Source organism: Pararge aegeria, chromosome 20 (genome assembly GCF_905163445.1).
Source record: "Pararge aegeria chromosome 20, ilParAegt1.1, whole genome shotgun sequence".
NCBI lineage: Eukaryota > Metazoa > Arthropoda > Insecta > Lepidoptera > Nymphalidae > Pararge > Pararge aegeria.
This window is the reverse complement of record NC_053199.1, coordinates 14,053,299-14,197,477: the sequence shown is the minus strand read 5'-3', so window position 1 is coordinate 14,197,477 and position 144,179 is coordinate 14,053,299. Positions and strand designations below refer to the sequence as shown.

The 144,179-nt window shown below is 35.4% G+C and overlaps 1 protein-coding gene across 1 annotated transcript; it reads left to right on the top strand.

The window, feature by feature from the left end:
* The first annotated feature begins 32,157 nt into the window (after positions 1 to 32,157).
* On the top strand, positions 32,158 to 132,078 carry LOC120632584 (acetylcholine receptor subunit alpha-like 1). The gene is made up of 8 exons (XM_039902504.1): positions 32,158 to 32,175; positions 37,261 to 37,446; positions 104,288 to 104,332; positions 118,890 to 118,999; positions 127,892 to 128,072; positions 130,175 to 130,762; positions 131,515 to 131,790; positions 131,863 to 132,078. Exons 1-8 carry the CDS (start codon positions 32,158 to 32,160, stop codon positions 132,073 to 132,075), a joined length of 1,617 nt encoding a protein of 538 aa, XP_039758438.1. The 3' UTR covers positions 132,076 to 132,078.
* The last annotated feature ends 12,101 nt before the right edge of the window (positions 132,079 to 144,179 follow it).

Sequence of the window (144,179 nt, the reverse complement as noted above, 5' to 3'; positions counted from 1 at the left end):
TATCAAACAAATAAAATTAAAATTTTCTTTTGAAAAATGCAACCATCAGTATTTTCTTACGACGTTGTTACGTTCAACTATCGTAGGTAAGCCGACTTTATAGGAAACCAATTTTTTTGTGACAGATCGGGGATTTATTGTCGCCAGGCTGTCTTGTGCCACCAAGCAGCAGAAGCAGCAGCAGCACCAAGTCTGAAGAAGGGCAGTTATCGGTGTAATTATATGCATATGAGGCTTATCAGCTACACCTCACGTTATTGGAAACAGTGTGGCGACGTGTTTCTTGCATACACTTCGAAATTGTGCTTTGTTTGTAGGCGATGGTTAAACTTACTATACGAATATGGTTATCGCCACAATTCCACTACCATTTTTCATGTAACGTACGCATCATATGTACCATCAATTGAATAAAGATATTTTTGACTTTTGTTCGCTTCGTTAGACTATGACTTTACCATCAAGTGGCCCTTCTACTTTGTCTGACAATTAAAACGCGCAGGCCCTGGCGTATAGCGTGACCGTCAATTTTTCGAGACAGTTGCCAGTATGTGGCTTGTCTGTTAAATTGGCGCCAACCGACTGGCTTCGTATACACCATGCTTTATGTTTAAATACCTACATCTGTACATAAATACATGGAGTCTAATCTAACTCTGTAATTGATTTATGAAATGTTTGACACCAGTGACACGTGACGTCTAAAAAGTTTGAATTGAATTTGTGAATTATTAATAAAAGTACACATCAAAATGCGTGACAGCTCCGCCGAGCGGCTTCACAACTCGCACAAGTTTTAATTCAAGTCATTACTAAAGCCCTCCGTTTATATAACAACGGAAGCATTGAGTAACTCATTGATTAAATATGCTGAGTAGTTTGAGGTGAAGGCCGAAAACATAAAGACATTATATTTTAATTTATGAAGTTGTTTACGGCGGTAAAAAGTTATTGTGAACCATATCTCTGACTCAGTGGTTATCCGGTGTACAATTTATAATTCTTGATATTTCTTTGAACTTGACAAACAAAAATGTCAAGGTTTTCTTTAAGTATTCGAATATGTATATATGATTTTAAATTCCAGTCCGTCAATAATTTTACAAATAAAATAAAAGCTTTTGAAACTAAAATATATCCTTTTTATTTAGTCAAAATAATATTAATTTTAGATTTAGATTTTTCTATTTAAGTAAATCATGTAATTTTCGGTATAAAAAGTAGGTAAGGCCATAAACTCTGTGCAAACAATAATTGCTTCATTGCTGCTTAAAACTGTCAATGAAAAAAACATACTTTTTAAATAAAAAAAAAAATAAGTTTTCTCGTTTTAGTGCACTTAGTTAGCAATAGACTTAAAATTTTACAAATATTTTTGTATATAAATGTAATTGGCAAGGATTTTTATGGAATAAATTCAATTTTCAGTACCAGTGAAGTTTACTTACTGCTGGGTAAAAACTACTTGCATTACTTTATCATTATCAGGGTAAACGCTACCCTACTCTGCATCATCTTACCAACAGGTGGGATTGCAGCTGTATTTAAAAAAAAAAAAACACGCAGTTCCTGCACATTACTACTACCCTGTGAACCAATAGCCATCCAGTGTTAACGCCTCATTAGCCAATCAAACAGGAGAATTTGCTGCGGAAGCGTCATTCAGCGATGAAATCGACGCAAGTGCGGGTCCCTTTGTGACGTCACTTCCACGCTAGTGGCCCAGAAAGCAGCTAGTTCAAAGCACGGGTTAACGGTAGTTAGGTATATAAAATTGCATTGTTATGCTATTGAATTATTGATTGAAATAAGAACAGTTAACCTTCACGTAATAAAATTGGCATAGTTCTTTTCTGTTTATTTATTTGACCGGACAGGAGGATATTCAGAAGTTATATATTCCCAGAGTGTTTCTGCAGGATTTCGAAATTGGGACTTTCCACTAATAAAACAACAGCGCTTAACACTATGTTAGGAGTCTGGTTGGAGGCTTCGGCCGTGACTCTACCGCTGCACCACCACCGTGCCGCTAAGCGATTTAGTGTTCCGGTGCGATGTCGCGTAGAAACCGATTAGGGTATGACTACGATACTCCCTAACAGGTTAGCCCGCTACCATCTTAGACTGCATCATCGCTTACCACCAGGTGAGATTTCAGTCAAGGGCTAACTTTTTGGGGAAAATCCGTGTGGTACGGCAGGTCAGAATATGTGAGTAAGTGAATGTAAGTGATGTTGCAGCAAGATGTTAGCGGGATAACCTGTTAGGAAGCAGTACCCTGCTACCTAACCCCTAATGACCGCCATACCCCTAATCGGTTTCCACGCGACATCGCACCGGAAAACTAAATCGCTTAGCGGCACGTTTTTGTCGGTTGGGTGGTAAGAAGTCACGGCCAAGTAAGACCAGACCAGTGAAAATTCAGAAAATTATAAATACCCAAATTGCCCCTGCGGGGAAGCGAACCCGAGACCTCGAACATAAATTCACAGCGCCCACCGTTGCGCAAGAGAGGTCGTCAAATAATGTAACCCATCAGACCAATTCAGGGGTATTCCAGGGGTATTCCAGGGGTGTTCCAGGGGTATTCCATCCCCTGTGTTGAGATTTTTCATATATTGCTTTAAGAATGTGCTAGATCAAGCTAAATCAAAGAGAAAGGACATCGTTCCGTTGCAGTAAATTTCATTGAAGCCATTTCAGTGTCAGCCATTTTTAAAAGCATTTATAATGTTGCCAAATGACATATCAGAGAACAATGCTTAGAAACAATGTCACGTCGAGCGTTCTAAACTTGAAACCTTGCCAACCTCTGAATGCCAGTTACATACAAAAAAGGGCAAATGCGAGTGGCATGCCATGCCCTTATTTGTTCTTTATAGGCCTTACAAATAATAACGTGGAATACATCGGAATTTTGAGGTGAAAACTTCTTTAGGCGCTGTTCAACAGGGGACGTTGCGTGAGCACCTCTTTAAGGCCGCGTGGATATAGGGATACCGGAGCCGGTTATTTCTCGACTTTTCTCCTATTTCAACCTCGATCGCACAGGAAACTAATATATAAATAATCAGTCCAAATATGTCACTATCACTTATCACCATAAGTCTATGAGGGCACGAGGTATATCACCAATAAGATTTATTTTCACGGGTCGAGTTAATATCGACCATATCCAGTGATTGATTCGATTACTGAGTCCTTTCTACCGCTTGAGGCGCGACGGTGCAGTAAGTAACTAATGAACTGCATCGGTTCTTTCTATTGCAGCCAATAGAAAGCACTCAGAACGAAACAAACCCAATGAACAAAAAAATTGAAAAAAGCAATCCTCTTAATTGTGTTAGCCGATAGTAAGAGAGAGAGAAAAAATATATATTTAAAAATTAAGAATTCTGTTCCTATACGGAAAAGGCGCGTTGAGCACTTTTTGTGTGAACAAATGTCATTGTTCTCGCTTCATCATCACCGATCGCTTTCGGTGAGCTATATGTAAACTGTGAAGTATATATATATGTATACTTATTGGGTGAACAAAAAGCGTGAAACTCGCATGAACTTCGCGTGTAACTCGCTTACAACGGCGTTTCTGCCACCTGCTTATTAAATCTTTATAGTTCTGTGTCCTGCCGCTACAGATTGTTTGTGTTCCTGCTAAGAAATTCCCAGGAATTTTAAATAAAACATGCAGGTCTGTGGAGAATCCCAATAGAAGTGAAAACCTTATTTATGCACATATATATGCACAATATTCTTATGATATTCATGGAAAGCATTCGGTGACGATGAAGAGAGTTCAATAATTTTTTTTCGGGCCTAAAGAAGTGTTCGGTCTTTTATTACGCTCTGACATATAAAAGGTGCTGTCTGTATAAATGCGACAGAACACTAGGAAACTGTTCAGACTTTATACTACTTTTATTTGTACGATCCTTATGCACAGCAGTGAAACATTGGTTACTCCAATAATGAAGAACCGTTACCGTTTGCCATTCCGTTACCATTCTAATAGGTATATTAATACCTATTCGAATGGTAACGTAATTCGGAATAATACTAGCCCCTCGTTACGCGTTAATTATACATGCGGAATGTTTGATAACATTAATTCAACACGTCAACTCAAAACATCACATCAACTCAAGGAAAAGTTTTTCAATTAGAACGCCCGCCCAGATAATAATAAATTCCGGAATAATTTTCGGTGTCTTATTAAGAGCAGGTCACAGCGACAGCGTCAGAAAGAAGTGCTAATTTTATGTAAAGCTATCGATGGACTGTTTTTATAAAAAAAACAATTCATATTTCTAAGAACTACATAATGAGGTTCTATATTTTTACTTAGTTATTATGCTTTTGCACTTTGTTTAAAAAAATATATAATATATTCCCTACAAATGTAATGAATTAAGACCTCCCGGGCGAATCGGTGGGCACTTTGAATTTAAGTAAGAGGATATGGCAGTTTCATTTCACCCTTACTCCTAATCGTTTTCTTCGCGACGTCATACTCATAACTGCGCCAGCGAGTTCGTCAAAAACTCGAAATTATTCTTACGAAATAAATAAGAAAACTTGGAAAGTATGGCCTACTTTTTATCAATCGACTTAAGAAAAAGAGGAGGTTCTCTATTCGGCTGTATGTTTAATTTATTACTCCTGCAATTGTACACTAATATTGATGAGTCTTTTTTTGTTTGGTATGTCATATCTATGAGAAGGTTATGAGTACTTGACATTTGACTATTATAACTTAGATATAACTGCGAGCGAGGTTACTATACAATTGATGAGTTTCTTAATGACAAGGTTGCTTGGAAGCATCCGGCTCCGCTTTCATATCTCACAAGATAGAAATATGAATTTGAAAATGTTAAATGTTAATTTTTGATATTGGAATAGAGCAACTTCTGATATTCTTTCTCGGTAGAATCTGCCTTCCGAACCGGTGGTAGAGTCACTACACACAGACAGACTTGACGTTACAAAAGTGCTTATATTAAGCCTACTTAAAATAAATGAATTTTGAATTTTAAACTTACTCACTGAAAAGCGAGAAATAAATATTTTTTGCAACATTTTGAAGTCGGTGCCAAGTAAAATGTAATGTATTTTATGTATAGTAGAAATTTTCTACATTTTACTTGGCAACGACTTAAAAATGTTGTAGAAAATTATTTTTTGTTAATTTTTTTTTTTCCATTTGAAACTAATTCATGCATACCAAGGCAGCCAATAGCAATAGTTACATAACATAATTTTAAGGATAATGTAATCGCACATTGTAATAAGCTACACAAGGAAACTGGATAGTCTTACGTAACTGTTTTATAACTTGCCAAATAGTATGAGAATCAGCTGGCCGTAAAGCAAGATCCTTTGGGAGCAGTGCTACCCAATTTAGTAAGGAATATTCCGCGCTCCCATGCGAGTCGTCACTGCATAGATTAGAGCTGCTGGCCTCTGCAGAGTCGTTTTTACTATGAAAGCTTTGACCTTTATAAACTCTTTAAATAGGTTATGTAACTATGTGAAAGTTTTTATTCACACTATTCATACTATAACTAAAGGAATGAGCGAGCTAATGTGTGGAGCGAGTTTATGTGGATAATATTACACTTGCAATTTGTCCATTTGTCTTACACAATGTTGATTAATTTAACACGAGTCACATTAATCAAGTGATTTTGCGACAATGCCTCATTTAAAATTAAAAATAATTTATTTCAAATTGTTATACGTTGTTTTGTGTTGCTATTCAAATAAAACAGACGCTCCGAGCTACCCAAAAAAAACTTATAGTAATTAAAAAAAAAGACAGATATGGGCACTGCCAACAGTGAAAATAATAAAATATTGCGCAAATATGTGGTGGATCACGTCATATTAGCAAACCGCAGGTCGGTGACGCCAACTCATAAATTTTGCCCCTTTTTCTACCCCTTGCATACGATCCCTTCTGCGCTTGACTCGTATACGTAGAAAATGCATAAGAGCTAAATGAACAACCAAGCCATGTTTCAGAGAAAACGATCGTTCAATTTTACAGAAGAAGGTTGTCAAAATAATCCTCATATTTCCAGCCATGTTTGAGAAACTGAGTTTCAAATTGCGCAGCAAAGTCATAGTAGTAGTATGATTATTCATTTAAATGTTTGTAGCTCTCACGATCCCGTTTGACTGCGGCAGCGTACGTGAACGCATCAATCAAGTGCTATTGCGACTGTCACGTCATTTATTGACATAACGGACGCTTCGCGCTAGTGTTGGGATTGTTTGTAATTTTTTTTTTCGTTAGTTACATATTATCTTTGTATTTTTCTAGTCACTTTTCAATTAGTTTTGAGGATTTTTTCTAGGCTAGAGAAAAACATCAGAAAATAAAACAAATCTCAACGTCCTAAGACCAAAGTCAAATATATCTTTATTCGAATAGGCACATAGATGGCACTTTTGATGCGTTCATTACATGTAAAATATGACATAGAAGTGAGTTTATAGCGATAACTAAATTCGCCAACGTAAAACTAAAACTACGCTAGCCACTTGTAATCCATTCTTATTTCAGGTTTCTCACAAATCAGTAGGTATACTGGATGTTCCACGCTAGTAGGAGGTTAACTCAAGCACAGAACCTTTGAAAAATACATTTGTATCCTCTTTGCCAAAACTATGGCTGTAGAACCACTAGTGCAGCATTGGTGACCAACTTTTCATATTATATAAACAACATGAAGTGCACAATAAGAAAAGAACGAGTACACGCAACTACTTCTCATTAGTGAATAACTTAGTGGGTGTGCTACATCTGCTCGACTATTGTTAACTTCAATCTTACCTGATATCCGTTTACCGATATAGCTGCAAAAATCTATCAGCACTAGTAAGCCACTGTAGTACGCTCTGGTTTTATTTTCATAAGCATAATACTAAAATTTTCTATAGTGCTAAATTATGTTACCCGCTTCCTTCTTTTCCACTCTTTTGCGGCGTATAAGAAAATAGAGTGACTTCGAGTCCTAAAATACAAATAACAGTAAAGTACTATAACCATTCATTTTTATTTTTGCAGCGGTCACAAGTCACAGCCCCGTTTCACCGCGGCAGCGTCCATAAACGCATCAATCACGTAGTTTTCTGCCCTACGTATCTTTTATAGACTTAGCAAACTTAACATGCTAGTGACCTTTGTCTCATAATTTTAGCACTTATTTTTGTTTGTTGTCAACATTTTATACAAAGTAAACACATATAATACTGAAGAAACAGAATAGAAAATGGGGCGTGCAAAGGCGGTCTTATCGCTAAAGCGATCTCTTCCAGACAACCTTGGACGCTAGGAAAGACGAAGAAACGGATTTGCTGGAGAAAAAAAAATAAAGTGCGTACCTTTGTGTCCGAAAATGCGATCAAAGACATAGTATCGAGAACAATAAATTTTTAGTTTTGCAGCGCTTACTGTCGTTTGACCGCGGCAGCGCTCGTGAACACATCAATCAAAGCAGTTTCTTGCCCTACGTATCGCTTATACGAGTAGATGCAGCGGACTCTACTTGCTAGTGCAGAGACCCTTTGTGACATAACTTTTGCACGAACTTGCTGGAGAGTAAAAAATAGAGTGCCTACCTTTGTGTCCCAAAATAGGAACAAAGTCATAGTAAAGGACGGTAACCATTTATTTTCATTTTTGAAACGGTCACAACTCGTTTGACCGCGGCAGCGCTCGTGAACACATCAATCAAGCAGTTCTGTGTCAAACGTATCGCTTATAGACATAGTGGACTCTCCGTGCTAATGCAGAGACTCTTTGTCACGTCATTTTCACACGAGAGTCACGCACGCCGGACAGCGAATTTAAAAGACGGAAAAATACCGTAGACTATTTATATGTTTATTTTGAATTTTTTGGTCATTGTTTTTTCTTTAACGAAACTGTTACAAATTGCTAAACTTAAAACGTGCCGGTAATGTTTCACTACAATCTGTAACATTTTACATTAGAAATTTTCTAATTTTTAGTCGTTTTTAAACCTAGCATATTGCTTTTTTTTTAATTGACACTAGCATCGACATCTATATAATTTATTCAATATTTTTGCCCTTACAGACGGACTGACTGAACATTCAAGCAAAAAAAAAAAAAAATATTTGTGCCCAATTCACAAAGACAAAGCAAAATTGACTCGTGACCAAGCAAAACAAAGTGTCATGCTCCGCCAGCTCCGATACCCGTTTTTTTATCGATTGGCCTTCCGATTTGATACATTTTCTATTCACGATGCAAAACCGCTTTGTCTGTATGTATGATTGTGTTTAGAATGGACGAATTTGAATGCAATTTTTAGCATTACGTAAATTTTAATCTACTACTGATAGCCAGCCTAGTTCTTAAATAAGTTTATCTTATTATCAAACCTTACTGGCAAACTTGGACTAAATGAGAAGGACAAACATATTATTGAGCGATGAGTTTTCATTATTTTATTGCGGGACGAGTTGTTTAAAAGTTAACTAAAATTCTATTGTAGATAGTACGTAACTAAATAAGTTAAAACGTGTAATTGAAAATATTGCACATGAAAGATAGAGCTTTTAGAATCCACTCGATGTCAATTTTACGATTGAGCAATCCATCGTAAAATTACCTTTTTAAAGCGTCTAGTCACGTTTTATGTAGAGAAAATATTGCCGCTTCATTTAGAGAAAATATCCCAATAGCTTCTAACCACGCCATTAAACTGTATACGGTTATTTCGTGTAGCTATTCATAATTTTAACAACATAGTTTATCTTACGTAAGCTATTTGATATATTTTACAGTACTATAGTTGAAATTTATCTTGCACATGTTTATATATTTTTAATTTAATTTAAACCAAGGTTTACTTTATTTAATAGAATGCCTAAAACCAGGCTTAAGTAACATAATTCTTCTAAAACATTTATATGATTGGCGCAGTGGGCAGCGACTTTGCTTTCTGAGTCCAAGGCTTTGGGTTCGATTCCCACGACTGGAAAATGTTTGTGTGATGAACATGAATGTTTTTCAGTTTCTGGGTGTTTATATGTATATTATAAGTATATACGTATATTATTTATCAAAATATTCATCAGTCATCTTAGTACCCATAACACAAGCTACGCTTACTTTGTGGCTAGATGGCGATGTGTGTATTGTCGTAGTATATTTATTTATTTATTAAACTTCTCAAGCGAATGGACGTTTAAAATTAAAAAGAATAACAAAACTATTAGTATTGTTTAATTGAAGGTAACTGAAAAACCAAATTGAAGCGGTGATAGCGCATTGGGCAGGAGCTCGACTTCCCTTTCGGGGGGCCAAGTTCGAATCCCAGCACGCACCTCTAACTTTTCTAAGTTATTTGCGTTTAAGTAATTAAAATATCACCTGCTTCAACGGTGAAGGAAAGCATCGTCGGAAACCTGCATGCCTGAGAGTTCTTCATAACATACACATTTCCTTAGTCGCCTCGTACGAGACCCGAGGAAAGACGACGGATGGTGCGTACTGTGAGATTTTCTAACTACGTCTACTTAATCGATCGCGTGAAGGTGAAATACGATTTGTATGGAATCAAAAGAGCTCCACCTAGTCACACTGTTTCGTAGTTAACTTTCATAAGAATAAGCAAACGTGGGTAGAAATACTACAATAATATAAATAAAAAAATGCACGGCATCACACACGTCAACACCTAGCCCCGAAGCAAGCGTTACATGTGTTATAGGTACTGAGATGACTGTTATGATACGTGATGAATATTTTTTAGTAATAATATACGTGATTTTTGACGACTTCCTGGCGCAGAGGTGAGCGCTGTGAACTTAAGTAAGTAAGTAGACAAAGACGTGCCACTAAGATATTTACTGTTCCGGCGGGAGGTCGCTTAGAAACCTGTTATGGGTATGACTACCATACTCCCTAACATGTTAGCCCGCTACCATCTAAGACTGCATCATCACTTACCACCGGATGAGATTGCAGTCAAGGGCTAACTTGTAGTGGAATACCCACAAAGTCACTAAAATCATTCATGTCTATCACACAAACATTTTCCATTTGTGGGAATCGAACCCACAGCCTTGGAGTCAGAAAGCATGGTCGCTGCTTACTGCCGTCATATTATAAAACATATCAATGGCCAAATCAATTGTACATTTTAATAACACCGATTGTCCCGAATTAATTAATTATCTGTATGTCGCTACTTACGCCCATTAATTTGATAATCATCGAGAAGCTGTTCCGATAAATTTCCATCGTCCGAATTCTATTTAAGCCCCGTGTTAAACATAACACTGGCATATTAATAATTAATAATAAATAAACTATTATGAATATAAATTAATTGGTCATTACAATAAATAGTTATCTCCCGTACACTAGAAATAATAAATGACGTGCCAAAATGAAGTTTAATTAAAATCAGAAAGCGAGCTCTGCTGATAAATAACCCTTGATGTCACGTTCACGCTTAAACGGGTTATGTGAAAAGGGTTTAAACTGAAATTTCATATGCGAATATTTTGAAAGTTTAGAATATTTGTTTTGTAGTCGACAGAGGCTTGATGAAATGTTGCTATGGAGGGACTCTTGAATTCATTTATTCAGATTGAGATAGTGTTTTAAAGATCGCCTCTCTCGGTGAATTGTCATCTTATATTACCAACCCTGGCAATTCTCTAACTCCGGGCTGACACTAAGAATTTCTTGATAGCAAAACCTCATTGGCCCGGCTCTTTTTTTCCGCTACAAGTTAGTAAGTGATAGTCTAAGATGGTAGAGGGCTAACCTGTTAGCGAGTATGGTAGTCATACCCCTAATCAGTGCGACATCGCCCCGGAAGACTAAATCGCTTAACGGCAAGTCTTTGTTGGTACGGTTGTAACTAGCCATGGCTAAAGCCTCCACCCAGACCGGACCAGATAAAATTCAGAAATTGTAAAATCCCAAATGGCTCCTGCAGCGAACTCGGGGCTTCCTACTGTAATTCACAGGGGTCACCGTTGCGCAAAGGAGGTTGTCTTGTTGGTTGACTTGTGATTGGTAAGGCAGTTATAAACACCACGTTTTATACTAACAGTCTAGATCACAGACCTGTGTCTGTATCTATAATAGACAATGCGATTGTGTAAAAAACTCTGGACAGTAATACACTCCTGTAACGTAATAGGAATATGTAAATAAATGAGTACTGAGCTGTTTCAAAGCATGAATTCATACAGATTACTTGCTCACTCATCCATTCATACATGCTACACTCGACATTCGAGTTACATTCCATGCAAAATTTAAATAAAGAAGCAAAGAATAAAGAGCAATTTATCTTCTGATGATAGCTTCTCCCTTGATCGTAAACTAAACTCAATTTTTATTTCTGATTCACGCTGTCTTAATTTTGTTCATATAAATGCACAAAGCATTCCAGCTCATTACTCTGATTTTCTGGCATCTTTTAGCGGCGTCCTGGTTGATGGCATTCTCGTCTCGGAGTCCTGGTTGAAACCATCTCTTTCCTCTGAACTTTTTACTCTACCCGATTTTACACTGATACGCAACGATCGAACTGGCAAAGGAGGTGGCGGTGTTTGCATCTATCTCCGAAACAATCTACCTTTTAAAGTTATTAGTCGATCTCCATCTGCTTACTCTGGTAGTCTAGAGCATCTTTTTCTCGAAATCTGTGTTCATAACTCCAATCTTCTTCTAGGTGTGGTATATATCCCTTCTTCTACTATCAACTATTTCGTTTCGTTTGAACAGCTCCTAGAAAATCTTACTCCTTCGTACACTGACATTATCATAATGGGTGACTTTAATACGTGTCTCCTAAAGAATGATAGTAGGTCTCAAAAATTAAGATCGTTAGTGTCTTCTATCAACTTAGATATCCTTCCTCTCTCAGAAACTCACTTCCCACCTAACTTTGATCCCTCTCTTCTTGATCTGATAATTAGCTCCAACCCTCAGAAGGTTCTTGCACACGGACAGCTCACCGCACCTTTCTCCTATCATGATCTTCTGTTTCTTCGCTATAATTTGCATTCTCCAAAACGAAAGCATAAGGTTATTTTGCAGCGTAATTTCAAGAAAATCAATATTGAACAGCTAAATAAAGATGCGTCGAATATTGATTGGACTAGTGTATACGAGGCTACAGATATCAATGTCAAAGTCAAACTTTTTGCTTCAATTCTTATCGGTTTATTTGACAGTCATGCTCCAGTTAGACCTGTTACTATTAAGCACTTACCAGCACCCTGGCTCACTGACACAATCAAGAAGTTGATGGCTAAGCGTAATAAAGCTAAGGCAAAATGCAAGAAAGATCCGACGGTTGAAAACGTTGCTTCCTATAAAAGGTTGCGTAATCTATGCAACAGGATGTGTAGAGATGCAAAGCGCCGCTATATTCACTCTTCAATTGAAAACTCTTCTACTACTGAGAAATGGAGATTTCTTAAGTCCTTAGGTGTGGGTAAATTCCGAAACACGTCTAATATTCCATTTGACCTAAATGCACTAAATACTCATTTTTCTACTCCTCCTGTTACGCTTTCTGATTCAAAAAAAAATTTAACTCTACAGAAATTATCCATGATGATGGCCTGAGCCGTGACATGTTAGTTCTTGTGGTGGATCATATAGTGCCTATAATCTCCCACATTCTAAATTTCTCCCTGGCCTATGAGATCTTCCCTACTGACTGGAAAATGGCTCATGTCATTCCTTTACCAAAATCTCCTAATCCAAATTCTTTTTCACAGTTTCGGCCTATTTCAATTCTACCTATACTTTCAAAAGTCATTGAGAATGCTGTATTTATACAACTGTCTTCTTTCCTTTTCACTAATAATCTTTTAAGTCCCTTTCAATCAGGTTTCCGTCCTTCCCATAGTACAGTTACTGCACTACTTAAAGTCACTGACGACATTCGGTTTGCTATGGACAACAAACAGCTTACTGTTATTACGTTGTTGGATTTTAGTAATGCGTTTAACTCAGTGGACTTTGATATACTCCTTGGTATTCTTCGCTCTCTTAACATATCGCCTTCTGTGATTAACTGGTTTCACTCTTATCTTCATGGACGCCAGCAGAGAATTCGCACGGAAGAGGCATTTTCTGACTGGGCTGACCTCTCCGCCGGTGTTCCTCAAGGTGGCGTGCTTTCTCCTCTTCTTTTCACAGTCTTCATTAACGAAATTACAAAAATTCTTACTTCTCACTACCATCTTTACGCTGATGATTTGCAGCTTTATAGGCATGCAACTTTAACGGATCTGGACGCTGCAATTTTTGCTATTAACGAGGATCTGAATGCAATTAAAGACTGGGCCGAATCGTTCGGCCTACTAGTTAACCCTAATAAGTCACAGGCTATGATCATTGGTAGTAGACAGCTAAGGAGTCGTGTGACTTTTAATGATTTGCCTCCGATTTCTTATAACGGTATACCAATTGTGTATTCGTGCACTTCAAAAAATCTAGGACTTATAATTGACAGTAATTTAACTTGGTCAGCTCATATAAACCAGGTAAGTAAACGTATGCACTATGTCGTTCACTCATTGAGGAGGCTGCAGAATTTTCTTCCGCTTCATACCAAAATTATGTTGGCCCAATCTTTATTGCTACCAATACTTGATTACGCCGACGTCTGCTATTTGGATGCCACTGAAGAGCTACTTGACAAACTTGAAAGACTTCAGAATTTGTGCATTCGCTTTATCTTCGGATTGCGCAAATTCGATCACGTTTCTGATTTTCGTCGTCAATTAAAGTGGCTGCCAATTCGTTTTCGCCGGAATGTGCATATTTTAACTGTCCTTTACAACATCCTATATAATTCTTCTTCTCCTGGATATTTGTGTGAGCGTATAAAGCTATGTCTTCCGCCTACGAGACCCTTGCGGTCTTGCGTGTCAAAAAATCCTCTTGATGTCCCCTCATATAATACTATTTTCTTCCAGAAATCTTTCTCCGTCCACGCTACACACCTTTGGAACTTACTACCAGAACATATTAGACACTGCCGATCGGTGCACTCTTTTAAACACAATGTAAAGGAGCATTATCTATCGTTGTCATAGTATATTTATAGTATATTTATCACTGTTTACTTATTATAGATATATATTTATATTTATATTATATAAATATTTATTATATTATTTTTATGTATTTTGTATATATAGTATATTCGAATGTTATTGTATTAGTATGTAGAATTTTGTTATTATTTAGATATATTAAATATACTTAGTAGTTATGAAATATATTGTACCTTTATTTGACCTATACCACAATTAAATCATCTTACTCACATCCTGGGGTAGCTGGAAGAGATCTCTTATAGAGATAAGCTTTCCTTTGTACACTTCATGTATCTTATGTTCACAATCACAATTTATGGTACATAAATAATAAATAAATAAATAAATAATAATAAATAAAATTCGACATTCAACATGCATGCTGTTTTGCACTAAAACCCTACAACGTTACACATAGAAACATATAATATGTTTTAATGTTTGCAAAGGTGACGACTATATCGTGAACCAACTTTGCTTTATAATACTTGATATAGTTGAACTTGTGTTAAAATACATTACTGTGTACTCGTGCTGTTCCATATAACATCATTATCTTGATTATCATCAACCTGGGCACGGATCTGCTCTCAGACTGAGGAAAGTTTAGGTCGTAGTCCACCACGCTGGCCAAGAACGTATAGGTAGACTTCACATGCGCTTTGGAGAATATTATGGACAACTCTCGGACGTGCAAGTTTCTTTTCTACATTTATCATACAAACGTTAGTATTCAAAATGTTCCCACCCGCCTTCCTAGTCTATGTGTTTAGTGCTTTATAGCGTAACAGGTACGTTTGGCAAGTTCGTGCCACTGAAAACTGTCAACGGATTAAAAATGCAAACGTGCACCCCAGCCGACGGGTGCGGAGTCACAATTTGAAAACCTATCCACAAATACGTGAGGTCGCCTTCACCTTTTACTTTACGTTGTCGAAACGATAAAGGTTTTTGTTAGCTCGAGTGCAGCTTAAATTTTCGTCTGATAAATGACAGCTTTACGTTTCCAAGTCAGACAATGAAATGTTAGGTATTGGATTTTTGAGTTAACATAATAACGGAGTTACTTAACTGGCGTTGTCTATTCCTGTGCTGATTAAAGTTACAATATTAAAATGATAAAATCCCGTGTTCCACTAAAGGCTATTATAGTCCCTAATTCAGTATTCACAATCAAGATTAGGTCCAGCATAACTCTCGGACCCACAAGTTTAAGCTTACTTCTTAACTATCCAGTTTAAGATAGATTCCAACTGTCAAAACGGCGAAAGTTACGATTTACGTGGATAAGTTGGGCCATCTATCGTTACTCCGTGCTTACTAGGTACTTGCTATTTGATGGGCTACAAGGAATTAAAAATGGTTTAACTGGGATGGAAGCAAAACGTGCGTAGGGAGTGAAGAGAAAGAGAGAGTGCAGAGAAGATCTGTTTGGTGTAGAGTATATAGATTGATGAAATTATATATTAAACCATACGGATTTTATATTAAACTTGATGTTTAATGTCCATCATGCATTGTTGCCTGTTTATAGCTTGTTTTAATATCATAATATAATTCGTTGAGTTTACACAGGTACTTCACAATCTTGTACCTCCGTCCCCATTCTACCACAAAACAACGAGACACTGTGAGTGACGGCATTCTTATGTGGTTCATTTTTACTCAACATGCTCGTAAAGTTTTTGTGTACATGTCTGATACGTTCCGCTAGGTTGTCGATCTATAACTTGAGGCATAAGTCAAAAGGCATTTTCTAGTCAAGCTCGCTCCGACCTAGACCTCATCATTGCTTTCCACGGGCATGATTGTCGTCAAGCTAGCTATCAAAAACATTATCATCATCAAACCATTACCGGTACATTATGTGAAGGGGCTAAAGCCGTAGTCCACCACACTGGCTCAATGCGGATTGGTGGACTCCACAAACCTTTGAGAACATTATGGAGATCTCTCAGGCATGCATAGAAAAATTAGAGGTGCGTGCTAAGATTTGAACTCGGTCCCCCGAAAGTGAAGTCAAAGTCCTACCCCGTAGGCTATCACCGCCTCAATTAATATTAACATGACATTACTGTTATCGAATTATTGTGAGAAAACGAAAAAGTAACATTAAGAGTCGATAACCTATTAGGGTTTTATATAGAGGCAATAGTGTGTACGAGAGCGTTATAAATATTCAAATTTAGTACTAAGAGTGTAAAAATGCTAATGGAGCTATAAATGAACGCTGCATGAGTGGGCTATTCAGCTGTTGCACAGTTCTAAAACCGCATTCCCCCTCATTAATAGCTCGTCGGGCTAGATATGAAGGATAAAGATCTTAGATACTTGACGCTTCTCCTTAGCGGGTAAGCGGGCTCAGGTATCGCCACGCGACACTCAAGCCCGTGTTAATAAACCGAATTCGAGCTAAGAACAGGTCCTCCAGTATCGGTAAACCTATACTTAAGAATCTGTTCTTAGACAAACATTTCGTTATATATGGCTTACGCGGGTGATGAAATACGAAATACGGTTGAGAGTTGATTGTAACAATTTTAAATCATAAGAAGAATATTTATTTTGCCACACAAACTAATTCAATACATTCTAAATGTTTACTCATGATACAATATCGACACGTGATAAATACCTACGGTATGCGACGCGTACCTAATAAAGTGACAGAAGTCACTTGATTTTAAAAACTATGGCCATAGTTTACTCAATATTATTATCGTTACGGTTTCACAGATAAGTCTCAGACACAGTAAATAAAGCACCTCTATAGCCTCTGTAATATTATTGCGGTTTTCATTTCCACGTTGTATATGCCATTGTCTGATTTGATACTGTGTTGTACTTTATGAACCGTAATGAATAAATAAATAAGATTATGATGAGTAATTAGGTGTTGGTATTACTTCACTTTCGAGGGGCTGTGTTCGAATGCAACACAAACGCCTATCTTTCTTAGGTTACTAGCGGACCCCAGCGCCATCTATCGGGCTGATTTGTGAATCTAAACCATCCAGGAAGCCACCCAAACGCATACCGAAAAATTCATTCAAATCGATCCGGCCGTTTAGGAGGAGTTCAGTGACATACACACGCACACAAAAAAAAATATATATAAAGATATTCATTTTAAGCAATTAAAATATTACTTACTTCAGCGGTGAAGGAAAACATCGTGAAGCATGCCTGAAAGTTCTTCATAGGACGATTCCTGGTACGATGTCGCGTAGAAATCTATTCACATAATCAGCGACCATGGCTTATAACTGTCTACTAACTCGTCATAGACCGCCAGTGGCGTGCACTGGGTTTCTTACCAGGGTATGCATACAGCAGGAATATTGCATAAAACGGCAAAAATCCTCCTTTTATACGAGTTATATATCAATTTTAGGGTATGCAGTGCATTTGTGCATGTATGAAGTGCACGCCACTGTAGACCGCATCCAGTAGCGTGCACTGGGTTCCTTACCAAGGTATGCCCACAGCAGGAAAATTGCATAAAACGGCAAAAATCCTCCTCTAATACGCGTTTTATAAGTTTAGGGTATGCAGTGCTTTTGTGCATGTATGAAGTGCACACCACTGACCGCATCATACTTAAGAATAGGTAACATAGTACCACAAAGCGAGATAGCATTCACGTGTAGTGATAAGAAAAAGTTGCTTATACAAAGAAATCAGAGTTAGCCACTACAATTTTATAACTAAAAAAATACAGTTTTTTTTTATAATTCCACACATCGCTGCCCGTGAACATCATCAGCGCTAAATCAGTAAACAATGATTTGCTGTCTTTCTAAAAAATCTATTCCACCCCTTGAACAATCGCAAATCGTAGTTTTGATTGCAAACAAAACTTCCATTGATTATAGCGTCGCTATCTATATTAGAAACGATAAAATCGGATTACCGCTGAGATATACAAAAGCATTATCCCAACCTATATTCAAGGCCGTCGAACCCGGAAGTTGGAAACGACGTCATCTACAGACTTCCTGCAAGGACGAAGATCCTCGTCACTTGATTTCCGGCGCCGTATCGCTGGCACTTCGATTTTATACTTTGCATTTGTAGCAGGACATTATTTTATAAGAAACTAGATCGGCCAGACCAGTATTTACTACTCGCGTGCACTTTTGTTTACTTTCGGTATCTGATGGCCGATTGGCGCAGTGGGCAGCGACCCTGCTTTCTGATACTATGCCGTGGGTTCGATTCCCACTGCTGGAAAACGTTTGTGTGATGGAATATGAATGTTTTTCAGTGTCTGGTTGTTTATCTGTATATTATAAGTATTTATGTTTATTATTCATAAAAATATTCATAAATATATAAGTACCCATAACACAAGCTACGCTTACTTTGGGGCTAGATGGCAATGTGTGTATTGTCGTAGTATTTTATCGTATCACGAAATCATCCGTGATTGGAAATTTACATTTTGAGTCCAAGGCCGTGGGTTCGATTCCCGAACCGGACATTTTTTGTGTGATTAAACATGAATGTTTATCAGGGTGTTTATCTATATATTATAAATTACTCATAAAAATATTCATCAGTCATCTTAGTACCCATAACACAAGCTACGGCTAGGGCTAGGGCTAGATGGCGATGTTTGTATTTTCGTAGTACCTATATTTATTTAGGTACTTATTATTCATTCATCCAATACACCTAGCGGTATCGCGACGAAATGATGTGGAAATCGAATGTCAATTTCACATTTTCGGTAAAGTTTTTAACTCCAAGAGAGGTTTTACTACGAAAGTGGTTCCATCGAAGCCTTTGAGGCTCGTAGAGCGTAAAAATCTAATATAACTCGACGGAGAGAGCGTCTGAACGGCGTTTGTGGGAATGCCTTTACATAAGTATAAATTGTATTCGAAATATATAAGAATTTTAAGCATTGTTGCCTCGTGGTTAGGACTTCGGCTTCACTTTACTGGGTTTCAAATTCAAGCACGCAACCTTAACTTTTCTGAGATATGTGCGTTTCAGGCAATTCAAATATCAACAAGTCTTGTATATAGGTACCTATGTACCTATATACAAGACTTGTTGATTTTTAATTTTTCTTTTTAATTTTTTTTCTTTTTAATTTATGCATTAATAATTTTACAAAAACACGTATTACTATAAAGGTCATGCCTAGCTGGCTGTATTTCCGTGCTGAACAGCCAGGCTTATTCTTTGCGTAAAAAATCCATACCAATATATTTTTTATAGTAATAATTGACGGACCAAGCACATGGCCCACCTGATGGGTAGTGAAAAACGATTGCCTATGAACAGAAAAAAAATTATCAGGCATACAAGGAGCACGTCCTGCAACATGCCGCCCTGTGTCCATCAATTTGGGCATAGCTGCTATACCTCATGTGCCTATAATTACATCGGCAATCACGCCCTTCAGACCGGAACACGGCATTGCAACAATGCTGCTTAGCGGCAGAAATAAATAAATAAATATACTACGACAATACACACATCGCAATCTAGCCCCAAAGTAGGCGTAGCTTGTTATGGGTACTGTTGAATATTTTAACGGATATAATACACATAAATACTTACAATATAAACACCCAGTCACTGAAAAACAATCATGTTCATCACACAAACATTTTCCAGTTGTGGGAATCGAACCCACGGTTAAAGACCCAGAAAGCAGGGTCGCTGCCCAATGCTAGCTACCTGTCCCTTTATGAGTCTCCCTACTGTCTGAGGGGGGTCAAGCTTTCCTGATGCCCTCCTCCTTAGCGTAGTAGCCCTGGCAATCAGTTGGGGTTGTTGGTAGACGTCTGGGAAGTATACAACGGGTTCCCTGGACGTCCAATAAAGCCAACGAGAGGGACATGCCGAGGTTTTTAGTTCGGGTAAACGAGTCCCACATAACCTCTGTCCTGCCCAAAAGGACAGAGGTAGCCATAAAGCTTTTCCACCACGATCAAATAAGCATGGCGATAGAACTTCCCCGGAAGGCCCTGTCATAAAACGCTCTGCTACTAATATAATATACTTGTACATCTTATATGTAGATAATAGAATATCTCGCATAGAGTAACAAGTTTTGCGGTGATAACAACTGAGTAGGTACTTATATATTCAAGTGAACTTCAGCACACCCCATACAATGTAATGGAAAAGTTACTTTATTCTTGTTCGGGGTAAATACGTGGGCATGTTATCATCGTACTCTGAGCAAGGGCCTCGAAATTTCGGGAACAGGTAAAACTTTTGTAGTACCTAATATATTATTGCTAGCTTCTGCGTCACAAGCAGAATAGTGACTGTGATAGTTCGAATATCAATTCTATAATATTGGATTAGAATTGATATTCATTATCATCATATCAACCGATAGACGTCCACTGCTGGACATAGGTCTTTTGTAGGGAGTTCCAAATTCCACGGTTTTGTGCTGCTTGAATCCAGCGTCTACCTGCGACGCGCTTATGTCGTCCGTCCACCTCGTTGGGAGTCGAAGATTGCGGGGCTGCCATTCCAGCGCCTTGGGACCCCAACGTCCATCCCTCCTCCGAACTATGTACACCAATAATAAGGGGCAAGGGGGTGTTATGAATTGATATTATACTACCTATATTTAGGGTCGCAGTGGGGTGCAGAAAAAAAAGATATTAAAACTGATATAAATTCATTAGTCTAAGAATTGCATTAATAATTATTATAATATTAAAACTAAATTTATTAACCTTGCTCGGACGATTACGAGCTCCCTAGCCCAGGTCTTACAATTAACTCCCATAGGAAGCGTGGTAAAAAAGGTATCGCATCACGATTCAAAGCCAGCCTCCGGAATTTGCTGCGCCGACGTAACTATGATGCGATACAGCCGCTTCTTGGTTAGCAGGCATACTATAAAGAACAAACAAATAAACATAAACAAATATACTACGACAATACTCTTTTTGCCATCTAGTCCCAAAGTAAGCGTCGCTTGTGTTATGTGTACTAAGATGACAGATGAATAATTTTATGAAAAATATAAATAAATACTTATAAAATACAGGTGAACACCCAGACACTGAAAAACATTCCTGTTCATTACACAAACATTTTCCGGTTGTGGGAATCGATCCCACGGCCTTCGACTCAGAAAGCAGGGTCGCTGCCCAGTGCGCCAATCGACCGTCAAATATATTATAATACTATGGCTATCCCGTGGGTATGCCTACGTAACATACTACACTATAGTAAATTGTTTATATGTTTGTTTGTTACCTATGTTTGGCTACTACTGAACCGGTGTTGAGTAGCTATGCCATACATGGAGACACATAACGGTGATACACTAGTGGATAACATTGTCTAAGTCAAAATATTTTTGCCAATTGCGGACCACACCTACAGGATTCTGAGAAGAACAGCGCTGACACCACTTCCATTCCAAGTATTTACAAGGCATGGCGTGTTTGCGGAATACGTACACAGATTCAAATGCAAAGACAGTCAAACTGTGTGTCGTTAACAAGTCGATACCTCACCTCTTGCTCGATTGCCCACAGCACAAAAGAGCGTGGGAGGACTTGCAACAAAATATGCAAATATAATATAAGGCAGCAACTCAAAGAGAGATATAATTTTATATTTATTATTTTTATATATTCTTTAGTATTATTGTGTAGTTATTCGAAAGTATGTGCATTATAATAATACACCCCACCAATCAGTTTCTCTTGGTTCTCCTAATCCTAAGGTTGCCTGGAAGAGATCGCTACTAAGCGATAAGGCCGAACTTTGTATTCTACTTTTTAAGTTTATTTTTGTTGTGTCCATTTTTTTTCTCACCTTGGAACCCCGAGGTTCAACGATTCTACGAACTAATACTTCTGTATATACCCTATTCCTGATTTATTATTATTTCCTGATTGAATGTTTTCCTTAAGATACATCGAGCCTAGCTGTCTCCATCGCCCCTAGTGACGCTGGGGCTTCTTTTTCATGACTCTTCACCTTTCCGTTAGCCCAAAACATTGAATGTATTCTGAACTTTTATTCCAAGCTTTGCGTCCTAAATTAAAATTGCCTTAAATAACGTCATTAATTTTCCTATCTCCTCGTCCCGGTTACTCCAAAAGGCAAAGGAATCCGGGCCTTGACAACATTTGGCACGGTTACTTGAATTTGAATATAGCATCTTATTAGATAAAAGAGGTTGTAAAAAGCGAACAATTTATTTCGAGGGGTGATCAAAGGGAATTTCACAGCTTTTATGCCTATTTACCGACGGACCATAAAGTTTTGTATCGGAAAAAATAAACAAATTCAGTGTGGTATTATTTTTTTTATCACAAGCTCGCACTGCTAGAAGGATGATTTTACTCAATAGGATTGTATACTCAATGTCCAATCACATTGTCTGTCTAGGAAATAAAATATTTTTTCTTGAAACATTTTTTTGAATTCCACTACAGGTTAGCCCTTGACTGCAATCTTACCTGGTTGTTAGTGATGATGCAGTCTAAGATGGTAGCAGAATAACCTGTTAGGGAATATGGTAGTCATACCGACACGGCATCGCAACGCAATACTATATCGCTTAGTGGCACGTCTTCGTCGTTAGGGCGGTGTTTAGCCACGGCCAAAGTCTCCCACCAGACACTAGATATCTTTGGCATAAAAGAAAAAAAATTAAAACATTGTGAAAAAAATTATATTATACCTTCCTTATATACCTTCTCAAAACAAGTATAATATAGAAGGAATAGTTACGACAATCGTGCGCTTTCAATATTTTTATTGTTATTTATTATTATTATTTTATAAATATTTAAATTAACCTCTTTGTATTTTAATAACTGGGTTTATATTATTTATAAAGGTGTATTTAGAAACAAAAAGAACAATTTTTGCACCGTATAGCGAAGTTAATTCACACGAAACTTAACCTTCGTTATGCCGGTAATATAATTTGTCACCTTTAAGATAAAACAAATTAGTTTTATGACAGCTCAAAGTTATTTTTATATATTTATAAAATATAAAAAAATATATAATTTTACGTATTCCTGGTAAGACTACGAAATGCATCGAGTTATTTCTAACATTAACTCATTCTTTTAGCTTTGAAAGACAGATAAACATTGTGTAACACACTTAAAAAAAAATTGTGGAAACCTGCATGCCTGAGAGTTCTCCATAACGTTCTCAAACGCGTGTGAAGTCCACCAATCCTCACTGGGCCAGCATGGTGTACTTCAGCCTAAGCTCTTCTCATTGAATGAGGACACCCATGCCCTGTACCAGCCGCTTATGTGTTGATATAATGATGACGACAAAATTCGAAGACCTTGCTTGGCTCGCACAATAATAAAGACAGAAACTTTATCTTGTGTTAGTGACCCCACTGTGACATAAAACAGGATAGAATCTTGAAGGCTGTTCAAATATTATCCAAATTTATAATTTATGCATAGCCAATAAAGCCATTATTTTAGCGAGCCACAAGATTCGATAAATATCTAATCTAAACACCAGCTTCACATGTAGCCAATGTCAATTTGTCAACCATTATGTACGGGAATTATTATGTAGCAGATGTTGGTGTGCTTGCCAAAATGTCTCCACTATAAGCCATAATAATTACTTTGGCTATGGATTACCTTGTTTGAAAGACTTTAGTTTCTAATTTTATGGCTGAATAGTGACCGAAGACCAAACTCTTCAAACGGGCGCAGTGATAACAGCAGTGGTCGCTAACTATACAGATAGATAGATATATAGATAAACACGTTATTGCACACAATTTAAACAAATATTGGTATGCAAAGGCGGTCTTATTGCTAAAACACTCTCTTCAAGACAAACCTTCGGGGAAGTAATTTAAGGTAGTTGATGGTAGCGGCGCAATATGTAAATATGAATACATTCTAAAATAATATATATAATGTATAATGTGTGTATATACGTATAAAATAGAAATATAAGAATAATAAATACAACTTAGTAACTGAGATAGCTAAAAAAGTACGAAGCTGAAGTGCAAATGGACGGGCGAATAGCTCGGAAATGAATCGATGGACTTTTTATTTTATTTATTTAGTCACTTTATTTGTACACCACAAAGAGAAAAGAAACAACGGACACAACAAGAGGGCTATTAAAAAGTAGGATTCAAAAGGCGGCCTTATCGCTTAGTAGTGATCTCTTCCAGGCAACCTTAGGATTATGAAAACCAAGAGAAACCGATTAGTGGGGTTACAAATAATTACACACTAAAACTTATCCAGATTACACACATAGAATAATAATAATAATAAATATAAAAAATTATAAAATAATTTATACTACAACATACGATACATACTCAAATATGAGTAAGAATAAATCACCTATGTCGTCTTTATTCGCTCAAGATAATGGGCTTTAACAGCATTGGTTTAATACCACTGGTACAAACGCAGCGTTGGTAGACCACCGACGAGGTGGACAGATGACATCCAACGTGTCACAGGGAACCTCATTCATTTTCCACATAGGAGAGAGTTTTTTAGAGCATAGACCCACAACGCTCCTCCAATGCGGTCTTTAACGATTATTATCATATTCATCATCATATAAACCCATTACCAGCCCACTACAGGGCACGGGTCTCCTCCCACTATGGGAAAGGGTTAAGGCCTCAGTCCGTCACGCTGGCCAAGTGCGGATTGGTGGACTCCACATACCTTTGAGAGCATTATGCAGAACTCTCAAGCATGCTGGTTTCCTCACGATGTTTTTCTTCGTTGAAGCATATGATAACTTAGAAAAGTTAGAGGTGCGTGCTGGAATTCGAACTCAGTGCCCCGAAAGTGAAGTCGAGCCGAAAGTGAAGTCGAGCCGAAAGTGAAGTCGAACAATAATTATCATATTATGCTTGTGATAATAAACGGGACCGAATGCTAAATTGCTCGCTGTGTATGTAGGAGGTTGGCAATATTTTGTGTAACATCTCGAACTCTTATATCTTATCGTTTAAACCAAACAACAAACGACTTCTAAATTCATATTTAAGCTTTCACTAATTCGATTTTAATCTTAGTAATGCCCGGCAACCGATAGTCCGTTCGCCGGCGAGCTTAATTAACTAAAATGAAATCATATTATTACGAAATTAATAGACCTGACGAGTTTTAAATTTTGCATTGAATACAATATAACTAAATAGCTATAACTTCATAAAATACCCGGCTAAGTTTGTTGCGGGCTCTTCTTAGACCAGGGCGCGTTCGAGAACCTCGTAGCTTTATGTTTTAGTTGGCAAACGAAGTTATCACCATTCCCTTACAATTATGTTAACTTAAATGTATGAATGCTTTATAAGTGCCTGTGATAGGCCTACATGAATCAAGAATTTTCTTGGTCCGTCCGTGCGGTGGGCGTGATCACTGTTACGCAATTTCATACTTTTACAGAGATCATCATTTTAGCTGTTAAATTATGTTATAGTTTAAAAAAAAATATATATATATAAATAAAAATATATTAAGCTATATAATTATAATTAAAAAAAATATAATGATCGAAATTGCAATTAAAAAGTGGATATCAAACCTTAAAGATTTAAAATAATTGGAAGTGCAATTAAGTTATAAAGTCGTCACATATATTATTTACGCACTAGCACGGCCACAGGACTAAGTTTATCCATGGGGATGAATAAAATAAATAAATACTATACCTATCCGTCCCAAAACTCAACTCGTAAAGTAGGTATTATTGGATTTGGAATATTTGGAATTTGGATATTTGGTATTTGGTAAAGACTGTTGAATTAACCTAATCATTGGTAAAAAAATGATAAAGTTGAAAAATACTTCTACTTTCTTAAATAAAACCATAAAGAAAGAAGTGTAGTTAGTAGTGAACAATAATTCACTTACTACTTTGGAATTATTCCACTGTGAGTTCTAAAAATAAATTGAATGGATTTGATAGTAAAAACAGAGTGCCTTTGGTAATTTCTCAAAGCCATCTTAGCAGGTATTGGAGTTAGTTTATAGTCCCATTCCAGATATTGTAAAAAGTTTTTTTCATTATAAAAAATTAAATTGCAAGATACATTTAGATATATCTATAGGTATTACGAAGAGCAATTATTTTGTATTTGTTTGTTTATTGTTGTGTTATACTACTGTACTGATCATGTGCTTGCTTATGTACAAAAAATCCCTGGGGAAATAAATCTGACTATCATAGCAGTTTGCGTGGTGGTCAATATCACATTATGAAACCTTTAGTTCACGCGTGTAAAGCCGCGGGGTACCTACAGCTAGTAACGAACTAAAACTCAACACTTAAAATTAAAAAAAAAAAAAATTACTGATCTTCAAAAACATTTGTATGCATCATAAGTTTGAGCTTGACCATTATTATTTCCGATGGAAAGCAATGAGGTACAGGTGCACTTGCGTTTTCAGTTTTGTCTTGAAGGCATTCGGGTCGTATTCAGCAAAGGCTGATGCCGGAAGAGCGTTCCAAAACGTGGTGCGGTACAGAAACGAGGAAGGAAAGTACTTCGTACGTATTGACTGAATGTCAACCACTTGGAGATCCAAGGATGCCACCATTCACTGGGTGTCTCGCTGTTCTGTGAAGCAATGTACAAAATGGAATAAATGGGTCTACAAAGTATTTTTTTTTTGCTTGTACACCTTTTTCCGCAAAGTCTGGCAATCGTTAATGTAGTCGTGTCTTATGCCCATCTGATATCTTAATGTACAAAGAAATGGTTCAAATATTTATTTTCTTTTATTCCACTACAAGTTAGTCCTTCACTGCAATGTCACCTGATGGGAAGTGATGATGCAGTCTAAGATGGTAGCGGGCTAACCTGTTAGAGAGTATGGTAGTCATACCCCTAATTCGTTTCCACGCGACATTGCACTGGAACACTAGATCGCACTAAAACGTCTATGTTCGTAGGGTGGTAACTAGCCAAATTTTCTATAGGTCATAGAAAATTCAAAAATAAAAAAATCCCAAACTGCCCCTGCTGGGAATCGAATCCGGGACCTCCTACTTCAATTCATAGCGCTCACCGTTGTGCCACGGAGGTCGTCAAAAACGTATTCTGGCATGAAATCTGGCTTAACTGCGTTTATCCGTTTATATTTAATTCCAATTAATCAGCTATCTAGGCATAAAACCACTGACGTAATTACGTCAGTGCATAAAACCTTTATTAATCAATAGCTCACAAATATATAAATGAGTACTATCTCCTCCTTAGTCGTTCACTCTTGACAGAGTGATCGTAGTGGACGATGATCTATTTTCTCTGGCTAATGCAGACCCCGCGTTTCGCCTCCATTTGTTACGGTATTTAGCATTTCATGAAAATTTTATAGCTATTACATGAGACGCCATAAAAAGCTTATAAAAATTCAAATTATTTATTTGGAAAAAATATGTAAAATATTTAAATAGTACCTACGGACTAAACACATATATAGATGTTATCATTTTGTGTTTCACGCATATTTTGTCGTTCACTTCGACGTCCAAATATTGAGGTAAATTTAAGAGCATAATATTAAGTAGGTATAATGTCAGTATAGGTAATTAGGTATATATATCTAGTCAAATATTTTTGTGCATACTGATTTACTAGATGCTAAAATTTAAATATAATTGCCATTAAAAAACTGGTTAGTTTTTTGGCCTGCATCATCTCTTAGAACAATTGAGATTTCAATGAAGGAATATCAAATCATATCAAAATACATTTTATTGTACTACAAATACAAAGTATTAGAAAAAAAAACACAAAATAAAAAAAGTAAAAAAAGGTACAATAGGCGGCCTACCAGGCAACCTACCAAAGTTGTATTATAAAAACTTCCACCCCCCATTAGCTTGTAACAATCACTCTGGTTAAAAGCTTTACACAGCCTGAAAAAAATATCCCGACCAACTCATGGCTCTGATGGAATGGCGCTTAAACTCATAGAATAAGTATCCAGTGATTTATGTTAAGAGCTTCAGCATACATCTCCCAAATATCGCAATCTATACGTTTGGGTTTGAGAAAGCCCGCGATACATTATTCATTTCTTTAAAAGGTCGGCAGCAAATCGTAGCCGGTTCGGTTATGCAGGTTTGTTTTTTTGGAGACCACTATCGCACAACACGTGTGTAGCTGTCACGGCTGTGTTCACGAACTTTTTTGATTGTCTGAAGCCTAGCTTCTCTCTTACAGTGAACCAATGGAATGCATGTGTCACAGTACAATTCATAACCTAGGTTTTAATGGGTTTCTCTTTTAAATGCCATTCGTGCCATTCATGCCAAGTTACGTTGGCATTAATGGCAATGAGTTTTAGAGAGGCACGCATAACTGTACTAATATTATAAAGGTTGGAGGATTAATAGTGATTTAATAAGATTTTAGCCTGTACTGACTAAATGCTTTTTCACACATAAATACGACTACCCAACAAAAAATCGAAACAAACAAGGAACCGCTAAGTCATATTCCTATTATAAATGAGTTTTATAGACACCACGATTAATAACGCATGTGTATTCCACTTAAATACGATACAAGGTTCAAGTATATGTATGTGTGTGTGTCTTTAGCATCGTTTTTGTCCACAACTCCCTCAATGTGGACGAATCAAATGAAAACGCTTTACTAGTAGAAAAATGTACACGATATTGAAATCGGGGGTTTTTAAATGTTAAATTTATGTTTATTAGTTTAGATTTCACTAAAATATGTACGTTCCTAGTTAAATAACCAAAAAACGTACTCGAATGTTCTTAATTCAAAGAGCAATAGGTAGTTCTATCTAAACACGAGTTGCTTAATAAGTTTTCTCGAAGCACTGAACTACGAGACTAACTATAACTTGCGCAAACAAAAAAGAAATCTAGAAGTATGTGGAAACCGCAGGTCACGATCCAAATAGAATTTGGTTTTAGTTCTTCTCGTAAAAATAAATCAAAAGACTTTAAAATCAGGATCACAAGTAATCCATCCATTACCCTCAAAGCAGTTTATACCGTAGAAGCTAAAGTAAACCCTAATGTAATAGTATTAGATACAAATTTCATTAGCGAATTAAAACGACGTCTATTTAATTCTATGGGAAGTTTATTAATCGCAAACAAGGCCTTATTTACTGGCACATAAAGTTCTGATTTGCATTTTTAGTTATTCACTCCGGTGTTATTCCGAAATGATGAATGCGGTCTTATATTTTGTACGGTTTTTGTTAAAACATTATTATATTTGTGTGCACGGAAATGAGTTTTTTTTTCAATTAGTGCTTATTTAGCGGAAATTATTTCTCATTCATGCCTAGTTTTTAAACGCAACAATACAGTAACACAAACAAACATTTCCAGCTTCCGAACCAAATATCGTTTGCGGTTGTTTTTGGAATACCTCTCGGTATTTAAAATAAGTAATTTTTATTTACTTTACTCCGTTGAAAGTAGAGGTGGGGAGAGATGGAGTCAATAAGTAAAATTACTTATCGACTCCATCTTAAATAAGTTGTAAGCCTAATCATTTTATATACCGAATCGTATAGGAGCCATATATTATATAGTCATGATGACCTTATCTAAAAGTAGCTTTTGCACACGGCTTCGCTCACGTTAAGGCCAATTTGTGATTTGGTAAATTTCACCTACAAAGGTTAAGAAAAATGTCTAGCTGCTAATAGAAAATACGATAATCTTAACGACAGTCTTAACCGATCTATCAGTAGGCGCCAAACCTACCAAGCTACTGGGTGTACTTACGCGTAAGCGAGCTACGTAGAACTTAAAGATTTTAAACTAAGATTTTCGTGGTTATTCAACATTTCTTAAGTATAGTTCAACGGGTACATACCACGATAATATTTTGAATTTGTCGATATTTCTACCCAGTTGCATGGATCGTGGTCACGACGGGACTGCGTAGGCACGATATGTCAAGTTGGATGTCACGGGCAGAATCTGACTACCCGCTTACTTGTTCTTTTACTTAGAACTTTCTACGTAGAACGTAGCTTTCTACGTAGAACTGCTCATGTCAGAAGCAGTTTTCTCTCAAGTCTATTCCTGCAATTTTTAAAGTGTGTCCTTTAGGCTTGTTTATAGCCATTGCAATCATACTTTGAGGGGAAACTGTAATCGGAAGCTCGTTGCGACCATTATTCCATTAAGTACTGAGAACGTGTCAGGCAAACGATCATGTTCTTCTATAGGTACCTCTATACGACGCCTCGTAATTTCGCCTTACTGGCCATAAATTAGACACGGACTCCTAGATTGATAGACCTTTTGCCTTTTATATACATAGATATACAGATAACCTTCCCTTGACGAGAGGTGAACACGAGACCGCTTTGATGTCCACTCTCCTTCTTTTCTGCCTTTTCTCTTTATTCTCTCGCAACCAATACGGCCCTAAGCAGTTGTGCATACTAGATAACATGCGTATTAGATTTCGAGCCACGACCTCAAATTTCGTCTCTTGGGCAAAAACTACGTAATTTCGCCACTGGCCATAAATTAGACACGGACTCCTAGATTAGTAGACCTTTTGCCTTTTATATACATAGATATATAGATAACCTTCCCTTGACGAGAGGTGAACACGAGACCGCTTTGATGTCCAATCTCCTTCTTTTCTGCCTTTTCTCTTTATTCTCTCGCAACCAATACGGCCCTAAGCAGTTGTGCATACTAGATAACATGCGTATTAGATTTCGAGCCACGACCTCAAATTTCGTCTCTTGGGCAAAAACTACGTAATTTCGCCACTGGCCATAAATTAGACACGGACTCCTAGATTAGTAGACCTTTTGCCTTTTATATACATAGATATATAGATAACCTTCCCTTGACGAGAGGTGAACACGAGACCGCTTTGATGTCCAATCTCCTTCTTTTCTGCCTTTTCTCTTTATTCTCTCGCAACCAATACGGCCCTAAGCAGTTGTGCATACTAGATAACATGCGTATTAGATTTCGAGCCACGACCTCAAATTTCGTCTCTTGGGCAAAAACTGTTACCTACCTACTATAATTGTTCGGAGAAATTTTTCGTTACTTTTATTCCTGTCAGGTTCTTTCAGTTTATATGTTGTGTAAGCCAACGAAACTATGCTGTTAGAAAAGGCCAACTAACGTCCTCAAATTTCAAGTATATTCGCTCAAATTAGGGTATAAATATATATGAGATAAGATAATGTCTATATTAAGTTGGAGATTAAACAGTAGGTAAACAACGAAATTCGACACTAATAAATCCATCGAGCTCCAAAGATAAGTAGGTAGTTACAATTTATAGAATAGCTTAAAGGTTTCTCCAAATTAGTTTGTTGATTTATCTGAGATCATAGATGTTTTGGAATGCAAAATAATAGTTGCTTTATCTAGAAACAATTTTGACAATATAAGTTTAGATAATACAATAGTGACAGATAGTACATTTTTTTTTGTTTGAGAGTGAACACTTGTTTGTGCAGGTCAGAATACAGCTGTTCCACCCTTCTTCTTCCCGCGGGTGACGAAGGAGGCCACTAAGGGATGTAACAGAACTGGCAGCAGCGTCCTTTGTGCTACTACTAGATATCATCTACTGATACGATCAAAAACCTGTCTGTCCATCGCGCAGCGTGGTGAGGCCCTTGATCCAGCATTGGACTGATCAAGGCTATTGATAATTGAATAAACTGTGTTATTTTATGGTACTTGTCTAGATATATCGAATGAATCTGAACAAGAAGGGTATATATTTTAGTTAAATATCCCCAATGGACGCTTTTTAGTTCGATAAATACACTCCAATTGTACAGTTTGTGGACCACAACTCTTTAGATATCACAGCTATATTATAATGAACTATTTTGTGTTTTTGGAGAACTTGAACCTCCACTATGCTCTGGCAGAACGAAGCTTTGTCTGAACTAATAACACCTTTTTTTATTTGCTGATCGAAATACTATATAGGAAAGATATAGAGAAAATATGTTTATTACTAAAATAAGCCATAATGTAGTGTGTACTACAATATTTTAACGCTATGCTACTAAGATGCCACCCAGCGCCTCAGCTGAATGAACACAATTCAATGCTTAACTAGCAGAAACGCCAGGATAACACTTGTTATGTTTGGCAAAACCTATTAAAAGGTTCCAGCCCAGCGTATATATAGATGGCACTTTTGATGCGTACATAAAGTGAGTTGATGGCAATAACCAAATTCGTAAACTTAAGACTAAAGCTACGAGGGTTCCAAACGCGTCCTGGTCTAAGAAGAAGCCCGCAACAAACTTAGCCGGGTGTGTTTTTTTTGTTATCACCAGCTCACATTGTCATTTAAAATTATTAGAAGAGCAACCTGGTGAGAGCAATCATTGACACCCAAGCTTTTATCGATTACGTAGTCTATATACTATAATAGGAATTTTCTATAAGCTTACGTTTAATACAAACTTTAAACTTTTTAAGAGACGTCTTATATATCATTAATCAAAAAGCACTCCGACTGCGATAACCAGAAATGTTCTTCAAGTGATGGTCCACTTATTGACTTTTGAAGTCTATTGTAAAGGGGAAAAAAGTATCAATAAATAATCTGGTTCCTGATGATCTGATGTTCTTACTAAATTAAAATAGTTACAAATGTAGTATTTTGTTGTTGGATCTCTCCTAAACATTGCTAATATACTTTTTAATAAAAGAAAATTCTCTCGCAAAACTCAGAATGCAAATTACAAAATTTTATGAATGTTAAGACTTTGGGGCTCGTATTTTATCCTAAGGCGAGACGTAATTTTAAATAAAAGTTGATAAGAGAGTTCAGTGCACAAGGCCGTCCATAGAAACTTTTTCTTAGAATTGTTTTTTCTACGATGTTCTTATTTAGTTTAAGTTATATAAGTATAAAAGTTAAACTAAATTATAGTAGCTACTACTTCTAAACTTGTCATATTAGTTGAGCATTTGTCTCCAACCGAGGTCTTAGGGTGTAAGTGGGTGGCTAGCATGAGTCAGCCACCCAAATTGCCAATTTTACCTGCTCTTGGTGCACCATGTCGAGGCTCTGGCGACCTGGAATTTCAGTATAACCACTTCAAATTGGCCAGACTAAACAAATGGCACGGACCGTGGTCGTGCAGCAACGACGCTGGTGCGTGAGTCTAGCCCAGCGATGACCAACCCGCCTGCCAAGCGTGGTCACTATCGGGCAAATCTTTGTATGGATGGAGAAAATAAAGCCACAGAAACAAACGACTCAGGATCTTGGATTTTGGAACTCCCTACAAAAGATCTATGTCCAATGCATTGGACGTCAGTCGGTTGAATTAATAATGAAGATAAAAGTCGTAGCAAATTTTTAGAAAGTGTTCCCGTTTTAAGATTCAAAATTGTTAACGAGCGAATCTTTAGACCTTTCAGAATTGAAATCCACGCAGACGAAGTCGCGGGCAGAAGCTAGTTTGATAGAAATCTCTAATAGATAAACTTTTAGAACCAATATACTTTGAATGAATATTTCTTGGGATTTGAAGCAAGGAGAGCAGTGCAATTATTTTAAACCCAAAATGTCTATTAGATAAATCAAATATCTAATCTGAAGAAAGCTCGTTCAAGGCAACCCATAAATTATAAGCAACTTTGGCGTTCGATAGATTTATTCGCGTTGTATTTCGATAATGTCAGGAAAATGAGAGAGCAGTGATTGCGGGTATAAACCTACTAGCATTGGAAGTCTCTCAAGGAAATGGTTCCGGATCTTTCCTTAATTCGTTAATTGTAGTCGAACTTTCGGTATCGAATGCGAATCTTGACCCGTTAGGTCTTGCGTAGTAATACGTTAGACTTCTTAGAAAGTAAGGCAACGAATACTCGTACACTTGGGCAGCTAGCCCATAATTTTAGAGCTTGTAAACCTGTAACCTCTACAGCCCGAACTGGGAGCTCACGACTACGCCTAGGAATCTCTAGGAATCGAACGGCCACGGCCACGGCCTAAACAACTATTTTTTTTGTACATATTATGTACAAAAATAAAAAAGTCATTAAGTTGTTTATGACTTTTATGTCGGCAATGATGATTACTTAAAACATGTAGTACATTATAGTCATAAAAATTTTAGCGGCGCACGCCTGTATAACTCCAAGTCGGTATGTTTATCCGACATCTATAACAATAATGGTTATTTTTCAGCTAATTTACAGAAAAACATATGGAATTATACACTAAAACCTTTCCCATGAATTAGTCTGTCTATTAGTAAGAACTGTGTGAAAATCCTTTCGGTTGTTTTGTAGTTTTTTGGGCCCAATCAGACAGACAGACGTGGAGGAGAACTTTGTTTTATAATATGTAAGGATAACTAGCGGCTACTTGGTGCTAACACATATATACGTGTTATCTTCTTTGTATTAATTCTTAATATTAAGTAAACTGTTTTGCCTTAATAATAAAATATTATAAATAAGGATAAATAAGTGGTAAATAAAAAGAAGATAATCCAAAATCCATAAACTCCGCAGCATGTTGTTATTTCGCGGAAGGCTCACTCTTACGTAACACCAGATGTTATAAGCCCAATACTCCCAGAAAGCGGTCGATACGCACGAACGAAGGTGAATGAGAAAATTTAATAACGAAATGATTTACAGCTTTATCAAAATCACCGCATTACAAACAACAACTGCTGCTGAAATGAGGCCCAAATTAATTTCGTTATAAATTATTGGTACTAAATAGCTGAGTGGGTAAGATACCTCACGGTTTAGCTAGCTAACTCGTATTTAATATTGCAATTATGGCAACACGGCCGTAACGTGCCAGATATTACATTGTGCACATATTCAGAGCAATTTCTGGGCCCTGTTTCTCTACGCCATTATAATCTTAACTGCTGCACTGTATTATGCATTTTGTGAAGCAAATGTCATCCTAACTTATCCCAACTATCCAGACTAATCCAAAAAAAAAATACTATTATATATGCGAAAGTGGGTCTATTTTTTATCCTTCGTTCACGTCCTAACTAATGGTAGCGACTGAGACGCCGGGAGGTATCTTTGCATCGTTCGAGTCCATGTAGGACTGAAGTGTATCGATAATGCAGTCGTATTTATATCAAAATACCCACCAACTCAATGTCATAAACATTGGTTGTTAATCAAATATTATTTCAATTGTATCTTGTAAACAAATGTTTCATAAATATAACCTAAAATAAACTAAATAAAATCTAAAACGTCCTCGATTCCACCGCAGCGAGGCACAGTTCCTAAGATGCTGGCAGCATTGCTCCTTTGGGTGGCCAAACTAATTCGTTGGCCAAGGTAACTGCCCGCTCTAGGATCACCAGTAGACTCGATAACCCTTTTCGATAATTCTTTGTAAAGGGCTTTTGCCTCCGGACCCCACGGTCCCAAAGTCTCTACTCCAAAAGGCACAAAAATGAAGCTGCTATCCAGGTTTTCATATTTACGCCTCTTAGCCTGCTCATCACTGGTAGGCCTAGATGTGTGATGCAGCTAGGGTATCAACACAAGTTGCATCCCACAGAAGTGACCTTCCAAGCCTCCAAGGTATGAGCGTCATACCATCAGGTCTCTTGTCATCGCTCCGCGCCAAACCAATAGGTTCTTAACTATTTATTACGTAATAACTATTAGCGTATTTGTAAAAAACCTAATCAATTTGATAAAATATCTTGCCAATATGAATTTATAGTTATCAAAAGTTTAATTATATAACCACTTTGTAAAATTACTAATCAAATTCATTTTTGGCATAGAGTTAGTTGAGAGGACGAAAAGTAACGTAGACTACTTTTTAACCCAGGAAAACAAATAAATCCCATGGGGAAAAAATAAATGCGAACAAAAAACGAGGGGAACAGCTAGTATTATATACCTATAAACAAGTTTAATTGTTTGTTTGTCCTTCCTTCGCACCCTAGCTCAGCAACTAGGCAAAATTTGTTTTTAGCATCGAGCTAGTTGATAGGACGGAGAGTAATATAGGCTACAACAGGAAGCTGGAAAGGTTAATAACATTGTGTACACAAGTGCCATGTTACAAACCGGCATGTCTGAGAGTTCCCTATAATGTTCTCAAAGTGTGTGTAGTCCACCAATTCGCAGAGTGCCAGCGTGGTGAACTGATAAACCCCTTCTCATTGGGGGAGACCCGTGCCCCGTAGTGATAATGAGTTGATTTGACAATAAAGATTGAAGACACTGTACAGATTCTCATGCTTTTCGTGGAGTATAGCAAGTTAAGTTTAACCTTTACTGTTGTTTATTGATAGATAATTGAATTTTTTTAAATACGACTTTATCAGCTTACCTAAAAGGTGTTCACGTTTCGCATCAAAACATTAAAATTATAGCTAATAGCGTAATTTAGTTACCAAATAGAATTACAGCGGCGGGTGCGATTGCAACATTCAACGCGTAATGTAACCTAAATTAGGTAATTATTAATGCAATTATTTCATTCAGTCGATTGGCCCGGTATGCGGTGATATTGACTGAATTTTATTCATTATCTGGAGATATTGGACGACACTTTGATAGTATCGATAGATTGTTTTTATTATCAATCATTAAAAAATATAGGTTACGGTGCCTCGCGTTTCGATGGTAAAACAGTGTGGGTAATACTAGATCGAATTCTCGAGCACACTCTCCGAAATATATCTTGTAGAATACCGAAAGGCAAGCAACGTATGCAGTGCTTCAAACTCTGAAGTTTAGACTGGACTGGAGGTTGTAGAACTACGTACTTGTTTATAAACAATACTTAAATACTTAAAATACGTAAATAAATATACTACGACAATACACACATCGCCACCTAGCCCCAAAGTAAGCGTAGCTTGTGTTATGGGTACTAAGATGACTGATGAATATTTTTATGAATTATATATACATAAATACTTAGAAAATACATATAAACACCCAGACACTGAAAAACACATAATGCTCATAACACAAACATTTTCCAGTTGTGGGAATCGAACCCACGGCCTTGGACTCAGAAAGCAGGGTCGCTGCCCACTGCGCCAGTCGGCCGTCAATCAATCATACAATAGTCATACTGAAATCAATTCATAGTCATTCAACGTGAATTCTCTTTGTCCCCAGGGGTGGTGTTAGCCTAAGATGGTGTTGGCGTTTGTGGTCGGAGTCCTGTGCGTGTGGGGCCGCTTGAGCGTCGCAAACCCTGAAGCGAAGCGGCTATACGACGACCTCCTCTCAAACTACAACAGATTGATCCGGCCCGTAGGCAACAACTCAGATCGGCTCACCGTCAAGATGGGACTAAGGCTCAGTCAACTCATCGACGTTGTAAGTACCTATATAGTAATAAAAAAATACTTTAATTTCAGGCCAAATAACCGACAAAAAAAAACGGTAAAGATAAACAAATAAAGACTACTGGAATATAAATTGAATCAAATTAAATTTGCAATTACAAATTACATTTATATATCAAGCTAAAATTACAACTAATAAGCAATTACTAAAATAAATAATAATAATAAACGATATCAAGTACATATATAGTATACTAGCTGTTGCCTTCGTCTGCGTTTGTTTTTGTTTTTTTAAAGACATAGCATTTAAATTAAGGTTTAATTCTACTCAATTTTTTAAGTTGTGTATTGTTATATAAAAAAAGTAAGTAAGTAATTATTTTAATCGTTCATTTGACGGCGTTATGGTGTAAAATTGTCAAACACTTTCATCCCCTCTCCCAAGAGAACTGAGCTTAATTTCGGGATAAAAAGTCATCCTATATTACTTCTCATACCTTCAGTAATATGTGTACAAAGTTTTATGATGATCGGTTTAGTAGTTCTAGCGTGAAAGCGTAACAAACAAACTTACATTCACATTTATAATATTAGTAGGAATAGGGATATGTACTAGTTTTTAAGTAAGAAATTCTTAAGACGCGTTGAGCGATTTTGGTAGGAGAAAATCTTATTGGATCGCGTCACCGATGACCTCGACATGCTCGTGACCACTGTTCACTAGACTAATACAAGGTATATAAACTGTATCTTAAGAGTGTTTGACTTTTTGGGTGGTTAAAATCTTGTGCTTTCACGTCACCTACATTTTGTCATAGCCGATAGTAACATATAATATGAATAGTAAGTGAAGTTATGTGTACCAATTGAAAAGTTAATAGTTTATATTGTATCTCTACTTCCCTACTAATATTATAAATGTAAATGTAAGTTTGTTTGTTACGCTTTCACGCGAAAACTACCTAACAGATCTTCATGAAACTTTGTACACATATTCTTGGAAGTGTTAGTAGCAATATAGGATAATTTTTATCCCTGTGTTTGAATATTTTACACCATAACTCCAACAAATTATAACCGATTTAATAAAATAGTTTTGTACTATAGGGGTTATAATATGTTTTTAATTTTGCCCAAACTGTGTAGATCTGATGAATGTGGTTGGAGATAGAGGATAGAACTCCTCAGCGGACAGCAGCAAACCCCTCATTTATGGCTTAGCGTTAGCTTAGAACTACAACTAAATTGAATGCTACATCAAAAAACAAAATCTAACGCAGACAAAGTCGCGGGCAACAGCTAGTTGTATTATATAATTGTAATAATATTGTACTATATAATAAATTTAATAATTGTAAAATCACTGAGCAGCGCCATTTAAGATACGTACATTAAATAATTACAACAAGGAAAAATATCAAACAAAGCCTTTTAAATAAAAATAAGCTTATTACTTTTTATATTTCAATAACAGCGATATCGATCGCAAAAATAAATTTTCGAATCGTAATATTAGTGCCTGAATTTTTTGGTTTTAAGTTTACCAACAAATTGTGCAGCTTTATAATATTACTAGCTATTCACCGCGGTTACAGCTGCGTTTAAGGGCTATGAATGCTTATGTTATTAATCATTATAAATGCACTAAATATTCTTCAACGAGAATATAGTTAAAAAAAAATTATATTCATGCTTATTCCTGGCACCAAGCCGCATTGGTATGTTTAAAGTCAAAGTCAAAGTCAAAAATATCTTTATCCAAGTAGGCCCATAGGTGGCACTTTTGATGCGTACATAAGAATTACACGGTAGTGAGATGATGGCGATAACCACATTCGTAAACTTAAAACTACAGCTACGAGGGTTCCAAAGGCGTCCTGATAAACTATTACCGTGTTCCGGTCTGAAGGGTGTTGTTGCTGGTGTACTTAATCCCTTCAACTTAGGATGACGGACACAGGGCGGCTATTTTTAGGACGTTTTATAGACGGTGGTTTTCAGCTTACCACTAGCAGGCAGGAGACAAAAGTTATATCACCTGATTATATCCCCTGTCAGCGTAATTAACGTCCACCTGCTAAAGCACGGGAACATGGAATAGGAGAAATTTACCTCCGTTTATTTTAATAATAACAATAATAACCCCCCGTTTATTACTACACATTGATTATTTGTATATTATTTCCACTTATCGCGAATGCTATGAGTGTTGATAAAACTGTGGAAGAAGATAAATGTTTATCCTCTCTTTGGAGAGATAATTGTCTCCTGCCCATGCTATCCGTGCTGATGGGCTATCAAAATTTCTTTATTCATGTAGGCCTATCACAGGCACTTATGAAGCGTTCATACATATATGTTTACATAATTGTAAGGGGATGGTGATAACTTCGTACGCCACCTTAAACCTAAAGCTACGAGCGTTCCAAACGCGCCCTGGTCTAAGAAGAGCCCACAACAAACTTAGCCGGGTATTTTTTTTTTTTTGTTATCACCATCTCACAGTTTATTTATATTAAGAAATCTGCTTGGTTAATCAATTCTTACTATAAAAAAAACTGTTACTAAAAGGCTAACTAATAACCATTTTATCGTTAATCACCAAAACTTTAATAACACTTTCCCCTTTCAAATTAGGCTTAACGATCTCGTTAATCTAATAGTGTAAATAAAATTAATTCGAAATCATTTCACGTTGGGCACTTCTCGTAAATAGTTTCGGATCGGGAACCCCGGATTAACCCAAACTACAACTCAAATCCCTTAGTTAAAACGGGACTCGCTTCCTGCTTACTTCCATTACGTTAAAACTTCCAGGGAATAAATTATCTCAATATTATCAGTGGTTATTTAGGATTTGCTTACATTTATTTGGGACAAAGGGTTCTATGATCTAACGTTCGATTGTAGGGCATTCAAATACTTATTTATTTAACTCTTTATATGTTATTAATTCTGCTCCTTCATATCTACGCTACCCTATTAATTTAAAAATGGGAAAATTATTGTGTTTAAGAAGGAAAAACCAACGATATCAGTTATATATTTTTATTGAAGTTTTTTTACTTCACTTGGTGAAAATAACAAACATGTAATATTTGTAAGCATTCTAAAGTTGCAATAGTCACTATTCGCTGTGTAAGGCTTTAAGTGTGACAATTAGGCACAGGGTACTTCGCCAATGTCGTTTACATGGAGAAGGCTCGAAATCGATTTATCGGTGAGAACCGTCCAAATAATATTCATTAATAACAATATAAATTGACCTCTTTCTCTTTGGTTTTGACTTACTAACCAATGAGAACATAAACGCTACGTTCGAAACCAGAAAATTGTCCTCCAGTGCAAAAATAGTTGCTCACGCACATCCCTAGCCCATATAAATTTTGTGTTTTTTGAATTTAGATTTTTTGGTTACAAATATTTTAGTAAACTTATCATAGTTTTGCAACCAACACTCTACTACTCACTCTATAATGTTAGAGAAGTTTTGCATCCTCTGAAGTAGTATTATTGTGACAAATCAAAAACTGTAAACTGGCATCTCAGCCATTGTAACGTGTGACTTTTATAGTAACGTTGGGGTATGTCAGCTTAAACCGATAAAGTGTAATTTAAAACTTTAGATCCGTTCTAAGTTTGGATTTCTCGGAGTAGTTTATAAACGAGCGAAGCCAATAGGAAACTTATTAATATAAATTGCTTCAATAATATTGAGTTTGTTGCAAAATTGTTGTTTAATAATATCAACTTGTATTAGATAGAAAACAGTGGGTGTAAAGTTTTAGATTCGATTAGGAAATTAATATTTATCTTGAATATATTATGTCAACTGGAATTTACGAGTAAATCTTGTGTGATTTATGAAAGTAATTTCGTATTATTTTATCCTCAGCATATTAATTTTTCTTTATTTATTCACTTTATTGCACAACCAATAAGACGGTTTACAAAAGGCGGACTTAATGAGATTTTTTACCAGCCAATCTTCTGACGTGCGGGAAAAACGAGTCAATTTGACAAACATTTTAAAAAGTAAAAATATATGCATGTAAAATACATTTAACGTATTAATCTCCCACTACTGGGCACTGTCCACCAATTAACACTGGGCTAGCTTTGTGGACTATGACTGTGCCAGGAGACCCGTGCCCTGTAGTGGCCGGTAAAGAGTTGATAATGATTTAACTATTACTAATATATACTAATGAACAAATTCTTAAAATAATATATATAATCGTGATGTAAACTCATTACCGGCCCACTTAAATAGATATAATATCTATCTATCTATCTATCTATCTATATATATATAAAAGAGAAAGTGTGTGGGTATGTTCCGTATAGGCTCCGTAACGGATGGACCGATTTTAATGAAACTTTCAGGGAATCTCCAGATTGACCTGGCGAGTAATCTTGTAAAGTTTGGTGACGATCGGAGCACTCCTATTTTTGAACTTTTATTTTCTATGATGATATTCTATTGTTGGGTGTACATGGGTGTAGATAATTATCTTCACCCGCTCGAGAAGAGAATAGAAGAGAATAAATACGGAGAGAAATAAATGATTTAATATATTAGGACACTTAAATTAAAAATTTAATGCTGGAAGTTTATTGTTTAAATAAAATAAAGCAAAGTCTAGCCCGGCGAAGCGGGCTGGGTGTGCTAGTATGTAATAAATTCAATTAAAAGCAAGTTTTAAAAGGAAGCTTGGTCGAGCTTTAAAATAATGATAATAACAACAGTATAAATAATAACATGATACCAAACAATTGTTAAAAGAACTTTGTAGATACAGAAAGTCATCTAGCTCTAAACCACCATCACGAGCAAAACTCATTTAACTAAACCGCTGGGGACGCGAATCAAATTGAAATCGAACCTGCGTTGAAAGGTTATGGATTTATAAATAAAGTTTCACCGCACTCGACCGACTCAACTCGGTTAGACCAAGCAATCTAAATGAAAACAGAAATGTTGTTTCCATTGATACTTATAACTTACTTTACTTACGGTTATACTAAACTTAGGGTATAGGTATTTTAATTTATATATTATACGTTATATTACTTTTAACTTGGATAGAATATTGGATAGAAGCAGGCGTTACTTAGCGGAAATCAATGATATATTATCAAAATTAAGCTTAATTTGCTATACTCCGCGAAAAGCAGGAGAATCTGTGTGGTGTAAATTATAATTTTTTCAATCCTTATACTCCACACCAAACAGATCTTCGGCAATATACCCTCTACGCACGTTTCGCTCCGAAACCGGAGCATCCTCAGGAGATGTTGACTTTACAATGAATAATTGTTAAGATTTTAAAGATTGTTAAGATTGTTTACTTTTAACTTTATTTTACTGTCTGTTCGTTTGTTACCTTTTCACTCTTAAATCACTCAACGGATCTATTGAAACTGGAAAGGACAATACGCTTCGAATTTGGTACCAACGTTACAGGATCATAAAAAAATATTTTTGGACTTTCGGTAAAATAAATCATAACTACGTATTTAACCGTATCTGAAATTATACTTTAGGGTATAAATATTTCTATCCTGCGAAATGCTTTATATGATAACCTCCTTGACGCAGCGTAGTTTTGTCAGGGGTGGCGTTCATTCCCCGCAGGGCAGTTTAGGAATAAATAATGACTTAATTTTATCTATGCCAAGCCAAGCCATGCCAAGTTCCGTTCCGGTGCGATGCCACCTAGAAACCGACTAGGTGTGGGTTTAAAATATCTGCTATAACTCTAACAGGTTAGTCGCTATCAACCAGTTAGATTATAGTCAAAGTTTATTTATTTATTTATACACTCTACACCACAAAAAAAAGGAAAAATGGACAGTACAAGTGAAAAATTAAAAATTAGGAAACAAAAGGTGACCTTATCGCTTAGTAGCGATCTGTTCCAGGCAACATCAGGATTATGAGAACAATGAGAAACCGATTGGTCGAGTGTATTATTATTACACACATACTTACAAATAATTACATAAGTAGGTATTAGTTACTTATCCAGATTACACACATAAAATAATAAAAGTAATAAACTAATATATACTTTAGGTATTTAGCATACTTAAATATGAGTAAGAATATAAACTAGTATCGTATAAAGGTTTAACTTGTATAGTGGATAAAGAAAATTAAGTGCATAAATAACTTAACTAAGCCTTTACTTAGCTTATACTTTTATTCACGCTTCGTAGCAAGCCTTTAAATATTGGTAAGATGCATGCAATTCCGCAAAGTAACGCCAATTTGCGGAATTCCATAATATATTATGAAAATTAAGGTTAATTTGCTATATTCCGCGAAAGCAGGAGAATCTGTATGGTGTTTTTTATAATTTTTTCAACCCTTATACTCCACACCAAACAGCTCTTCAGCAATGTACCCTCTACGCATGTTTCGCTCCGAAACTGATGTGTGATGGAGAGGTTGACTTTACAATAGATAATTGTTAAGCAAAAGGAAAAGAAGATATTGACTTAAGAATTATTCATTGTAAAGTCAACATCTCCTGAGGATGCTCCGGTCTCGAAGCGAAACGTGCGTAGAGGGTACGTTGCCGAAGATCTGTTTGGTGTAGCGTATAATGGTTGAAGAAATTATAAATCACACAATACAGATTCTCCTGCTTTTCGCGGAGTATTGCAAATTAAGCTCATTTTTCATAATATGTTATAGAATGGCGTTTAAAAGTAATAGCCACTATAAAATCTTCAGTTTTGTTTTACGCATTTATTTATAAAGAGGTAGGAAAAAAAGCACTACTTATCCTTCAGTAAAATAAAACGGTTTCTTTATAGATACATTCCACCACCAATGGCGAAGAGATATTGACTTGATCAACCAAACGTTTGAAGTGCAGCCAATCAGAGATAGCTTACTTGACTTGGAAAAAAGAACATCGAATCCCTTTGAACCTGAGTGCTCTCTGGGTGTTTAAATTTTATGCCTTTCTAACCTTAAAAGCAATTTGAGGTTGTACATTGCAGTTTGTTTTAACAACTTAAAATATCTTAATACTGGACACCGTTCTTCTCTATATCAGGCTTGCGGTTACTCACGCATTTTTATCTGTGCATAATTTGTATGAAGCGGTGATCGCCTAGTGGGTAAGTCCCGGCTTTCCTTTCGTGGATACCGGTGGTTATATATATTGAAATAAATGACCTCTAACATTTGTATTTATTCGGATACTAAGTCCACTGTAACGGCTCGGTATCTACGAAAGGTTATTGTCCTAAACAGCTAAATAAACCCCCAGTTATTTACGAGAACAAACTATGAATTGTTAAGAGCGTCTTGTTTCACAGTTTTGTTCAAGTTCTAAAAGTTTTGAGAGCTAACATTTGTAAGTTTATTGAGAGTGGAAGACAAAAGTTTGTTAAGGCGTAAATTAAATAGAATAATGTTATTTATTTAGGCCTACGGGTGTTTTCAGATTTTCTACATCATATAAATTAATTATATAGCCCTATTATCGGCCCACTACAGGGCACGGATCTCCTCTCGGAATGAGAAGGGTTGTAGCCCACCAAGCTGGCCAAGTGCGGATTGGTGGATTTCACACGCCCTTGAGAGCAATGTGGAAAACTCTCAGGCATGCAGGTTTCCTCACAATGTTGTCCTTTAGCGCTTAAATGTTATCCTTTAATTGTTGAAATTACGAAACGCATGTAATTCCTAAAAGTTAGATGTCCGTGCCGGGCTTCGAACTCGGTCCCTCCGGAGGGCGGCGCCTTACCCACTAGGCTATCACCTTTTGCCTTATTTAATATACTTAGAATTCCCTATAGCAAATGACTATATTAAAAATGTGTGGCTTAACAGCAGCACTACATACTGGTCTATAGCGTTGGGTAGGCAACGTTGGCCCAAGTCAGTAAATGGATGAATGCCCTTGTTTGGAAGTTTCAAAGTTAATTTGGTATCCATCAGTCTCAGCTCCTGCCACTAAAAAAAATAGTAATCGTTATAGGAAGAATCGAAATCGCATTGTTAGTTGATTCGTATCCTAAAGGTTAACCAAGACAACTTATATTTTTTTTTATATAGTCCTAGCACTGAAGTCTTCTTAAACGTTTAGAATCGTTAAGTGAGGGGTTTACTTTTATCCACTGACCAGTTCTGTCCTCTATCTTCAATCAGTTTTATACATTAGTATTACACGAAGTTTGAGCAAAACTAAACTGATAGTATAACCTATCCAAAAACAAAAAGAATTATTTTAATTGGTAAACATTTGACGAAGTTATGGTGTTTCAATTGACAAACACTTTCGGGACGAAAGTGACGGACGGACTCTTTCAAAGGAACTAAGCTGGAATTCGGGATAAAAAGTATCCTATGTCTTCTATTTCCTCGTAGTACGACCCTAAATTTTACAGAATTTCATTAAAATTATTGTAAATACTAATAAAACATTCTTTAAAAACTGAAATATGTCGAAAGTACTGAACAGCTTCAGCTGCGCTCAGATAACTAATAGTATGAGCTGAGGGGTTAATGTTAAATTTCAAGCAACGCTAACTATTTACGAGTATAAACTATGCATTGTCAAGAACGCCTTGGCCCCTAGTTTTGTGCAAGTTAAGCAACTTCTAACAACCAACATTTTGTAAGTTTATGGAGCTGGAGACAAAAGTTCGCTTTGGAAAGTTATGATCAAGTTTACACTGGGAATTCTAACGGGGTTGTATACAGTATACTTCAAATTATACAAACAAATTCCCTGAAGTGGGTAACAGATTATTACATGGTACAAAGTTTAGTATGATTAAATCAAAGCCTCTGGCTGAAAACGTGTTCAACCGCATTGATATATTAAATTACAGTATTTTAATTTTAGTAATCTACCAATACATTTCTGTACAAAGTATATTTTAATATTTATGTCATAAAAATTTTAGTATTGTATTGATAGGGTTTAAGAGCCTAAAAAGGAAATAAAAAAATGCGAATATGCCTAGATTGTAATCTAGGTATCTTCGAAATTGTTAATAAAATACTTATGGATACATTTATTAAAACGAAGCGTATTGTTTAAGACTTTCGAGATAAAAATATTGCTTGTTATGCATGCCATTATATACTATAAAACCTAATTAAAGAGTTCAAAAATTAAAAATAACACGAATTCTATAGAAAACTAAAGTTAATCATTCTTAATTATTAAAAATTTCCTATTACAGAGATTTCTAGGCTTCAGTTTTGATTGGAGTCTCACAACATCTCGAATCCATAAGAGACATATTTTTTTTATTTAAACCTGATTAAAATTAAAAGCCTGCCATGCCAGCCTTCGTTATAAAAGCTGTGAACCCAGTGTCTTCGGGAGCATGTTTGGTTGTCGCAGCTATTATTTCTTAAGTTTTATATTAATAGTTAAAGACGATCTGGATAAGAGCAACGTTATGGGTCTCTTAAAGCCTCTCTCCTAAAATATAGAAAGGTCGGAACTAGACATTAAGAACTGTATATAAATAATCGTCATTGAGCTTAGAACAGATTCTCAAGTTCTTAAACAAATATTGATTGAAACTTAAGAAACTGGTTGTAGGACGATGACAGTTTACCAATCCCGTATTGGTAAATGTAAAAGGATGGTGATCTATACTCTACTAATCCAATAATTATCTACCGATCCCAAAAGTTTCATTTCGCTGACGCCCGGTTTTGGCAGGCTGCCCCGGATATAAAACGACCTCTCGGAGTTATTTCTTTGGCAATATCTACGACAGAATTCCAGATTGGCCCTCATTGGATTATAAATTTTAAGTGAAACTTTATATCTATCCGTTCGTTTGGAAATAAATGCGAAAGAAATAAAGTTTGCTTTTCAAATATTGCTAGCTTGGTTTGTTTTTATATTAACTGATTCGTTGCTGTATTACTAAGCATGTTCAGCTACCGATCATCCGAGGGCCGACCGAGGGCTTAATAAAAGTGGCGTGCATAGAGGGTATGCACAGGGTATGCAGATGATATAAAATAAAGAAAGTCTCCAGTACGAGTCATAAATACTATTCTTGCTATCCTTAAGTTTTTTATAAGTTATACGTGAGATTTTTTTATTTTATATCATTTGCATACCCTGTGCATACCCTTTATGCACGCCACTGCTTAACACCCAGGTTGGTCCAAAATGTTATAAGTAATTACATTTGGTCCGCGTCACCGCGTAAATTTAATTGGGATTAACTAGACAATTTAAAATAATCAACGGTCGGGATTATATATTTATACTATTACGACAATACACACATCGATATCTAGCCCTAAAAGTTCCATGCGTGCTAGGATTCAAACTCGGCCCCCCGGAGGTGAAACCGATGTCCACCAGTCTATCGCCACTTCCATTCAGTTTTAAATACTTCGCAGTATTCAAAACGAGATCGCGTTCCGTAAAGTATCAGCTTAATCCCGATGGAATATTTTAAAGTGTAATACATGTAACCCCGCATCCAATGGTGAAATGGAAGACTGCACTTCCTTTTACGATATCTTATTCAGCATCATGCACCGAAGGTTATTTATTGCTTTACTTTACTATCTACACGAAAATTGCGCTGCCAGTAGAGTAATGTAGCACTTTGGTATATTGCAGTATATGGGTAGCCCACCCACTGAACTTAGATACTGAAGATTATCAATTCCTATATCGTAAATAGGAAGGGCTGTATGTATATTTATTCTATTTTTATCTAGAAACGTCAGAGGAAATCTTTTTATTTTTTGTAGAAATAATCGACGGACTAAGATACCCCCTGATAATAAGTGGAAAAAAGTCAGGGCATGCAAGAAGCACGTCCCACAAAGTGCCTTCAATTTGAGGCGTAGCTGTAACGTAGCTATGAGCCTGTAATTAGAGCGGCAAGCACGCCCTTCAGACCTGAGCAAAGCCTTAACCCCTTCTCATTTTTGGAGGAGACCTTGCCCTGAAGTGAGTCGGTAATGAGTCGATAGGATGATAGAAAAAGTTGCAATATACACAAATAATTAATGAACAACAATTATCATATTTGTCAAAGTATTCCACATTAATATTAATTAATAAATAAATCACCTAATTGTGGAAATATCCATTGTAATCCAACACAAGTATACCTATCTAAAATAGCGTAACGAAATGTCACATCTTAAAATAAAATATGTAATTTCTAAACACATTTGTACTTAATTTAATTGAGTACATTGGATACCTAAGGAATCATGACCATTATCCTCAGACTATTATAATCCCACAGTTGGGCACAGCCCTCTCATAAGAGATTTTGGTGCATAGGCCCACCACGCTCCACTCTCAAACAAGTGGCGATTAGAAATTTTAATAGTAAATAATTAATTTGTATAACTAAAAAGCAAGAAATAAGTATTTTCTAAAAAAAAAATTGGTTCATAAATGTCCGAGTTCTGAGCTAACAAACATTAAAGAAAACAGTTACAACCGCATTGAGAACCTCCTAGTTCTTTGTAGTAGTAATAACAAATAACTAAAAAAAAAGATATTAATATCAAATATATCAAATAAGATAAATAATTTAAAGATAAATAAAATAGTTACAGATAAATAATTTTCTAATGTCACTTTCACATTGCATATTACTTCAAAATGACGACGGTGTCTACTATTAACTCTTTATAGTATTTCGGGTTCTGAGTTAATGCTCTCAAATCTGTACCCATACGGGAAACGTTTTCAATTGTTTGAATCACACTGAAAACTTTGCTGTTGTACCTTACATTGCAGTTAACTCAAAAATGCAGCGCTACACACGTAGCTAGAGCACACTTCCCCTAAAGCCTCCCAAAGGAACCTAAATTGCTTTTCTGTGTGCGACGTTGACTTTGTAATAGAGTTTTTAATGGATGTAATAAAGTAACTCTATTGTATGGCTGCTCTTACTGTGTGTTTACGGAAAATATTTTTCAATGGAGTTTAAACATTTTCGACGGTAATACTCATCGCGTAGTACGAAAGTAATATTTTATGATATCTATGTTATTTAGACGGCCGAGTGGCGCTGTGGAAAGCGACCCTGCTTTCTGGGTCCGAGGTCGTGGGCTCGATTCCCACAACTGGAAAATGTTTGTGTGATGAACATGAATGTTTTTCAGTATCTGGGTGCTTATCTGTATATTATAAGTATTTATGTGTATTATATTTATAAAAAAATATTAATCAGCTATCTTAGTACCCATAACACCAGCTACGCTTACTTTGGGGCTAGATGGCGAAATGTGTATTGTCGTACTCTTCTTTTATTTGACTTTTATTATACCCAATCTAGACAATTATCTGACTAACATCTTAAGGTGGCTGGAAAAGATGTCTTTGGGATAAGCTTTCTTTTGTATATCTCATTTATAAGTGCTGGCTATCACTGCTGGTACATAACAATTGAAAATAAAATAAGAATAAAATTCATGAATTTTATCAAATCAATCAAACATTATTTGTTCAGTTTCGCCTATCGCAAGCATTTACATATTTTTCCGTTATAGTGAGTGTTCACATTAATAATATTTCTTAAGTTAAAACTAATGCTACAAGGTTTTCAAACACGACTTGGTCTAAGAATATATTAAGATCCTGAAAAATATGATGAGAGTCTTACTTTATAGTCTTGTGAACGACAAATGATTACAGAAAATGCACGATAAAATGGTGCTGTGAAAAAATGACGTAGTCCGCTAATATTTTGAGAAACCACTATGAGTTTGTTAGAACCACGAAACTCAAACTCAAGCCCCTGGTTTATAATTCTAGTCACTGAAACCAGCGTGTACTATAATTTCAAATAACTACAAATATAAATTTCTTAATTGATAATATATTACCTATACTTTTAGTTATCGTGCTAATCTTACTCCAGTAAACTGGTAAACGATATTTCCTCAGGGTCTTTTTTACATAGCTGAGTGAGAACAACTTACCTTCCTGAATAAAACAGAATAATAAAATTGGCATGCTTAACAACATTGGTTTTCTTTATAAACATATATAATCTTTATATGATTAGGTATTGTTAAAGTTATGTTCAATAACAAAATGTAATAGCACCATGTTATTGGCTTAACTATCTTCTGATTTTTTGAGATAGTATAATTACTAGTAGGTAAAACTATTGTCCTATTGTGAGGAGATCCGTAGAAGAACTAGAGTTACCGACATAGCTCAGCGAGTTGCGAAGCTGAAGTGGCAATGGGCGGGGCACATAGCTCGGAGAACCGATGGACGTTGGGGTCTTAAGGTGCTGGAATGGCGACCCCGCACCGGTAAACGCAGCGTAGGTCGGCCCCAAACGAGGTGGACAGATGACATCAGGCGAGTAGCTGGGAGCCGTTGGAGGCAAGCGGCCCAGGACCGTGCATTGTGGAACTCCCTACAAAAGACCTATGTCCAGCAGTGGACGTCAATTGGTTGAGATGATGATGATGATGAAAACTATTGTAAAGTTTATTGAATTGTTATAATTATGTTTTTGTTTCTGTTTTTATTTTTGTATTTTTTTTTTTTTTTGTTCTCGTTTTAATCTGCATTATTTAATCTGCTATGTATTAAATTAGTGTAATTGGTGTTAACCGTACTAATTGAATTAAAAAATAAATAAAAATGTTATATTACATGTTATTTATATAATGTAGTAACTAATGTCATACATTAGTTACATGTTATATTTATGCAATAAGTATTTTTTGCGGAGTACTTTTGCTAAAAAATATATTAAAAAAAGGACTTAAGAATATTAAACAAGCTAACATGTACGAGTATAGGAACATAGACATTGCTTACTTTTATAAAATTGGAAGGTATAGATAAAGTGTAGATACATTTGATATTTGTCCAGTAGGTAACTTTTGAGGAGAGTTTTTTGCTCCCGGTTTTTTCGTGCCAAGATGCCAAGTTGGCTTCTGTAGAGGGTTCGCTGAAAAATTAGATTTAAAAAGTGCTTAAGGTTAAAAAGCGTCGTGAAATATCGCCAGTCGGTACCGCGGTGTCTTCGTGTCGCAACTAAGCAATACAAACTACTGCAGTTTGCTCAATAATGCAGCAATAGAGTGCCTTTACACAAAAACGTCCAGAGAGATTTAAGGATAGCTGCATTGCTATTGTTTGGAGATCAAATATCTCATGGAGTGTATATTAAAAAAGTAAGTACTTATTTAAGCAGTCTTTACAAGCAGACTTTACTTTTTCAAAATGTGATTCTGGAGGCGAATGCTACGCATACTGTGGACTGCCAAATGTATAAATTCTTTCACAACTGAAAATTAAAACACGTCTTTCCACCATCTGCCTTGAGCGCATCCTTAGTTATTTTGGACATATCACACGACGTGGAAACGAGAGCATTGAAAAGTTTATAGTGGTTGGAAATGTAGAAAGTCAACGTCCCCGTGGCATATCTCCATCCCGGTGGTCAGATCAACTAAGAGAAACTGGTGCCCGTACCTTCTATAAGGCAATACAAATGGCCAAAGACAGGACCCGATGGAGAGAGATCATATATGACAAGTCTACTCGCCATAGCAGTGATCACGATCCTCAGTCATGAGGGACCGACTAAAGAGAGAGAGAGACAAGCAGACTACTTTTTGATAAGTTATTTCCATTCGTCTCAAATTCTTTAATAGGAGTAGAGCTTTTTGTGACAGTTCGTCTGGGAAGTACCGACGCCATGCTTATTTCTGCTCCAAGCAGCATTGCTAGTGTTCTGGTCTGCATGTCTGCATCTGTTTAGGGCCTGGTTTCTAGTGTGGTTCAACACTACTGGAATTGATGGACACAGAGCTGCACTTTGTACGTCGCATTCCTCGCGTGCCTTGCAAATTGTTATTCTATTTATAGGATGGTTTTCGCTCACCACATACTTAGTATATACAGAAACTTGAAGTATCTGCTAACTTAAATAACAAAAAACATAACCTAAGAAAGTTCGCGCTATATACCCGGACGATATAACCATTTACGAGCAATCAAGCATCCAATTTACATGCTGACATTTAAAAAAAGATGAGGCCGGTATGTGCATCATTTGCCGTAGAGAAAGACATGGTGAGACATTTAGCGAAGGTGACTACCAATCTACCAAACGCTCTCTGTATACGAGAACTTAAAGTATCTGCTAGCTTAAATAATTAAAATCGTAACCTAAGAAAGCGTTATAACCATTTACGAGCAACCAAGCATCCAATTTTATTTGCTGACATTTAAAAAGAGATGAGGCCGGTACGTGCATCATTTGCCGTAGAGAAAGACATGGTGAGACATTTAGCGAAAGTGACTAGAAATTTACCAAACGCTCTCTGTATACGAGAACTTGAAGTATCTGCTAGCTTAAATAATAAAAATCGTAACCTAAGAAAGTACGCGCTATCTACCCGGACGTTATAACCATTTACGAGCAACCAGGCATCCAATTTCCATGCTAATACATTTAAAAAGAGATGAGGCCGATACGTGCATCGTGTGCCAGAGGAAATGACGTCTCGAGACATTTAGCGAAGGTGACTGTTGGCTGGTGCAATTTGCAGTCATTCCAAGCGATGCATTAAACATGGATGATAATGCGATTCAGAATCTTAACAAGGACCCTACCACTGGTTCTGCAAACACAAATACACTGTGTATTTGTGTTTTTTTTAGTATGTCTGACGAATTGTTTGTTGTTCCATAGCGAGTTGGTCTTTGGTTTTCTACTTTTTTAAATCTTTCACACCATCATCATCATCATCATCACTTCAACCAATTGAAGTCCACAGCTGGGCATAGGTCTTTTGTAGGGAGGTCCAAAATCCACGGTCCTGGGCCGCTTGTTTCCAGCGTCTCCCAGCGACTCGTTTGATGTCATCTGTGCACCTCGGTGGGGGCCCACCAACGCTGCGTTAACCTGTGCTAGGCTATTCTAGCACCTTTGAACCCTAAGGTCCATCGATTACTGGGTTATGGGCCCCACCGACTTCCACTTCAGTTATTCGATTCGTTGAGCTATGTCGGTAACTCAGGTTCTTCTACGGACCCCTCATCCCGGATTTGATCACGTAGAGATACTCCCAACATTGCTCTCTCCATCGCCTACTGAGTGAATCTGAGCCTTCTTAAGAGGACCATAGCATGCGAACACGTTAACGATCCGTAAGTCATCAATGGCACCACGCACTGTTCGAAGACTTTAGTGTTCAGGCACTGAGGAATTTTGAACGAAAAGATGTCTCGAAGTTTCCCGAACGCTGCCCATCCGAGTTGGATGGAATCTTTCAAACACGGAATAAAAATTCTTCGACTAATGTGATTTTTATTCCTCAACATTACATACCTATTCCATGGCAGCCTTTTAATCGTCACCATGCGTACCCGCCTTATGATACCCGCGGGTATCATAAGAGGCGACTAAAGGACTTTATCAGAAAACGGCCAACAGCATCCTCTTTTCTACTAAGACCATCTACTGTGATCACCAACCCATCTGCCCAGCGTGGTAGTGGTAGGGATAAAGTTAGTTTTATATAAATATTGTAATTAATATACTAAATATTTTGATAATTGGGACTGATAAGTCATGAGACTGCTCGTTTTGATAGTGACTGTTCCAATTGTTAATTAAGTTTTCATTGAGAGAGTTTTAAAGTACTTTAATACTTATTTTATTTAACAGTTTAACGTTATTGTTACTTCACCTCTATGTAACTATATTCTTATGAATGAATTATAATTAGAATATATGTAAAAAAATGTAAACAAAAATAACCCATGTTCTTAAATAAAACTAAATAAGATCTTAAACGTCTTCGATAGCATCGCAGCTAGGCATATTGCCTAAGATGTTGGTCAGTACCGAGAAGGCCAAGAGGCGCAAATATGAAAACCTTGACAACTGTTTCCTTTTCGTATCTTTAGGAGTAGAGACTTTGCGACAATGGGGACGGGAATCTCGAGCTTTTTAACAGTTCTCTATACTGTCAAAAAGAGTTATCTAGTCTACCGGTGATCCTAGAGCTAGTCAGATCTTAGAGCCTTATCTAAAACCTGAGCCAAAGAATTAGTTTGGCCATTCAAAGGCGCAATGCTGCCAGGATCTAAGGCACTTTACCTAGCTGCGGTAGTTTGGAAGCCGTTTTTTATTTTATTTAGTTTAATTTTAGTACAAAGTTTATTTTTGTGTAATTATAATAATTCTATCGTTTCTAGTCCGGCTACACAAACTGTTACGTAGATCTTGCGCCTTGGGACAACTCACACTGGAGGCATTTAACCGTGAAAATGAATATAAGATGACACAATTCGCTGCTATTGCACGGAAGATGCATTAAAGATGAAATGCTAAAGGTAACGAAGTCTGCAGTGCGAAACTTCGCTATGGTATGTCATTTTGTGAGAATGATCATGAATATGAAAATTGTGCACGTACTTTAATTAGAGGTGGGTTACAACTTTGTACCAGTAGAGCTTTAGAGAGAGAGCTCGTCCGGCGAAGTGGTACCACCAAGCTTATTTCTGCCGCCTTACATAATTGCTGTGTTCCGGTATGAAGGCCCTGGTTGCCGGTGTAATTATAGGCACATGTGTCTTATTATACCTCAGGTTGATGGACACCATGCTAAGTAGTTCCCGGTTTATGGGCGATGGTTTTTCACTAACCATAAGTAAGCCATCAATTAAATAAATAATCAATATACTACTACACATCTCCATCCAGCCACAAAGTAAGCGTAGCTTGTGGTAAGGATGCTAAGATAACTGATGAATATTTTAATGTATGCCATACATAAATATTTATAATACAGATATAAACGTCCAGACACTGAAAAACATTAATGTTCATCACACAAACATTTTCCAGTTGTGGGAATCGAACTCACGACTTTAGACCCAGAAATCAGTGTCGCTGCCCACTGCGCCAATTGGCCGTCTAAACAACTACCAATTAAAACTATTATAAAAACGCTCATTGGTACACCCTTTTATTTTCAAGTATTAGATATCCATGACGATAATCATGCCTGGAAAAAGACGTTGAGGTCTATGTACAAGAAAGCATTCACTCTTGCTCAAGGCAAGGTCTAGTTATAAGGAAAAAAGTGGCAAACAAATAGGATTAGGGAGGGGTCGTTTGAAACCATGGTTCGTAGTAGAATCATGGATAAAATACTTTACAGTATGCATTAATTTGAAATTATGTAGTTTTGTGTTTAGTCGATTCGATTTTTGTCGGGTGCTCGGGCTAACGGTTTAAACATTAAAGTATTCTAATTTTATATTTTAGATATACGAGTAGCTACCATTGGTCTGTTAGACAGTACTTAAATTTTGCTTTGTAAAATAACTAAAACATCCTTTTTGATTAGTAGGTTTAATTATATTCAGTATCAAATGATATTAAAATATTCACGGGATAGGATAAAAACGTTGCTATCTGGAGACAGGCATTAAATGTAACAGGAAATCAGAAATATCTAGCGAGTAAAAGTTGGTATAGTGAAGCATCTGTTTTTATTTTTTAATGTAATCCCCTTTGAAATACAGAACGTTTATTAAAGCGAGTTTAGTGCTTGTTTAGAACTGCTTCTGCAATTTAAGTTACATATCCTTTTAAGTGGCAGTCGCAAATTGTCTGCGTCCACTTTACTTTCAAGTCTGGTTAATGCAGCTGCTACCAACGTTGGCAGCATGTTTTAAACATATAGCCTATTACACAGAACATCCAAAACTATGCAGGCCACTTTCGTCTATCCTCAAAACTATTTACAGACTATATTCCCTTGAAGATAAATGTAAGATGTTCGCGACTACATGCTGAAGTTGCAAATATGTTAACAGGTAAATCGATCTTGGAGTTAGTACAGGGAAATTGTTCGGATGGAATTTGTTAAAGGCAAGTTTGCCTTGGTTGAACAGTCTCGAAGTTTCTTAGTCTTAATTGATGTACCCTGTGCAGTGCGGATCAGCGTGTTATGAGGTTCAAATAGTTGATTAAAAAACTTTCTCGTTTCTACTTATATGTTCTGACTTCTTGGGTTTATAAATCCCTGGGCCAATTTGAATTTAAAGTTTAGTAATTGCGTTGGGCTTAGTGCTTTCATATTAAATTTATTATACTAGCGGTTGCCCGTGTTCTTCGTCTGCGTCGGTTTTTTTTTACAAATAACCGTTTTCTCCCTAGGATAAAAAATAATAATAATCATATTTGTCTAATTAAGGTAAAACCCATCTCAATATAATAAGTATTATACAAGATCTAAGTAATAAAGAATGAGTTAATTACCCCAAAAGACACACACTGGTTCATACTCGTATTACCTACTATTTCTTAAAAAAATACTCTCCGTCCTTGCAACTAAATGTGTGCCAAAATCAAGTTTATTGATTGCTTAGTTAAGGCGTAAAGTGAGGACAAACAAACACAGTTATAGCAAGGATTACTAGAGGTTTTTTGCACCTATATACGCATAGAACTTCTCTTAAGATTTATCCCATACAAACTTTTATTCTAAGACTATCTCCCACTCGTTGTTACATGAGCTGAAACCTTACGCAAGATTTTGTGTATGCAGATATTTAAAGTGAAACTTCTTTAGAATCGTTGTGATTTCAAACTCGATAAAACGAAAAAATAAGTCCATTGAGACACAAACACTTAAATGTATAGAACAAAGTGAGATAGAAAACATTATACATTTTTTTTACCTATTCTAGTAACCATTGAAACTGAGCACAAAAGATCCTGGAGGGTCGAAGTGCACCTGCTGAAGCGGGCCTCATTACAAGAACCATTGAAACTAAATAAAAAAAACTTACATTTATCCTAATAGTTATGATACTCTACATACCTTAATCTCAAGTAGACTACACATTAATAGACTGCTGTTTATAATGATTAAATTAATAACGTAATGTCTGTAAAATACCTTGTCCAAAAATTCGGTTAATTATAAAATAACTGCTAATTTCTTGCACAGTTAAATAATGCCGCTAATCAATTTGACGGGTCCATTAATTAGGGCCGTGTTTCCTCCCCAAAGGAGAGTCGTGTCGGCTAAAATTATCTTAAGTTACGCGGGTATCACTGCATTTGTCCTTCTCAATGTCCCCTCCCTTTCGGGCAAAGGGGTCAGGAAATAGATGTGGTAATTGATAAAGGGACGTGATTCCGCTTTAATTAATAACGCCAGTATCGCTCTAACCTCGTGGTTAGATTTATAATTAAACGAACTGACCCACCCTATTCTTGCATGTATGGCTTCAGTATTGATAAAAATATTTTTCAATACACAAACGTTTTCAACACAGTGAATTAATAACTGAATTTCGTTTTCACAATGCAATGTTTTTGACACACTGCAAAACGTTTGAAATATACTAAATTTAAAACATAATCTTCTATGAATTTTAAACGCTTTGCCCAGACTGACCGCCAGACAACCTACATACAAAACGGCTGAACGAAAAATTACTGTACTATGAAAGGATTTTTTTATTGTAAAAAAACAGGGGAGAAATTTTGTATGAAAGTGTGTCATTTTGCTATTTATTTTTGGTATTTGAGCTTCAGAAGAATGAGATATTTATTCAAGTTTTCAAGCAAGTAAAAGCCTTTTTCAAGTTAATCTGATATTAGTTTATTATCTGGAGACATCACGGAAAATATGAGTTTATCTCAAGGGATAGCAAAAAATCTACGCAGGTGAAGTTGTCGGCATTTTGGCGACCGGCGCTATAATTTTAACTTGAATGCCCCTGTTTCGATTCCTTTCCGACAGGAGGGAATTTATAATTTCAGAATTTTCCCTGGTTTGGTTTCTACGCGACATCGCACTGGAACACTAAATCGCTTAGCACGTCTTTTTCAGTAGGGTGATAACTAGCCACGCCCAAAGCCTCCCAGCAGACCAGACCAGAGAAAATTGAAAAATTATAAAATCCAAAATTACCCCTGCCAGGAATCGATCCCGGGACCTCCTAAATCGCGAATAGATTTCCTTTTCGGTCAACTAATTCCTTCATTGGAGACTGTCACATACGCTTTATTTACGCACATGCAAGCTTGCAACCTGCCACTTCGTTCCATTAATCTAAATGATGGAGGTTAATCGTGGATTTGTCGAGCCCACGGTTTTTCCTCTATGCTACTGTTACGGTTTTCCTCCTGTACATTAAACGCCGAGCTTTTTCAAATTAATTATGCTTTGACCGTATTTCTAAAGCAGTGGTGTATGCTACAGCTTCTATGTGAGTATTCGCAGGTTCAGTTAGTCCGATTAGGGATATGGGTTTTATATATATGCCATACTCCTGACAGTTTAGCCCATTACCATCTTAGACAGCATCATTCCTAACTATAAAGTGTGATTGTAGTTTAGGACTAACTTGTAGTTGAACAAAATAATGAGTAAAAAATTCAAGTAAATAAATATATTTTTTGAGATTATTTCTTTGCGCCAAAAATCTTAATTTTTTTTATTTTGATGTACTTAGCGTCACTCTTTCGTCTAAGACAAACATATTGACAACACTCACATTAAAATACGAATGGACGTTTAAACTCGCCACGCCAAATAAATAAACATACATACATTCGCAGTCGGGTTAATAACAAAATCCGAGTTTGGTAATATGATATCTCCAGCTGCGAATCAATTATTAACAAACCGTAGTTCTGTTTCATTAATACAAAGAATTCCTGTTCCATACACTTTTTAGTTAATCTAAGTACTTTTTACTTAGATTTACTAAAAATGTGAAACTAATTTATTATCAACTACGCGTGATTTAGTATCAATTTGAAGTTTCATTGCGATTTCCAGGACGCCTTTTGCCTCACACTTTTTATCACACTGATAATATTTCCTGACAATAAAATTACATTGTATTTAGGGTAACTCAATTAATTGTCCTGAAAAAAACATAACGAAATATTTATGGGAGCCGAGTGTAGAAACCTCATAGAATTCTGATATTTTGTAACAATATTGTTACGTCAGTAACAGATCGTCCCTTTGATGTGAAATAAAAATTCCTTTGTATCCTGTTTGTTTTGTACTCTGCATCTTTGGCATTTACTGTTCTTTCCTTTGTTAAACATTTCTCATGTTAAAACAAACATCTAGGTCACTTCTTGAGGAAACAAAGTAGAAGTAGAAATGCTGAAACAGTTAGTAATTTAAAACACAAATGCACGCAACAAAAGTTAAAATTGCAATAAACTACCAAAAGTTCCAAAAATGATTATCATCGCTTTCTCGTAATAGTTAAATAAGTTCTATTTTCTTTGGTAAATAAAAAATGTATACAGTACCCTATGTTTACTTTGCAGTCTTCCGTGCTGTTAACTTTTCTTTCCTTTGGTATTTATTTCTCATGTTTAAACAAACATCCAGGTAACTTCCTGAGAAAACACTGCAAAGTAGGAAAAGTATCTTGACTTTTATTTATACGGACAAAACTTTGTACTAAGGAAACAGTGGTAATTTAAAACAGAATTACACATTACAAAAGTCAAAATTGCGGCGGAGCACCGAAAGTTACAAACTAGTCGTGGTTTTCACTGTATCTAATAATTTTATAAGTCCAACTTTGCTTTTAGCAACTCAAAATGTTGGGGAGTTAATTTCGCTTGTAGTGACGCACTTTAGAATATTTTCCACCATAATATTACTTTCGGGCTGATCATTAATCTTTGTTTTGCTCTTTATACTCCGTTAAAAGTTATTATTAGACTTAAGACGGATCAAGGTCGGTTTCTAACAGCTTATTAACGTTTTTGTAATTTGTTATTCCCCAATATCAAAACGAACTAACAAAGTAATTAGTTATATTTAATATTTATGATTTATTATTTTATTTATGTTATAATTAACTAGCTGACCCGTGCAACTTGGTCTGCCCCAAACCGGTTATTACCGGAAAACACGAAAAAAAACATTTTCTAAAAATGAATTCTAGCTAGATCGATTTATCACCCCCGAAACCCCCTGTATACTAAATTTCATGAAAATCCTTGGAGCCGATTCCGAGATTCTCCACTCTAAAATTATATGTATATATATATATATATATGTACAAGAATTACTCGTTTAAATTAAATATATAAGATTAATTTTCTTTAATATAGTCTAGACTTATTTTTACACAAACTTATTGATGCTACCAGACTATGCTCTAAATATTTTATAATTTCCTTTTGTAGTTTTACTTATCTTATTATATTTAAGAGGAGTCTCCGTTCACATGGTAATTTTTTTTAGAGATCCTGCTGGGAATTCTTTGATTTTCCAGGATACTCATACAAAGCGTTCAGGATTTTAGCTATCTCTGTGCAAATAGCATAAGTATCCTTTTATTATTTAACACCTCGCGGAAATTTTATCCGGGATTTATCCGTTGTAAATAATAGGTAAGTTTACTATTTAGTTTATGTGATTATGTCTATTTTATTTCACTTATTAATTTCATAAGAAGCTAAAGTTGTATACAATTCTTTATACCATGTACGCGACATCCCACTTAATCGCTTAGCTCCCATCAGACCAGACACAAACCAGATAAAATTTAGAAATAATAAATTTCCGTAGTGCTGGGAATCAAACCCGTGACCTCCTACTTAAATTCACAAGGCTCACCGTCGCGGCAGGTAAGTCATCGGCAGCTCAACATAGCTAGCAAAAAAACAAACGGATACACTTCGCATTCATAATACTAGCTGACCCGTGCAACTTCGTTGCACCAAATCGTTTATTACCGGAAAACACAAATAAAATTACATTTTCTAAAAATGAATCCTAGCTAGATCGATTTATCGCCCCCGAAACCCCCTAATATATATTTTTTATAAAAAGTATCACAATTAAAAAAAAAAAACAGTATTATTATTCGCCAATAGATGTCAGGAAGTCATATTTTTCAGTTTAAATTGGGACTACCCAAACGCCACCTTTTTGTTATTTTTCTTCCAATGAAAATAACACAAATAAAATGTCATTTTCTAAAAATGAATTCTAGCTAGATAGATTTATAGCTTCCGAAACCCCCTGTATATTAAATTTCATGAAAATCGTTGGAGCCGATTCCGAGATTCCAATTATATATGTATATATATATATATATATATATATATATATATATATATATATATATATATATATATACACATATATAATTGGAATCTCGGAATCTCTCTATATATATATATATATATATATATATATATACGAAAATTGCTCGTTTAAAGATATAAGATATAAGATAAGTAAAAATAGGCTACTTATAATTTAATATTAAGCCTTATTGCTAGACACGTGCCTCCTAAGAGAATATTGAATTTAGATTCTCCTCACTCCAACGTTAAGCATTAATGACTGTAATGATGTAATTATTATTAATAACTTGTCAGTTATTTTTTAATTACTTTCACTTGTGTACTGCGTGTTATTTCGTTTAAAACTCCCTCGTATTTGGAAGAGAGTTCACTTTTATTGGTATCTTAACTTAGATCGTGTCGTATGTTCACGCTGAGTGTGCCTTTTCAAAAGACGAAATTTGGAATTTCTAAATATATAAATTAGTTTATTTTTATATTTATTATATTACCAGCCGTTGCCAGCGGCGTCGTACGCGGCTTTTTGGTTTTCCGTGAATCCTGCGGGAGCCCTACGTTTTCCCGGGATAAAAAGCAGCCTAAGTGTTAATCCAGGATATAATCTATCTTCATTCCAAAATTCAGTCTTTTCAAATTCAAATTGTTTCCGTAGTTATTACATGAAAGAATTATAAACATCCATCCATCCATCCATCAATCCATCAATCCATCCATCCGTCAATCCATCCATCCAACCAAACTTTGGCATTTATAATATTAGTAGGATGTGCCAGTTAGTTTATGTTATAGTATGTAGTTTACGCATGTATTTATTTTAAAATTGAAGTACCACCTGCAGTCGGTGCAATAAGGCCGCCTTATGTTTTCTACCTATTTCTTCATGTTTCTCTTTTTCTTGTATACATTCTTGATGTAGTGTATAAATAGGGAGTAATAATGAAAATACTTACTACTACTAACCGGTTCTTCGAGGATTGGGTCGGACAACTTGAATATCCCAACTCTGGCACTGAGAATTTCTTAACAGAAAACCCAGTAGTTACCTCAAAATGTTTAACCAAACCGTTGAATCGAATTTCGTTATCTGTTATCGGAAACAGTAACCACAGAACAACGAGGCTGTGTGATAATAGTATTTGGAAACCTAATGGAATTAGTGGACATGTTTGGTAGTAGTTAGAATTCCGGCAACATTGTGATCCTCAATAGCTGTTAATGTTCCATTATTATTCAAAATTGGAAGCCATCAATGGGCTCACAGGTCTATACGTAGACGTTACGTCCGCACTGTCTCAGGGGACGTGTGTGTTTAGCATGACTCAGTAATTGTATTGAACATTAACATCGTTTGTAGTAGCTGATGCCTGTAAAATGTGTGATTGTTTATTCAATGAACACTTACCTTAGTTTGTTATACTCCACGAAATGTAGGAGAAATTACGGTGTAATTTATAATTTCTTTAATCTTTATCCTAGACACCTAAACAGGTCTTCCGCGAGAACATACTCGTACAAGCTACGCACGTTTCGCTCAGACACCGGAGCATCCTCAGGAGATGTTGACTTTACAAGAACAATTGCTAGGTATTCTTAGCAATTGTTCATTGTTATTGTAGAGAGTACATTGCAGTTCAGCTATTTGGCGTGGAAAATAAAGGACGTTGACGTCACATCTGTTTCGAGTTTGAGGGAGACACGTAAGGCTGACTCTACATTATATGGGATAAGTGCACGTAGAAGAAGATTGAACAAGACCATTTTTTTGACGTGACAACGTCTTAAACACGCACTAGGCTTAGGCTTAGACTTAGGCTGCAAAAATCATGACGTATGCGGCGTTACCTCGCTCTGAGTCGTTCCATTCAAGGCTTGAAGTGCAAGCGAGAGCGCGGAACGAGCGACAAAGAGGCACAGTCGGCCTCCGCGTTCGATATCTGTCTCTCTCCTACTTGAGTGAGCGATGCGTCCGCGTGGACAGCTTCTATACAATAATACATTTACATGTTTTCGCCAAGGATGAAGTGCAGTGAAAAGTGAATGTGGTGTCAATTGTTTATAGCAACGATAATATCTATCAAAGAAATAAAATTAAAATTTTCTTTTGAAAAATGCAACCATTCCATCAGTATTTTCTTACGACGTTGTCACGTTCAACTATCGTCAGTAAGCCGACTTTACAGACAACCAATTATTTTTATAGTAATATTTTCATGGACCAAGCTGATGGTACAGCTGATGGTAAGTGCAAAACCATCGCCTATAAACAGAGCAACACTTCACAGGGCATGCAAAGAGCACGTCTTGCAACATGCTGCTCTGTGCCCATCAATTTGAGGCGTAGGTGTTAAGCCTCATGTGCCTATAATTACACCGGCAACCACGCCCTTCAGATCGGAACACAGCATTGCCATAATGCTGCTTAGCGGCAGAAATAATCATGGAGATCGTTGGCTAATGAGTGATAGTTCAAAATAACTTTCTTTATATTTCCACAACTTTTAGTTTATTATTCGTCTTTTTACAATATTATTTTAATTATCTTTCTTCGCTTAGAACTTATCACTTCTAAAATTATATCCATTCCTAGAACGTTGAGCGTTCGCGCCTGAATCCATAATTGGCGCCATCTTTTTCTTCCTTTATTGTTTCTTATCGCGTCATGTAGACCAAAGAGGAAACAAACAATATTTTTATGCAATCTAATATAACTTGCTTAATTATTGTTGTAACTATTTGAATAAGCTATATTAAATAATTAGATTGTAAATCTTATTTAAATAGGTTTTTTTACAATTAGGTACATTTAAATTCAAAACGCCATCCTTTATATAATGATCTCAATTAATATTATTTTATATATTTAAATAATATCATAAACGTAAATAACGCTTACACTACTACTTTGTGCTAGATGTTTTAATCGTAACTTATCGTAGTATCGTATATTATCGTAACTTATATCAATCTGTAATGTTGGCTAAGTTACGTGTCTAAAGATAAGAAAAAACATATTCATGTTCTAAATATTTTGGTTAACATTGTTAGGTTAACCTGGTTATTATTGTAACTTTAATAATCTAATCCCGATATGGAATGGAATGCTTACTAATGTTTTAAAAAATGTGAAAGTTTTTTTTTAGTTTTGTCCTTCGTTCACAATTTATAATTAATTGATGAGATTTTTTGCACACAAAGAGTCGGAACCAACGATAAATAACATGGCTTTTATCCCGAAAAATTCACTGTTCTATGGGATAGAGCTGCTGCGCAATTCTAATGTTATTGGGTGTTAAATTTCAATAGGTAATCGAAAAATTTATAGGATATTTTTCCTCCCGAAAAACCATTTAATGTTAACAGCGAAAATTGGGATTTGATTGTAAGTGAAATAAGGTAATAGACCCTCAGAGAAAGCTGTGGTGTGTCGCGTATAATGTAAACGAAAAATAGTATAGAAAAATTTAAATTTTGTGGGATTTGAAGTGCCACTTTAAAAAACACAGACACTTTTTTGAATTTAATATTAAGTTTTATAAGCTATATTATTCTTAAATAAATATATTAGCTAGAGATCAATTTATTTCAATAGAGGTTTTCTTTTAAGCGCACCCTTGGCAAAGATTATACAAATGGTAGATTTATTGCTTCAGCATCTTTTAGACCACGTATTGGATTGCTTGATGACTACGATTTATATTTATATTGTAAGAAAACAATCGGCTCCCATCTCTTAAGCTTAATCCAGGCTAAGGATTCATTTTCTAACTCCACCGTTTTTGCTGAAGACTTAGTGTTAAATTCCATTAATTCGGCCAAGGAAATCCCCGCTAGGGTGAGTTTCCACTACCAACTTGTTTTATTTTTTTAAATCGTTGCCGTATAATGATAGTAGCTGTACAATTCTAGCGGTATTTTATTTTTTAGAAACAAAGATTTAAAAAATGAACGTTACTATTTTTTGCAAACCCGAATCGCACTTGAAAGCTTAGTGTGAGAGGACCTCCCGAATACGTATCCTGACGAAATCAAGCGTGATTCAAAGATCAAGTAAATCTTGTATTGATTGAATCTTTGCAACTCGCTCACTGTCGTGGTGTTGTTGGCACAAGGAAGGTGTTAGGAAATCTGTACAAAGAACCCATGTCTATCAGTGGACGTCTATGGGTTTAAATTATACAATGCCTTAGTGAGAAGCAGCCTTGAATATGTGAGTACTATCTAGAATCAGGTTCACAGCGTGCACTTGCATTCGAAAGTAAACAGCGCGCTTTTAATCGGCACCTGGCTTTTCATGCCATTTTACACAGACTGCAATATAATCAGCGATTGGCAATGTTTAAAACGACATCTCTTCGAAATAAGCTGGATATTCATTTTTTATATTTTTACATAAAATATTACAAAACAAAATTATTGTAACAATTTTCTCAATCATAATATGTCTTTGCACCGGTATATATATATATATATATATATACCAGAAGTTGCAAATTCACTAAATTTTTTCATATACCGTTCACGAAATCCCATCTTGAGAAACAAGCGCCTATTTTAAGTATATTTGCGAAATACCACGAGTTATCCAAAAAAAAAACTAGCATCACTTTTAGGAAAACACTCACCGTACACTTATCGGTGAGTTAAATTTATTGTCTAATTAAGTTTACATGACCCTTTGTCAAAGCTATGTGCAATCCATGTTTATAAATAAATAAATGAATGAAGATGATGAAATACATTTAACTGGCGACTTGTCATTTTCAGGACACTCGTAATCTAAAGCTCAGAAAGTGATATATGTAAGGAATCCTTTAGTTTTCGTTATGCTGTAGTGTATTTTATTTATTTTAGTAGTAGTAGATATTTTTGTGACAGAGATCCATGCTCATATCTGCCGCTCAGCAGCAAGGGCATGGTTGCCGGTGTTGATGGACATAGGACGGGAAGACGTTTTCCTTGCATGTCCTGCCAAATGTTGATTTATTAATAGGCTATGGTTTCCATCAGGTGGGCCATATGCTTGATCCGTCAATTATAACCATAAATAAAAATAAAATATAAATCCCTACTTAATATTATAAATGTCAATGTAAGTTTGTTTGTTACGCTTTCACGCAAAAACTACTTAACCGATCCTCATGAAACTTTGTGCACATATTCTTGGAAGTGTTAGAAGTAATATAAGATACTTTTTTTACCCGACATTAAGCTCGGTTCCTTTTGGAGAGGGGATGAAAGTGTTCAACGATTTTACACCGTAACTCCGACAAATCATAACCGATTTAAATAATTATTTTTGTACTATAGAGGTTATAATATGTGTTGAATTTTGCCCAAAATTTGCGTAGATCTGATGAATGTGGTTGGAGATAGAGGACAGAACTCCTCAGCGGACAACAGCAAAACCCGCATAAGGCTTAGCGATACTGAATACTTTTTTTATACAACTACAACCAAATTGAAAGCCACATCAAAAAACAAAATCAAACGCAGACGAAGTCGCAGGCAACATCTAGTATATATATATAATTTTTTACACATGTATATCCGAGAAAAAAGTCGGTCCGGTATAATGGGTACTAGCTATTAATGCTGCAGGGTATCGCGAGGCCGATTTATATTGATCCCGGGCTTCGGGTTAAGTCGGCCGGGTTGATGAGTAAATAGCCTTTACTTTTTTGGTCTTTAACGAGAAACGTTTCAGCGCAGTTTGCCTTTCTGTTTATCTTTATTTAAACAGGACCGGAAAGTTAATTTAAGATAATTAAATTTAAACCCTTACCGTTAAGTTTTGTAAAATTCTCACGTAGTTTTGTGTTACTAGTTAATTCGCCCCGACTTTGCATTCATGGCTTTGAGTAAAGAAAATTCAGACAGTGTTCTTGGTCATAATTAACCTTATTAGCATTCTAAAGTTGGATAGAGCTCTGTTTTATAGAAGAGTTATAGAGCCGAGACCCATCACCCAGATCGAATGCAGGATTGTGGGCTTTAGGCCGACTAGCGTAGTGCACATCGACCCTGCTTTCTGAGTCCAAGGCCGTGGGTTCGATTACCAAAGCTGGAAAATTTCTGTGTGATGAACATGAATGTTTTTCAGTGGCTGAGTGTTTATGTGTATATTATAAGTATTTATGTAGATAATTCATAAAAATATTCATAGTACTTACTTTACGGCTAGATGGTGATGTGTGTGTGTTGTCGTAGTATATCTATTATGTATTTATTTAAATAACTCGCCATATAATCGATGGTAATTCATGCCAATTTATACCAACCCTGCAGGGTAAAATTTCCGACAATTTTGGAAGCTCTGCATTTTGTCCAAGTTATATGCTCATTGCCACTTAGCGATTTGCTGAGCTATGTCTGTTTACTATTACTATGACTTAACGATAATTATTAGGTTTAGTAATGATAAGATATACATCTTAATATATATAAATCTCCTGTCACGATGTTTGTCCGCGATGGACACCTAAACTACTTAACCGATTTTAAATTAAATTGGCACACCGTGAGCAGTCTGGTCCAACTTAAGAGATAGGATAGCTTAGATCTTTAATTATAGTCGCAATTTTATTTTGTTGCAAATTATTTGTCTATAATTGACAGTCACATGTTTTATATATATATACTACTATACTCATTTAAGGCTTAACGATACTGAATAATTTAAAAACAAAATCAAACGCAGACGAAGTCGCGGGCAACAGCTAGTAATAATATAAACCTATTACCAGCCCACTATAGGACACGGGTCTCCTCCTACAATTAGAAGGGGTTAAGGACGGGTTAAGGAGGGGTTAAGGACGGGTTAAGGAGGGGTTAAGGCCGTAGTCCACCACGCTGGCCCAGTACGGAATGGGTGGACTCCACACATCTTTAAGAACTTTATAGAGAATTCTCAGGCATGCAGGTTTCCTCACAATGTTTTCCTTCACCGTTGAAGCAAGTGATATTTTAATGACCTCAAGCGCACATGACTGAAAAGTTAGAGTTGCTGGTATTCGAACTCGGCCCCCCAAAAGTGAAGTCGAGCTCCTACCCACTGGGCTATCAACGCTTCCTATACGAAAAAATGATAAGGAAACTTTTAATGCTTTTCGAGGCATTCAACAAAGGTAAAGGCTCAAAAGAATCTATTCGGTAGATTTAGTACACAGAGACATTCAGTAATATGCTTTGTGTTATGGTTATATAATGTAACAATAACCAAAATTATTTGAGGTTACAATTGAATCATAACGCTTAATGAATATAGAAAGACAACGCCTGTATTTCATAACAAGTTTCAAACACAGAAATTTAATTAGAATTTTAGGTTTAAATTAATTTTCTTCGCTTTCATTATTGTTCGCTGTAAGTTTATTTAGTAAAATATTAACTTTTGTTTTAGCTTAGAAATTACTGTCTTATTACTAAAGCTTAAAAATATATTATGTTTCAGTGTATTTGTATATTTGTATATATGAATCATACAGCCATATGATTATAATTTTTTTGATTAATGAGGTTTTTTAAAATCCTCACAGATTCAAAAATAATAATGAAAATTCCATATTATTACGATTGAAATATTTTTAAATGTGAAAATTACTGCAGTATTGTTTGCCATTTGCCACTACGTAGGACCCGCTGAGGGCGTTTATCTTCTTCTTATTTTAATTCCTTTACACAAATAAATTACGATATAAAAAAAACAATAGTTCATTTCAATTTTATAAATTTAATATGTATATTGGCATGTTGGTTACTACGACAATACACACATCGCCATCTAGCCCCGAAGTAAGCGTAGCTTGTGTTATGGGTACTAAGATGACTGATGAATATTTTTATGAATAATAAACATAAATACTTATAATATAAGGGATAAACACCCAGACACTGAAAAACATTCATGTTAAAAAAACATGTTCCAGTTGTGGGAATCGAAACCACGGCCATGAACTCAGAAAGCAGGGTCGCTGCCAACTGCGCCAGTCGGCCGTCAAATATATAGAAAACTAAATACACTTCAATGCCATCTAGAGATCATCATACTAACCCATAACCGGCCCACTAGAGGGCGCGGGTCTCCTTCCACAATGGGAAGGGGCCATAGTCCACCACGCTGGTGCAGTGCGGATTGGTGGTCCACCTACACAGTAAGTCAGTTTTTCGGGAAGCTGATCAAGGTTCCCGACGTCTTGTAACTGCCAACACTCTTTCTGACTGTATTTGTTCGAAAACCATCCATTAAAAAAAAAAGAACTGGCACTTGACCGTTAGCGTCGTCTAGAGATATTTGATCCAATATATTAAAGACACCGCCAATGTAAAAGTTTACCGCCATTAAAAAAGTTGCCTCATATAAACAGAATACTAATAAGCAGACGGGCAAGTTCATATTACGGAAACGGGCTACCCAGAAGATAACTAGTTAAACTGACCCCGACAGTAAATGTATTTAAAAATGCACCAATTAGTGTATCCCATTCCACTGCCATAGTTTGCCATTTAGAGAGCACTCGCGGCCAATTATAAAACTTCGGGCTGGGCTGTCGTAGTTTAAGTAGTGCTGACCCTGTTATAAAATTATTTAATACTGAAATATAATATAAGCAGATATAGCACGCTAACGTCCTATGGTTTTTTTAAAAGGCTCAACTACGTTAGAGCATAACTGAAATATAATAGGAAGCTTTAGTTAAAAACTTTTCAACTATCGTATAAAATAGGGTTGAAAAACTACTATCTATCATTGTAATAGTATATTTATCATGATATCTTAATTACCGGCCCACTACAGGACACGGGTTTTCTCCCATAATGAGTAGGGGTTAAGGACGTAGTCCACCACGCTGGCCCAGTGTGGACTGGTGGACTCCACATACTTTTGAGAACATTATGTAGAACTCTCAGGCTTGCAGGTTTCCTTACGATGTTTTCTTTCACCGTGGAAGCAAGTGATATTATTAATTACTTAAAACGCACATAACTTAGAGAAGTTAGAGGTGCTGGAATTCGAACTCGGCCCCCCAAAAGAGAAGTCGAGCCCCTACCCACTGTGCTATCACCGCTTGCGTGTTGCTTTGTATTGTATCACTAGTTGATTAATATTTATATCTTAAATCTTAAACTTAATATATAAAGCCGAAGAGTTTGTCTGTTTATCTCAGGAACTACTGATTCAATTTGTAAAAGTATTTCAGTTGCCCATTTATCGAGGATGGCTATAGCCTATAGGGTATATACTCGTAACATCACGCTAAACCAATAGGAGCATAGTTCTAATAAAAAATGTTGCAAAATCGGGTTTATTTTTAAATTGTTATTGTTTATGTATATTATATTCAAATTATGAATAGTATTAATAGTAAAATAGAATAAAATAATATTAACAATAATAGAAAGTAATTATCTATATACTGCAATGCAAAATTTTGCTAGCGACTACTGTTCGAAAAATCCAACACAAAACAAGTCACACAGTGGATTGATTGATTTGCATTTCTTTATATGTTCTCAGACTATTACAAATATTTCTTATTTAACATGCAAATCGTCCTATTCTTAAATTGCTAATTTTATATTGTGAAATAATATTAAAGGTGCGGAATTCGCACAGAGCCCCGTTTTGCCTGTGCCCCGCTTTTGTCAGTCTAGTGCAAGTTTTAATATTGCCCAAATTACGTTTTTTATAACAAAATAATCTCACGACTTTAATAAACCATCGTCACAATCTATGTCTACTGGACATATACTTTCTGAGGGAGGGATTTAGAGTTAAGTAGTGGTCTTAATAAGGAGTTATTTTTACTTTCAAGTTTTCTAGCAAAATTTAAAACCTAGCCCTCCCAACTAGCTTAACTAATTATACAGCTCTAACGCAGTAAGCTCATAATAAACCACTAGGGTAAGTTTTTAAGCCAAGAAACTCTTTCTCGGCCAGGCTTAAACCTAATTAAGGCTAACGTGCTGGCCACGGGACAAATCCTTTTGCGCGTTTTTTTTGCGCTATGTAAATAAATGTTTAAGGAACTGAGTCACGCGACGTGCCCTCTTTTGCACGCCTCATAAGCGAAGCGTTGAGGTTGTGCTCTACTCTCGACATTTCAAATAAAGCAGTTTTCTCGAAACTGAAATTGATTTTTCATTATATTACATGTAGATTCAGTCTGCTATTTTTTTTTAAATAAGTATCGCCATTTTATTTAAGTAGGTATCGTGCTGATAACGCGAAGGTCGCGGGTTCGTTCCCCTTATGGGCCTCCAATATATATGTTTCGGCATACATTGGGGCAAATAAAAGACTTACTTTTGACATTCGTTGCTTAAATAGTGTTGACTGGTGCAATGACATTTGCGAACTGTCGGCTGTAGTAAACCTTACAAACAGTAAGTCGACGCCTGACGAAAATACACTGCAATGTACACTAAACTAAGAATTGGTGTTTCCAATGTCTTGAGCCGCAGCATCTTAATGCCCTAGGCCGGAGCATCGGATGCCTAGGGCCGAAACAGGGTTTTTAAATTTAAAACTATTATCTGTAGTCAATTTCGCATTTCCCTCACTTGGAAATCATCGAGTCGCTAATTATATCTAAAGATTTTACATCGACAAATCCGTTACCGTAGACGCGATATGAGACAAGCGTCAATAGAAGCTGATATTTTGATCAGCAAAGTCAGTATTATGCTTAACATGTTGCATTTAGTTTAAGCCTGTCAAACATTGAGCTCCATAATCGAACAAGTCCCTGGAGATGACAGCGGTGTTAGCCACAACGTCTAATGAATAGAACTATCGGTCCATCGGTGGCACTTGCTCGCCGATTAATAATGGATCACTTGAGCTATCGCTTACCGAAGGTCTATTGTAAGGAACTTCACGTATTTACTGACTCAAATTGGAGAGATTTCTCTTTAAACTGATTTACAAATATTCAAAGTTTATAAAAAACGTAAGCTCACAGAAAAATCCTATTATAATATTAAGGATGACTTGAACGATAAAAAAGCTTGGGTGTGAATTGCTCTAGCTTCATAGCTTAATATAAATAAACTGTGAGATGGTGATAACAAAAAATAATACCCGTCTAAGTTTGTTGTGGGCTCTTCTTAGACCAGGGCGCGTTTGGAACCCTCGTAGCTTTAGGTTTCAGTTGGCGTACGAAGTTATCACCAGCCCCTTACAATTATGTAAACATATAAGTAATATCGATTTTGCATGTCGTAGGTTAAATGCAAGGCCTAAACCTCCCTTTGCGTGGGCTAGATGGAAGACAAGGTATTCGGCAAATAACTTTTTATCTCGTGCGTGCAATGCTTTTAACAACAAATATTGTGAGACGGACATTTTTCATGTCAAAATTGGCACTTTTAGGAAATTTATTATGACAAAATAAGTACCATAGCTTTAAAGTTTTTGTTTTTCATTTTTGTTTTAATAAAATTATTATTTTTTTCTTTTTTTGTATAATAATTGCTTGCTAGGTACTTATTCCTAAGCAATTGTGGTTGATGTTATCGTATTATATGTATAACCAAGATGTGGAAACTTCATTGGTTTATGTGATACAAAAATACGGCATTACTTTTATGTGTAATAATACTGTTTGTTTCCCTTGAAAAGCTAATAAATAAATAAATGAATAAATATATGTATGAACGCTTCATAAGTGCCTGTGATAGGGCTACATGAATAAAGAAATTTTGAATTTGAATTTGAATATTATTTGTGTGACCGCTCATATTGTAGTATTATACATATGCTGTCAGTGGCTTTTTTGTAGGCATTATTAAGCCGTACAACTTGTTAATAAAACTCAAATCATATATCTCTCGTTGTTAAGGCAACAGGAATACTACAAGCTATACTATGCTTAGTCATAATACAGCTCTTTTAGTTTTAACAATGCATCATCATCGCCCAAATGTGGGATCGTAGAAGTCTATGTAGACCTTTTTACCTTTGAGAACATTATGGAGACAGCGCACGGATTTTATTAATCCACTAAAACTTCAACCTACTGCAATGTCACCTGCAGGACCTGTTGGTTAGTGATAATGCAATCTAAGACGGTAGCGGGCTTATCTGTTAGGGAGTATGTCAATTATATACGCTTAATCGCTTTGCGGCAAGTCTTTGCCGGTAACGTGGCAACGTCACGGCTGAAGCCAGGTTTTTATTTCTGCTGGCGCTCGAATTCGGCACGCACTGAACCTCCCAGTTAAGAGAAGAACACCCCACTTAAAAGGCAAAGCATACTTTAAAGACGAACCCCCCACTTAAGACGAACCTCCCACTTAAAAGTCGAACCTCCCACTTGAAAGATGAACCCCCCACTTAAAAGTCCGAAGCACTCATCACTGTGCCAGCGAGGTCGACATACCAAAGTCGTTTGTCCCTCCCTGCCTTTGAAATTGAACAATATAGTAAAGCCTAGTACATTATTAACATGGCAGCTTTGAATTAGTCACAATACAAACCCTCAACTATTTAATCAAAGCGAGATATTATTAATGTACTTAGAGTAGTACCTAGGTCGGTAACAATCGTTTAATTTGAGTATTGACATGTGTGAGTAATAAAGATTAAGTACTTATTAGACTACTGATATTAGATCATCATTTTAAGAGGAAAATCAAAGAATGGTTATTACAAAAATGTTTATAAACCTCTAACTTTATAGGCCTCAAAATCACGAAATGCATTATCTAATCGGGTGTATATTTTAAAAGTAGATAATAGGAAATAATAAATGTATACTAATACTATGTTATATAATATTAAATAATCGTCTTATTTCAATTTATTTTCATGACATACCACAGTAATTTTTAACATAATTTTATGACAAAACAATTGGCTGAGCAATTATTTAATATAAAAATAGATTTATTAACCTGACGATCTTTAATAGTAACTAATTATTCTGACACCTAATATATATTTCTACTAACACTAATTAGAATCCTGAAATCGTGTGTTTGTAATAGTTATAAGGGTCAAACTGTTTGTTATTGCTATGCCCTGACAGGGCCTCATGACTATGTGAAGGCATGGATGCAAAAATAAATAAAATAAAATAGATGGCTCTGAAGCATAGAAAAATTAAACTAAATAATTAATTTGTTACCGATCGATCGCAACTGCGTACGGCTGGCGTTGAACCATTTCTGTATTGCTAGCAAGAGTTAAAATGTGTCAAGGATGCACACTTGTTCAGCCAAAGATATAGAGTATGTCAGTTAAATATTTTCAAACAAAAATGGCGTGATTTTCGTAAATCTATCTGAAGGGTCGACGTGTTTAATACGTAGTTGTTCTTTGCGCTGCAAAGTGTTTCTCTATTTCAAATGCCGAACCTCCCACTTAAAATATGAACCTCTCACATAAAAGAGAAATCTCCCACTCAAAACACGAACTTGAAAAACGGACTATTCACTAAAAAGACCACAGTGATCATCACTGCCAGCGTAGTCGACATACCAATGGCATTTTTTTAAGAGCCAAAGATGTGTGCCATCAGCTTGGCCTGCCAAATAATTATGACTATAGTAAAAAAAATTAAACTCAAGCGCTTATATACGATTCCCATATAGAGGTAGTCGTAGGTGAAAAAATATATATTCCACCATTTTGTAGCACCGACTAAAACACGCCCGACATATTCAACTTGCAAACAATTTTTTTTATTGCAACCGTAAGGTTACTTATTTAGTGACAGTTTAAAGATATACATAATCGACTTTTTAAAAACGGACTTAAATTAGTGATATCTGAGAAAAGTACAAAAATCCTTATGGATCCGAGGGGACTGATATTCTATAACATGATACCGAAGATAATATTAGATCTAGTTTTACCTAAGTATAAATATTGTCTTAAAACAAATTTATTCAATCGTGGTTACTACATGATTGATGATTTTTTATCGACAAAGCTGCTTGGAAATAGGCCGCACCGCTCTCAACTCTTGCAACGTCGAAAAATTCTAAAGATTGTTAAAATGTAAAATTATGTTGGAAAAGAGCAATCTGCTGAGTTTGTTGCAGGCCCTTCTCGATAGAATCTGCCTTCCGAATCGAGGGTAGAGTCTCTACAAACAGACTGACTTGCCTTTCAAAAGTGCTTATAAATTAGGCCTACTTAAAATAAATAAATACCGAACTTTTTTAATTTTTTTCTTTACTTTTAAATTTTGTGCAATGATATTTATAATAAAATGATCTCATAATATAATCGTAATAGTGCCTTAACGGTAAGATGCTAAAAAATTTAGTTTATTTAAAAGTGTTATAGTATATATATCATTCATAACATAGAGAACGAGAAAGAGATTTCTAGAGAATAGTGCACCAGTGTGCGTAAAGACAGTTCGATAGGACGGCAGCTCCAACACAACCAGAAAGAGATCAGGGCTGACACGTGCTCACCGAGGCACGGGGGTGAATCTCCACCAATTTCCGATCTCCGGGCTTATTAGAAAATTAAGCTTAATTTGCTATACTCCGCGAAAAGCAGGAGAATCTGTATGGTGTAATTTATAATTGCTTCAATCCTTACACTCCACAACAAACAGATCTTCGGCAATGTGCCCTCTACGCACGTTTTGCTGAAACCGGAGCATCCTCAGATGTTGATTTTACAATTAACAATTGTTAACAATAAATCATAGGTTTCCACAAAGTAACGCCGCCTGTTTCTATCCAATATTTCAACTCCGGGCTGATAACAAGAATTTCCTGATAGAAAACCCAATAATAGGGATCGAAACTAGGACCTGGTCCTGCAGTCAAATTTGATAACCACTAAACCAAGGAGGCAGATACTCATTCATAAACAGTAATACAGTTATGATTAGTATCTGCAAAGAAATTCCGCTACAGATGTTATGTGTTATTAACCACCCTCAAGTATTCAATCAAAGTGAGATATAATTAATGTACTGCTAGTATCTAATACAGTAATTACTATTGACATGTTTGAAACATGAGGAGTAAATGTATCAATCCCAAGAAATGAGATAGCTCTAAGGTACTTAGGCAAAGCACATTAAATGTGAAGACAATGGGATTAAACGTTAATCAATATTGTATTCAACTTTTTCTCACTTTGGCTGGTGGTGCCTAGTAACGGTGGCCCGTTATTGTCTTATGTCTATCCATAGACTATTAATGTCCCAGTATGGGTTATACTCTCGGAATATGAGGAAAATAGACCCAACACGCTGGTCCAATGCCTGCATGCAATCAAATGCAATCTCTACGATAAACAGCTTCAACATAAATATTTATTTTAAAAAGCTGACAATTATTTTTTATAGTATAATTAAAAAATATATATATTTTTGACAACATCCCTAGCGCAATGGTGAGCGCTGTGAATTTAAGCAGGAGGTTCCGAGTTCGATTCCGCACAGAGGCAAAAAGATTTAACGACTATTATTACATACCTAGTTGTGGGGGGTCAAAAGGCGTGATGCTCTAAAACCCTCCCTCGTAGGAAAGAACTCTCGTACACAGTTTCACTGACCGCTTACGGTCACGGTGGTGAATCTCTAGGAAGATGACTGCGTGAGAGATATTATAGCGAACACTAGAGCAATGACGCAGTTATAAAATAATAGTTCGGACATTAATAGGATGAGAATAACCATGTTTAAATTACTGACAAACTATAGAGTATGTGAGTAGTACATAAATTTGTATACATACGAGTAGCCTTTATTAGAATCAACGTTGGAATCCTAATTTCCATAGTGTCAACAGAGGGAAAATGAGGAATGCACCTCGTGTACAATGTTGGGATGAATATTGCTCGGGGGATGCAGTAGGTGTAAACAAAAACATACGTGGGTATATTTCGCGAGCTCCCGCTACGGATTATGCATCTTATACGTGTCAGCCTTGGCTTAGCTTTATTAATTTCGCACTGCGTCTTCATCATAAATATGTTTATTTATCTAACTGAGTTTCTTGCTGGTATCTCGACAGAATCTGCTTTGTTCCGCTGTTGTTGAAATAGTTTAAAACATACACACATCTATTTAAATGAATGAAAAGTTCCAACCTTTTTTTCAAATTCTGACTTAAAATAAATGAAATCAATCCTAAAATGTTCATAAACAACCACAATTGATGAAAGTCGTATTTTTTTGTCATTGAGTGAAGTATATACAATACAATGACAAAATATTATAGTTTTCGTTTCTATCAGGTAACCCAACTGCCTCTTTTTACTCTTTTCACATAAGAATAGGTTTTGTCATTCGATATATAAATCAATAGAATACTCGTTGTTTTTTTTCAGAGATGGGTTTTAGCAACAAGGCTTCCTTTGTACGCTATGTTGCTTATTTATTAAAATTGTATGTTGAGTGTTTCTTTGTGAACAATAAAGTATATTCTCTTTCTTCTTAATTCCACGAAAGTAATAAATACATATGCGTTCGTAAAATCATTTAAACACCGTATGTTTAACAAAGAAAATAATAATCTTTAATAAACCATACGCCAGTCGACCGCCATTGTTAGAATACAACTTGAATAAGAAATTCTATTAACTTGAGTACGCGCACCTGATGCTTACGGTTTAGGTACTTGGGCTTCAGACAATTTCTTTTATGTATTGTACAAAAGATTGAAGAAAAATGTAATTGTCGTTATCGGAAGAATTTTATTATTTCTCTCACTGTGCTGCGCGGTTTCCCGAAGATCTGGTATTGATAGGAGTTTAATTCTTCTTTAGGTGCCTTTACAACAATCTGTTTTGTTTGGGGATTGACAATATTGATCCTATTTACTGGTATTCATTGTATAGATATATATTAATTCTTAGTATGTCTATATAACATTGTGTAGAAGTTTATTATATATATAGTATTTATTATGAAAATTAAGCTTAATTTGGTATAGTCCGCGAAAAGCAGGTGAATCTGTATGGTGTTATTTATAATCTCATCAATACTTATACTCCACACCAAACAGATCTTCGACAACGTATCCTCAATGAAATAGTGCTTTATTTGTATGTATTTTTGGGAGATGGACCCAGAAAATCAATCTTTTTCTCGGTACGACAAGCAGCACCACACGTTACCGGTTGTCATGAGTAAAAGTGGTGAGCTTCAAAGACTCCTCTTGCCGTGTGCCATCCTAGTACCTATTCGTTCCTCAACAACTGTTTTTATCAAAGAACATTTAATCGTTTCAGGACGGTCGGTAACGTTTAGCCATGACAAGGAGAACTTTAGTCATGGGGGTTTAATGAGGTATTTAAAGAGGAAGATATCCCTTTCATTTAGTGCCCTGTGATTTTTAATCTCTAAGGTTTTTAAACTCGGAATTTTCCCGTTGGAAATTAATTGAATCGGATGCAATATTGCATGTTCCCATATTAAACTCCAGTGTGTTGCGAAAACATACGATATTGCAACCAATGTAAACATAACAATTCTCCTTAGAGAAACACGCTGCAGGATACATACAAAAAATATTGTATCTCATCCCGTTCAGTGTACTAACTACTTTGTCATGAGCCACGTTGCACAAATGGAAGAATAATCAAAGCTCTGCAATACGAGCTTGCAATGGAGGCGCTGCAGTATTAAAAAATAATTTATTCCTTCCAGTTTAAATACGACTGGGTTTATTAATATAGCGAGGAATCCTCCTTGAGAGTTGGCTGGCTTATGGTCGGTCCACATTTTCTCATTAGTTTCAACTACTAAAAGAAAGTTAGTACTGCGTAAATCGAGCAACTCGGGTAGGAATAGACTTAGCACTCCCTAGAACAAAAACAAGCTGCGTCTTAACGTATTCGTTAAAAGTAGCACCCTCATTATAATGACCAACTGCTTGCCACATTGTTTAGATACTGACGCCACTCAAACTGTTAAATGATTGCATTGTTAAAGTCCTCCAGCTTGAGTAATTTTGTACTAAAGTACACAAAAGTAAAACAAATGCATTATCACGCATAATTTTATACAAGGATACCATTTGTAATGCGTACCATACGGCCTGCCGTAGTTGGAATGGCTACCTGTCCTTTTTGGTTGCACAAGTGTGCCTACATGTGACTTGAAACTATTAATATTAGATTTAAATTTCGAACAGCCTATTTAATTTGTTCTGCCATTTTCAATCCTTTTCGATTAGCTGACATTCTTCCAGTATTGCCAAAAATGTAATTTTTAGCAACTATATTATTATTTTAGCCAATAACTTTTATACCAGAAACATTTTTGGCACACAAGTTTGGTTTTTTCGGTTCGAGTTTTATTTTACATTGTAGTTTTACATAATTAAGTCTTACTCGTATTTAAGGTACTGTTATTTCCATTTTTTTTTCATTAAATTCTGTATTTAAAAAGATTTATCGTTTTGATTTTTCAAATAGAAAATATAGCAACGTATTATCGCCTGTTCGATGCCACATTTGTTACCATTTTTCGACCCAGCGGCCCGGTGTTTAGCAAAGAAGAACGCTACGTTTAGACTATGCAATTCCGAGTTTCTTGTTGGCTCGTACTGCAGTAGCCTGCTACGGTAAATCTAAATAAATAGGATGTTTTATAATTCTTGCTTTAAATTAAAATTTCAAGACTTAAGAGATGAAAGAATAATTTTATTTCTACTTTTTGTCGCTTCCTGTTTAATTTGTAGATAATTGTGAAATGGAATAATTATTTTTCGTTCTAAACTTAAAACCGACATTGTTGTTGAATACGTTGACCGGGTAACGAACAATTTTAAGTATGTACTGCAAATGTAACCGTTTCGAATACCGTAGGTTTAACCAATGTTACCAAAGGCCCTGAATACACATTTTCCAATAAACTAATTATCTGTAACTTGTAGAAACTGATGTTTAACTCCTTCTTTGCTGGTTTCATTTAACTAATCCACTAACTACACTAACTTAACTAGTTTTTTTTTAAGAGAATTACTCATGCAGTATTATTTTCAAACGGCCTCTCGCCATTTTTGTAATTGTATGGTACCTTTCTTTGAAAAACTTACAAACTGTTCCGATATCGATGTTGGTTGGCTAAATAACGTTGATTCGGAATTGTCGTCTGACTTTGGGGGTTTGCATAGACTTCTATATTAATTTTAGTTTTCTTCTTCTTTCTTTTTTACTGCACCTTGGTCAAAAATAATACTGACAACGTCAACGTAATGGGTTGTTTAATTAAAATTAATTTTATTACAGTGAACGGCCTTCTCATTCTGAGCGAATACCCGTGCCCTCTTGTGGGCCTGCAATGGATCCATGATAATATGGGTTCTTTTTTTAAATTCCACTAAAAGTTAGCCCATGATTGCAAACTCACCTGCTAGTAAATAATGATGCAGCTTAGATTAACATGGGCTGACCGGTAAGGGGTAAGGCAGTTTTATCAAACCCATACCTTTAGTCGGTTTCTTCCTGTGTCCGGTACCGGAACCCAAATTAGCGGCACGTCTTTGAGAACATTGTAGCGAACTCACTTGTGGGTTGCCTCCCGATCTTTTGCTTTGCTATTTAATTGGTTAAATATAAAACACAGCACCACGAATAGACACCAATAGACACAACTAAAAGTTAGAGGCGCATGCCAGAGATCGAACTTGGTGAAAGAGAGGCCGCAGTGTTACCTTCTAAGCTATCGTCATCATCGTCATCAACAGCCTATTACAGTCAATTGCTGGTATATGGCTGGTTGGTGATCGCAGTAGATGGTAGTAGTAGCACAGAGTGTTGAAAGTCAATGCTCACTTTACATAGGTGTATCATCTATGGCAGCTAGGTGCCAGACCCCTGCTTTTAAAAAATTGTCTATTAAAAATTAAAACTAATGTCAATGGGTTAATGGAGTTCACAGTGTTACGTGAGTACGTTTGTAATACTTAAAAATAAAACTTATTAAAACATCTACGTCTTTCAATTCGAATCGCAACACAGAGGACGCTGCTGCCCGCTCACCGTTATATTCCCATAGTCGCCTCGTACGACACCCTTGGGAAGAAGAAGGGTGTTGACAACTTTATTATAATCCGCCGACACCACACAGCATAAGTTATCACAGCTTATAAATAAACTTAAATGAATGAAGATATAACGAACTTAAATTATAGAAACGGTGAAAGTGCATTGGGTAGGAGCTCGACTTCACTTTCGGGGGACCGAGTTCGAATCCCAGCACGCACCTCTAACTTTTATTTCTTTATTTATTTAAGGGACAATCAACTCAACTAAACAAAAAATGAAAAACATATAAATTTAATATTGTAGACCCACTTAAAGACTGCCACAACTTGCAAATACAAAACTATATTGTCAGTTAGAAGGAGAAAAAACGATTAAGAGACACATGAGAGTACTTATAAGCTGTAAGATCCATCAGGCTGTGACATAAACTTGACGAATCTAGCACCGCGAACAAAAACATACATTTAGAATAAATTAAAAAAACAAATACTTAAATTATACATAAAATAATATTAAAAATGTTGACAATATATACTATAGAACAAAACTAGCTAAACTAACACAAAAAAGAGTAAAGGACAAAAAAAAAAAAAAAACTAAGTTTGAACAGTACCACAGTATTGCGATAGGAAGTGGTCTTTTAGTTTTTTTTAAATATAGGAAGACTATCCCCTATTATGTCTATGTCAAGCACTTTATTAATGCTTTTCTAAGTTACGTGCGTTTTAATTAATTAAAATATCACTTCAACGCTAAAGGAAAACATCTTGAGGAAACCTGCATGCCTGCCACATAATGGTCTCAAAGGTGTGTGGACTCCACCAATCCGCACTGGGCCGGCGTGGTGGACTACGGCCTTAATCCCTTCTCACTGTGGGACGAGAGCCGCTCTCCGTAGTTGGCTGGTAATTGTGTGGTTGATATGATGAATGAAAATATACCTTTTACATTGAATATACATTAAATCTAAAATAAATTAAAAGTAACTCCATCAGCATCGATGTTCGACCGAAAGAGGCTTTTTCGTAAAATCAAAGGGAATTTCAATCAAGAAGATTGATGTCAGGTTAATCTGGAGATCAATGGACGCGGAAGGGACTTTAGATTGAATCAAAGTTGTGGAAACATTGCAGATATTGTCACGTAATTAGATTTTTTTAAAGACGATTTACACGATGACTTTTTTTTCGTCGAGTAAATAAAATAGTTTGGTGTTTAGGAATCATTCTATATCAGCGGAAGTGCCTATTAATTTAATCAATTGCTGTCGTTTCATACACCAGAATAAAGATCATAACGTATTGATATTTAATTTCATCAACTGCCTCAAAATGTTCTAACTATCCCTTAATCTAACTTCATTACTAACAGATACGATGTGTCGTGCCAATAAAAAAGTTCCGACTTATTAAAAATAAATTAAAAGTAACTCATCATCGATGTTCGACCGAAATAGACTTTTTCTTAAAATTACAATATTCGAATTGCAGACGACAGCCCCTTTAGGAACATTGTGGAAAACTTAGGCGTGTAGTTTTTTTCACGATGTTTTTAGTCACCGTTAAAGCAATTGATATAAAATCGCTAAATTTTAAGGCACGTCCTTTTTAAGCTTGTAACTGGCCTCAACAAAAACTGCCCACCAGATGTTTTGGTTTCACTTATTGTTTTAAATGCTATGGTGTTATTAAATCTGTGAAAAACGTTGACAGGTGGAAGATAGGTGGCCACTTGTTGTAGGTACATTGCAAAAAAGAAAAAAAAAACATTTTTTTTAAGTTATACTTTTATATTTATATATATATATATATTGCTAACAACCTAGCCTGTATCCCTTTCGTTGGCAACGCGCTTCCAATGCGTTTGCCGCATTGGAAGCCGCGCGCCTATACAGTAGAAGTAATAGTCGATGCCGAGTTGTAGACTGCTGACGTTGAATTTTCCACTCGTTGAAACCGCGAAGGTGGCTAGTTTACGAGTTTTTGATTCGTTACTAGTGAATCGAAAGTTGGAAAAGAACTGGCATTGAAGCAGTGTTGAGTCGTTAAGTGGCGCAGGCTGGATTATTGATTTTCAGTTACATTTAACATCTGAAAATCAATGATTCGGTTGTTGGTATTTCCTGATGTGTCGTGACCCTAATTAAATTGGACGGAACGCTGTTTGCGAAAATCGAATTAACCTGTGTTCGTTCATTTAACAATACTGGGGATTTCCTGTCGAGGTTTTTTTTTATAAAAAAATATTATCGTATTTATTAGTAGATACCCGTCTCGTTGGTTTAGTTGTTAGCATGTTCAACAAAGGAGCACTAGGTCCTGAGTTCGATTCGTTTAAGTAATGAATTTTACTACTAACTTCTAACCTAGTCGTCAGAAAATTGTGGTGTGCACCACCATCTCCACCATCTCCACAATCGACTTACCAGAAACGGTCATAAATTAGTGATATCTGCATATCGTCTGCGAAAGGTGCAGAACTTCTTTGTGGGGTTGAGTATACGCTTTTACAACATGATTCCTAAGGAAATTCTTGACCTACCAATGCATACATTTAAAAAATGTGTAAAAACGCATCTAGTACAGCGAGGTTACTATACATTTGATGAATTCCTCAAAGACAAGGTAGAATGGAAGCAGCCAGCCTCGCTCTCATCTCCCGCAAGATAGCATAATGATTGTAAATGTTGATGTTGGAAAAGAGCAACTACTGAGTTTCTTGCCGGTCTTCTCGGTAGAATCTGCTTTCCGAACCGGTGGTAGAGTCACACAAACATACATACTTGACGTTTCAAAAATGCTTATATAGTAAGCCTACTTGAAATAAATGAATTTGAATTTGAATTTGAATCTCCCAGAGAGTACGTTGAGCCGTCATAACCATAATATTATCACTTAGATGTGTTCAATATTCACTTCTATCTATCGAAACTAGTCCGCGAATCGCAAGCTCTGGGGAAAACATGCGAGCAGAACACACGTGGTGCGGGCCCGCATTTACGCATCGGCGGCCTCAGTGCAATTACTACATTAATTGTTACAAAATAAATATCTCAGTTAACCAGCAATCAGTTAAATTTAATTTGTAACATCTGAAATACAGTCCACAACCTATATGAACACAGCACATGTGACAGTTGTCATGAAAGGATAACAACTTACATTGGAACGGCGTTTATACTCTACAAACCTCTCTACTATTAGGAGTAGGAGGCTGTTGCCTAACAGTGAGATTATGAACTAATGGTGTAATTTTCATTTGTTAAATAAAATAATTGAGAGTAGAAAATTGAAGGTTAGATCATCACAATATAACCTTGTCATTGAATATTATAGAATGTCGCAATCGTCAGAGAATTTATTAATAATTTATTTTTTACAAAAGTAATAAATAAACAAGTATATTAAGGATTTCAAAAAACTTTGCAATTTAAAATATTTCTTTTAAAAATTGTCGAATTTTGTTGAGTTTTATTCACTTTGCTCTTCACAATTTATCCGTTTGAAAATATTGGAAATAAATAATCCTAATTGATCATGATATTTGCCACTAGTTGGCGGGTTAGTCAAGAAGCGTATCGAAGCGGAGCGTTAGTATATGACATATACTTACGACCAATCCAAATTATTATTTTTATATAGCGGAAACTACACAGCGTCTACGCTGTGTAGTTTCATAGTAAAAGCGTAACTTGCGTCAGAAAAAAATCTGCGTTACTCCCTAGTCGCGCCTGAAGACATAAATTATAACTTAATTAACAAAATTCCCTTTAATGCATTCATACATATATATCTGATGTCGCAATATTTTACTGTGCAAATACTTAGAGAACTCTGAACTATTTCTTTTATTAACGCACAAAGAAATAATTCCCATTGTATGATAACAATAAATATTCTATCAAAACAAGCAAACGTAGAGCAAACTTCAGCGGAAACTAAACTATGCATGACCACTTTTATCTGAGGGAATAAAAACAAATGTATCCCCGTAACGTTTACAAGATGTTTATGAGGTTGTGTATTGCGCAGTATCATGATGGGGGGCACGGAAATATCGGGGCACATAAAACAACAAGAAAATGACAAAGAAAATATACACACTGACGAATTTACGTATATAACATCGTTTGGTCTTGGACAATAGATTTTTTTAGTGCAGTAATAAAGCAGTAGGTACTATTGTATTTTGAGTATTTCAAATTAAAGTTGTCTTTATCTCCAATAGTAAGAATGTATTACTGAATGAATCACTTACAGGTTTAAAGATATTTCCATAAAAGACACACGTCACTCACATAGGAACAAGAAATTAATTGGTATAATATCTAAGGTCGATCGTAATGCTGTTTTATTACAGAGGCTTGTTGTTCATGAAAATTTTCTTCATTGAACTGTCAATGAGTTTTGCTGTATTCATATAAGAAATGAAAAAAACGGCTAGCTTAATACATGTGGCACACCTATAAAGTACTTGCAGCTGAAGCCAAATAAATCAATATAATACGACAATACACACTTAGCCATCTAGTCCAAAAGTAAGCGTAGCTTGTGTTATGAGTTCCATGATAACTGGTCATTATTATTGTGAATAACAAAAATAAATACTTCAAAAATTCAGATAAACACCCAACCACTGAAAAAAGTTCATAACACAAACATTTTCCAGTAGTGGGACTCGAACCCACAGCCTTGGATTCAGAAAGCAGGGTAGCTGCCCACAGCGCCAATCGATATTTTTACTTGTAGAATATATTTTTCGACGGGATACATTGTAAATAGGATTAACTAAAAACTCCCTATTGTGAGACGACGTCACTCAGCAGTCCTGGCTAAACATTAAACCGGGTAATAAAACTCGGAATAGAAATCGTCAATAATAGAGTAGAATGCCGTGTGTCCTCAAAATATCAGGTCGTTAACCCCGCTCTAGGTTTATTCTTCGTTTGCGACGTACACTTTACGACTGGTTATATCAACATTAACCAGTACTTTACCACTCGTTACATAAGTTACATAAACAATACCTACTCGTTAGTGCAGAAAAGAGTAATCTAAACACGACGCCGATCTTTGGGGCGCACTTTTTTCTTTCAAAATAACGTCCAGGTCTATTACCGTCTTATTATTAAACTCTTTATTTGTAAACCACAACATTAACATAAACAAAACATAAAATAAACAGAAACATATAGCAAGATGTAGAATAAAAAAGGCGGCCTTATCGTTTAATAGCGATCTCTGCCAGGCAACCTTTCAATAGGAAACAAAAGAAAAGGTGATCTCACGTGATGATAAACAAAAATGGCCGTGTGGTGACGGCAGATCAAAATAAAGGTGTCAACAAACCCTCCTCTTCCCACGGGCGTCACGAGGTCACTAAGTGAATAGAGCGGAGAACGATCAGCAGCGTCCTCTATGCTACTACTACCAACTACTGAGAATGTTGCCGCTTACTAGGCCTCATAAGAAGGCTCAAAGTAACTCAGCGGGCGATGGAGAGAGCTATGGGGGTATATGGGAGTATCTACGTGATCAAATCAGAAATGAGGAGATCCTGAGAAGAAGCAGAGTTAACCGACATAGCTCAGCGAGTCGCATCGCTGAAATGGAATTGGAAATGGGCGGGGCACATAGCTCGGAGAACCGGTGGACGTTGGGGTTCCAAGGTGCTGGAATGGCGATCTGGCGACTGGTAAAAGCAACGTTGGTCGGCCCCCAACGAGGTGGACAGACGACATCAAACGAGTCGATGGGAGCCGCTGGAAACAAGCGGCCCAGGACCATGGATTTTAGAACTCCCTACAAAAGATCTATGCTGTCCAGCTGTGGACTTCAATCGGTTGAAGTCATGATGATGATGACTGCAAAGTCTTATTTGATAAATAGTGGATAAATCGACATCTGATGGGTCAACACTTATTTTATCAGCACAAACCGAAAGCATAAAAACTGGCAAGCTTATCCGTCCCTTTCAGTTCTTCTACGAGATGGGAGATTGGTGCCCAACAGTGGGAAATAAAAGTCAAAAGAAGCCATACATTCTCCACAAACAAGTTACCATTAAAACGAGTAAGCCATCCATTCCTGCGTGCTATGAAGGCTGCCAAATCCTCAGCCTGCCTGTGACGAATGAATCTGGAATACGGCCAGTGCAATTTTGCGTACAATGAAAAATCTTTCGGATATCCTACATATATAAAATACTGTTACGCTTCGTGTAGGCATGTAAAAGTTGTATCAAGTAAAAAGAATACTAAAAAGGCTATTTGTTGTTGGGATCTTTTAACTCGTTGTTTTTGTTTTAAATTCACTAATGTATAATTCTCTTACTACGTAAGTACTATAACCTAACCATAATGTCATAGTTTTAACTTGTATTAAGAGCTGAATCTAGGAAAATAGGAACATTTATTGCTGAAAAGATGGTTGGTACTATAACACACAGGTGCAATTCATGTTTTATTTTCGTCAGATAAGCCCGTGAATTCAGTGAATTCGGATATTACATTTACATACATACGTTGATAAATTACGCTTAAAAATGAAACAAGTTGTCCAAAACACAATATGTTGATATTTAGCGATCTTTTTTACTGACACCAACTACGCCCATTTTATAAGGCTCCTGTTATAAGCGTTTATTTTTATAACATTTTAATGTTATCTTTTCTTCTTTTAAAACTTATTCATTTTGTAACGGCACTACTTTTAACATGTTTATTTCCATAAAAGTTATATTCTATAACGTTTTTCAAAAACAAAGTTTTACAAGGGCTCAACAGTGGCTGAAATAAAAGATAATTTGGAAAATATATTTTATATTACTACTACTCGGTTTACCTATTACAATTAAATATATGAAGATGCATAATTTATTTTAACATTAAAGCTAGTAGTTCGTGTTATCGTGTCCTATATTATGTAGTGGATCCTAAAATATAATATACGTATGATATTATTATAAACCTTTTTCGCAGACAGCACAAAACCTCAAGGGCGTTGGGATGGTCACACTCAGCCATTTCGCATTATCATAAGATGTTTTATCCCTTACTCAACAGCACATCAAGTTTTCTGGAACAAAGTAGATTCCGTCATTTGCGCAGCCGAAAATAGAGTAAAAAAGTTGTCTTTTGTTGTCCTTTCTTACTATCTAAAACTCAGTGACCCGTTAACACTGTATATTTTAGTGACATCATATTTGTTGGCATATTTCTTGTATGTATCAAATCGAAGTGAGACTATTAAAGAAGAAGAAAAATAAATACTTTATTGCACACAAACATCAAAATATACATAAAATATAGAATAAGCAAAAGAACAAGAACTTTAGGCATGCAAAGACGGCCTTATTGCTGCAAGTAATCTCTTACAGGCAACCTCTGGCAGAAGGAAAAGCTGCAAGGGAGCGGGATAGCGCAATTATATATACATATATATTCGAAAATAAATAGTCATACATACACATAGACATAAAATAAATATATAATTATATAATGAAAAAAGAAAAATACAAATAATACACATTAATTAACTACACTATTATTACATACTTGCATTTTTTTGTTGCATGTAATTTAGTTAAAGAGTTAAGTTAATTGTGGGCTTCTTTTTAAACAAATAATAATAAATAAATAATAAATAAATATACTACGACAACACACACATCGCCAACGAGCCCCAAAGTAAGCATAGCTTGTGTTATGGGTACTAAGATGACTGATGAATATTTTTATGAATTATATATACATAAATACTTAGAAAATACATATAAACACCCAGACACTGAAAAACACTTATTGCTCATCACACAAACATTTTCCAGTTGTGGGAATCGAACCCACGGCCTTGGACTCAGAAAACAGGGTCGCTGCCCACTGCGCCAGTCGGCCGTCAATGTGGAGATAGTTAGTTGATATCCCAGTGGTTAGAGCTCCAGCCTACTTTTCGAGGGACTGAGTTCGCCTTAGAACCTCTTAATTTTCAGAGTTTTTAATTTAAACAATTTTAAGATACAATGAGAAGCCTGCAGATTCGTTAGATTCGTTTCGACGTATTCCTTGGCTGTTACAGCAAGTGATATTCCAAGTCCTACAATCCTATAATCCTATCTGCGATAACGTACCGTGCAGTGAATTTTTTACATTAAACGTTCTTAGTATCAACTATATTAAATCAAATCATTATGATTGCTATAACAAACAAGTATTCTAAATCGATTTCATTGTCATCTAAAAATCATAAACTGCGCTTTTGAATTTTAGCATTCCTTTTACGTGGCATTTACGATAAAAGAATAAGTATTATAGTGACATGGTATATATAAGTAAAAGAACTTTTCCGCCTAAAAAGTGATGTAGGTCCAATATTATTAGAGCCACGTTTTTTATCCGCGATCAGCGGATAGGGAAATCTCTATCCCCAGAGCACATAAACGTCAAATTGTCAAAAAAATTCTCATGTTAGGAATGGGATGGAATATAAATGTGGCGCGAGGACACATTTGCGCATAAATCAGTAGGGAATACTTAGGCTTCCTTTCTGCGAGAGATTGTGAGGATCATTTTCTTTACATTATTTAAGGTGGCCCTAGTCGATGCATCGCCATAAAAAAGTTTTCCGTAGATCATCTCCTAGCACTAAGTACGCTCTTTGTTTTTTCTGTTATGTTCAATTGTCGATAAATTGTGAATGAAGATACGAGCGGATATTTTCCATATTAACTCATTGAATCACTTTCCATCAATGGCTATCATGTCAAAATATGAGAACAAACATTACGTTAATCTGCCAAACTGTCAAATTATTGAAAAACGTTGGGACGTTTTTATAAGTTACCCGTTTTATGAGTGACATGAGAGCGTTGAGCGTTGTTGTGAACGTGCAGCCTGTGGGCCAAATATTCTCAAAAATCATACAACGCTCCCCGCGTTGAATATAAAAATGCGTTCAGAGTGCTGATGGGGCTGCCACACTATTGGTCTATCGGTAGAATCTGCCTTCCGAACCGGTGGTAGAATCACTACAAACAAAAAGACTTGACGTTTTAAAAGTGCTTATATTAGGCCTACTTGAAATAAATGAATTTTGAATTTTGATTTTTGAATTGCAGTGCGTTAGGGATGTTCGCAACAGCGCACATCGACTGCTTTTACGCCTATGCGAAAAAGGTGTGGTTCGAACTTTTTTCGATTAGTTTTGACATTTATAAAATGAAATCGGAGCAGCGTGTAGAATAATCTATTACATTCTAATAGTTACGTCAAGTCCTTGAACCACGCATTTATTCAGTTCAAAGTTTAAGGCCATAGAAAACCAAGCACTAGAACACTAAACTCTTCTGATTCTGAGAGGTGAGTAACCTGTAGTAGGCGAAAAAGTTGATGACGATGATTGATGGAATAAATATTATTTGCTTAAAAAACTACAAGCAAGATACAGTTTCATAAACCGTTTGACTTTGGGACCGTGGGGTCCGGAGGCAAGAGCCCTTTTCAAAGAATTATCGAAAAGGGTTATCGAGTCTACCGGTGATCCTAGAGCGGGCAGTTACCTTGGCCAACGAAATAGTTTGACCATCCAAAGGGGCAAGCCAGCCTCGCCTCGCTGCGGTGGTTTCGAGGACGTTTTAGATTTTATTTAGTTTTAAATAGTTTATTTTAGGTTATATTTATATTTATGTTCAGTATTAATAAAATAAAAACGAGCTCTATGTAAAAAAAAAAAAAAAACAACTGATTTAAAAAACGCGAAAATTTACCTATACCAGTAGAAGTCATTCACGTGCGTCTTTATATTGTTTCGATAAATATAATATCTTCTCCCTTTTAAAGTTAGAGGTCAATATGCTACGTAAAATCTAGATGATTTTGGGCGCCTTAGTATCAATGTTAATGGACCCAAAGTGTTTCGCTCAAGCCGTGAGTGAAAGCTGCTTATAATATAAGCTGCCAATCAATTTGGATGTAACACATAAACGTATTATGTTTCCACGTAACATACCTCGTATCAATTATTATTGCTATTCACGTAATCCCTATATAACAAAACGTATATATAGACAGAACGTCGTAATGGGTTTGTCTGTACATCCGTTAGCTGGATATTATTAGCTGTACTGAATTCCACCCTATCGAGTGCCCAATAATCTCGGCATTATCTGTTCTACAAAGACGCTTAATTGACCCCGGACGTACAACGGTCTATATTGATTTAGGTTCCCGATTTCTGGTGTCTGATGACAATTTTTTCCTATTATAATATTAAGGATTACAAAAACAACAAATAAGCTTGGGAACGGGTTGCTTTAACTTCATATCTAATTAAATAATGGACTGTGAAATGGGGAATACCAAAAAAAAACTAACTATATATAAAATAGTTACATAATAGAGTCCTACATGGAGTTTAATATATATCTTGTAAATGGGGAGTCGTATCAATTTATTAATGCCTTCATAATGACGTTACTGCTTAACCACATTTTTTTCAGCAAGGATTTTGAAAACAATTAATCAAACGAATGTGGTTATCGTTATCACCTCGCTATAATGGATTTATAATAATATATTGTATGTCTCCAATATGACACCATTATAATATGTATGAACGCTTAAAAAGTTCCTATGATAGGCCTATAATGAATAAATAATTTTTGAATTACTGCTTCCATGCGCTCGTACCATCTTTTCCACAGGATACACTCCGCTATTTGCACAGAACTAAAGTTATGAGATGTTGGATATTTGGTAATAGCTAATCAGAAGACAAGTGGCGTGGTGGACAACACAAAAATATATAATACTAGCTGTTGCCCGCGACTTCGTATGCGTTGGTTTAGGTTAGGTTTTTAAATTGGTTATCATTTGACGGCGTTATGGTGTAAAATCGTCAAACACTTTCGTCGCTTCTCCCAAAAAAACTGAGCTTAATTTCGGGATAAAAAGCATCCTACTACACATATTACTTCTAATACCTTAAGTAATATGTGTACAAAGTTTCATGATGATCGGTTTTGTAGTTTTTGTGTGAAAGCGTAACAAACAAACTTACATTCACATTTATAATATTAGTAGGGATATTGTACTCAAAAACCCTGTGGATAAGACACAATAACAATACACACTAACCTAAACATAATATGTATGTTTTTACATAGCTTACCTTCCAAACCACACGTCAATTTCTATTGCTCTCCACATAACATATATATAGAAAAGGTAGGTATGTATGTACATTAATAAACGTTATTAGCTGCGCCGAATTCCACTCTATCGAGTGGCCAGTAATCTCGGCATTATCTGTTCCACAAAGAGGCTTAATTGACCCCACACATTCAGTATTGATGTCAATATTGATAGATTGCACGTGACAATTTATTACGAGGGTGTGACCAGGGGTTTGGGTCAAAAATTCGTGGTGCACGATAATTGGAAATACCTAACGGCACTTGGAGAGGATCGTTAACTTTATGGCGGACGTCACACCCGTGTAATTACAGGCAAATTAGGATCCACGCGTCAGGTTGACGGACACAATGCGACACATTAAAAGACGTGTTCCTAGCATGTCCTGTGAAGTTTTGCTCTGCTTAAAGATGATGAGGTTCTATTTAAAAAAAAATTTTTTTTTTTATTTTAGCATTTTAGCGCTATTTTATAAGAAAGGGCTTTACAAGGCTTCCTGTTCACCTTCGCCCTGGTCTAGGAAGGAACTTAGCCGGTGGTTTTTTTTTGTTATCACCATCTCAGATTATCTTTTAAAAATATTTAAAAAGCAACTGGTTAGAGCAATAATTTAAACTCAAGCCTTGTATGGTTGATACTATAATAGTACTTTTTTACAGGCTAACGTTCAATACAAACTTCGAACTTTTTAAGAGACATCTCCAAGGTGTCCGTCTTACTATCACGGTTCATGAGATAGATGCCCAAGTAATAGAGCCCCGTTCTATCCTTGGGTACGGAACCTTAAACCTTAACCTCAAACGTTTTAGTCCATAGTTTGGGTTGCTCTTAACACTCTCGCTTTATATCAAACGCTTGTTTGCGATAACCGGAGCACAAAAGATGACGCGACGTCCATTGTTATTAAAAAAGACGTCAACTTTAGTGCCCCCCTTGATTTATGACTGCTCCGCGCGGATAATGGAATTCTGTTACGTAATGCTGTGTAAGACCTCATTAGTGTAAAGACTCATTGGATAAGAGCAAGCGGAATTCAAATTTCGATAACTTTTCAAATTTTTTTGGGTCATCATCATTATTAACCCAAAACTGTTCTTCTACAATCCCCAGAGTAAGCGGACCAAGCGTATGGCCTACCTGGTACAAAAAACCATCGCCAAACAAGGCAACTCAAAGCAGGGCATGCAAGGAACTCTTCTTCCAACATGCCGCCCTGGTCTTTCGACCTGAGACGTAGAAATGTGAAAGGTTGAATCCGTAGTCCACCACGCTGGCCAAGTGCAGATTGGTAGACTTAAACCCCATTTGAGAACGTTATCAGAATGTTATCACCGTAATATAAAGTGATTTTTATTGCTTTTCAACCGACTTAAAAAGAGGAGGAGGTTCTCAATAACTTGACGTTTTAAAAATGCATATAAACAAGGCCAACTTTAAATAAACGAATTTTGATTTTTATTGAGTATTTTTTTCTATTTATCTCCAGGCTATCACTAAAAATATTATATTATTTAATATTTTAAAGTAAAAATCAAATACATTTGTTGTCCCCGGAAATTAAACCCAGCACCACGTGATCCGTATCTTAATACGGTAATCACTAGACCAATGGGGCAGCTGAAATTAAAATACCTATTGTAAACAAAGGAATGAACACCAGCGAAATTACCAATAGGTTAAACAAAGTAAAATCAGCTTGCGTTATCGCCGAACGGGCGATCTCTTCCAGGCGACCGGTTTCACAATGGACATAAATTCTAAGTTAACGGACAAGGGTATAGTATAAACACACCCTGAAAGCAGTCACACAAATACATAATTAGAATAGAATATAATATGTTTATTTAGCAAAACAACACAAATAGACTTACATTTGGAGTAACTTATTATTTGTGGCATGCCAATAAAAAGGTTACTGTTGTAAAGGTTACTCAGTTTATTGTTGCAGATACTAATGTATGTATACCCACAACGCTGGTATTGTCAGTACCAGTGGCGTGCACAGAGGGTATGTACAGGGTATGCAGATGATATAAAATGAATAAAATCACCAATACGTGTTAAAATACTTTAGGGTAAAGTTTTATTACTCTTACAATGCATATCCTTAAGTTTTTTTATAACTCTTACAGTTTAGGGGTATGTGTTTTAACAAGACTGCCATATCCCTAACAGGCTAGCTTGCTTCGACTTTGCCACCAGGTTAGATTGCAATCAAGGGCTAACTTGTAATCAAATCAAAAACAATAACTGATAAATTCGCTTATTCTTTTTTGTCGGATAAGTAAGTAAAAATTACCAAGATTGGGGGCTTAACTCTTCGAGGCCTGATGGAATAGCAACACGTTTTCCCTAACTCCAGCATTATCGGTAGAAAGCGCAATTTTAGGCACAATTTGGAATCGAAACCAGGCCCTTATGATCCACAGTCACACATACTAAGCACTGCATCATCGAGGCATTTAAAAATGTATAAGTAAAATAACAAAATTAAATTTCACGTTCACCCGCTGAAACAGGAAACTCCGCGAAAGAAAAGAAATTACAATCTCTAAAAATAACAGTACAGGTAATAAACGATCCTTCAACGCAATATTCAATTCCAGAAACGCAGACTAGGAGAGATTAGCGGTTAATAAAAACAGATGATTTGCAAAAAAAATCACAGGAACCGGTAAAATAGAAGCGCGAGCTCTGGTTTCATATTGCTTTTCGCGGTGAAACAATTTGTCAACGTCAATAAACCTCAATCCAGTACTGGCTTGTACAGTTTTGTTAGAGATTTTTCCAATCTCTGCTCATTTGTGTGGCAAGCTTTTCACTTGTTGGTGGGAAAGTGAAATTCGGTTAGATTCCATTTTTGATTTACCTGAAGGAGGTTTGAATCAGACAGAGAGTGATGTTTTTCGGGTGTAAACGTTGGTATTTTGGCGTGTCTTTCATGATTTGTGTGCTAGTCCTCCATACTGCTCTAAGGTCTGCAGGATTATGCATGTGATATCAGCAGTATAAACCCGCTACTAGCCCACTACAGGGCGCGTAACTCTTTTCAAAATGAAAAGGGTTCAAACTGCAGTCCGCAAAACTGGTTAGATTCGTAGTCTTCTTACACCTTTTAGAACAGTATGGAGAAATCTGAGCCATTTACGTTTTTCCCTTCACCGTTAACGCAATTGTGCAAGCAAACAAAAAAACTAGAAAGAAACAATTGAGAAAGTGCTTAAAACGTATATATATACCTTACGCCAAGAAATTAGAGTTGCGTGCCGGGGATGTATGTATGTATGTAATAGGTATGTATATACTTTATTGTACACCAAAGAAACTTTTAATTATGACATAAAAATATTAAACTTTTTAACGTCCTCCCTGGCGCAATGGTGCGCGCTGTGAATTTAAGTAGGAGGTCCCGGAAAAATGTTTGTGTTGATGAACAGTAATGCTTTTCAGTGTCAGGGGTTTAATGTTTATCCGTATATTATAAGTATTTATGTATATTATTCATTAAAATATTAATCAGTCATTTGAGTATCCATAACACAAACTAAGGAGGTATTTGAAAAGAGCAACTGCTGCCTTCCGAACCGGTGATAGAGTCAATACAAACAGACATACTTGACGTTTCAAAAGTGCTTATATTGGAAGTTTCTTTTTTTAATTTTTGAGTCTAGATGGCGATGTGTGTATTGTCGTAGTATATTTATTTATTTACTAGCTGTTGCCCGCGACTTCGTCTGCGTTTGATTTTGTTTTTGATGTGGCGTTCAATTGAGTTGTAGTTCTAAATAAATTTAAAGTATTCAGTATCGCTAAGCCTTAAATGAAGGGTTTGCTGTTGTCCACTGAAGAGTTCTGTGCTCTATCTCCAACCACATTCATCAGATCAACACGAAGATTAGGCAAAATTTAACACGTAATATAACCTCTATAGTACAAAAATAATTATTTTAATCGGTTATGATTTGTCGGTATTATGGTGTAAAATCTTCAAACACTTTCATCCCCTCTCCCAAAGGAACTGTGCTTTATGTCGGGATAAAAAGTATCCTAACACTTCCAAGAATATGTCTACAAAGTTTTATTAGGATCGGTTAAGTAGTTTTTGCGTGAAAGTGTAACAAAAAAACTTACATTCACATTTATAATATTAGTAGAAATATGGATAGGGATAGGGATTTTATATAAATATCACTAGCTATAATCAAAAATAATTCATATTTTTATGGTAAAACTAGCTATCAACCAGAGCACTCGAAGTGTGGGGTATAACTTTCCCCCGAAGTGCTGACCCGCCTGATCCAATTACAAAGTTTAATTACTCATCAGAGCAGAAAGTGGTGCTGTCATGCTCGGATGGTGTAACTTCGGACACTACGCTGAGAGATCCAATATGGTTATTGAACTGTTATTAGGTCGAATGGCTTTCCAATCATGTTTGCACAAGTTTTGCTTCGGTCGGCGTGCTTAGAAACATTTAATCATATATTGATGTCATAAGAGCGTGTCATGACCAGTTAGTGCTAGTAAAACGATCAACAAGCGAATAATTTTATCTTTCAGGTGGCAATAATAAGGTGCATTCGACACCGATCGATTATATGGGAATTGACTCAGATTATCTCGTTCAACCAACGTTTAATTGAAGATCGGTTTGGTGTAATTGCACGCAATGAAGGACTATAAAGCTTAAGGCTATATGCTGTTGTAGTATTTGCATGTCTGCTTTACTGGATAGTGAAGCTGTAGCTACAAATTCAAATTCAAATTTTCGAACGCTGCAAACTAAATCGCTATCTGAAATGCTATGTGGCCCTGGTAATTTTGCTACTTACCTGAATAAAATACCAAAACCAAAATAAATAACTTTTTTTATTATTTGCAGTTATCTTGTGCATTTAATGATATAAATAAATCTTAATATATATAAATCTCCTGTCACGATGTTTGTCCGCGATGGACTCCTAAACTATTTAAGCGATTTTGATTTTAACCGTGAGCAGTCTGGTCTAACTTAAGAGATAGGATAGCTTAGATCTTTAATTATAGTCGCAATTTTATTTTATTGCAAATTATTTGTCTATAATTAATTGACAGTCACATGTTATATATAGAATGTCGGGATAAATATACTACTATAATCATTTAAGGCTTAGCGATACTGAATACTTTAAAAACAAAATCAAACGCAGACGAAGTCGCGGGCAACAGCTAGTTAATTATATAATGTTTATTACATTATTTTTATACATATTTAAACAAAGATAATTAAGATTGATTATGTACCTGCACATTCCTTTATAAAAACAACCCCTACATAATTTATAGTGCATTTTTTATGTTATCCTAATACTTAAATAAATAACTAAGTAAACCTTAATGCGATTATGTGTTAAACTTTGGAATTATTTTGTGCTAAGAAAATATTATTAATCTTGCAAAGCGGATGATTATAAGTTTAGTATAGTAAGAAATATGGTAGAGAATAACGTTACCTTAAGTATTATAAATACAGGGCACAGGTCTCCTCCCAGAATGAGAAAGGCTTAAGGCCGTAGTCCACCACGCTGGCCCAATGCAGATTGGTGGACATTAAAAATTACTTAATTTTAATTTCTGTTAGTTAAGGTTGATTTTTATCCACTAAACTTAATCTATAAACATGTGTATTAGTGTAGAGTATATGTATGTGTGAATCCTTACTAATATTATTATCATTGCGAAAGCATTAATGTGTTTATTGGTTCGGATCAACCATTGCAGATGTTGATAAAATTTCAAAAAGATCACCTTTCCCCAGGGAATATTATAAATACAGATAGAAACGCAGTCAACGTCGTAGGCAACCGCTTTTGAGCTATAAATTAACATAAAACCTCTATAACAGAATTAGAATAACAAACTAAACAAGCATTCTTTATTTTGGGCCATATTTTTCTTCTCCTTAGGGACAGAGTACCGTCTCCTTCCGAAGGTGGGCAATCATCAGGGCTATTCAACTTTGGAGACCGCCGCTCTAAATAATGATCTGGTGCTCTTACCAAGCCATTGTCTTAAGTTTTTGAGCCATGATATTCGGGCTCTTACTTACATTGCCTGCCATATTTAAATGAATCTCAAAATGCACTTTCTTGTTTACTACAGAGAAAAATCACAAAAAAGGCTAACACGATAGAGCGGTAAGTTAGAAGAAACAGTTTTGCACCCTTATCGCTGCAAAGTGTCATAACTACACAACTTTACTTAATCTGTGGTTATAAAATAGATAAAAGGTGGTCTGGATTCGTAATAAAGCCATTAAGTCGTTTAACCTATAAATTAAAAGTATCAACAGTATTTTGTTTCATTTATAATGCTTAGCGAGCGCTACATAACATATATTATGTTAAATTAACACGTGTAAAACCTAGATAATTACGTGGGGGGAATCTCCAATCTTGGGATGTAGTAAACTGATGTAAATAAATGCCAACGGATGCCCGAGCAGTGCCGACGGCTCATTAAACTTTATAATTGCAAAACTTTATAATTTAAAAGGCAGATGAAAAAGGTGATAAGCACCATCGCCGAGAGCAATTCATAGGAGAAAAGAGTCCGTCGAACTGGATTGATTCTTTGATTAGCACTTTGCTTTCAAACTTGAAAACAAACTAAAGTTTTTATTTTTTCAAGACGTTTTACTAGTTTTTGTAAAGCATATAGGTACCTATTAATTAATTCTGTCAAATAAAATGTCTTGTGAAGTAGAGAAAGAAATAAATTGACCAGAAAGTAAAATTTATGGAAATAATCCCCGATATATTTTTATATATACTGGGTTAGAAAAATGATAGTAAATGTTGATATAGGAAAAGAGCAACTACTGAGTTTCTTGCCGACTCTTCTCGGTAGAATCTGCTTTTCGAACCAGTAGGCTCACTACAAACATACATACTTGACGTTTCAAAAGTGCTTATAAAGTAGGCCTACTTGAAATAAATGAATTTTGAAATTTATAAGTTGTATATATTTATGATTGCTTTGTTGTTATTTTAGTGAGTCCCTGGAAGTTTCAGACCCAATTGGACCCGTTTCCAGATTGTTTTTTTTTTTTTCAAAACACGTTTTACATGTGCTGGGCCCATTAGAAACTAATAAATAGCTTTAAAAGGGGATATTAAGTACCCTATACTTATATATTCGAGTATATATGCATATATATTTGGTTCTGAAGCTATAATATGTAGCTATCTAAACATTTTAATTCAGCTTTATATAACGCCCAATGAAAGAAGGATTCGATGCCCACATAGAACTACCGATTTTCTCATTCGTAATCTGTCACATTCTCATCAAAAAATTAAACTAGGTATTCAACCCTTAATACACAAACCCTTTCGAATAGAAGTAATCATTTGTTTGATGAAGATATGATTATGATTAATTAAGAAATAATAAAAAGACGTTCCGGTATACCACTCTTAATGGAAATAAAACATAACATAATATACTATGTAAACACTATGTTGATTTTAAGCTGAGACCAAAGTAACTTGCTATATTTTTTACTGAAATTGTGAGAAGAAAATAATTAAAAAAATTAAAATGCTTAAAACTAATATTATAAACGATCTCGCCAAACAGAAGATTATGGTATGATACACAGAATTAAGAACATACAGAACCTTCATTCGGCCATTTTGGCTTAGATGTTGCTAGCTCATAAACTTTTACAATTTTATGGGAGACGTTTAGAACATTACAGGTAAAATAATGATTGTTAACGGCTTAATGGAATAAGGTGAAACACTTCTAAAGAGCAGTGGTTTTTACGCTTCAATGTTCCGTTTTTGTTTTTAGTTTTCCTATTCCTAAGTTTGCCTGGCACAGATCGCCACACAAGGCCGCCTTTTGCATCCTACTACATTCTTTAAGTGTTTGTTCTTTTTTTTTTGTTTTTCTGAATGATGTGGTGTACAAATAAAGAGTATAAATAAAAATAGATGTCAGTCGTGTACACGCTTTCTGTAGTTTCTTAATTCTGTGGTATTATATTACGCATATACGAGTATAAAAATCAAGCCTATAAACTGTTTGTAGTCCCTCAAATTGCATGCATGCATATGTACAAAACTTTGCTAAAACTTAGTTTAAAATGAATCTGCACTCCATTTCATCGCTATTTTCGCAAAGTTCAAAACTAAGCATAGCGAAACAATGGCGCCGAGCAAACTTGCCGGAACATTACTCAACGTTCGTTCGAAAGTACGTTTTCAAAGTTCCCACTAACTTTCGGATTCCTTTAACTTTAATTACCAAAGAGTTCACACTCCGGATCAGATAAAATTGCATTCCATTCTCACTTGGCGCTAACTGAGGTTTTTGCAAAATTGATATTGTTGGAATTTCCTACGAATTCCCTGAGTTCTCTCTTAAATGACTTTAGAAGCCGTGTAATTACATTCTTCGTAACGGTTGTGTTCACGTTGAACTAGATTCTTAAATGTTTTTTTTTTTTTGTATAATTTATTTCTCTCATGTAGAACTCCGTGGTCTACAATTTTGTTGTTTTAATAGTGCATACCAACTGTAATGCAAGTTAAATTTAAAAATAAAAAGAGTTCTGTAAAGATAGGCCTGCTTCTATACCTTTGCCAATATACGATTCCATAAGCTTTCTAAATCCACAGCTGTCGATTCGATCCCCACAACTGTAAAAATTAATGTTTGTGTGATAAAAATGTATTATTATATATATTATTTAGAAAAGTATTTATCATTCGTCTCAGTCATAAGACACTTGCTTTGGGACTAGGTGGTGATGTGTGTATTGTCGTAGTATATTTATTTATTATTCATTTATTTAAAATCAACCATGTTACCTTCCTTATTTTAGACAAATATTACCTGATTTCGATAATTCGGTTCCTCATTTCATATAAATTATTGTTTAGTTGGTCAACATTACAGAGAACTAAACTCAAATCACGATGTTTTTCTTTATCGTTGTCATCATCATCTTCCGCAGATAATTAACGTCCCACTGCTGGGCACAGGCTTCGTCTCTTATAGGGGGGACAGCTTTAGAGCATAGGCCCGCCACGCTGCTCCAATGCGGTATGGTGGGCTTTATCGTTGTAGCAAGTGATATATAATTTCTTAAAAAATTCCAAATTCATTTATTTCAAGTAGGCCTAATTTATAAGCGCTTTTGAATCGTCAAGGTCAGTCTGTTTGTAGTGACTCTACCGCCGGTTCGGAAGGCAAATTCCACTGAGAAGAGCCAGTAAGAAACTCAGCAGATTGCTCTTTTCCAACATCATTTTATAGTTTACCCAACATCATTATATAGTTTAAAATGCACATATCTCCTAAACATCAAGATCCGCAAGCCAGGGATCAAACTCGGTCCCTCCGAAAGACAGGACGAAGTCCTAACCACTAGGCTATCACCGCTTCTAAATGTCATTAAACTGGCGCCAGTCTAATCTAATCTATTAACTTTAACAGAATATTACCACTAGAGCATTTCATGCTGAAAGTTGAAATCGGCTACCTTATATATATAGATTATTTATTGAATTGTCCGTCGTAAGTGAAAAACGGGCATTTATTTGTCCATTCACTTTGACGATACAAAGTTTGACATGCGTAAATGACTCTTAGATTGCGAGCGAGCAAAACTTATACTAGGGCTACATAACCGTTAACTTTACAATTGTTCACGAGAAATTTCATTAAACACTTCGCAAGTCTAACTCAAGCTGATTTTAACTATGATCCAACTAGTTATAACTGAGTTAATGGTCTCGGTTTTCATAATGTTTAATATTTGAATCCCGCTGTAATACGTGTATAGTGGATTGTGTTCACTGGAGCGTTTCAAATCTGGGTTATTGAAAACGGATTTGTGAATAGAGCCTCACCGTCAACGATGTGTTGATACTAAATACGTGTGTGTATGTGTCGGAGGGAAATGAAGTAATCTGTCGCTTGAGTAATTTTACTAATAACAAAATCATTGAATAAGAGATATTATTATACGAGATTTAATTACCTATTACTAGTGTAACTAAACCAACTGGGTCCTTTTAAAGATCTCTCCGTAAGGTTTCATAATTTCTTAAATAAAACTGGCACATGATCATCCAGAGGCTAAGAACCTGTGTTGTCCCATAATAACTCAAGACTTTTAAAGCATCAGAAGCAACGAGTTTAAAAGACCAGACTTCCTTAAATGGCATAAAAATAGGATAACCACTAGATCGTATTATCAACATAATGTTTCCTTTAACTCATCATTCAATACATTTTAGCACATTCAACTTCATCTCCCTACTCCAGGCATTCATATCTCCGTTAAACGGCATAGTGGATTCACTATGTATCACTCCTTCCTCTTAGTACAGGAAGAAGTCTTTATGGTACCATTATCTCTTATTGAAATAATGGTAGTTGCGAGCTCCAACGCTCGCAGCGCAACGATGGACTCCTACCCGAGCTCGGACTAGAAACAAGTTCGATTGTATTATTTGAATTAAATGAATTTTAAATTTAGTAAAATGCAAATGTAGTGTAGTAAGATATAAAAAAAAAAACAAAACAAGAGTTTACCGAAATTGCAAAGAAACTTTATGCTGAAATAGCGCGATCTCGAAGTAATCAAACAAAAGTTTATTTTAGTGTTTGGAAAAATACGACGGCTGTTGGGGGAAAATATGCTCCGCTCTGGCTCCGCTACTAATTACCGATAGTTTTTTTACTGATTAAAGGCGATACGATATTCGATGTTTTGAAATCGATTATACTAGGTTATTTAAAGTGGCATGGTATATTGCAACAAACATAGTATTATAAGTAATATGTTCGTAGCGTTATATCGTCTAAAATGTACGAAGTAAGCTTGTTACTACTAAATTTTTGATTTTGTCTGGTTGAAAGACGTGTCGCCCAGCGATGTAGCGTTCCGGTACAATGCAGCGTAGAAGCCAATTAGCCTTATAAGTCATATGAACCTGCCATACCGTCTACCGTACCGTAGACCGTACCGTACCGTACCGTACTACCGTCTAATATCATGTTTATTAGACGGTAACATTTTAGATTGCATTCAAGAATCGAGGTGGAATAAAAAATAAAAAACATCTTTTTTTTCAAAAAATATGCAAATTGAGTGTCATCATGTCAACCCATTATCGGCCCACTACAGAGCACGAGTCTCCTCCCACGATGAAAAGGGGTAAGGGCCGTAGTCCACCACACTGGTCCAGTATGGCCCGGTGGACTCCACACACCTTTGAGAACATTATGTAGAACTCTTAGACATGCAGGTTTCCCCGCGATGTTTTCCCTCACCGTTGAAGCAAGTGATATTTTAATTACATAAAACGCACATAACTTAGAAAAGAGTGCGTGCTGTGATCTGAACTCGCCCCCCTCCCCCCCACCGCTTAAAAATTAAGTGTAATATAATGCAAATAAAGAAAAATGTTAGTTCACTATTTATGTACCTAGATAGTAGTGAAGAGCAACATCTAAGTTAGGTGCTGCTACGAGTACATCAGCATGTCTCGGTATCTCTTTGAATGACAAAAAATAAATCATTGTTTTTCTTCTTTTCAGAATCTTAAGAATCAAATCATGACAACGAACGTTTGGGTAGAACAGGTGAGTGATTTTCTTTTACTTTATACTAGATTAAAACCCTTTAAGCAAACATTTGTACAGCGAGGTGGGTCTTTGCTCAATAACATCTCTCCTGTAACAGTGGAAGCCCAGCAGTGGAATTTTATAGGGCGATATCCTAACAGAAGTATACAAATCAAAAGGAACGTTAAAACGCACGTTGCGGGATCTGAGAGATTAAAGGAAAATGCCACGTAGGTTTTTTTTCCCCATTTATCACAGTAAAATTTGAAAAGGCTACAACTAGAATCTCACTGTAAAAGTTTCGACAAAATGTATTACATTTTTAAAATAAAAACGAACATAGAATTAGTATACTCTTTAAAGAGTCCGGTTTGCAGCCTTTCCTTAGAAAAAACCAGACAGACAATCCGATAAAACTAAATAACCTTTTAATTAATCATATTATACTTAGAGTACGAATGCCTGTTTTCACTAAAACGCTTAAATCCTAATGCCTAATGATTTGGATGAGGCGTAGAGAAAAAAAACGTTTCACCAACTCTTAGATAATGACTAAAGACGTTAGGCGTTATCTAAAGCTACGACGTCGTTGGTAGGTATGGACTAATCCGGCTGTGCGTAATGTTCAGAACACTCGTAAACTGAAACTAGGCCGATAAAATATATAAATTTGTTTTTTTTTTAAACCTAAAATCCATTCGTAATACTAATATAATGAAAATACCACACCTTGTTGCAAGAATGATAGACAAGTTAGGTTAAAATATGAGTTGCCTAGTTAAACTCGATTGGTGAAAGGTATGGCCTAGAAATCTTCTTTGATTAGGCGTTACTTACCTAGGCGTTGCCTTATTCATCGTTAGTGAAACGGGCTAAAGAAGGCTCTTTTTAATTTATATCTGAATATAATTATATGCACTGGCATTATTGCTCGAATTTAAACAAAGTTTTATAAAGCTATATATCGCAAGTTTTAAAGTTTAAAATCTTCTTTAGTATAACTTTCACTTAAAGATTAAAGACAAAGCACAGCTTTAAAACGGGTGATCTTTAAGCAAGCTTTATAAGCTATACATCTTGAGAGGCGATTCTGAAAACTAAATCACACCCAGAGAATTCCATACACATACTTTGACGTCCTAAAAATAAGGATTATAATACGGAAACAAAATTTCAATAATTTTAAAATAATACTATTTTTTAGCGATGGTCGTAAGGACGCTGAGCGTGACTTGAATTCAACTGTGATAGAATCAACAAGTGATTTTATTTATTACTGAACTAATATTTATGTTTTATTGTTACAGTACCTTCAACACTTACATTGTTTTTGGCTTTGATTTACATATTGTCTTTATATATACTTTAATTGTTGTAACCTTAAGCATAGATATTTATCGTAAGTAACTACGAGTGTATTTTCTTGTAATGTATGTTAAATTATTTGTCTGTGGACTCTTGCATAAGGCAGTGACCCTGCTTTGCGTGTGTCGAACGTTGTGGGTTCGACTCCTACAACTTGAAAATATATTTTGTGTGAACATTATTGTTTTTCTGTGCCGGGGTGTTTACCTGTATATTATATATGTACTTTTGTAAACTGTTCAAACAAATTATTCATCAGTTATCCCAGTACCCATAACATAAGCTACGCTTACTTACGGGCTATATGGCGATCTGTGTAATGTCTGAAATTTTTTTTTAGGTATAACAATGAATTCTTCTCTTCTCTCAAAAATCACTTTTCACTGTTTTCAGTGAACCTGTATATCATATACAGATTCACTGAAAACACTGCAAAAATGCAACTATTTATTTACAAATTTATTTATATTCTTATTATGCTTACAGCTAGCTAAACCGTATACAAAGTCAGTTACTGATGATCATTATTAAAAATATTATTTATCTTATTATTTAATTTATCTGCTTACTTACCTAAACTTATATTAAATATGTCAATTTGTTGGTGCTAAGCAATCAGATTACCAAGCAATGTGAGAAGAAGCAGAATTATCTGTGATTGTAGGAATACATTCGAGTTTCGTGAACGTGAATGTAGATATTAGGTCAATCTTGGGGTCAATCGAGAACAGCTGACGTAAAGACAAACGACCTCAGCTTCTTTTGACGTTTGTCAAATTGTCCGTAATTACCGGGACGATAACAAATGTGTGTCCAGTCACATTTTATTGCCTTTGTTTTCTCATAAGAAATTTGAAGAACCATCGTGGTCCATCAGATATCTTATGAATGAATGAATGAATGAATGAATGAATGAATGAACGAATACACTTTTATTGTACACCACATAAACATAACAAATTAACAGTAAAAATTTAACAAAAGGTATACAATCCATCAGATATCTTATGTATTATTTGTATTGTTCACATACAAGCTCTTACATTTTTGCCGCTGCACCTCCCAATAACCTTATTGATTGCGCATTAAGATAATTTAAAAGTGGTAATTTGATGTTCTCTTAAAAGTGGTGATTTCTTGCAGGCCACGAAAACTGTTTGCAGTGGCCAGCGACCCTGTTTTCTGAGTCCAAGGCCGTGGTTAGATTCCCTCAACTGGAAAGTTTATGTGTGATGAACATGAATGTTTGCAGTGTCTGGATATTATAAGTATACATAAGGATATCTGTATATTATAAGTATTTATTTGTATTATTCATAAAAATATTCATCAGTCATCTTAGTACCCATAACACAAGCTACGCTTACTTTTGGATCTAGATGGCGATGGTGTTTTCGTAGTATATTTATTTAGTTATTTATTTATCTAGTTCTGTTCTCACCACATTAAGTGCGAGGAATAGTTTCAATCTACTTTTCCATTCCTGAAATCACTCCTGAGATCTGGAATGCCCTTTCGGAATCCTTCCCCACCACATCTAAAAAGGCGGGTATACCTTCAAATCCAGAGTGAATAGGTATCTTTATAGTAAGAACGAACCTTTAGGACGCATTGTTTCTCACCATCCTTTATGTCTGCAATAAGTGGTCATCATATTAGCAACTCCCAAGAGACCCAGGAGACCAGGAGACTCGTGCAGTGTCCACTACAGGGCACGAGTCTCCTTCCACAATGAGAAGGGGTTAAGGTTGTACTCCACCACGCTGGCCCAGTGAAGATTGTTAGACTCCACACACCTTTGAAAGCATTGCGGAGAACGCTCAGGTTTCCAGACAATGATTTCCTTCACCGTTGAAGCTTGTGATATTTTAATTGTTTATAACGCACATAACTAAGAAAAGGTGCGTTCTGGGATTTGAACGCGGGCCCCCTAAAGTAAAGTCGACGTCATAGCCACTATGCTATCACCGCTTGCAAACAACACAGTGGTAGTCGTAAGATTAAAGTAGAAAATGTTATAGAATATAGGTATTATTTAAATACAATATTTTCATTATATAATCTAGTTATAAATATTCGAATGTAACTTGGTTACAGCTACAGTCTCTAAGTTTTCCATAAGGCCGCCTTTTGTAGTTATTATAATTTTAATCTTTATTTAATATTTTTTGTGTTTAGATGTTTTGAAATATAAAATAAACAATGAATAGATACAGCTAAAACGCACGCTGCCACAATCATGAAGGTCGGTGAAATATAGGATTTAGGTAGATATATGTTAAGAGTATTTTTCATGTAGTTTTATAGTATTTCATTATTATGTTCCTAAGGTTTTTCAGACGTCCATCACGTCGAAAACTTCAGAAGCGTTCGGTGAATAGAGGTATTCATGTCAAGTCACGTCCCTCACAAATGACATTGACCCAATCGGGGATTGGCGCGAAAGAAAGACGTCGTCCCTTTCTTTAGGGCTTGTCAACTTACACGTGACTAATAGAACGTCAGTGTGTGCCCATTCGTGTTTTACTGCCTTTGTTCTTGATAAAAAAAGATATGAATGTGAACTGAATGTTGCTTTTGCTCGGGTACCAGTTTTTTACTGTTCTGTTATTTTATCATTATTAATCTGCGATACCTGATATCCCTAATATTGATGAAGCGGTGATAGCCCAGTGGGGAGGACTTCGACTTTTTTCCTAACTTTAAAAAGTTATGTGCGTTTTAAGCATTCAAAATATCACTTGCTTCAACGGTGAAGGAAAACATCGTGAGGAAATCTGCACACGATACTTATCTACAATAATGTTCTCAAAGGTGTGTGAAGACTGCCAGTCTGCACTGTTCCAGCGTGGTGGACTACGGTCTTAACCCCTACTTATTGTGGGAGGAGATCCGTGCCCTGTAGTGGACCAGTAATGGGTTGATGACGTTGATATAAAAATATACAATAAGAAATTGCCTTTCTTTTCATGTAGTAGCTATTTCTTTTGTTTTCTTATAAATACAGAGGTGGTTTAGAGAAATAAAAGTAAAAGACCCCAAGAATTACCCCAAAAGTCGTGGAAATCTTTTGTATCGGAGTTTTCCACTTTGGATTACTTTAAACTCGTGGAATTACCAATATGATTGATGGACAAAGTTCCTCGAGTTTGCTAGTCGGTCTTATATGGTCTTATGTAAAATGGTGCTTATCTTCTTGTACCTACAAAGATCTCATAAACTAACCTAACCTTAATTAACAGGTATAAATTTATCCTTTTCCACAGCGAACATCATGAAAGTACAGCAATATTTTGAGACACATCAATTTGTTTCAGTTTCGATATTTTGCACCGACAATAAATGCAAAAAATATTTCCCGTGGACGGATTTTTTTATATACATTGTTTTATTTGTCCCAATACAAGGTTGGTTTTAAAAATAAGTAAAGTATAAAATACCCAAATAACCAGTTGGGAATGGCCACTTCGCATTACTATCAATAGATGGCGTTTTATTTTGTTGTTTAAGAGTAGAGTATTCCGGGTCATTATATACAAAAAGGAGACATGAATTTCTTTAATTTTCATAACTAAGTATTTGTCACGTCTAATATTTTAAGCGCCACCAATGAATAGCTCTCAGCACGTCGAGTCACGTCGCCATGACTCTAACAAATGACAGCAAGTAAGAAATTGACATGAAAGAAAGACGTGGTCCCTTCCCTTCAGCGCCTGTCAAGTCTACGTGACTAATAGCACATCGATGTGTGTCCGTTCGTATTTTATTGCCTTTGTTCTCTAAAGAGAAGGAAATCTTTGGATTTCAACTCTTCAATATTGCATATAACTGTCAATTTGTGCGTGCCCGGCTTTTCTAAGCTGCAGTCGTGATACATTCCGTTTAGTTCAGTAACTTTGCGGCGTGGGAGTTGATTCTGCAGTTAAGAAATATATATTTCCTTTGAGAGAAATGGTAATGTGTTATGAAAATTGTATCTTTCATCTAATAGTTCGCGTATTTAACTACGTCTCAGATGTTTCTTACTTCAAGTGGTAATTTGTATTGGGTTAAGAAATTGGCGATGTCCACCGACCACCTCAATGCCTTAAGCAGTGCATTAAAACCCGCCGTGTTTTTCATAATTCAATAAAACCTTTATTAATCAATATAATCTTACCTAGGGTCTTGGGTCTAAAACCGATAATAGACTGCAAGCTAAGTTTTTAGTATCGTATCCGCTATTTTTGTAAATAAAAAGCTGTTTTTGAGATGGCAACTATAATAATGTTGCCCCAAACTTTAAAGTTCTAAGTTGATAATAATCGTTCTTCGGATCTAAGTACACTTAGTTTGTTCGTTGTTCGGAGTTGCGGATAATTTTTCGTCGTGTTCTCTCCCTGGGTGGATGAAAACTGTTATTTGTTTTTATCTTTTAGAGTACCCTGTGTATTGGATTACCATTTTATTACAGAAGAAAGGTATATTCCGCAGATCCGAACTTAAGATTGCCGAATAAATAAATCATAAACTGGAGTTCGAGGATCATAACATTTTTATTATCATGAGGGTAACTTATATTCGGGTTGGAAGTTTGTCCCACGATAGGGGGAAAGAGATACCCTGCAATCATCTAGAGGATGAAAAATTATGAATGCACTGCAAAATTTTCCAGTTTTATGAATCAGCTTATTTCTTAAGCCCTTCAGTATTTCTTAACAGTTATTAATTAAATACTTCCGTTAATAAACGTATCTATATAAAAATTAACCACCGATCCAGGCTAGTCGGCTTTAGGACACAGATCAAAGGAAGCTTGCGGTCAGCACTTAGTGACACGTTCGACGTATTGACACGTTAGTGTGTTAAATGTGGTTCACGTGTTCGCACCGAACGTGTTTCCGCTGTTTTGAATACTATTATTTGATAAAAATAATAGTATGTAGGCGAAATAGCAGACACAACTTCAACGTCTACGTCTGCCATGTTTGCCTGGTAGGAACACTCGCAAGCTTGAAAAGGCTTCGAAGCTATTGTAAAGACTCTGAACTGATGGACGTTTGCCACTCCTCGGTAAACGTCTAGATCGTAGCTTGATTGTCATAGCTTAATTTCCCGCCTGCTATGTGTGCCAGAGGACGACCAAGACTGGATTTTGTGGGATAAAAAAAAAATAGGGGAAAGACGCGTACGGATAGAGAATATTGGAGATGGCTACAAGAGCTTGGCTTTCGTGCTGGCCACCGAACATACGCACTATGCGTATTTTTAAAGGCTCTCTGGCTAGCACATTAGATGTTTTCCTTTAAAAAAACGCACTAAAATCAGCGTTTAAGTACTCGTTGAACCACAGACAGATCAAACGGCCACATGTAAAACAACCTTCTATTTTCTTTGGGTATGCAAAAAAAATAGCAAGTAGAACTCAATATCATGTGGATGAGCACTCGAGCATTTTGGTAACGCATCTACTTTAATACTTATCTAGCCTAACAGCCTAACAGCCTTTATACTTCGTTTCTTAAAAACGTGTTAACCTCAAGTTAAGTCCTATATGATTTATTTTAAGAAATGCCCATCGACACAAACTTCTCTTCCACACGAAAAAAGTGAAACGCAAGATCATGTTCTTTATTTAAGCGACCGAGATAGAGAATTTGAACCTTATGCTGTGGGTAAGAAGGTCTGTTAAGACAACTTTATATATAGGCCGGTGTTGTCGATATTGAATTTTATATGAACTTAGTTGTCAGCGAGCTTTTGATGTATTTTCCTTTAGCCTCATCCTATCTAATACCATTTGTGATGAGAGATAAAAGAGGCTATGTGTATAATCATTTGTGGTACTATTCAATTAATATAGCGAGAATATACAGAGTTTTCTGTGGAGGTAACATTCATGATTTTCTTTTTGAATTGAGAAAACTTTTAGCCGCGTTTTCGTTTTAGCGAGCGAATTTTTGAGCAGTAGAAACTTATAGGATCACGTTACCGACGATCTTACGATAAAATGTGGAGTTGCTGCACAAATACCGTGTTTTAATATGAAGGGCAAGAGTCACGACCAATACATCTCATAATTCAAATGTAATTTTATGATTGCGTAAATTAGTTTATTACTATGAGGCTAGTAAGAAAGAAATAGTCATATAGCAGGCAATGCATAGAGATATGATTCTATGTGATTGATATGCCTAGTAAATATGATGATAGCTTAAATGTTAATACAATTTGCATAAGGTACATTTCTTTTAATGAAAACACTTCTGAAGTCATTGCTTTAGAAGTGCTCCACCATTCATTTTTCGAAAGAATAAAGCGCAAGCAATTATACGATAAAACACTTTCTTAATAATTTATTAACGAGCGTAGTCTAAGCTATGTTTGAATGAATTCCTGCTGTAAATTCTTGACTTGAATGCAAAGCAACTTTATGGAATTTTTGTTTTGAACAATTCCCCTTCAGCGCTCGCTTGTTTTTCGCATTGTTTATGATATTTGCCGTTTTATTATTATCCGATTTTATTTTATTACTTCATTTCTCATTCGTTGGAATGTTTTTGTAAGCTGCCAAGAATATTTTGTTCATCTTTTTGTGTTTCTATTTTCGGCTAAAATGAATAACATAATTATTTTCTCCTACTCTCTCAATTCTCACTAATTGTATAAATTTTCAGTATTCCCTTATTTTTTCTTCACGATCTTTCGTAATCACTTTTAAATGTTTCACGGCCGATTGGCGCAGTGGGCAGCTACCCTGCTTTCTTAGCCCAAGGCCGTGGGTCCGATTCCCACAACTGGAAAACGTTTGGACAAGTGCTTCCTTCCACACGAGGTTTTCTACGGACAGATTTAAACTTTTTTTTATTTTGATTGACGGAGATATAAAAATACGAGTAAACTGTTAGACTATTCTTTTCCAACAAATACTAATTAGTTAATTTTTATTTTGGGAGTTTATTTCTTTCAGGTAATCAATAAGTACTAAACTTGAAGCTGTATAACAACCCGAACTCTTAACACTACTTGGATCAAAGTCTAAAACAACTATAATATTCTTTTGATTATTAATCAGAGTTATTTTATAGTTGTTATCATTTTACTAGCGTTACTGTTGAATCAGTGATAGCGAATTGGATAAGAGCTCGACTTCACTTTCAGGGGTCCGAGTTTGAATCCAGGCGCCAATGATAGATTGAAAAGCTATAAAACCTTTACAGGTTAGGCTGCCATCTTCAAGATGCAGCGTTATTATCCAACTAAATAGTGTAGTCACACTGAATATTCAGATGGTACCTGCTATCATCATTTATGTCTTATACTCTATAAAAACTCGTTAAAAAAACTAAATAATAGTCAATAATCTGTGCATAACAAATTCGTAACAAATCCTTTAAAAAGCCGGAACAGTCAAAACGCAAAAAGATACACCAAGAGTTGTTATCCGCTCATAGAAATTTCCCACGATAACCACATTAAAAAAAATTATAACAGCATCAGAGCAAGTAACAGTTTGAGATATTTGTAAAAAAAAAATTATAATCCTTTGCTTCAAATGTTTAAAATGGGAATCCCTTTGGAGAAGTAACCGCTCTTGTTAGTAAATTATTGTGAAAGAAGCCCCTTCAAAAATAAAATTTAAGTTGCTTTTAACTTGAAGAAATTAACAGTTGACGAAATTGTAGTTTGTAAGTTTTTTTATTAAACGTTTTTTTATTAAACGTTGACGAAATTGTATTTTGTAAGTTTTTTTATTAAAAAACAAAAAATTGTTGTCAGACTACAACAGTTTTTAACAAAGTTTAATGATGATGTAGAAAACTCTGATCCATACACGGAAGGAAATCTCCTAAAAATTAATGATAATTCTACTGAAGCAGTCTATTGACTTCGGTCGTGTCCCAAAAAAGTTTGAAACTTGGACATAAAGTGAAATCTCGTTGTAAGTTTTCATCGTCCTAAAAAGCGGTGATCCGTAAATGATTTATTGGAGAAACTTGTCATGAAAGTTTGTGCGTGAATTTAATTACGATTTAGTTCGTATTTCTTTACTTGATGTGTTCTCTTGATAGTGATTTCATTTATTCTTCACTTCATCGTATGTGACGAGTATTTAAAATATTGTAGCATGAAAGATGGAATATATGACCGATATCTCATGTGGTCACAAAATATGGGTTGGAGACCCATATTTTGATTATTTGTGATATTTTGTTGATATCTCCATATTTACTGTTTCTATTTGCCAACTAACCTTTCGCACTGTGAATCGTTTAGATTTAATTAACATCAGTATATTATATTAAAGAAAAAGACATTTTCTTTTTCTTTGACTAATTTATTTGTTATCTCAATTTCAATACAAAACAATAGTACCTCAATTTTAGTTTGACAAAACCTGTATTTAGAGGTCTTGCTTCTTTCGATAAATAACTGATAACATGACGTAACAAATTTATTTCATTTTATATTTTTATAATTTTTGTTCAATGTTTAGAATTTTCTAAATCAATATTGCATTCATCGATGATGATATCGACCCATTACAGGAGAAGGGGTTAAGGCCGTAGTCCACAACGCTGGCCCAGTGCGGATTGGTGGACTTCACATGCCATTGAGAACATGTAGAACTCTCAGGCATGCCGGTTTCCTCACGATGTTCTGTTTCACCGTTTAAGCAAGTGATATTTTAATTAGTTAAAATGCACATAACTTAGAAAAGTTAGAGGTGGGTGCCGGGATTCAAACTCGAACCCCTGAAAGTGAAGTCGAGCTCTTATCCAATTCGCTATCACCGATTCAACAGTAACGCTAATAAAATGATAACAACTATAAAATTACTTTGATTAATAATCAAAGAAACATTATAGTTGTTTTAGACTTTGATCCAAGTAGTGATAAGAGTTCGGATTGTTATACAGCTTCAAGTTTAGTACTACTTGATTACCTGAAATAAATAAACTCCGAAAATAAAAATTAACTATAATTAGTATTTGGTGGAAAATTTAAAATATAGTCTCACACTTTACTCGTATTTTTATATCTCCGTCAAGCAAAATAAAAAATGAGCTAATGATATTTTTAATAACTTGAAACGCAGATAACTTAGAGGTGCTGGGATTCGAACTCGCCCCCTCGAAAGTAATTATTGTAGGAATCAAAAATATAATATTACTCAAATGAAATGTTTAAGGCGTTTTTTTAAATATATTATCGCTGTTCACCGGGCTCTTTTTAACCACCTAAAGAATAAAGAAGTAACAGAGAGTAGGTAAGCTGTACAGTTAGACATTTAAAGTTACGAGTAATAGTACTGAAGATATATGAAAATATATAATACCTTTTACTGAATACTTGCATTTTACGGCACATAATAAAAATGAAAGCAAATCAAGCACTTTGTAATTTTGCCAATGTAAATGGTGAATGTAAAAATTCCGCGGTATTTCAACGGGAATGTCGAATTGTCAAGGGTATTATTAAAGGGGAACATTTCAGCTGATCGCCTGAAGCTTTTTGTCTCTTGATTTCATTACAATTCAGCGACTGTTGTGGCTGAAATGGCAATAATAAATGTTCATTCAATTGCTTTAATTTTAGTTCAGGGTAGTTTATCAATTATTTTTAATTATTTGAAACATATTTAACCACACTCTATTCTGTTAATAACTTATGAAATAATACACAAATATATAAATAATAAATTAACTACGACATTACACAAACAGTCATCTAGCCCAATAGGAAGCGAAGCTTGCGTTATGGGTACTAAGATGATATTATTATGAATGATATAAAATTAAAAACTAAAATACCTATAATACACATATAAAGACCTAGACACTGAAAAACATTCATGTTCTTCACACAAACATTGTCCAGTTATGGGAATCAAACCCACGGCCTTGGACTCAGAAAGCAGGGTCGCTGCCCACTGCGCCAATCAGCCTTATAAAGTTTATCATTTAACTCCGTTTGATTCAATAATTAAACTCCATAAATATTTATCTTAACTTTAAGAAAGTCTTTGATTGATTTTGAAAGTGCCGTGACAAAAAATAGAAAAATGTAATTTATAGATTTGTAAACAAATAATTTTCCCGGTATTCTTTTTCTGAATTCCTGCTAAATAATATTAGGACTTCTGTGTGTGAAAGTTACTGTTTTAATAGGTATACCACAATATTAAAACAGTAACTGAATAATGTGACAAGTTCCTATTAGAATGACATGCCCTTGAATAAACAAGGAGAGCAATCACGTATCAAGGAAATCTTTAACCGCGCCAACCTCAGAACGTGCCTAACAAAACACTTTAAGCCCAATTCCTGGTTTCCAAACATCCCAACTGGATGTAATATCGGGATTACAATGCTAAAACGCGCATTAAATGCGTAATTCAATTAGAATATCTAGTATTACGCAACCTATACGCAGCTATTTACAAAGACGACTTAAAATTAAGGCCACGTCGTCAAATTTAAATTGAGTTTTGCCAACAGTAATTTCATTTAACGTACAAAGCTCGCCAAAATAATAATTGAGTTTCATGATGAAGCAGCTATTCAGTTGTATTTTAAGGAGCCTTCATTCTAAATTCCTTTTATTTATAATGGACTAATCCCGTTGATGGTGATAATGTTCTGTTAATTGTTTATTTGAGCCAACACATGTCATTTACTCGTTGTCACAAAAGATTGGTGTCTAATCCTGGTCATAAGACTTTATTTCTTCACTCTGCTGTCTTTTGCCGCTCTTGCCCAGTTCTCTCTGTTAGACTAATTTGATGCTGTATATTCAGTTTTTTTTGTTAATACAAGTTTTCCATCATCGCTGACATATATCGTTTCTTGAGGCTCTATCCACTACCACTTTAGCTTGGCGTTTTTTTAAGTTGGTACCCCTGGGTCAGCCACGGATCTCCACATTTTTAATTCATTTATATATGAATAAAATTCAATACATATTCGTAGTTATTTAGTCACGTTGGAAATTAGTCTTTTATAGGCGGTTAATAAAATGATATGTGTAAATATTGTCATTCACTGTATCGTCATGTTGCGGATATTCTGATATAAGAAAACTGTAGATTGTGAATGTTCGCTAAAACTTCCCTCATACAAAAAAAAACAACAGGTTTTCTTACCCTTAGCAGTGGGGGATTCTTAGAATGGTTCGGCAGTGTGTCGGTATAGTCTGTATGAGACAATACCAAAAAAAAGTTACTTATCCAAAAAAGTAAAAAACTAAATTCCTCGTATTGCCCACCATTTAGATACTGCATTTAATAACTAAATTTTTTCTTCTCTATTCTTATAACTGGGTAAATTTACCGACGTGTAAATTGTAATTTAAAAAAAATTAACACGCCGAATAACGTGGTAACGCATGATGCAAGAAATAGCGTTCCTAAGGCGAAAGACTTACAAGTGAAAGATGACTGAGTCTATTTTCACTTACAGCCAGCCCAATTGACGCTTGAAGCCGGAATCTAATAAGGTCCCGCAATTTCCGACGCTAACGGCTCTAAGCCAACAGACCGGATTTATTTGGACCCCGGCGAAAACTCTTTTAAGAACACTTTCGAGAATATACGAATGCCTTAAGGACATTGGGGTAAATGCTTTTGTAATAAGAGGACTTCCTGATAGGGAGCGGGCGAAAATACAAGTCCTAAATGACACATACGTGACGTGAACTACCTACTACGTTAACTAATTTATATATTAAATGTTTAAATGTATAAATTATTAGGAATAGCTCGGTAGAATAAACTCTACTCATTTAAAAAAAATTCAATACGCAATATAACGCAGTAAACCAAAATAAATTTTGTTAATTTATTAGATCATCAATCAACGTTATCATCAATCAATTACGAATGAATAAATTAATGAATATACTTTCATTACACACCACAAAAGGAACATAGAAATAAAAAAGCATAACAAAACAGCGTATACAATTTGGCAATAATTCATATTTTTAAATCATTAAAATGATGATAATATTTGAACACAGATTCATAAAGCTTAACGTCATTTTATGTTAATTCTAAAGTCAATTTGATATTTATGAAATGAGTTCATCTTTTAATTGTCCATAATAGTGTTCTCCATAATATTCTCAAAGCCGTGTGTAGTCCATCAATTTTCACAGGGCCAGCGTGGTGGACTACGGCCACCCTTCTTATTGTGGGAGGAGACTTTAAAACAATAAGTCCAGTTCAACTACCGTCCTATGTTTATAATCGCCCATCTGAAGATAATGGATTAGATTGATTATTTATTTCGGGCACATATCATCTACTAAAAAATATATATTAAATAGGCCAGAACGCATATTTATATAAAACAAGCTAGCCCCAGCGCCATCTGTCGGGCTGATTTGTTAATCTAAACCATCCAGGGTGCCACCCAAACGCATACCGAAAAATTCATTCAAATCGGTCCAGCCGTCTAGGAGGAGTTCAGTGACATACACACGCACGCAAGAAATATATATATAAAGATGTACAAAGTTGAGTAAAGATACGTTTACAGAAAAATTAAATTGTTTTATTGTTTCGCAATTGATGTGAAAAACAGACGGTAAAAACCGCTCATAAAGCACTCCTCACATCGGCCGTCAATTAAACCTCGCCATCGGCTCGGGTGGATCGACGTCTTGGATAAAATGGTTTATTTGTAACTGTACGATCAACGGAAATTTATTTTAATAGTACTCTTGGTTTAAGAGCTGGTAGTTTTACAAATAACATGGTTTCCCCAAGGATTGTCTGGAAGCCTTTTCCTTTGCATACCAATGTTTGTGGAAATATATTGCTGTGTTCGTGTTATTCGTAACGAATATAGTGTGTTTTTCTATGCATCTAATATGGGTTTAGAATTTTAAGTAGTGAAAAATTTAACTGGTCATGGACGGGACTGCTTGGCACAGGCCTCTTCTCCGCCGATTTAACAGTCTAAAGGCACTTACCTACTCCCCTCCGATTTAAGGGCATATATCCATCAAAATGCTTCAATCTGGCTTGGTGGGTTTTAATGACTACTATAAGTCTATTCCATGTTTATAATGATAACCCGCACCAAATGTTTAACGTGCTCTCCGGGGAAGTGCGATGTAGTTCGCCAATTTCTTAACACCGAGCTGATGATGTGCCAGCCACTCGTGATCCGTAGTTGAACATACTAGACCAGTTAGCATGTTGTGACTGTATTTATTTGTGCAGGAATGGAACGACTACAAGCTGAAGTGGAACCCCGATGACTATGGCGGCGTCGACACCTTACACGTGCCTTCAGAACACATATGGCTACCGGACATCGTGCTGTATAACAAGTAAGTGAAACCATTGTTTTGCCTTCATCATCAGATCCACCGATTACCGGCCCACCACAGGACACGGGTCTCCTACCAGAACATAACTTTTTAAAATTATAAAAAAAGCAATGTGTCATATCTTGTTTCAAACGTGTCTTATAAGTAATATGGATCTTTGAAATGTAGATCGAAACTGCGACGTTTCCTACTAGATGACGCTACAGTCGCTATAAGACGTGATGTGAAAAGGTAAATACTAATTTCGGCATCGACGGTAGGAGAACCGTAGCTTAATTGGAGAAAGCGCTCAGGCCGCGATTGCCAGACAGTCGCAAGTTGAAACCCTGTCGGTTCCGAAAAAAATGTATATGTTTTTTAAATTTATAAAATTGATAATTCCTCCAATTGTAGGTAAAAACACTTATCCAAATTACAAAATATTAATAATTTATAACATCCACGTATGCTTGCGGCATGGCTTTTGAATGCCCAAGCAACTGGCGTTCAGGGCTCCAGAGTGAGAAACCTCCTCACAATACGCACCGTTTCAAGGATTACTGCCTTCTGTATCCGACCCTTGATCCAACAACCAAGCGAAAGCTTCTTAAGATGTTAGTCGAAGCTTCTCGCGAGAAGACCATTGACTGAAACGACGATCGTAACAATAACGGTCGACTCAACACCCCACATGGCGGTAATCTTGTGAGGTTATCGTACCGGGGTTCTAACTCAGCTTTCCCGAAAGCACTAGGCTATCACTGCACCTTATGCTGTTACACGAATAATATTGTTTTTTAAACGTATCGCCGTTATGTTGATATTAAGTCTTATTAAGTCCTATATTACAGCTTGCACAATGTACGCTAAATTTGTGTGTGAAAAGTGTTTTTTTTCTGCTATCTATACAATTGCCTCAGATGGATTGATAGTATTGTGTTATGATGATGGCCGGATGGAATTTATGCCGGTCAAATTCAAATAAAGAAACTGTAATGAGACTTTTATATTTGAATAATCTTATCCTAATTGGCCTACTGTTTAGTATTATTTTTTTGTACTCTTTATTTGTACACCACATCAAGTTCAGAAAAACAAATGTTTTCATGAAACTTAGATAATATTATGTTGTATTCAACATAATATTATCTAACTTTTATGGTCTATATTACTATTAATTGTATTAACTATTTAGATTGATAATATGCAATTCACATAAAACATTTAGTCCATTTTCAAAAACAGAAGCTGAGCTAGGTATTCTATTTTTGTTTAAGTAAACATCTAATAAAAATATTCATGCTTGCTAAAACAACATAATGCCTATGCAAGCTTTTATCCCTCGTTTACCTTCCTGCTTATTTTATTTATTTACCGATTAATATCAAATATGAATAAAGTTTAACGTGTTATTTAGATTATGCCCGATGATCATAGACAAATGTCTTCCAAAGTCAAGAAGATGCAAGTCATCGATTTTGATCAACGTTGTTAAGCGAATACTATCGAGTGATTTGTGCTGTTAAAATAAATCATTGAAAAGCCTTTTAAAAGTATTAATTAATAAGACTTCAAGTTTGCATTTTATTTTGCACGTACGTGGTTAGAGTATTAAATACCCAAACATAATAAATATATCCTTGGGCAATAATGCTTGGGTATTAGATTCTCTATCAAACCAGCCCCAAACAAGGAATTCGGGTTTTTATCTGGCGTAGTCTGGAAAACATTTGGCCATCAATTATTATTATTAATATTCACATAATAGCAAGTGAAAACTATCATTAAATCTCGCAAAGCCGCATTGTATCAGCGTAAAGGAGTCTTAAATAACTTTGTCATATGAATGAGGAAGCCTTTTCCACTGCCTGTGATGTTATAAAGCTGAAAAGTGCACACGACCCTCTTTATATTAATCTTACTCAAGAACTATTTACGATAAAATCAATTTAGGAAAGTTTGTCTACAAACTTGCCTCAATCCTTAGTTTTACTATTCCAATTTCTTTCAATGAACGCAAACTTTGTCTATAAAATGTGATTTTATTTGGCGGTCCCCTTATCTCTTCTCGGACGACTACCATTATTTTACATTATCACGATGACTGAGCAAGTTTATCACAGCTTCTAACCACGACAAAAACTTCCCTTTGAGAGCACTCCCTCGCTTTCAAATACGAACTTTGGAATTATACCCGTGTCAGTGCTGAAGCAATTTTACGGTTAACATTTATATAACTTCTTAAGTTGGTAACTCTCTTAATCATAATTCCAGATATTGCGGACAGTGACGATTTATCTCGGGGTATTAATTCCAAAAAAAATATTTTAACAGACAAAGTTTAAAAATCCGAAGGCTTTTAATAATTTTAATAAGTAATTTATCGAATAAGTATGGATAGGTCGATTATAAGTTAGACTTTTATGGCCCTAAAGAGATACTAATCAAAGCACATTTTTTTTGCTATGATAATACATTTTCTTTATCTAGCGGGGTCACAAAGGTACTGTGTCACTAATGATGAACTAAGTTTCACCAAGCGGCCGTAAAAAAAAACAGTATGACAACCAAACGTAAAACTAAATGTAAAACTGAAATGGTAACCTGGTAACGAAAGACGCAGCGTTTCTATGCCAACTCTAAGTTAACGGACGACAAACGAAACCAAATAAAGATTTAGAACACAGGCGTTGATAAATAGAGCTCTTAAATAAATGGTAAATCAATAAGCAAATTTTGTGCATCAGAATCTCTTAAAAGCGAAGTGGAAGCGCGAGGAATTTTCGCCTTCACTCAAGCCTGTAATTCGATTGGGGCCATCTCAGCCGTTTTTAAATCCCATATATTCCAACGCCAGCCATTATCACTGGCAGTTCACCGCATTTCTATGCATTAACGCCAACCAGCCGTCCCGATCAAAGCACAAAGTTGCTTATCGCCTGTGATATAGAGTTGAAATTTAAATGTGGTCCGCTTAACGGCAGAGAATGTGCCTAAAGTTGGCCAGGCGGAAGGCACGATAAGTGCAGGCCTTAATCTAAATAGCATCAAGGTAGAATTAAGCACGGTAGGATAAACACTGACTAAATCGCATCAAACAAGGGCAGGCGCTTCTTTCAATTGTAATTGCGAAGGAAGTAAAGGAAAGAATTAGTAGCCAAGCACTTTTATCTTTGCAGATAGAAAGTCTAAAAGTAGTAACGATTGTTTGAACGAATTCACTGTAGAGACACAGCTAATCCAGGCGTCTTTTTATTGCAATGGATTCAAGAATTCATTTTGATTACGACTTGCTGCTATTTTGTTCTTAACTTTAACAGATATTTAGATTTAAGATTTTTTATTACTTATTGTATCTTTTTGATAGTATTTAAAATAATATACTTTTTACGTCTAATGACTTTATCTAAAATTCCACTCGAATACCGTTGTTAGCTTGAATATCATGCATAAAGGATGCCCACTCATGCATGATCGGACAGAACTTGTGAGCACTTGTGTAGACATGCTTGTTTCACAGGAAAGCAATTGGCAGCTTCCTGAATCCATTCTCAGAATTGCAATCGATTTGTCGCATTGTCACTGTTGTTTCGCTTATATCGTAAGGGATTTGTTTCCAAGAAAATATCGATTTTTATTAAAACCTTATCATTCGACTAAATTCAGCACTGCGCAGATCCATCATTAAAGCTGCATATCTAACATCTAAATCCTTCTCAGCTATTACTTTTCATAGGTCTTTGCTCGGGTATTGGGAGATTAACAGCGCCGTTTGGAATCGTCAATTTTAGGCTAACTTTATAGTAGGTAGTTTATATTTAAGGTCAAGGCGAGGTAAAGTTTGAAATAAACTTAGGTGTTAATCTTTTGGAAATCTGTATCGAAGTAAAAAAAGATTGCTATTAATTTTCCACAGTTCTATCTAATACTTCACTTGACAAATGCTTAAGCTGTCTCCGAATATACTTATACTTATACACACACTCTCACTCATTACACACACACTCACACACACACACACACACACACACACCCACACATACACACACGCACACGCACACACGTACACACGTACACATGTTAATCTACATAAATTTCACTGTACATAAACTTATTTAACAACGCAACTTACATCTATTACGCATATTACGGATATTGTTATGGAAGAGCGGAGTCTTCTGGTATAATTGTAGTACTACTACATCTAACAGAGGGTCTCAAACTTACAATCTTGTTAAAACTGTAAAAATCTGATAAAAATAAACTATTTTTGATTTTGATTTTTGATACTTAAAATATTCTGTTCTCGGTCCTTCATTCTTCATCCGCCAGTGACTTTTCTGCGACTTATCTGCTCGAAATATCAATAGGCAATACATTTGTCGTGTGAACGGGAATAAAATAAATTTTTCCATATATTTCTCCCGCAGAAACTTTATTACCGTCTTCTTTGGAGCCTCAATTCCCGTTCTTGATAGGTCTTCGCCTCGGCCCATAAAATTTCTCCTTACGTTTATTTAATTTCGACACAGGTGCGCATCAAGTATTATTTTTGCTCGACTGCGTGCAAAAAATTGAAATATTGTCAGGGTTATCTCATTTAATAATATTTATAATGCTTGCAAGTTTAGATTGAGATCTTTTACTGCTTAGTTACTTACACGTTTTTTAAACATAGCTACAGTAGCTTTATCACTGATAAATTTTACTAAAAAGGACCAACAAATTGACTTTGGCTTGGCAAGGTTGGCGACCTTAACAATTTATTAAGTATACTCTTCTATGGAAAGGTTAAAATTGAAGCAGTGCATGGTTGCAGGAAGGATACTTACAGAGTGCCAACTCTTCCGATAATATTTTAATAAGTGAGTCGTCATCGCTTTTTTTGGCTTTAACAATTAGGCATAACTAAAAATAAATCATGTTATCAAATCGAATTTGATAAAGTGAGTATCATAGATAACAAAACAGACAACAAGGAATATAAGAAAAAAATGAATAAGAAACTTTGTGAATGTTTTTAGAAGTCAAAAGTTTTGGTTTTTGAGAGATAAGTTTAATTTTGGTTTGGGTTTTGTTTTTTTAGTGTGGGAAGCTTTTGCTTTGGCTAGTTACCACCCTACCGACAAAGATGTGCAGCTAAGCGATTTGGTGTTTGGGTGCGATGTGACGTAGAAACCGATTAGGGGTATGACTAACATACTCCCCAACAGGTTAGCCCGCTACCATATTAGACTGCATAATCATTTACCACCAGTTAAGATTGTAGTCAAGCGCTAAATTTTTGTGGAATATAAAATTAAAAAAGACAACAATTCAGCCTATTTTAATAAGAAATCATTAATTCGTAAACCTATCTACTTAACTTTATTTAAAAATAATATAATGTTCCTTTATCTTACTTATGAAGTAAACAAAAGCAATAGCTCTCCTAATCTACATAATTCCATTGTATAAAAGCATAGTTACTAGTTAACGTCCACTGTTATTTTAGTGAGTGCACAGTCTAGTATGAGTACATCATGCAAATAGACGCAGCTATGAGACGTTGAGGTCATATTTTTAAATTTAAACGGATAGAGGTTACTGTATAATGCACCTGTGACTACCCTAAAAGCTCTCGCGAATATTCGGTGTAAATTTTACTTTTAATGGCACCACGCTACATAATGGAAGACACCAAGGGCCATGTTTTATGAGACAATTTTCACGGATGTGAAACTTGGCTCTGACAACGCTTTTAGACACGCCGACAACAAAATTTGCTTAAGTCAACCGCAGCCTTGTCTTGAACGAAGTGTTTTGAACTGAACTGACGTCTTTAATTACGACTTATTTACACGGTGCTAGCTGCTGACCCGACAGTAACTCTTCATTAACTCTCATTTCTGTAGTAAGATTTATTTTATTTATCACCCAGTAACCTTACTGTTCCAATAAATATCAGATATTTTATTGAACAATCTACAACATATGACTAGCCCGTCTGGACATAGCCACTATATAAGGAGCCTATTATTTATTTATTTTATTTATTCATAAGACACACCAGCAATTTATTGTAACAACATTCATAAAAAAAAAATATTTTGTGTTAGAATTACAAATTATGTCTAGTGCCATTACAATAATCAATTATAGGTGTATACAGCATTATCGTTGTTATCTCCGGTCAAATTATAAAAAATTAAAACTTAAACGGGTAATATAATAAAAACTATTAAAAATGTAATGTAAATATGAATTGGTCTATTATAACAGATAGATAAGTAATATAAAATTAAAACTAAAATTTATAATAAAGATATTATTAATGTTTAATTCACATACTATTTATTTCTCAAACTTTCTAGGGTATCGTGAAAGATCTCAATGTCAGGGTTGCTCAGGTTGATGAAACGGTGCATATTAAATAAGATCCGTAGAAGAAAGAGAGAGTGTTAGCTAACGAACTGCCAAGGATTGCTGGATTTTAAACCTCTAAAAGCTGAAGTGATTGCAAAATACGTGAAAAACGCAAGGAATACAAAACCTTTATAATATATAGAAAGCACTTCAATAGTATATTGACATATAGCGGTTAAGATGACCATAGCGACCAATTTTATATCTTAAAAAGATCATATTGAATATTATGCTGAAACTTCAACTATTTTTATCGATCTCTGTATACATATATATTACACATATAACTTCTTATTTACACACTTTTTAAATATTTACTATTCTTTCTCCTTGTTTAATTCTATAAGCTTTTATTTATTTCTACGAGTTTCACTAATTAGATTTCAGCCAGTTAGTAATAGAATATTCATTATTCATTAATACAATTTCTTAAACAAGATAATTTTGCTTTGTAAGTGAATATACGATCGTCTTGGCGTCAAAGAAGTCGTCACATACTTTGTGTTTTTCGTACCATCGTGTCTAGACAGGTATATTAAAAAGTTTTCAAGAACACTTAATACAACAGTGTAAGCGTATTTTGCCTTTGTTTGAAATGATAAATTATTATAGAGCTGAGTTAAAGATGCTCTTTCACTGCTGCGCACGGTTAAGCCACGCACTCACCCTTAGCTATGTTTAAAAAGCGTATTTCACGTACGACATAGCTTCGTAGACTGATTCTATGCTGTGTAATTACACGTGCTAATTTTAAACTCTTGCGCATTATCATCAACATCCTATGAATGTTTTACTGCTGGAAATAGGATCTCTTAGGCATTTAGGGCCCTGTTCCCCCACGCTGCTTTGATTCGAGTTGACGAGCTTAAGGAGCGCTTAAGAAATGTCTGATTAAACATACACTATTTTCTAACCGTCTGTAATTTGTTGTTAAACTTGCTGCTACGATTATATGAACAGGGCAGGCATCAATATGAGGCTAAGTGGAAACGTAGCATCATGTAGTATGGAAAATCATCATCATCTTCCTCCTCAATCCATTACCGGGTACGGGGTTCCGCTCAGAATGAGAAGGGCTTGGTTGGCCAAGTGCGGATTGGTAGACTTTACATGCTGAGAACATTATGGAGAACTCTCAGGCATGCAGGTTTCACGATGTTTTCCTTCACCGTTTAAAGCAAGTGATATAAAAATTGCTTAAATTAAAACGCACATAACTCCGAAAAGTCAGTGATGTCAAGCGTGCTCGAACTCGGTTTCCACGAAAGAAAAGCCGAAACCTTACCCTCTAGGCTATCTCTGCTTCGTCTGGAGAATATGAAGATAAAATGCGATGCGCGTACGTGCTTAGATTGCACCGCTCGCTGCAGTGGACTTGTGCTTTTATTTCTTAAACTACTACCAACTAAAGCTTAGTGGCAAACGCTGTAAGTTTTATAACGTCTGATTTGTCTTATTACGTCGACTGCTAGCTACTGGGAACAAGATATATAACGTCAATGCATCACTTCGGACCATGTACTAAGAAGCTCAGCAAGCTATTTGCGGTCGTCGACGGCGAGCGATCCTCCCACAACCTGCCGTTAATCGATTACATTGGCGATCGTAAGCACTTAGGTTAACATTTATCTCGCAAACAACCAGCAATGGATATCGTTTTAATTGAAAATTACGTGGATAATAGCACCGGGACTATTGTTGTTAATACAAAAGGGTTTGCGGATTAGATCAACAAACATGATGTTAATTAATGGGCTCTGATCTCGTAAACTAAATAGAGTTATTTGTTTGATGTGATAATGTTTATAAGGGGTATGGAAGTGATATTATAATTAAATGTTCATTTGGTTATAATGGCGGAGATTAAGATTTATGTTGGAATACCTATTGTCAACGGCATCTCAGTGAGATTTTCACAGTATCACCGTACGGTGCCGTAGAATGTGCTGTAGAATCCATTTCGGCAACGAAACTCAATCTAAATTCCCCATCATTTTTAAACAAGTTGCTCCTTAAATATTTTCAAATGACAATGTGAGATGGTGATAACAAAATGAATACCCGATTAAGTTTTTTAAAGGCCTGTTCTTAGACGAGGGCGCGTTTGGATCCCTCGTAGCTTTAGTTTTAGGTTTAGGAATGTAGTTATCGCCATCACTACTCACTAACATGTAAATTTATGCGGGTTGTAGTCACACTTAATTTATATAGTGAAGGAGTGCTGAATAGAAATATTTTTTAAAATTATGCATAATAAAAACACTACACACACACTACCACGTATTTGACACACACGCATATATTAAACTCTTTTTTGGATTATAATTTGTCAGATAAGATAAGCATATTAACAGTGCCAGTGCTTAGGCAAAATCTGTGATTTTCGAAAATAGAACCTTAATAATGTTGATGCTTATTATTTAAATCAGTTATGCTCGAATTTGGCCACCGCGGGACGCCTAGTAAGAATGAAATCTTTGTGAATTACAACAAGTATTTCTGTTTCAGCGCGGATGGTAATTACGAGGTTACGATCATGACGAAAGCCATCCTGCATCACGACGGCAAGGTCGTGTGGAAGCCGCCCGCCATTTACAAGTCATTTTGTGAGATCGACGTCGAGTACTTCCCCTTTGATGAGCAAACCTGCTTTATGAAGTTTGGTTCTTGGAGCTACGATGGGTATACGGTAAGCGTAAATATACTTCTTCTAAGTCTTCCTTATTACCGTACCGTAGCTGTGTTTATCTTCATTATCTTTATTAACCTATTACTAGTCCAAAACCGGCTTAGGTCTCCTCTCTGAATGAGAAAGTTCCGGCAGTGGTTCGCCATGCTGGCATAAAATGGATTGGTAAAATGCACAAGCCTTTGAGAACACTCCAAAGTATGCAAGTTTCCTCACAATGGTTTCCTTCAACGTTAAAGCAAGTAATATTTAGTTGTTTCAAAAACTAAACTAAATCTGAAAAGCCGAGGCCCTCCTGAAAGGCGGGCTGGGTTAAGTTTCCATGGGATTTTAAAATAAAGACTTAGGTACTTATTGATTCACAGCTAAACTGATCTTGACAAAGTAACTGGATTTTACTGAGGTACCAACCTATGGTGAGGAAATGGACGTTATCGACCTGTACAATACTCGTAAAGCTATCGGGCCTTGTCATTATGGTACTGCTGCTAATCAATGCAATCCAAAAATTCGATCCTATATTATCTTAAATTAACACTGCCATCTGAAGATTTCGATTCAATAACGCTCGCTATTAACTACGCAATGTTTCCAAATTCAAATTTAGTTTAATTCGAAATAGAATAACCAAATTCAAATTGTTTATCGCTCAGCGTTCAACAGTAAACTTTTAATCCTATTATGAGTTTTTGGTGAACGTAAAAATAAATCAATTTACAACTGAAAGGTAACACGGATTTAAATGGGTTTAAAGCAATTGCAAAAAAAAATGCCTGTTCAATTCATGCCTGCTCAGTTCATTCAGTGATTGATCTGATACAATAATACTGACGTGTTTTTCATTTAAATTTCCATGTTGCTTTTGAAATTTATATTATGGTGCTGCTCAAAAAGTGTTAGATGATTTAAATTTACAAGAAATTATTAATGAATTGGGCTATTTTTGGTTGCCTGGAAGAGAACGTTATGTAGCTATTAGGGATGTTCTGTTTGCTTTTTTTTTTATTTGCTTAGTTTTATTGTACACAAAGTACAATAAAAGTGTATTTATTATTTATCCTTCACTCGATTCAATATTTTTCATTAACTTCACAGAACAGTCAGTAAACATAAGACTCTCTGAAGAACTTGTTTCAAAAGTTCTGAACGGATTTAATAAATGAATGTCTAATCACTGAATATCTGGATGGGATTTTTTGTCCAATTACAGCAGATTAAATTTCTTTTGAACAGATAATATTTACAATATAATGCTTAACACTAATCCTTTTCTTAAATTGAAAGGAAACCCAATAAAGATTCTTACCATTATAGTAAAGTAATCTTACTAGGATGTCAGAAGAAATATTGGATATTGCCATCCGATAAATAATGTGGTCGATGAGATATGCTTGCCAATGAAAGGCGGGAGTTATAAAAACTTCGAAACGGAGTTTAGAGATAGGCTTCTGAAAGACGGAACATCTATCTATATCAAACTAAGGAAGCCAATAAATCTGGTCGGTTCCTTTCTCATAAATAAATCGACGGCTCACATCTACGGCTTATATCGTCTTTATGTTTGTGAAGCTAAGGATTATTATCATATTTTATCTTTGTTGTTGTTTTTGTTTTGTTGTATTGGCTATTATTTTTATAGAGAGTAAGTTAAAGACTCAGTGTAGTATATTTACATAACAAGCATAGACGACGCGCATCTATATCGCTAGACACAAATGTATGGCACCCAAAAAAAAAGTTATAGTTTTATTTACCACTCATATAAATATGCCTTCACTTCATTTATTTATGTTTTCTTTAAGTCGCTGCTATACTTAATCTTATTATCACAGCAGTGATAAACGCTAAGAAAGATATTGTTAAATTGAAGTGTTTCATATATCTTTCTGAATACAGGTTAATTAAAAAGCACCCTACTCGTCCCAACCCGGGATCGAACCAAGGATCACGTTAATCTTTAGTCAAAATGTTTACTAATAATTTAATGTGGAAGTATATAATAACCATATGTCATCATATATCGATGCTAAGTTAAGAACGGGAGAAGTTTTAGCGCGTGCACTTCTTATATTTCATATCTACATTCAATCAATTTCTTGCAGGTGGATTTGAGGCATTTAAAACAAACACCGGACTCTGATCACATAGGGATGGGCATCGATCTGTCGGAGTACTACATTTCCGTCGAGTGGGACATCATGCGGGTGCCGGCCAAACGGAACGAGAAATTCTACTCTTGCTGCGAAGAACCTTATCCTGATATAATTTTCAACCTCACCCTTAGGAGGAAAACTCTCTTTTACACGGTCAATCTCATCATACCTTGCGTTGGAATATCTTTCCTATCAGTTCTAGTATTCTATCTTCCGTCAGATTCGGGAGAGAAAATATCACTGTGCATCTCTATTTTACTGTCACTGACCGTGTTCTTCCTACTGCTAGCAGAAATTATCCCTCCCACTTCACTAACAGTCCCTTTACTAGGAAAATATTTATTGTTTACTATGATGCTAGTAACATTGTCAGTTGTAGTCACTATTGTGGTGCTAAACGTAAATTTTAGGTCTCCAGTCACTCACCATATGGCTCCGTGGGTACGAAAAGTATTCATAGATTTTTTACCTAGAATACTATGTATACAAAGGCCAGAAAAACCACCTGACGACGATGAAAATGATAAACCAACTGAGGTAAGAAACAGAATACCAACTTCCCAACTAAGGTTGAAAAGTATCAAGCCAGTTGAAAAATCCTTCCTTTTTGAATAATTTAAAGTATCTACAAAAAATATACTTTCACAGAATTCCACTGTATAAAAGCATTTAATTAAATTTATAAAAGCTCTTACAAATGAAGTTTTGCGTAAGAGAATCCTTTGAAAAACGAACACGATACTTTTTATTTTTTGAGTTTTCTTTATTCATACCATTTTCTATCGGTACGTATTCAACATAAACAAAACGCTATTCCAGTTGTCTGCAAACCACCCTTAACAATACCCATTTTAATTGTCTTCAGTCGCAAGACTCTTTTGGAAAACGGTCCTTTCAACAGTATTCTAAATCCATTGTGTTTCGTGTGTTTCGAGAAGATATCGCTTCCAGCCCAATTTCATTCCATTTCGATTTTCCTTTATTACTCAGTGCCGGAGGGCTTAACGAGCGTGCGCGGCCTGTGTTATTTATGTTACTCTGGTGGCTGCGGACGGATCTCGATATATGAGAAGGCAGACGCGGCCCGAAACCGAAACCTTCTCTCCAACCTAATTGTGCGCCGGCTTAAGCTACGTCGATACACAGATCCCCCAGAACAAGAACTGACGTTTTAATCTCGGAGAATACCGCCACGATTCCCTATCTCTGTTTGATACTACGAGCTTTACCTCTTTGCTCCTCCGTAAATAACTGACGTACCATTTAACTGATTTAGGTAATTATTTTAGGTGCTCACAGATGTCTTCAGTGGTGATGACATGGACGGAAAGTTCAAAGAATGGGCCTGTGAAGAATATGAACTGCCAGGAATGCCCCCTTCACCACCTCCACCTCCGGGTGGTGATGACGAACTATTTTCCCCACCCCCAGGATCCCCTTGCCGCTTAGACCTCGATGATTGCAGTCCATCTCTAGAAAAACCTTACGTGAGAGAGATGGAGAAGACTATAGAAGGTTCCAGGTTTATAGCGCAGCATGTTAAAAATAAGGATAAGTTTGAGAGTGTGAGTTGTTCTATTCAATGAAACTTTTTATATTTCAACGAGTCTTCCATTGATTTTTTTTTAATTTCTCAGGTCGAGGATGATTGGAAGTACGTCGCAATGGTTCTGGATAGAATCTTCCTGTTCGCGTTCACGATAGCCTGTGTTCTCGGTACGGCTCTAATTATATTCAGAGCACCGACATTCTACGACAACGCGAAGCCTATAGACATCCTCTACTCGAAAATTGCCAAGAAGAAGTTGGAATTGCTCAAAATGGGCTCGGAAGGCGACCCGGGTCTCTGAAATTCGTCTTACGTCTTCGGCCACTCGCCGCCGAAGACGTTCTGGGAGCTGATCGTGATGTGGTGGCATGGATGATCGATGTAAAGCTCCCAGGTGGGAATCTGTGAGGCGAGAACTTGTCTTGTGCTCAGTGTGGTGCCAAACGCTAGACGCGTTATGGGACGTTTTTACGCCCACCGTGCCAAAAACCGTCTTTTTATATAGATAAACTCTTTCGCGAGACTGTGTCCGTCGTTAGTCGAATCAAGAACAAAGAACCTCAAGGTCAGGGCCGTTTTGTGTTGACGTCGAATCCGCCGTCAATATTTTTTATATTCGAATCGCCGTATTAAGCGTATATACTTTTTAAGCGTAACATTGTATTACTTTTTAATTTCTTAATAACATAATTTCTTACTCAAAATGATAATTAGTATGAGCGCACAAACATTGTATAGTTTCTAAAGAGGTATGGTTTTAATTATGGCATCGGTTTCGTTACATTTTAGGGTATGGAAAGGAAGTTTACTTATATAGGACTTAATTCATATAAATCGAGCTCAATTCACTATTATATTAGATAATCGTAATGAGGTAATTTTCACTCAACGTAAAATAATAATAATAATAATCGAAAATTACCGCAGTTTCTTGAAAACGTCCTCAACGAGTTGGACATTGTAGATGACGTACTTTAGTATAACTGATGGATTAAAAATATAATAAAATATACATTTAGTGTTTTATAAACTGCGTACTCGCGTAAAAATCATAAGGACAATATCGATTGATTGACGTAATCGAATAATCGTAATTCCCGAGTAGGTTTACTAAAGTAAGGGATTGTAGATATTATAGGTAAGGTAATTCGTGAGTAATGAAGATTAACGATTATTATGGGTATCATAATAAAAAATGCCACTATAGTTATAAAGTCACGTCAATACAGTGATAATAATATCTTTTTATTAGATATTTATAAAACACAATTGACTGCCAATTGTAATTAAATTTTTTATAACATTCAATATTCTTAGATAGTTCGATAAATTGTTTAATTAAATTTATTAATAATACCTGTGCGCAGAGTTGGAAATTAAAGTCGAAGCGTAATTTTGAAGCCCGAGCCGTAGGCGAAGGTTTATAGCGCCGAAAGGTTAATTACTAATGCGCACGTGTATCGTACTACTTTTTTCAATACATTTGTAAGTAAAAGCCATCCGAAGCGACCCCCTATCACTAAAAGAAAACTAATGCCGGTCAGCCTAAGAAGGCGGGATTGTAGACTAAAAATATTACCGAATAATATTTGTAGGCTGATTGTTTTATAATATTTTTATAGCACAATTTGCCTTTATGGTTTCAAATATACACAACCTAAAGCTATTTTACAGGCAAATGTATTGAATTTTTTTTAAAGGTGCCAAATATCTCGAACTGGTTCATAGTTTCAGAAGCAAAAAAAAATTATTAATTTGTATGAGCTGTCATTCACGTTATTTTAAGTGCGCTTGTTCATAATCTGATATCACAAAATGCTTGTCCTACAAAAGCAATGACTGAAAGTTTTATTGATACGTCTGCAATTCGCTAGATATTGGTTAATTTTCAAACTAACGTACCGTATCCCATTAATCCTAGAGTACAGGGTAAAATTAGTACACGAAATATTTCTTCCCCTGATTTTATTCTCACAGTTTCACTAATTGTAAAGTCTTACTAACTTATTGGCACATAATCACTCGTAGATAATAAAAAAATCACTGTTGAGGTTGGTCATATTGTCTTTAACATTGAGTAACCAACGTCGATTTGGTTTTAGATTAGTATAGTACCGGCTATGTTCTCCTCGAAGGAGTAAGTCCCACCGCTTATTGGTATGACTAGATCAGGTCTGACTAGGGGTCATATTCCGAACCTTACTCTGCCTTTGAACAAATCTGTTCTCTAAGAACTGCCTAGAGTACTCAAAGATCAATAACATTAATGGTACAAAGATCAATAACATTAATGGTGATATGTTGCATGCTTTGAGGTCAGGACTTTGCTTCTTTTTCTTACTTGTATTACTCGCTGGCGTAAATTAAGTTTCTACCTTTAACTAATTTATTTCATTACGAGGTTGGTAGCTCTTTAAGGTCTGTTTAAATATAAAACCAAATCTCAAATCTATTTTACCATACAGTCTTAAATCATGTTACTTACGGTGCCAAATCGAGACGCTAAATTGCTCTGCAATACGTCTCTGCCAATAAAGTAATATAATATAGCTGTGGCTGAAGCTTTTAACTAGATCACACCTAAGCCAATTTTGAATGAAGCAAAGGAGGGCATTATAAATGAATTAATCCAAAACCCTCGAAGGATTGATCAATTCTTAGATCTTAGTTCTAACTTTGTTTATGACCACTTGTCAGACCTAAAGATTACTTGTCCACTAACACCCGGTGTTTATAATCAACCAAAAATTTTCAGCTAGCAGATTGTAGTGCAATACTTATGGGACAGATAAATAAAACGCTACTAAACTGAATCTGCAATTGTATATTAGCCTCGGGTGTATGACGGGCTATTAAAACTTAAATAAGCGGATCTTTGGGATTTATAATATCCGTGTTAGGAGTATTTTGTTCGTAACATTTTCACGTTCATAGATAGATCGTATTATCTAAATCATTATTTACCTTAACTCATATTAAACATGTTAACTGTAACTTCACCTCGACCCATTATGTAGGGTAAAGTAGCCTTTGTCGTAATACTTAAATAAAAAAAATTTCGAGCCGCGTATCTAATATGTCAAAGTAACTCTTGAAAATGATTAGTTAATGATTACCTAGTTAACTCTGATAGGTACTATTGATATTCTAATGAAAAAAAAAATAACAGCAAGCAGTTAGGAAAACAGGGATGGTTATAGTGAAATAGTTCAAACTGTTTTGTGTAATTCGTCTCAATATATATAAGTGTTATTGAATGTGTATAGATGTTTGTGCCAATAAATGCAATACATACGGCGAGAGTAGATTTATAGAGAATACGTAAGAATGCGTTAGTAGTACGTGAGGATACGGAAGGAGCTCGTAAATAGCCCTTGAACGCTCGCTAAAGGTTGAAAGAACATTATATTAGTTCAGGAGTAAGAAAAGTCACAAACACTTTGCAAGTAAGCAGCTATAAGACTTTTAAAACTTATGCTGTATATTAGATATACAGAGGTGTTGTACGTGACGTCGTGTCGTAGTGCCACGAGGGCCATGACAAATGGATCTTGCCTGTAACAAATAGCTGAACTTTTATTGGTCAATGATCGTGCGCTACCAGGGAAAGAATTGATTTTATAGAAGCTGGCATTGAATTTTTTGTGATTCTCTTTCTCATCTGCAACCATCTTTATACAAGTCTAGCTGTCCCTGCGAATTTCATTTCACCTCAATATATTTTACATCTCAATGTCTTTATAAAGTACAATACGTAAAACTCATCTTACTCCGGATTAATGTACCTCTCTATAGGTCACATCAAAAGTTTTACGATTAGGTGTAGACAACATGACGTGCGCTGTCAGTTGTATTTTGTAACTAATATGAACGGCTAGATAATTGTTTTGATGTTAAATTAAAAAAAATATGTATATTGAATTTTAATACTTATTATTTTATTCCGGACTAACAGGAATCAAACAAAACAAAAATAATGAAAGTTGTCCATCCGTTCTCAAGTTTGTTGACTTTGTTTTATAAATATAGATTATGATCCAAATTACTTTTATTAGTTCAATTTTAAAACTGGAAATATCCCAGATGCACTTGCATTGATTAAAGACTCTTCTTCCTATTTTCACTTTTTCGTAATGACATCATTCCTACCCACAGCATAGGTTTATATTTCTGGCCGGCATTGCAGGTTTCAGTATATTGGAAATCTATACTTATAATAAAACTGTAACGGGTCGAATTCTGTACATTGAAGATATTAAAAAAAATATTTTTATTGATATTTGGAGGGCACTCTTTAACTTATACTGAACCCAAAACGGTATTTTTTTTCATTCGTGTCTGTCTATATGTCTGTGCGTATCTAAGCCGCGCATCACGCTAAAGCTACTGGACGAATTCAAAAGAAATTTTGCACGATTTCATTTCATACTACGAGGTAGGGCATAGGATATAGGTTATCTCGAAATTCAGCTCAGTTTCTTTGGGAGATGGGTTGGTAGTGTTTAATGATTTATCAACATAACTCTGTCAAATGTTTAACCGATTAAAATAATTCTTTTTGTAGTGGATAGGTAATACTATCAGTATAGTTTCGTCTAGATCCGATAAATATGGTTGGAGATAGAGGGTAGAACTCCTCAGCGAATAGCCAAACCGCCGCTTAACGATACAGAATACGTAAATAGTGTTGTCGTATTTATAAGGACTTTAGTGCTACGACTGATTAAAAAAATGTTTGAAATTGTCTTGGTTAACCTTTAGCAATTTAACAATGCGATTTCGATCCTTTCTGTAACGATTACTATTCTTTGTTAGTGATAGGAGCTAAAACTGATATCAAATTATCTTTCAAATTTCCAAAGACGGGCACCTATCCATTTACTGACTTGGGTCAACGTTGCTTAACCCGGGGATATCGACTAATATCTAGTACTGCTATGATGCCACAAATTATTCGCCGATAATAGGTTCGCAGGACGGTCATTGCGTTTGGTAATGTTTAGGTGATTGAAGGTTTCAAATAATGGGTTTATCCACCCATTATTTCTCCTCCTAGCTCCAAAAGCAAGAAAAAGTATATCATTTGCCCACACCTCAGTCATTTGTTGAAATATGTTAAAAAAACTATCGGTTCTTAATATCATATGGCTCTTCTAGAACGATTGAAAAATTTTACGTTTGGTATCTGATTTAGTGAGTTAGCTGTATACTATTTATCAGTACGCTGCGGCCCGTCATTTACGCAGGGCACAAAATCTAGTAATCTATAAAACATCCATTGCAGTATTCACATACATGAACGGACACTTCTATAAAATCATACTTTACCTCGTACGTCGCTGCTGGAGTTGTGACTTTGGCATAACTCACGCCCTTTTATCTTTAATGGAATTTTTGGATGGAATTGTTCAATTTACTGGTATTCATTAATTTTCTTATAAGGTTAAAAAATCATGAAAGTAGGAATGTGCTATTGCACGCACTCCAAATTAGTAATATTACTCTATAAAAGTGAAGATTAGTTAAGTCCACTGGCTTTCCTCACTATTTCGTGATTTTCTGACTTTTATTGTAGATATTTGCTAGTAAAAAACGGTCTGTTGTTATTTTTATATGTCTGCAAATAATAATATTATAATGATAATAGATAGATTTTCTAAAGAAAACACCATAGGCTAATACGATAAGTAACGAGTGTTGTCGTGAATAAATGTACTCGTAATAAATGTAAAATCGTAAAAATGTTAGAAATGCAAATGGAAAAGAACATTGTAAATACTTTGTGTCAAAGAGAGCGTGAAATTGAAGTTGAGAGTGATTTAAAGGCGTAATAAGTACCACGTTCAAATCGTTTCGCAATTAATCTTGGGAAATTTTGAAAGATCTTGTATTTGAATCTGAAATAATGTGAATGTAAATTACCTAGCATAGGCCCTTAGATTTGTTGAAACTGGATGAGCTAAGCCGATACAACGATTAATAATCCTAAATCTATAGTACGAATGGGTCTATCCATTACGGTAAGGCTATCGATTATGTCTTCAATTTTGTGCCATCTTTGGGTTACATCCAGTTAATAAGCTCATGAATATTCCACTTGAATAATTTCTGTGATTCGTAAACCTTGGTTGTATCCTCGTTATCGTCGTCTGAAAGACATATTTGTAAGTTAATTCTTCTTTGTTCCCTGTTACGTTTTTTTTATCTCATTAAGTTGTTGGGAGTCGTTATGTAGAATATTACGTCTGTATATGCATGTTTCGGGTAATAAACGGGTAAGCGAGAGTAGTTGTCATGTATCTGAGTATGGTAGATAGGTAAATAATAAATTTAACAATAAATAACGCTAGTGTCACTTAGTCAATAAGTTATGTGGTGAAGTTATACTCAATAAGTATTGAATATAAGTGGTGTTTTAGCTTCTCAATGTTTATTAGAGTTAGTCGACGAATGAGTCAGTTCGAAAGCGCGATGGTTGACAAATTTGTTGTTCCACGTTTGAGTTTTGAAAGTGTCAATTCTAATTGAGATTAAACATTTATTTTGTTTATCGCAAAAATATTTCTATCTTCTCCACATGTAATTCTGTATAAAGACACAGATGTGTTTCGAAATATTCCAATGATTCCGAAAAAAAATCATATAACTTTAACCACTTATATTCTTTTATAATTTAATTTTTATGTAAAATAAAAATATTTACCATGTTTTTTTATTCGTAGCATTGTTTATTTGTATGATTATGATGTTAGAATAGACATTAAGTTTTCTTTATTTTTTAATAATAGCTAACTATCATGTAGAAACATAACCTAATTTATTTTCAGAATTGATTGTAGAACTAGGAATATCATTTTGTATTGTTTAATCTTATTGAATGAAATAATTTCAAAGTAATCATTGGAAACTTTCATAGAATGTTTAAATATTTTCCTTCATTTATTTAAATAACCTTAAACAGCTTATTTGTCTGCATCGGGTGATGGGACTACGATCTCATAGTCAGCTATCACATGGCTGTCAGTAATTTTAAGAATCAACTTAACCGAAATGTTGACATGTAAATATAGCTGATCAACATAGAATTTAATGATAATATTAAAGTTATTTTTCTACGTTCCTTTCACAGTACCTTTAGTGCTAATATTAGATAAGTAGTGAATGTATGTCGTAGATGTATTTAATAATGTTACATTTGATTTATTCATAAGGACTATATCATTCAGCAATAATTCTGAATCACTTGTTTTAGGTCACTTTAATTCATTGTTTTGGAACGCCATTCATTGTACACGTAATTTTAAGTATTAGTTTTTTGAATGGTTGACAGATAATCCGTAACGCTTTATAATTAGGTTCATCGAAATCTAGAATTTCGTATAGCAATTTCTTCTATAACACTTTTGGAGATATGTTTTACTGCACGTCTATCGTTTATTCCTTGGTCATTTATAATCTTGTCGATATCTGCATAAAGATATTGTAATAATATACTCTTTAAACTTATGAATATCAACGTAAGTTAGGTATATTCGCATGATTAATCAAACGTCTTCCAAAAGTGACGTAAGAATTCATTTTTGTTGTTTTGAAATTATGTTAGAACTTTGGTTTCTTTAAAATTATACACAATGAGTTACCAGAATTTTACTGAGTAATGTTATGATATGTAATACTTTAAAGCGGGTATTATATGTATAAAAAATATTATTTTTGCCTTATAAGTACGAACTACTCATATGTTTTAATTATTTTGTTACTGAAATTATAATTTTTTTTATATTTTTTAGATATTTAAGATGAAAATTGTAAAATTATAACACATAATATAAAAATAAGTAGAAAAAAAACACGAAATTTGCGTTGAGCTTCCAAACACGATTAGATGTAAATACAGAAATAAATTTAAATAACCTTTTTGATTTACAATATAGGGTCTTTACAAACGATAATTGTTTCAAAAACGCGATAGATGCATTTCGAGCAAGCTGCAGTTTGCGGGTTTATACAATTGTGAAGTCAATGGGCTCTTAACAGAACAAATACTTACACGACAGTCGCGTTTGTCGAATATTGTTTACCTTTTGTATTTGTCAGAATTTGCAGCGCTGTATACTGGACGTAGAAATATAATCGTGTGTAAAGGCACTTAAGTAATAAATTATACTCAATGTGTACGCTTTGTTTAACTAATTCACATCGTCAAATATTTGTTGTACAAGTTTCATTAATATCGTTTGTTTGTTGTGATACTGCATAGGCCAAATCTACATAATTGAATAGGGACAGTTTGAATTTATGATATTAGTACATATAAATTGCTTTCCAATTTTGCTTCCCTGCTACAAATTAGTTTAAACTCCGCTTTGTTTGAGTCAGATATTTCATCGTCTGTAAACATTTAATTTGTTTTATTTTTGCAATATTCTTAATCATTTATAGTATTGAAATATTTTTATTTTATTTCGTTTAATCTGGCTGCCCTTTTTATATGTTTCTGTAGCACTATTCTTCTTTTCCATTCTTTAACATTGAATATTTGAACTACGCAGTAACATTAATAAAATCTGTCATTTCTCTGGTTAATATTATTTTAAAACCGCAGATTAGTATTAATTTTAAAAGACTTTCTTTGTGCCTTATTTTTTTTAAGCAACTTTTACAGTTATAATACAAATCTGTATTGGTTTATGCCTCTTATTTCAGACTTTATTTAAAGCCAACCGACAAATTGCATGGGTTTGTTACAGAAAAACTGTTAATTATTTTGTATTATACCTTAAATTCCTTGAAGTATTACAAAATAGATAGACAACAAACAGATCGTGATGAAGGTTTTTTAAAGACAGTCTTATTATTTTTACAACTTTAAATCGTAAGCATTAGATTTATTTCCGTTAACAGTATAGTATTTTGATTCTCGAAAACCGTCGATGTTTATATATTGCAACGATACACACCGCAACTGTTTACGAGGCAATAAAGTACGAGCGGTAAGGTAACTTAGTGCGATCTCCTGGACTTTGGCTTACATACAAGTTGGCTCTGCACAATTTAATATGTCAGTTGTCAGTACATATTTAGTGGTATAGTTTCATTGTATGGAATTAATGAATGAACTGTTAATACTAAATGAATTTATGTATGCATATTTATTGCGCACCACACAAATGTACAAAAAACTTAAAAACATTAATACTTAAATACAATGTATCTAACATTATTACATTTTGGATACGGGGAAAAATATTTATTGTCTCGAAATGCGGGTAAATGTAAGATTGTGTGTTATGCTTCTGTCTATGCTCTAATGAGTATGAAGGTATTTAAGCTTCATTCAATTAAACCAAAGAACTTTTCCATTTAATCTAGACTTTTCAAGTAGGCTTTTTTACACTTTTCGGTTAATCTGAATACGCGTATAATTGACAACGTTATTGGAGTTACCGTGTCAAGTTGCAATGTACATGAACTCTAAGCCAGTCCATAACCAATAATTACATAAGTGCTAATCTTGTTGTACTTGCTATAATCCGCCCACATTTTATGACGACTATACCAACAATTCTCGGGGACTTTTTTTACTTTCTACGGCCGATGGGATTTTAAGTAGCTTTGCATTGCGTTTGTCGGTTGCATGCATTTTATTTAGATATAACTCGTGCTAAGAACTAAATATGCAAAAACTCATAAATATTACTCATAATAATGCAACATTGAAATACGATACGATCAAACTCATTATTTGAGACAAAAGTGCAAAACAAGGCCTGGCCGAAAACAAATTTTATCTCTAAAAGGACCCACGTCTATGGTTTAAAATGATGACAAAATTACTTAGGCTTAGGGCAATGGTTAGAACGGTTCATTTAGTTCGAATGGTTAGTTAAAAGATCGCACAAGCGAAAAAAATTATAAAAAAGATGGCCTATTTATTATTAGCACGAGTTTATTTGCCGTTGTGTCCTAAATGAATGTATAATTTGTAGACAATATATGTATTGTCTTTTGTTAGATTTGCATCCCACAAGTCTTTTTCAAGCGTTCAACTACGTTTAGCTGTATATAATTGACGAGGACGAGTCGCGATTACCGTTGCGACTGTCGCAACAATGCGTAGATGCGTCAATAAAATCGCGGTGTTGTCGACTCGACTACAGCTTTTAGAAAAACTTGTGTGAATAAAGATCAAAAAATTGTTCGTATAACTAACATTATATTTAAACTGTTAGTAAACCCTTAAGAGTTTGATTTGAGTCAATCGCGTTGGCGAATTGTTTAGGATACAATGATTTAAATCGTAGATATACTCTTGCCTTAATGTGACATTGTGAAATGTATGCACGGTGAACTGCGTGAACTCATTTGAGTGCGTGGGTAACTGTGGCGTGTTAAATTGACCGATATATTTAGACACGTGCTTGTACGAGAAGATTTTTAACAACAGACTATAACATGTAAACAATGTCGTAGTTTTTCGGTGTCAGAATGTATATCTACGATTTAAATCCTTTATAGAATAAGGATTAAATGTATGTTTCATAAAGTTTGTCTTAAATTGTTAATGTAAGTGTAATTAATGTCCTCTACTACTAGTTGTAATGAACTTTTCGTTGGTTTTGAATTTTTCTTTTCACATTTCTAGTCACGAGTAACGGCATGTTTGTGTGAAAACTATAAATGCAATTAATCCTTGTGGTACAAATTTTCAACAAGGCTTTATCTGGCAAAATCGTGTAAAACGACTCTCGTGGACGGTCTATGGAGCTTTAGACTATATTAGCGCGAACATATAATGAAACAGGGTTGTAAATGAATATTCAAGAAAAAAATTCATTAGTTTTCTACGAAACTGTTAATTTATCTTTATAAAATAAACTTTTAAAGAAATGGGGTGTATTGAATTATGTAAATAATTTGTGCATTGAGCGACTGTTCAAGCGAAAATATGATTGATAAGTCACAGAATAAAAACACAGTCACTAGTTACAAGCACAGTTTTATGATTATATTAGTTTAATTTTCAGTACGCTTACAATTTCACTGCGTGATTTTTCCACTATTCACTTTTTCCTAGTCGATTCAATCATATTTAGTTACCTAAAATAAAATACAGTTTCTCACAGCATTTACAGTTTGAACACAAATACTGCGACCGATGAAAATGGCACACGCAAACGAACACCATATTAATATTACAAAATAATTGTTAATAGATAGATATCTACACGAAAAAAATTCCTAAATTTATTTTAATGTAAGGAGTAATATAATGTTACATGAAAATGTATCAGACTTCTATGAAAATAATTCAGAATAATAATTATTAAACTAGAGGTTAGTATAGCATAAATTTGTTCATTCGAAACGATTACGAAAATCGAGAATAACCAATGATTTTAAATATAACGTGAATGTGCACTATGCTATATAAATATATTCGACAAAAAAATATGTGTAGTAATAATTTAAGTCATGATAGCTCAATGAAATTTGTAATATAAATAGATGAACACAATGGTAAAGTATTAGGCTAAGCAAAGGTAACGTGTAAGGAATGAGAAATAATTATACATAATAACTAAAATTTAAGAATTTAGTGGTAAGTCCCATTTTGTAATGTTAATAATTAATTAAAATCAAGCACTAACACATACTATAATGAATACACTAATGTCTTCTTATGCTAATATTGAAATGTATTATAAATATGAACTATAAATATTAAATGTTATGCGTTAATAATAAAAACATGTGTTTTATTTTCATTCGTACCTACTATAAAGAACTTCATACTATATAGAGTATGTATAGAATTACCGTCATAGCTCAACGAGTTGCAAAACTGAAGTGGCAACGGGCGCAGGGCATATAGCTGGGGGCATAGCTGGGAGAACTGATGGACGTTGGGGTTCCAAGGTGATTGAATGTCGACCCCGCACTGGTAAACGCAACGTTGGTCGACCTCCAACGAGGTAGAAAACCCTTTATTCGGTTTTGGACAGATTCTGGATTCGTCAGATTCGCTGCTATACTGCAGAAGTATCACAGTCGCACAGACATTAAAAAAAAAAAATTAAGCTGAAAGTTTAATCTTATTTTTGTAGAAAAATAATGTTTTAAGATTATATACTTATAAAATCTCATCAAAAGTGTGATAAGGCTTTAGATGTGTCATTAATTACTAATATGGGAACTTTTAATAAGACAAATATGCAAGTAGCTGGGAGCCCAGGACCGTGGATTTTGGAACTCTCTACAAAAGTTCTATGTTCAGCAGTGGACGTCAATCTGTTGAAGGGATTGCCTACTATAGTATCAGCTTCAACCCCCGTTTCACCTGTTTTTTTATAGTAATTATTGACGGGCTAAGTAAAAACCATGTGCTGGGTTTGCGATATGTGG

Bases quoted from the DNA above. Each gene is read 5' to 3' on its own strand.
- LOC120632584 (XM_039902504.1), top strand. The intron at 130,763-131,514 runs GTAAGAAACAGA...TAATTATTTTAG, and splicing joins AAAATGATAAACCAACTGAG to GTGCTCACAGATGTCTTCAG. The intron at 131,791-131,862 runs GTGAGTTGTTCT...TTAATTTCTCAG, and splicing joins ATAAGGATAAGTTTGAGAGT to GTCGAGGATGATTGGAAGTA.